Source organism: Mustela lutreola, chromosome 12, assembly GCF_030435805.1.
Source record: "Mustela lutreola isolate mMusLut2 chromosome 12, mMusLut2.pri, whole genome shotgun sequence".
NCBI classification, from domain to species: Eukaryota; Metazoa; Chordata; class Mammalia; order Carnivora; family Mustelidae; genus Mustela; species Mustela lutreola.
Window position 1 is genome coordinate 24,923,762 of NC_081301.1, and position 144,179 is coordinate 25,067,940.

At 41.4% G+C, this 144,179-nt stretch overlaps 1 protein-coding gene and 1 long non-coding RNA gene across 4 annotated transcripts; one reads left to right on the forward strand and one right to left on the reverse strand.

Annotated features, from left to right (window-relative positions):
• Positions 1-39,724: 39,724 nt before the first annotated feature.
• RAD23B (RAD23 homolog B, nucleotide excision repair protein) lies at positions 39,725-83,290 on the reverse strand. 2 transcript variants are annotated; one of them, XM_059141602.1, is made up of 10 exons: positions 82,801-83,290; positions 66,563-66,644; positions 66,165-66,244; positions 62,988-63,253; positions 57,776-57,831; positions 52,733-52,860; positions 50,180-50,312; positions 47,870-47,997; positions 46,942-47,112; positions 39,725-41,079 (listed from the first exon to the last, which is right to left on the reverse strand). In XM_059141602.1, the coding sequence occupies exons 1-10, from the start codon at positions 82,864-82,866 to the stop codon at positions 40,966-40,968; spliced, it is 1,224 nt and encodes a 407-aa protein (XP_058997585.1). In that variant the 5' UTR covers positions 82,867-83,290; the 3' UTR covers positions 39,725-40,965. The 2 variants fall into 2 exon arrangements, with proteins under 2 accessions (XP_058997585.1, XP_058997586.1); XM_059141603.1 differs by lacking the exon at positions 82,801-83,290 and adding an exon at positions 82,173-82,235.
• On the forward strand, positions 82,344-112,583 carry LOC131812285 (uncharacterized). Of its 2 annotated transcripts, none has more exons than XR_009346300.1 (4): positions 82,344-82,513; positions 99,526-99,640; positions 100,337-100,542; positions 111,977-112,583. It is a non-coding gene; the product is annotated as an uncharacterized LOC131812285 (long non-coding RNA). The 2 variants fall into 2 exon arrangements; XR_009346299.1 differs by lacking the exon at positions 82,344-82,513 and adding an exon at positions 83,391-83,597.
• The last annotated feature ends 31,596 nt before the right edge of the window (positions 112,584-144,179 follow it).

Below are 144,179 nucleotides of genomic sequence, written 5' to 3' on the forward strand. Positions count from 1 at the left end.
GGAGATCAAAGAATAACTTGAAACAATTCATGGAAACCAATGAGAATGAAGACACTTCAGTCCAAAACCTATGGGATACAGCAAAGGCGGTCCTAATGGGGAAATACCTAGCCATCCAAGCCTCCCTCAAAAATATTGAAAAATCCAGAATACACCAGCTGTCTCTACACCTTAAAGAACTGGAGAATCAACAACAAATTAAACCAACTCCACACACAAGTAGGGAAATAATCAAGATTAGAGCAGAGATCAATGAGATAGAGATACCGTAGATTTTAACATATCAATGAAACTAGAAGCTGGTTTTTTGAAAGAATCAATAGGATCGATAAACCATTGGCCACACTTTTTCCAAAAGAAAAGAGAGAAAGCTCAAATTAATAAAATTATGAATGAAAAGGGAGATATCACAACTAACACCAAGGAAATAGAAACAATCATCAGAAGTTATTATCAACAGTTATATGCCAATAAGTTAAGCAACCTAGATGAAATGGATGCATTCCTGGAAAACTATAAACTCCCAAAATTGAACCAGGAAGAAACTGACAACCTGAATAGACCAATACCTAGTAATGAGATTGAAGCAGTGATCAAAAACCCTCCCAAGAAACAAGAGCCCAGGACCTGATGGATTCCCTGGGGAATTCTACCAAACTTTCAAAGAAGAAATAACACCTATTCTCCTGAAGCTGTTTCAAAAAATTGAAGCAGAAAGAAAACTTCCAGACTCTTTATGAAGCCAGCATTACCCTGATCCCCAAACCAGGCAAAGACCAGACCAAAAAGGAGAATTTCAGACCAATATCACTGATGAATATGGATTCTAAGATTCTCAACAAGATCCTAGCAAATAGTATCCAACAGCACATTAAAAAGATCATCCACCATGACCAGGTGGGATTCATCTTTGAGTTACAAGGATGGTTTAACATTCGCAAATCAATTAATGTGATAGAACAAATCCATAAGAGAAGAGAGAAGAACTACATGGTCCTCTCAATTAATGCAGAAAAAGCATTTGACGAAATCCAGCATCCGTTCCTGATTAAAACGCTTCAAAGTATAGGGACAGAAGGAACATTCCTTAACTTCATAAAATCTATCTATGAAAGACCCACAACAAATATCATCTTCAATGGGAAAAAGCTCACAGCCTTCCCATTGAGATCAGGAACACAACAGGGATGCCCACTCTCACCACTCTTGTTCAACATAATATTAGAAGTCCTAGCAACAGCAATCAGACAACAAAGAGAAATAAAAGGTATCCAAATTGGCAATGAAGAAGTCAAACTCTCTCTCTTCGCAGATGACATGTTACTTTATATGGAAAACCCAAAAGACCCCACCCCCAAACTACTAGAACTCATACAGCAATTCAGTAATGTGGCAGGATACAAAGTCAATGTACAGAAGTCACTAAAAATGAAAATACAAAAATGGAAATTAGAGCATCAATTCCATTTACTATAGCACCAAGAACCATAAGATACCTGGGAATAAACCTAACCAAAGAGGTAAGGGATCTGTACTCGAGGAACTACAAAACACTCATGAAAGAAATTGAAGAAGACACAAAAAGATGGAAGACCATTCCATACTCTTGGATCGGAAGAATAAACATTGTTAAAATGTCTATACTTACCAGAGCAATCTATACTTTTAATGCCATTCCAATCAAAATTCCACCGGTATTTTTCAAAGAGATGGAGCAAATAATCCTGAAATTTGTATGGAATCAGAAGAGACCCTGAATTGCTAAGGAAATATTGAAAAAGAAAAACAAAACTGGGGGCATCACGTTACCTGATTTCAAGCTTTACTACAAAGCTGGGATCACCAAGACAGCATGGTACTAGCATAAAAACAGACAGATAGACCAGTGGAACAGAGTAGAGAGCCCAGATATGGACACTCAACTCTATCGTCAAATAATCTTCAACAAAGCAGTGGGAAAAAGACAGTCTCTTCAATAAATGGTGCTGGGAAAATTGGACAGCTCTGTATAGAAGAATGAAACTTGGCCACTCTCTTACACCATACACAAATATAAACTCGAAATGGATAAAAGACTTCAACATGAGACAGGAATCCATCAGAATCCTAGAGAGGAACATAGGCAGTAACCTCCTTGATATCAGGCACAGCAACTTCTTTCAAGATATGTCTCCAAAGGCAAAGGAAACAAAAGCAAAAATGAACTTTTGGGACTTCATCAAGATCAAAATCTTTTGCACAGCAAAGGAAACAGTCAACAAAACAAAGAGGCAACACACGGAATGGAAGAAGATATTTCCAAATGACAGTACAGACAAAGGTTGATATCCAGGATCTATAAAGAATTTCTCAAACTCAACACACACAAAAGAGATAATTATGTCAAAAAATGGGCAGAAGACATGAACAGATACTTCTCCAATGAAGACATACAAATGGCTATCAGACACATGAAAAAATGTTCATCATCACTAGCCATCAGGGAAATTCAAATTAAAACCACAATGAGATACCACCTTACACCAGTTAGAATGGCCAAACTCAGCAAGACAGGAAACAATGTGTGTTGGAGAGGATGTGGAGAAAGGGGAACCCTCTTACACTGTTGGTGGGAATGCAAGTTGGTGCAGCCACTTTGGAGAACAGTGTGGAGATTCCTTAAGAAATTAAAAACAGAGCTTCCCTATGACCCTGCAATTGCACTACTGGGTATTTACCCCAAAGATACAGATGTAGTGAAAAGAAGGGCCATCTGTACCCCAATGCTTATAGCAGCAATGGCCCACGGTCGCCAAACTGTGGAAAGAACCAAGATGCCCTTCAATGGATAAATGGATAAGGAAGATGTATTCCATATACACTATGGAGTATTATGCCTCCATCAGAAAGGATGAATACCCAACTTTTGTATCAACATGGACGGGACTGGAAGAGATTATGCTGAGCGAAATAAGTCAAGCAGAGAGAGTCAATTATCATATGGTTTCACTTATTTGTGGAGCATAACAAATAACATGAAGAACAAAGGAAGATGGAGAGGAGAAGGGAGTTGAGGGAAATTGGAAGGGGAGATGAACCATGAGAGACTATAGACTCTGAAAAACAATCTGAGGGTTTTGGGGAGAGGGTGGGAGGTTGGGGGAGCCAAATGGTGGGTATCATGGAGGGTATGTATTGCATGGAGCACTGGGTGTGGTGCATAAACAATGAATTCTGTTACGCTGAAAAGAAATAAATAAAAGTAAACAAAAATATGAATGGCAAAATTTTAAAAAATAGAAATGGAAGGAAAACTTCCAAACTCATTTTATGAGGCCAGCATTACCTTGATCTCAAAACCAAAGACCCCATCAAAAAGGAGAATTACAGACCAATATCCTTGATGAACACAGATGCAAAAATTCTCACCAAAATACTAACCAAAAGGATCCAACAGTACATTAAAAGGATTATTCACCACAACCAAGTGGGAGTTATTCAGGCTGCAAGGTTGGTTCAACATCTGCAAATCAATCAATGTGATACAATACATTAATAAAAGAAAGAACAAGAACGATATGATACTCTCAGTAGATGCTGAAAAGCATTTGACAAATTACAGCATCCTTTCTTGATCAAAACTCTTCACAGTGTAGGGATAGATGGTACATACCTCAATATCATCAAAGCCATCTATGAAAAACCCATAGTGAATATCATTCTCAATGGAGAAAAACTGATAGCTTTTCCCCTAAGGTAAGAAACATGGCAGTGATGTTCAGTATCACTACTGCTATTCAACATAGTACTGGAAGTCCTAGCCTCAGCAATCAGACAACAAAAAGAAAGAAAAGTCATCTGAATCAGCAAAAAAGAAGTCAAACTCTCATTCTTCGCAGATAATATAATATTTTATGTCAAAAACCCAAAAGACTCCACTCCAAAACTGCTAGAACTCAAACAGAAATTCAGTAAAGTGTCAGGATATAAAATCAATGCACAGAAATCAGTTGCATTTCTCTACACCAACAACAAGACAGAAGAAAGAGAAAGTAAGGAGTCGATCCCATTTACATCTGCACCCCAAACCATAAGATACCTAGGAATAAACCAAACCAAAGAGGCAAAGAATCTGTACTCAGAAAACTGTAAAGTACTCATGAAAGAAATGGAAGAAGACACAAAGAAATGGAAAAACATTCCATGCTCATGGATTGGAAGAACAACTATTTGAAAATGTCTATGCTACCTAAAGCAATCTACACATTTAATTCAATCTCTATCAAAATACCATCAATTTTTCCCAAAGAAATGGAACAAATAATCCTACAATGCATATGGAACCAGAAAAGACCCCAAATAGCCAGAGGAATGTTGAAAAAGAAAATTAAAGTTAGTGGCATCACGATTCCAGACTTCAAGCTCTATTACAAAGCTGTCATCATCAAGACAGTATGGTACTGGCACAAAAACGGACACATAGATCAATGGAACAAATAGAGAGCCCAGAAATGGACCCTCAACTTTATGGTCAACTAATCTCCAACAAAGCAGGAAAGAATAGCCAATGGAAAAAGGCAGTCTCTTCAACAAATGATGTTGGTAAAATTGGACAGCCACATGCAGAAGAATGAAACTGGACCATTTCCTTATACCACACACAAAAGTAGACTCAAAATGGATGAAAGACCTCAGTGTGAGACAGGAATTCATCAGAATCCTTGAGGAGAACACAGGCAGCAACTTCTTCAACCTCAGCCGCAGCAACTTCTTCCTAGAAACATTGCCAACGGCAAGGGAAGCAAGGGCAAAAATGAACTCTTGTGACTTCATCAAGATCAAAAGCTTTTGCACAGCAAAGGAAACAGTCAACAAAACCAAAAGGCAACCTATAGAATGGGAGAAGATATCACAAATGATGTATCAGATGATGGACTAGTATCCAAAATCTATAAAGAACTTATCAAACTCTACACCCAAAGAACAAATAATCCAATCAAGAAATGTGCAGATGCGTGAACAGATATTTCTGCAAAGAAGACATCCAAATGGCCAACAGATGCACGAAAACAACACTCCACATCACTCAGTGATGCTCCACATCACTCAGCATCAAGGAAATACCATCAAAACTGCATTGAGGTACCAACTCACACCAGTCAGAATGGCTAAAATTAACAAGTCAGGAAATGACAGATGTTGGCAAGGATGCAGAGAAAGGGGAACCCTCCTGCACTGTTGGTGGGAATGAAAGCTGGTGCAGCCGCTCTGGAAAACAACATGGAGGCTCCTCAAAAAGTTGAAAATAGTTACCCTATGACCCAGCAATCACACTACTGGGTATTTACCCTAAAGATACAAATGTAGTGATCCAAAGGGGCACATGAACCCAAATGCTTATAGCAGCAATGTCCATAATAGCCAAACTATGGAAAGAACCTAGATGTCCATCAACAGATGAACGGCTAAAGATGTGATATATATATACATATGTATATATATATATATATGCACACACACACACACACACACACACACACACACAATGGAATACTATGCAGCCATCAAAAGAAATGAAATCTTGCCATTTGCAATGACATGCATGGAACTAGAGGGTATTATACTGAGCCAAATAAGTCAATCAGAGAAAGACAATTATCATACATGATCTCTTTGATATGAGGAACTTGAGAGTCAGGGCAGGGGGTCATGAAGGATAGGGAGGGAAAAAATGAAACAAGATGGGATTGGGAGGGAGAGAAACCATAAGAGACTCTTAATCTCAGGAAACAAATTTTGGGTTGCTGGGGTGTGATGGGGGTAAGGATAGGGTGGCTGGGTGATGGACATTGGGGAGGTTAATGTGCTATGGTGAGTGCTGTGAAATGTGTAAGCCTGATGATTCACAGACCTATACCCCTAGGGCAAATAATACATTATATGTTTAAAAAAAACATAAAATGAGAAAATAAAAATAGAGTCACACACTCCACCAACTGAGCCAGCCAGGCACTCCTCCTGGACTTTTTCTCTTCTCTCATCTATGTTCTTCCCAGGTGATCCCACTGATCTTCTGGTTTATTTTATTTTTTAAAAAAATTTTATTTATTTATTTGACAGAGAGAGATCACAAGTAGGCAGAGAGGAAGGCAGAGAGAGAGAGGAGGAAGCAGGCTCCCCGCCGAGCAGAGAGCCCGATTCGGGACTCCATCCCAGGACCCCTGAGCCGAAGGCAGCGGCTCAACCCACTGAGCCACCCAGGTGCCCTGATCTTCTGGTTTAAATACCATCCATGTATAGAGGTTTCCAAACCTGTGATTCTTTTTTTTTTTTTTTTAAAGATTTTATTTATTTGTCAGAGAGAGAGAGGGAGAGAGCAAGCACAGGCAGACAGAATGGCAGCAGAGGCAGAGGGAGAAGCAGGCTCCCCGCTGAGCAAGGAGCCCGATGCGGGACTTGATCCCAGGACGCTGGGATCATGACCTGAGCCGAAGGCAGCTGCTCAACCAACTGAGCCACCCAGGCGTCCCCAAACCTGTGATTCTTGCCCAGACATCTCTCTGAAGATCCAGACTTGCATAAACAACTTTGATATTTCTAGTTACATAATTAATGAGATTATTAGTTTTTTTTCCTGAAAAATTTGATTCTCCTTCAATTTCCCCCTTCAAAGTAAATGGTACCTAATTACCCAAGCCAAAAATCCAGTTGTCTTCGATTCCTACAATTATAAAAGAATTGCATCAATCTATATAAACTAGAATGGAATTGATGTCATTAAGTAAAAAGAGTAAGATTCAGAATATTACATCATTGTGTTCCCATTACATTTTTTTAAATTTAAAAGTTATATGTGAATGGATAAGCAAAATGTGGTATAGAAATACAATGCATTATTAAGCAGTCTTAAAAAGGAAAGAAATTCTGGTATATGCTAGAAAAACCTCCAAGACATTATTCTATGTAAAATAAACCAGTCACAAAGACAAATATTATAGAATTCCACTTATATGATGCTATAGACCAGTGTTTGTGTCTCTCCTACATTCACATGTTGAAACCTAATCCCCAGTGTGATGGTGTTTGAAGGTTGGGCCTTTGGGAGGTGATTAGGTCATGAGGGTGGAGTCCTCATGAATGGGATTAGTGTCCTTATAAAAAAGGCCCCTGAGAGTTGCCTTGACCTTTCCACTCTGTGAGGGCACAGAGATAAGACAGCCATCTATAAACCAGGAATCAGGGCCTCTCTAGATATCTAGTCTGCTGGAGTCTTGGTCTTAGACTACTAGCCTCAAGAATGATGAGGAATATATCATCTTCCCAGTCCATGGTGTTCCATTATAGTTGTTGAAATGAACAGAGACATATGAGGTACTTGGAGCAGTTGAAATAATAGAGACAGAAAGCTGAGCAGTCCTTTCCAGAGGCTGGGAGAGGGAGGAATGAGGAGGTACCTTTTAATGGCTATAAAATTTCAAGTTGCAGGATGGGAAGAGTTCTGGAAATGGATGGTGGTGCTGATCCACTGAATTGTACACTTAAATATGGTTAAGACAGAAAATTTGATATTACAGACATTTTTGCCAAGAAGACATCCAAATGGCCAACAGACACATGAAAACGTGCTCCACATCACGTAGGTTCAGAGAAATACAAATCAAATCCACAGTGAGATACCACCTCACACCAGTTAGAACGGCTAAAATTAACAAGTCAGGAAATGACAGATATTGGCAAGGATGCAGAGAAAGGGGAACCCTCCTACACTGTTGGTGGGAATGCAAGCTGGTGTAGCCACTCTGGAAAACAGTGTGAAAGCTCCTCAAAAAGTTGAAAATAGAGCTACCCTACGACCCAGCAATCACACTACTAAATATTTACCCAAAAGATACAAATGTAGTGATCTGAAGGGGCACATGCACCCGAATGTTTATAACAGCAATATCCACAATAGCCAACTATGGAAAGAGCCTAGATGTCCATCAACAGATGAATGGATAAAGAACATGTGGTATAGATACACAATGGAATACTATGCAGCCATCAAAAGAAACGAAATCTTGCCATTTGTGATGACGTGGATGGAACTAGAGGGTATTATGCTGAGTGAAATAAGTCAGAGAAAGACAACTACCATATGATCTCACTGACATGAGGAATTTGAGAAATAAGACATAGGGTCATAGGGTAAGGGAGAGAAAAATGAATGGATGATTTCACAAGGTGAAATCAGAGACGGAGACAATCCATAAGAGACTCTAAATCTCAGGAAACAAACTGAGGGTTGCTGTGGGAGGGTGGTGGTGCGGTGGGAGGGATAGGGTGGCTGGGTTATAGACATTGGGGGAGTGTATGTGCTATGGTGGGTGCTGTGAAGTGTGTAAGTCAGATGAATCACAGACCTGTATCCCTGAAACAAATAACACATTTTATGTTAATAAATATAAATAAATAAAAGAAAGAAAAAAAGAGAATTTCATGTTATACATTATAAAAATCAGATGTACGATATGTGTGTGTGTGTGTGTGTGTGTGTGTGTACACATATACATGCATGCATACGACTTTCCATGTAAAGAGGGAGGGCTAGGAGAATGTACACGGAACTATTGCCATTGGTGGAGGAGAGAAGAAGTTGGGGAAGTGCCGTGTGAACGGGGAAATTCATTTCCATTCTATTTTTTACCTTGAGAATGTGGTATTCAAATGGAAATGGGTATTCAAACTTGGAGTTCTTCTGTCTTCCACGATGTCAAGTGATTCGTTTCATGGTTTTTGTACTGCCCTTCCACACTGGTGCCAAGGAGAGGGCATAGTTGTCTCCAGATTCCAATGTGGAAATTCATGGTAAGGTTTTACATTCGTACTGCAAGACAAATTGCTACTTTTCAAACTGTGAGCTCGCCACAGGAGACAAGGGGGTTTGACTTCGAATTTGCTTTGAAAAGGGGGTGGGGAGAGGAGTGTGAAACACTGTGGAGCGCCACTCCTTCCTTCCTGCTCATTCCAGGCCTTTCTCTGTTGGGTTCCTTTATTTTGAAGGATCGTTAGGGCATAATAAGTTCTCGGTGGGTGCGTTAGAGAGGCAACACTCCATCTGTCACATAATAACTAACAATAAATGGTTGTTGAGTGAACGACAGAGAGCAATAAGACAAACGGAAGAAATCACTTCAAAGGAACCATGAGCTACACCAGTCTCCCGTAATGGCAACCGTACAGTGCCATCCCGTGGGGATTAAGGATGAGGCCACTACCTTGGTTGCCAGGGTGGAGCTGGGCCATTCCTTTCTATGTCAGGACGGCGGTAGATGGTGTGGATAACTATCATCCCCCTTGTTCTGAGGAGGAATATCAAGCAAGTCAGGCTGAGGAGCTCTCGTCTTGGTGATGCTGGCTGCTTTGAAGTGTTTTCTGCCTGGTGGTCCACAAATGGCATTAATACCAACACATCAAACATCAACCCGAAGGAGTAGTGAGTGAGTAGTAGTGAAGGAGTAGTGATGAGCCCAATCAACTTGTTTGGGTTCTTAGAAACCTTCTCACGAGATTGGCCACGTCATCTGCAGGTCCCAGGGCAAAATGTTCATAAAATATGAGGCATTCTGGGGTTCCTGGCTCAGTGGGTGAAGCGGCTGACTCTTGATTTCGGCTCGGGTCATGACCTCAGGATCCTGGGATCGAGCCCTTCGCCGGGCTCTGTGCTCAGTGGGGAGTCTGTTTGAGGATTCTCTCTCCCTCGGCCCCTCCCCTCACTTGCACGTACTCTCTCTCTTTCTCCCTTTCTCTCTTTCTCTCTCTCAAAGAAATAAACCTTTAAAAAACCGAAAAAGCAAAACGAAACAAAATATGAAGCCTTTTAAGAAGGTGACAGTGGAGGAGTTAGCCAAGCCCAGGGCCCTGCTAGGCAGGAAGCTGTGTGTGACTGCTCGGCCCAGGAAGCCGCCCTGCCCTCCACATCAACACCCCCGCCCCCCACACCACCACCACCATCTTTCTCTGACTCCTCAGTCTCTCATTGATTCCTCCCACACACTCTCCTCAAGCCACTCCCTCAACCCAGTGCCCCCACCTCCCTAACTTGGGTCAATCACCCCCTCCACATCCTCCTGTGGGAGAGTTCTGACTCAGTTTTTGCATTTTGCAAATTCTGGAACCCTGTTCCACCAGTTGTTATGGGAAATGCTGCCCTACCTGTTTTCTGAATCAGCCCCTCGGATTGGGATGGGGAGGGGGTGTGGAGGCTCCGGGCACTCTAGCTGCAGTTTGATCTCTATGACGAAGGAAGATTTTGCCCATTTCATCGGAACTACCTGCAGACAACACCCTTTACCACTGAAACCATTCGCTTTCTCCCAAAGGGAACAGTCTCGTCTCAGAGAATGAATACACATTTTTTTCTCTGAGAAACAAATTCAATCTTTTCCTAGTAACACCATGGCCCTGGCCTTGTTGTGCTCAAAGAAACTTCTTTGTCCTCTTTTTACTACAGAGAGCCCCACATTCGCTGAATTCCTTTCTGACTGAGCTGTCTGGAACTATTCTAAAGAACTCCTCTCTGATTCTCCAGTTTTTTCGCTGACAAGAGAGGAAATGGAGTTTCTGTCATCCCACCACATGGCAACAGGCCAGGGACAGCAGGGACGGTTAAGCCTGATTCTTAGAGGTTATCACGGTGGGGGAAGAGGGCCTCCATGACACGTCACAGGATCCTTATGGTGTTGAGTCTTCCTGATCTGGGGATGTCACATTATTACGCTTTCTCCTTCGGTCACATTTAGTTGCCCCCTCTCTGGGTGAGCAGGGAACATCACCAGGCTCTAAACTCATGCTGGTTGCATCAGTGGGCCCGTGATGTGGCTCCAAAATCCTTTCGCCCAGCTCTTAACCTCTTTGCTGTTCCAGCCTTTCAAAAATGTCTTGCCTCATTTTGCATTTCCCAGAGTCCTTCATCCTGCAGAACTCTGTCTCCTTCTGTACCAGCTGGATACCAATGGAATATCCAACTTCTCCTTCTCAACTCCTGTCTGTATTTTCACTTATCTTCTTTCCTCTCCTTTACCTGCACTAGGAAGACCTTCCATCCCTTTCGAAACCCTTTTCCATGGACTTCCCTCCCTTTCTGTCTTTGACGTTTAATCCTTTCTCCCATGGGTCCCCCCCCCCCCACCCGCAAACCCTCCAAATATCTCCCCGCCTGAAATAACTTTCCCTTCACCCCAGCTTGCCCTTAGGTGATCATCACGTCTCTTGCCTTACACTTCACAGCACATAAATTGAGCAAATATCTCTCACACTTGGTCTCCATTTCCTCACCTCCACACATCCTCAACCCACAGCCATCTGGTTGCTTCCCACCCTCTCCATGGCAACTGGTCTGACAAAGGTCAACCGGCTCCTTTTGCCAAACCCAGTGGGTGCATTTCAGTCCTTATCTCACTCGACTCACCTCTCTGTGAGGCTCATGTTAATCACTCCATTCTTCATGAAGCTCACTTCTCTGGGGCTCCACACCTTTCCCTCAAGTTTCTCCTCCTACCTTCTTGGCATCTTATTCCTTTTCCTGGTTATATCTTCCTCAGTCTTGATGATAGCAGGGAGAACAGACCGGTAATTAGAAGTGGGACATGAAAGCTGGGGTCCTAGTGAGGTTGCTTCCTGGGAGCTAGATAGAATCCCAACTACCTGTTAACGGAGAGCTTGGAAACCCCAGGACAGAAGGTGCCTGAGGAGCTGAAGATGGTGTGTCAGGTGCTCAAGCAAGCACTACGGAAAATTTGCATTGTCTCTCATCTCTTCAAACTGACTTCCAAGCTCCCCGAATCCTTCCTCCTTCCTATCAGGGTGGAGATATCCACAAAACAGCCGTACAGCTCCACGACGCTGAATAAATCAGGACAATCCAACCGTACCACGCTGACGATCAAGGGTGAGGAATGATTGACGTTCAGTCTCCCCCTTCATGCGCTACAGGAATATTTTTCTAACAATTCTTCCCTTCTCTGCTCTCCAGAATCATTCCCATCAGCATACAAAGATGCTGTTACTCTTCCAGTCTTTGAAAAAGTAGTCTCCTATCGCATGTGCCTTTCTATGTCAGACTTATCTCTGACTTACCATAAAGCCCTCAAGATCCATTCATGTTATAAAAAAAAAAAAAAGGGCAGGATAGCCTTCTTTCTCATGGCTGAATAATATTCTGGGATGTGTGTGTGTGTGTGTGTATCACATCTCCTTTATCTGTTCATCCATTAATAGACACCTAGGTTATTTCCATATCTTGGTATATATAGATACAGAAATATATATATATTTCTATGTCTACCTATATATTTATATATATCCATATGCATATATAAATATATGTTTCTATATCTATACAATCTATACAATATCTATACATATACTATACAATATATACTATATATAAATATATATTTCTATATATATATTTATATATATATAAATATTTATATAGAAATATATATATAGAAATATATATTTCTATATCTATACAATGCAACTATATATTATAAATAATGTTACAATAAACATGTACCTTGTTTTCATTCTCTTTGATGATAGACCCAGCAGTGGAATTGCTGGATCATATGGTGGTTCTGTTTTTAATTTCTTGAGGACCCTCCATACTATTTTCTACAGCGGCTGCACCAAATTCATATCCCCATCAACAGTGTATGAGGGGGTTCCCTTTTCTCCACAGCCTTGTCAATGCTTCTTATCTCTTGTTTTTTTGATAATTGCCGTTCTAACATGTGGGAGGGATATCTTATGGTGGTTTTGACTTGCTACAATTTCTAGAGGAAACAATGGAACAAAGGAAAGATGCTCTAAGTATTAAAACATAAAAACTTAAGGGACACCTGGGTGGCTCAGTCAGTTAAGCATCTGCCTTCAACTCAGGTCATAATCCTGTGGTCCTGGGGTTGAGTCCCATGTCGGCCTCCCTTTCTGTGGGCAGCCTGTTTCTCCCTCTGCCTGCCCCTCCCTCTGCTTGGGCACTCTCTTTCTTACAAATAAATAAATAAAATTAAAAAAAAAAAAACCCAAATCTTAAAAACTTAGAAGAGGAACCCCATGGAGCTGAAGCTCAGACCTCAGAGTCTTTCCCTGACTGGGCCAGTGACCCCGTCCGTGTCTGAGGTGGTTCAGAGAGCCTTGGGCTAACTCTGCTTGTTACCAAAGCTGTATTACCCCTCAGACTCCGTTCCGTCACTTGTATCAGAGAACTAATGGTGCTGACTCCATAGGGCTGCTTAAAGGATAAATCAGGCAGCATAAGCCAGGCACCCCGTTCCTGAAAAGTGCAGGACAACCAGCAGACCAAGATCAATTTAATTGCTCAATCTATAAGAATAGGACTAAATAAACAAACAGCTTGGGGAATGTCGACTGTCACACTCTTATTTCCTTCACTGTCTGGGGGGCCGTAGTGGCAAAGCAGCAGTTTTCCCAGCTGCCACCTCTCCAGGGGCCAACGATGGGGTGGCCGTGGGGACCAGACAAGGCAGGCACTCCCTCCAGGGAAGCTGACGGTGAGGCGTGGGGCAGCCGTGAAGTTGGCCCTCGGGTGAAGTGTGGGTCCTGACTGGTGGCGCTGGGACGTTCTGGCTAATTAATCACACGGCTTTGTTCCCTGAGAGCCCCTCTGATGGTACGGGATGGTACTGGTTGGGAGCCCTGGCTCCGAGCCACCGCAGGGTGTCAGCGGGAAGTAGCCGTATGCATGTGTATGTGTGTATGTGTGTATGTGTGTATGTGTGTGTGTGTATGGACTGGAGGAGTCTGGTCACTAGAACACTGTCCCTGGCACTCATTTCTGCCATGGGCCTGGCTCACCCAGGGTGACATTGAAGGGAGAACAGTCCCCCATCCTGAGGAATAGCTTGGGGGATGAGTATCAGTAGTGGCCATCAGAGGACACCGCATCTCAACCAGAGAATTTTGAGGTGGGTCTGGGATCCGGAGAGGGAGAGCCATGAGAGTGGTAGCACTGGGAGTGGGCACAGTGGGCACCATCAGCAGCCAGCCAGCCCTGCAGCCGGCCACAGAGAGGCCGGCACCATGGCCTTGCTCCCCACATGTGCAGCCACGATGTCCCAGGACAGACCTCTGAGGTCTGAGCCACCCCTCCGGAACTTTTGGATTCACCAGAGTAGGGGCAAATACAGAAGCAGAAAAAGGCCTCATTGTAAACAGTCTGGAATCATTCCATTTGCATTTTTTGAAGAAATCTGACCTTATTTGTAATTCCAGCTGTTAACGTGGTACAGTATCAGTTACTTAGTTTGTCTTGGTTTTCTTTCACATAGAAATTCGACTTTTTTCTGATTGCATACATAAATAATACATAATAATTCTTTTTTTAAAAGATTTTATTTATTTATTTGATACAGAGAGAGATCACAAGTAAGCAGAGAGGCAGGCAGAGCGAGAAGGGGAAGCAGGCTCCCTGTTGAGCAGAGAGCCCGATGTGGGCCTTGATCCCAGGATCCTGGAATCATGACCTGAGGTGAAGGCAGAGGCTTAACCCACTGAGCCATTATTAAGAATTAAGAATTATTATTATTATTAAGAATTTAATTAAGAATTTAATTCATTATTAAGAATTAAGGATTATAATTCTTTTTTTTTTTTAAAGATTTTATTTATTTATTCGACAGAGAGAGACACAGTGAGAGAGGGAACACAGCAGGGGGAGTGGGTGAGGGCGAAGCAGGCTTCCCTTGGAGCAGAAAGCCTGATGCGGGGCTCGATCCCAGAACCCTGGGATCATGACCTGAGCCAAAGGCAGACACTTAACCACTGAGCCACCCCGGTGCCCCTAAGGATTATAATTCTTAATAATGAGAACTGCAGTTGACCCTCCAATCATGCAGGTTGGAACCTCAAGGGTCTGCTGACATGTGGATTTTTTTTTGTAAATACAGTAGAGTACTGTAAATGTATTTTCTCTTCCTTGTGATTTTCTTAAGATTTGCTTCCCTCTAGCTTACTTTATAGTAAAAATACCATGTACAATAATACATGTAATATACAGAACATGTATTAATCAACTATTTATATTATTGGTAAGGCTTCTGATCAATAGTAGGTTATTAGTACTTAGTTTGGGGGGAGTCAAAAGTCGTATGTATGTGGATTTTGACTGTGCTATTCTGTGTTGTTCAAGGGCTGTGTTCATATACAGATCCGAACAAAAAATGTCACCTAGGATGGTAGCACCCTGAGAAAATCACCATTAACAATGTTTTTCACCTTTCCTTGTACTTCCTTTTGCACTTACGTACATGCGCATCTATACATCTGCCTAAACGAGAAGGCATTATTAATTTTCTAAATCATCTACACCTTGTCCTCCCATCCCCCGACCCCACCCACAACCCCGCGGGCAGTCCGTGTTCACAGTCTGGTCCGTGTCCTTCCTTTACTCCGGACCCGGACCGTACAAATGTCTACTTTGTTGTTTGTAGCAGCCTGCTATTGGTCTTTGCTTTATAAAATGAGGTCACCTGTCTCCTTGCATCTGATTTGTCTCTGTCAGCAGCATGCCTGGAAATCCATCCAGGGTCACCTGAAAGGGCCTCGGCTCCTCTCCTAAGTGACTACTGTACATTCTGTGGCCAATGACATGAAGGGGAAATTTCTCCATCCACTTTCCCCAAGGAGTCTGATCCTTGCCGTTGCGGAAGAAATCACAGTCTGCTGGGAAGGCGGTGAGATGCAGTGGGAGACCAGGAATCGTGCAAACTGAGAACCCAGTTTTCTCAGTGCCTGGTACGCATAAACTAGGACGGGTATGGGAAATATCTGCATGTATTGGTTTTGACTTTCTTGCAGACTTTGTTTTTTTCCTAAGTTTTCCTTTCCAATAAATAATGCCTTCCCATGGTTCAAACTGCCCAAACGTACAAAGGGTGCACAGGGAAAAGATTCCTTCCCATTCCCGTCTCCCAGCCGCCCAGCTCCCCACCCCATGGAAGTACCACTAGTGGCTACTTTCTAAATTAGAAATAATTCTGATTTTCTTTCTTCCCTTTGCTCATCCTATCAGAGTAAAGTAGGTCGTGGAACAGTTGTCACTCCGTGTTACAAACGAGGAAGCTGAGACTCCGAGAGTCTCTGATGGCAACAGATTCAAGACCGACGTGGATGGGGCCCCCCAATCAGTCAGACCCCAGGCGCACTTGGCCGGGCTTTCTACTCACCTAATGAGCTCACTGTGTGGCTCAACGAAAGGAAGCCAGTCATAAATCCTCATCCAGAGTGAGTGCTTCTCCCCCCCACTCCCACCCCCGATGGAGCACTTTAGCAAGCCTGGATTTTTTGCCCCAGAGGGTTTTTATTTTTATTTTTTCCTACTTCAGAGCAGAGCTGATTCCCTGAGCAGTGGGAGGTGACCAAGCCAAGAACTGTCCCACCTACATGCTAGCAGCATCTGGAGCTTCTAGAGAAAGCCGGTGCTTGTGCAGCTGGGCCCCTTGTGCCTTCTCTTTATCTGCCCAGTGTCTGCCCTGAGGGCCCCAGGACAGAGGCTGTCTGTTGCTGCCTCTGTTTTGCTACCTCTGCCACAAAGCCTTTCCCAATACCCCTTGATAATCCCCTGACGCTCAGTTGAGAAACCTCCCTCAGGCTTTCATGGGCTCCATTCACCTGATCCTAGCGACAGTGAGAAAGGCACGAGGAATCCGAGACTCTGAGAGACCAAGCGACCCACCCAGGACTCCACAGCAGGCAAGAGTCCTCTCGAGGACGGACACCAAAGTTTTCTCAGGCCTGTTCCCAGGCTTGGTCTCCGGCTCCAGGCCACCTGCAGGGACTGCCTGTGCCCTTTGCTTCTGCCTCTGGTGTGCGAGGCGGTGCTCTACGGGGGCTAAGGTCGTAGTTTTGGGGATTAGCAGAGGGCTGGCTTCGGCGCTTGCCAGCTCTGTAATTTGGGACAGGTTCTCTATTTCTCTAAACTTTGGCCAGCCAAAAAGTGGAGACGGTGAGCTGTCTCCTAAGTCCCAGAAAGGAAATGAGATAACGTACAGAGCATACTTGTCGCAGGGTTTGGTTGGATGTCAGCAGTGGAGATTTTCTTTTTTTTTTTTTTTTCTTTTTTTTTTTTTTTTCTTTTATTTTTTTTTTTTTAAAGATTTTATTTATTTATTTGTCAGAGAGAGAGTGAGTGAGAGCGAGCACAGGTAGACAGAGTGGAAGGAAGAGTCAGAGGGAGAAGCAGACTCCCTGTGGAGCAAGGAGCCCGATGTGGGACTCGATCCCAGGACGCTGGGATCATGACCTGAGCCGAAGGCAGCTGCTCAACCAACTGAGCCACCCAGGCGTCCCAGCAGTGGAGATTTTCTATGAGGATTTTTTTTTTTTCTTTTTTTTTTTTTTTTATTTTATTTTTTTTTTTTTAAAGATTTTATTTATTTATTTGTCAGAGAGAGAGTGAGTGAGAGCGAGCACAGGTAGACAGAGTGGAAGGAAGAGTCAGAGGGAGAAGCAGACTCCCTGTGGAGCAAGGAGCCCGATGTGGGACTCGATCCCAGGACGCTGGGATCATGACCTGAGCCGAAGGCAGCTGCTCAACCAACTGAGCCACCCAGGCGTCCCAGCAGTGGAGATTTTCTATGAGGATTTTTTTTTTTTAAGATTTTATTTATTTGTTTGACAGACAGAGATCACAAGTAGGCAGAGACACAGACAGAGAGAGAGGAAGCAGGCTCCATGCCGAGCAGAAGGCCTGATGCGGGGCTCGATCCCAGGACCCTGAGACCATGACCCGAGCCGAAGGCTGAGGCTTTAACCCACTGAGCCACCAAGGCACCCCTCTATGAGGATTTTAAAAACTGGCTCATTAGCTCTGGTTCTCCTCCCTTGCTCCCAGCAGACAGAGGCCTAGGCCCGCCCGTCTTGGAGTGTGTGGCACTATTTTGCACGAGTGGCTGACATTTTGATCTGGGGTTCAAAAGGTGACAAGTTGAACAAACAAGGGAAAGGTTGCCAAGGCCAGCAGGTGTGGGGGTGCCGGCATTTTCTCCGAATGAAGGCTCTTGCATGTCCTTGGACCTCACAGGTGGCTGGAGGAGGTGTGGAGAGAGATAAGCCTGGAGAAGTGAAGAGGAACCAGATTCATACCAGGAGTGGGTAAAACAGAGAACAAAATTAGCCCGTGGCCTAGCAGGTCCATGACGGGGATCAAACCAGACTCCCATGTCTGAGACTATTTTAGGCAAGTTGGAAAAGAAATGGAACTTCCTGGGTGCCTCCAGCTACCCCACAACTGATTGGCAGCCAGAAAGAACTTTTGTTGTTGGAAGAATCCATCTTTTTCTCTGCCCGGTCGCGAGTTTTCCTTCTGGATCCCTCTGATATCCCTAGATTTACCAATCTACCCTTCCCACTGCTAGGATAATTCCAGATAAAGATGATCTCTTATGAATTTGGGAGCTGGAACCCTTGGGGACGTTCAGTTATAAAATCAGAACGGTTTTGATTATTGAAGGGAAAGGTCACACTAAAACAACCAGAAACAAAGTAACAAACAAAAAGCTGCATCAGCTTCATTTGTTTGCAACAGAGCAACACAAGCATTTAGGTTTCTTCCTAAGGCCACCAGAGGGAAATTCTCTAAAGTTTATAGTGAGGGAGAGGTTGTACTTAGAAAATGACAACAGGGTGCCCATAATTTCTAATCTCACATAGAAACCAGGTCACCAGCACTTACTTGCTTTGCTGATCATGCCATGTTCATCAGACTATTCTCAGGAAGGTAAAAATGTTCCTAAGCATGACCTAATTTGCCCAGACCGTGTCAACCTGCGGGTAGGCTGGGGGTTGCCCTGAACACCAATAACTTAGTTTCTTTAGTCTGTGCCTAACACAGATAGAATATCGGTCCCCAACAGAGGTCTGCACCCTGATCCCCAGTTCCTATGACTATGTCAGAGTACACGGCAAGGGGTAATCAAGGTTGAGGATGGAATTAAGATCACTGATTGGCTGACCTGAACATAAGGGGACAGTCCACATAGGCCCAGTGTAATCACAACGGTCTTGATAGGAGGGAGATGGGAGTCAGAGCGGAAGGGCATGTAACAATGGCATCAGAGGCCTGAAGAGTGTGGCCGCAAGCCAAGGGATGTGGGTGGCTTCTAGGAAATGGGAAAAGGCAAGGAAAAAAGGATTCTTCCCCACGCTCTTGAGAAAGGAGCACAGCTCTGCTGATACCTTGATTTTAATCCCATGAGACACTCTGATGTCCAGATCTGTGCGATAATGAATCTGTGTGTGTGTTTTTTTAAAGATTTTATTTATTTATTTGACAGACAGAGATCACACGTAGGCAGAGAGGTAGGCAGAGAGACAGAGGGAAGCAGGCTCCCTGCTGAGCAGAGAGCCCGATGTGGGACTCGATCCCAGGACCCTGAGATCATGACCCAAACCAAAGGTAGATGCTTAACCCACTGAGCCACCCACGCGCCCCACGTGTTATTTTAAGCTGCTCCTTTTCCAGTGATGGTTGCAGCAGAAATGGGAAACAAATACAATGCCCTTCCTTGCTGACAGAGGAGCGAGCCCTTTCTACCCACTGCAAGTCTGCTGCTTCTTCTGGACAGACATCCCTGGGCTGACTCACATAGCTCCCGAACACACCTCCCGCATTCTTCCGTTCCAGCTTCTGCGGTGAGGTGTGATGCCCACGTCGCCCTTGGCCATGCTTTGTCACCATGGCAGGGATCCCTTGGGAGCACCCAGGCCCATCCTCAGGGGATCACCTTACAGGCGACCCAGAGTAGCACTTGCTGGGGTTTCCAAAGTGACACTGTCCCTGCCGCCATCACTTCAAGCCCCACCATTGTCTATGAAGGAACTGGAAGAAGATTGCTTCTCCCACTCCATGCTTCGCTCGGGCCTCTGGTCTCAAGGGGCTGCTCCGTGTCTTCCCGGGCAACACAGGCAGCTGGGATCCCATGTCCTCCAGGACAGGAGAGGGATCTGCCCGTCTCAGCTCTCCCAGAGGCTCTTGCTGTGACCTCTCTGCTCCTTCAGCCTGATAGTGTCACGTCCACCAACTCCCTTTCCCCCTAAGCGCATTCTCACCAGACATGCCAGATGCGTTTTCATCCCTGCTAAGCCACAAGGAAGCCCTTCCACAGCCACAAAAGAGTTTTACAGTTTGACTTGCTCCACGCTGCTCCCCAACCCATGTTTCTAGACTCTTCGTTTTCTCCGCAGTGAACTCGGCCATTGTGGAGGTTGTAGAACCTTGACTAGCCAGTAGGAAAGAGCCACTGAAATGCTTTCCTCTGGAGAAGGGGGATCCCATCACCCCACTTCTCATCTGCGGCTGGGTGTGCTGAACAGTGAGCTCAGCACCTGCTCCTCCCCCCCAACCATGTGCCCTCAAAGACTTCTTTACAAAGAAGCCTCTTTTGGGGAGAGGTGAGGATGTGGCAGCAACTCAATGCCATCCCCCTCCCCCATCCCATTAAACCTCTCCCCACTAACCTTACTTGCAAAGCTGTTCAATCCTCCTTCCTGATGGGCCTCAGGAGCCGGCCAGGGTGACCCCAGACCCCAATCCAGTCCCAGACGCTGACGGGCCCCCGGTGGCTGTCTTGGCTGATAGAGCGGTCTGGGGGGGAAGAGGAGGGGTCTCCTGCAAGCTGGGCCCACCAATCAGCCCCCATCTCTGCAGCTGAGTCTCTTGTGGAGCTCTTTTGCATAATTTGGTTCAATATTTACTGAGCCAACCTCATTTTCTGGGCTGTCTCCATGGCCGACAGCTGCAAAGGCTGCAATTATGGCATTACTGGCGCGCAGGGAAGCCACCGAGAGAGCACGCCGCGCGGAGGCTTCCAAACACATGCAGCCCTCGGGGAGCCCCCGCCGTGAGCGACCCCATCCCCGCAGCTGGAACTCTGCCTGGGCCCCAGCTGCAAGCCAGCCTGCTCCCAGGCGCAGCTGACAATAACAGCAACGGCAGCAGTAACAGTAAGCCTCATAGCCGGCTTCTGCTGGGTGCTTCCGGGTGGGCACTGAAGGGGGCATGTTGCTTCTCCAGGGCCACTCCTCTGGGAGCAAGGGAACGCAGGGAAGGATCTGAGAGCAGACAGGCAAATGCGGTTCCCGCATCCTCTGACTCTGTCGCTGGAATGCAGGGTCATTTAAAGCAGGGGCCAATTACAGTTACTCCCCAGCACCTAAAAATGTCTGAACATGGGAGCCTTTCAGATAAATAGGCTGATTCCTGCTTCTTGAGGGATGGAACACATTTGAGGCTTAGTTTAGACAGCCATTAAATGTGTAAAAACAGCTATCCCCAGGGCACCTGGGTGGCTCGGTTAAGCCTCTTACTCTCGATTTCGGTTCAGGTCATGGTTTCAGGGTCATGGAATTGAGCACTCCCTGGGCATGGAGCCTGCTTCAATTTCTCTCTCCCTCTCCCTCTGCCCCTCCCCCCACCTCTCCCTCCGTCTTAAACCAAGGAGGGGGAGGGGGAGGGGGGAGGGGGAGGAAAGGGGGGGAAAGGGAAGGGAGGGGGAGGAGGAAGAGGAGAAGGAGGAAGAAATAGCCATCAGTTTGGTGATGATTACATGAGAACATTTAAGTACACATGCCTAAAATTCTAGGTAACACACCATTAAGGACTGTAGACTTCATGAACTCATCCCTTTTCTAGCTGTACTGACCATGGGAATCGACCCAGACAGGTAATAGTTTCCTAGGGATGGCTTGCGTCCCCTGATATAATAAAGTGGTTTTTAAAGGCAATAACACTAACCACCTTTCAGCCTGTTTTGGCAATTACAATGCACCTTTCGATTAACGATCTCATTTGATTCTCTCTAAACTTCCATGTCCATTACTGGAGAGCTAATATTCATTGACAGTGTATCCATGCCAGACACAACTCTAGATGCCTTGTCTTCAAAGATGATTCCCCTCATCTTCACAAGAGCCTTAAAAAGTAGGTATAGATGAGGGAACTGAGGGCTAGGAGGTTAAGCAATATGTGACAGTGGTTGTACAGCAAACAGCAGAGTCCCAGGTTGTCACCTCGGTGAGCCCTCTTTAACCATGAAGCGAGATGCTGTTCTCATTGGTTCCATGAGAAAACTGGACAGGGAATCATACAAAGGTCTCCCAAGTAAGTGGTAATTGGCAGAGGTGGGAGTGGAAGGCAATAATTCAGATCTTCTCCGATTCCGAGCCAGCAAAGCTCAGTCTCTCTCTGTCATTCCAGAGCAGAAAGGTCATGTGCTTTCAGTGGGCAGCTGCCCCTGGGGCTCAGGACCCAGAGCAGACACACGACACATGACAGGGGGCTATGTGGTCTGTGAGGTGGCTGGCTGCCTGGCGTGGGGGTAAGAACAGGGGTCCCCTGTTTCACTCTTTTTCACACCAAACCTGCAGGGCCAGGGAGCCCGGGTGGGGGGCAGGTCAGAGAGGAGGGTGGGCAGCGAGCTGGGAACTGCTGGGCGGCAGAGCCAAGCTAGAGGAAGCTCCGGGTGCCCCGAGACGGCACCCGCCTCCAGACACACAGGAGAGCACCAGGAAATGTCTGATGGGTGAAATCAAAACAAGCACATGACTGAGCGGAGGTGGGAGTTTTCTCCACACGCCAGCAGAGAGGAGACGCAGGGAGAACAGTGAGCCAGTCAGTAGGTCACATTCTGGCGCTGCCCACACACACCTGGGGCGGTGAGCGGCCCCTGAGGGATTTATCTCCACAGAGCCTTTGTGGGAACAGCAGGCAGTGAGGTGGACAGGTCAAAAGTTTACACCGGAGAGTCCAAATCTGTGGGACACTACATGCAACATAGTATCTTGGTTTGATTTCCAAACAGTAAAAGGATATTAGTGGAAAGCCACATAAAGCCTGTGGTTTAGTTAATGGTAATATACCAGTGTTAATTTCTCAATGGTGACAAGCGTAGAACGTCTGTGCAAGATGTTCCCATCAGGGGACCCTGGGTGAGGGTGTGCAGGAGATCTCTGTATTACCTATTCCTGAAAATTTTAAATTCCAAAAGAATTTTATGAAACTGGGACGCCTGGGTGGCTCAGTCCATTAAGCATCTGCCTTCGGCTCAGGTCATGATCTCAGAGTCCTGGGATCGAGTTCTGCATCCAGCAACTTGATCAGCAGGGAGCCGCTTATCCCTCTCCCTCTGCCACTTCCCCTGCTTGTGTGCTTGCTCTCTCTCTCTCTGACAAATAAATAAAATTTTTTTAAAGTTACATATATATATTTTTTAAAGATTTTATTTATTTATTTGACAGACAGAGTTCACAAGTAGGCAGAGAGGCAGGCAGAGAGAGAGAGGAGAAAGCAGGCTCCCCAAGGAGCCTGATGCAGGGCTCAATTCCAGGACCCTGAGATCATGACCTGAGCCGAAGGCAGAGGCTTTAACCCACTGAGCCACCCAGGCGCCCCTGACAAATAAATAAAATCTTTTTAAAAAAGTTTAAAAAATAATTATATTAAACTTTTTTTTTTTTTTTTTTTTTTTTTACATCTCCGGACGGAATCTCAATTCTGTCCCATGCCATGCAATCTTGACTGAGTCATTGAAGCACTCTGTGCCTCAGTTTCTTCATTGGTGCACACAAGCCTGGGGATGATAACAGTCCCTGCCTTCGAGGATCCATGACACTGAGCCTTATCCGGCCCTAGAAATGAGTGTTAACTATTATTATTATCAGTAAGGTCTGCTTTCAAGTGTAACTGCATTCCTGGGTTGTGGTTGACATGGGGATGGCTCCCTGTGCCCCCTGCATGGAAGGACTTGCTGCCTAGCTTCAGTGAGTAGTCGTTCCCAAGGTCATGTCCTCCCCGAGGCAGAGGGATGGGAGGAGAGGTGGTGTAAAGGCTCCATCACTTAGGCCAGACTGGGGGACAGCTCTGCCCAGCGAGCCTTGCTCCAGGCCTCCCAGGGGACAAGCCGAGGTTTTGTCAGGCCTGCATGGCAGGGGACATCCCTAGCCCGGTTCCTCACAGTCATTGATCCCTGATCTACCTCTTGCCCCCACCTCCATCCAAACCCCATTTCACTGTTTTCTTGCCAAGAGCCTTACCTGCTGCAGCTGGTGCCGGGAGTGGTCCAAGAAAGCAGGTGGTTAGAATGGGGGCTTGGGAGCTGTACTATCCCCCCTCAGCTGGCAGGGAGGACCCACCACTGGGTTGGGGGGAGAAGCGCAGGCACGCCCTAGGGAAAGGTGCTTTTTTTTTTTTTTTTTTTTTTTTTTTTTTTAAAGATTTTATTTATTTATTTGACAGAGAGATCACAGTAGGAGAGAGGAAGGGAAGAGATCACAGAGAGAGAGGAAGGGAAGCAGGCCCCCTGCTGAGCAGAGAGCCCGATGTGGGACTCGATCCCAGGACCCTGAGATCATGACCTGGGCCGAAGGCAGCGGCTTAACCCACTGAGCCACCCAGGCGCCCGGGAAAGGTGCTTTTCAATTGTTAGAACATGTAGTGGTGTTGAGGCACCTAGATGGCACAGTCAGTTAAGCATCTGACTTGGTTTCGGCTCAGGTCATGATCTCAGGGTCCTGGGATCGAGCCCCACATCGGGCTCTCTGCTCAGTGGGCAGCCTGCTTCCTCCCTCTCCCTGCCAGCTTCTCTGACTACTTGTGATCTCTCTCTCTCTTTCTCTGTCAAATAAATAAACAAAATCTTTAAAAATTTTTTCTTTAAAAAAACCCAGAAATAGAGATACCATCCCAAACTTTTCTGATATCCTTGTTTCTAACTGCTATGTCTTGCTGAATCAAAGCAGCTGATTCTGATATAAGTTCAATGTAATTTCCTTCCAGAACTAACTCATCTTTCTGGGCTTGAGATGCTGAACAAGCAACACCTGGCCTCATCTGAGCCCTGTGGACATATTTCAACAGGAGAACCATTTTCCTGAATAACAGCGTTGATGGAGAAGTGAGCATTCCCAGACCTCATCTGGTAAGGGAAGCCCAGTAGAACACGCCTTTGATCATGTCCGGTACGTGACTGCAGATAGCGTGAACAGTAGCCAGTTCTTTTCTTTTTCCCACCGTTTGTCAGCTAGGAGCCTCTTCCTTTTCTTTCCAAGGAGACTTTTTTCCGATGACTTCTACATTGATAGGACTGAAACCCTTTTTCAGGAGGCTTCCCAGGAACGTGCATCCCTTCAGAGTGATGTTGACATTTTCTGGAATGTAGACAGTCTGATTGCTGAGAATGGTCTTCATTCTTGCAGGAGATTTGGCAAAGAGAGCTGTTTATATTCCTCTTATCAGTTTATTTTTTTTCCCAGCATCCAAAATCTTTTTAATAACAAAGCAGGATCTGAGCTTAGTTTTTGTAGCCACAGTGGGCCATTTGGTCTCTGGTGCACTTGGACTTCTGGTCCTTGGAGCACTCACAGGGGCTGGTGGGGTTGTGTAGGGTTCACAGGGCCTTGCTGAAATGCCTGTACACCTCTGGGCCCTTTTGAGGATCAGAGAACAGGAGGGTGGCACAGCCCTTGTGGGAGTCCGGGGCGAACTGGTTGAAGGTGGCAATCTTGTTCCTGGCCTTGATGTGGCTCATGTGTGTGGCATATACACCTTTAGTGTGGGGACCTCTGGGACGCGCACATCCCCCACTGCAGATCCTACAAGCACAGTTGTTTTGTCTTCCTGGCAGCAAGCTTCATCTTCTTGGGCATCTAGGAAAGGAACAGAGGCCATCAGTTAGTGCAACTCATGAACAACCTTTTCAGCACAAACCAGTTGAAGGTAGAGCTGGTTTGTTCTGCTAGAGATGTGTGCAGATTTACCAACAGCCTCAGTAGATGTCCTGGCTCTTGGGCTCTTGGGCCAAACCTTTTGGTCCCCATTGTGGTAGATGTCCTCTCCCAGGATGGTGCCTCCTGCTCAACCAGGTCCGTAAAGCCCTTCTATTATCTCTATAGTTTTATGTTTCTCATTTAGGTCTTTAGTCAACCAAAGAGAACTGAAGACACACACATGATTAGGAACCTTTATTTCTGTCTGGAGAGAAGCCAGCTTCCCAACACCCATCCTTTGTCCGTCCGTTCTTGATGTCACTTTTTTCCTACAACAAGCTCTCGTGGATTGTTAAATCTGTTTCACAATGTCATGTTTTCTGCCATTTTCTGCTTTGTCGCCTGCCTGCTTCCTTGGCTCTGGCTTTGTAATATGTCTTAATAGCTGGCGAGGGAGGTGAGTGAGTGATAATTATTATCACTGCAGATGAGGACACTCAAGCTCAGACAATCTAAGTGACTTGACCAAGGATCACATGACTAGTAAGTGCCCAAACCAGGATTTGAACCCACATCTGCTTTATTTATTTATTTATTTTTAAAGATTTTATTTATTTATTTGACAGAGAGAGATCACAAGTAGACAGAGAGGCGGGGGGTGGGGGGTGGGAAGCAGGCTCCCTGCTGAGCAGAGAGCCCGATGCGGGGCTCCATCCCAGGACCCTGAGATCATGACCTGAGCCGAAGGCAGAGGCTTAACCCACTGAGCCACCCAGGTGCCCCATCACATCTGCATTATTTAAAAGACTGGGCTCTTTCCACTCCTCCAGGCTGTCCTCAGAGTGGTTTTTTTACCCTGGGTAGGAGAAGAGGTTGGGTGAGTATTTTGATTACATTGGCTTCATGCTTTTGGCCTCAAAGGAGGTCACGTTTCTTCCCAGAAGGAATGAACATTTCTTTTTGGCTCCTGAAACCAAAGGATAAGAAGGCTTATCCTTGGGAGCACCCAATAGGGTAGAGAGAAGCAGCCTAGAGCTCGGGGCCCAGAGAAACAGCCCTTCAGAGAGTGGGCTTCATGCTTCCTCTCCTGTGGCTGCAGGCAAGGGCTGAGAAACCACAGAATTATCTTTATCTTTTTGAAAATAGATCTGACCATATCTATCTCCCCTGCTGAAAACAAAATAAAGAAACTACACACCCGTCTACCACCACCCACCGAGAAAAAACAAAACCCGCCATGGCTCCTCAATGAAGCAATAGGCTGCAGACTTTTTTTTTTTTTTTTAAAGATTTTATTTATATATTTGACAGACAGAGATCACAAGTAGGCAGAGGCAGGCGGTGGTGTGGGGGAGGGGGGAAGCAGGCTACCTGCAGAGCAGAGAGCCCAATACAGGGCTCCATCCCAGGACCCTGGGATCATGACCTGAGCCAAAGGCAGAGGCTTTAACCCACTGAGTCACCCAGGAGTCCCAGCTATAGACTCTTTAGTGTTTGTGTTTCTTTTTAGTCAATAAATCTTTTTTTTCCCTAATAGAATTGCATGCAGGAGCCCCAAATGTAAAACAATAAAGTGTGGCTTTATTAAGTGTAGATTTTCTTTTTTTTTCTTCTCTTTTTTCTTTCCTTTATTTTCTTTTCTCTTCTTTCTTTCTTTCTGTGCAAAAAGTTGGTTTTATTAAAGCATGCGTGGGCAGAAAGAGCTGCCTAAAAGTGTAGCTTTTTTTTTTTTTTTTAAAGATTTCATTTATTTATTTGACAGACAGAGATAGGCAGGCAGATAAGTAGGCAAAGAGGCAGTCAGAGAGAGAGGAGGGAAGCAGGTTTCCTGCTGAGCAGAGAGCCCGATGCGGGGCTCGATCCCAGGACTCTGAGATCATGACCTGAGCCAAAGGCAGAGGCTTAACCCACTGAGCCACTCAGGCACCCAAAGTGTAGCTTTTTCAAGCCTAAAGTGTGGATCTGCTTAGCTCGCTCCTGGGCCTGGCACCCAGTAGGTGCTCAGTAAATATGTGTGGATTTGACAAGTAGGCTTGAGGACCTGTCCATGGAACCCATTTGGCATCCACCGTCCTTGAAGTCAAGCATGAACCTCCACGACGGCACGTAAATGCCTAACTTTGGCCTTGCCGTGAATTAACCTCCCATCTCCTAGACCGACACAGGAGCCATGCTAATCGGCTCACCATGCCCAAACGTGCCCGGTCCTTTCTTGTACCTGTGTCTTTGCAAAAGCAGTTTTCTCAGCCTGGAGTGTCTTTTCCTCCCATGTCTCCTGCTTTGTGAACCACCAAATCTTCGTAACCCAGCTCACACATCCCCTGCTCCACGAAGCCTTCCTTGGTTTCTTGCCAGCTACCTGGAAGCCCCATCTTTGTGCTGATTGTGCACCTGCTGTCATACTTGTCATGGCTGTCAGAACTCTGTCCCACAACTCCTCAGGGCAGGGTTCGGGCCCTTTGTCCCCATCTGCAGTCTAGCATTCAGTCTCTTGGTGCTCAACAAATGCATGTGAATCAATGAAGGAAGGAGTGAATCAATCCATGAATATGGAGACACCAGTCAACCCACTAGAGGTCTGCCATGGGAAGATCCAGCCCAGGACAGCCCTCGCAGAAGGACCAGCGGGGGTCAACACCCAGCAATGTGTGGCAAGCCCCAAGAAGGTGGCTGTAGCTATGTCACAGGCCGGGAAGGGTAGGAATCTATGAGGCTAGGTTCCTATCAACTACAGCTGTGAAGTGGCAGCCAATCAAGGGTCGGTTCTTGCAGGGGTAGGGGCCTCTTCCTGCCTGAAGGCTCCTCTCTTCCAGCACCCACACGCCCCTCTCTGTTCATCCCAGACCTGGGCCATAGAGCAATCACTTCTACCTTCATAGCCTCTGGATCACCCTGGGGAAGAGCCCCTTCCTCATTCTAAGTCCCGAGTTTCCTTGGGCATCTCGTAGTTGGCTGTTATTAATCATTCTCTCTGCTGGTCCATGGGAGGCCTTGTGCTGGGCTTTGTCTTAGAGGCTCAATGAATATCAACAATGCAACAGATCTGTGGGAACACAGAAAGGTCACCAAAACCATCAATAAGCTCTGGCCAGCCCTATAGCAGGGACAGAATCATGAGGAACTCCACTCCAAGGAAACACAACAGTAAACGGCGACACTGTGGTCTCTGTATACATGGGTATGCTTTCAGTAAGCTCTAGCCTGATGTCCGACACTAGCTGCTGTGGTACGTGGTAATGTCTGGCTCATCAAACTGTTGAAGAGCAAGTATAAAGATTCCCATTTTTTAGATGAGGAAACTAAGGCTTACAGAAGAAAGATGACTTGCCCAAAGTTTCACAGTTCAGTGAATATCAGAACTGCTATCAGAACCCACATCCCTCTGCTGCGGGAACCTTGAAAATAAGACCATTCCCTGGTTGGTTGGTTGTTTGGTTGTTTTTTTTCTTGGGGGAGAGAAGCATCAGAGAAGCCTTCATGGGTGTGATCCTTAACTGAGCCGTTATGAAACTCCTTAACATTGGTTCATTTATTCAACCACAATGTATTGAGCACCTATTGGATGTCAGGCACTAAGAGTACTTAGAATAAGATACAGACCTTCTCTGAAGGAGCACAGGGTCTATGATGGGAAAAAAAAAAAAATCAGACAAAGGCAAAGCTTGTATCAGTGGCAAGTGTGACAGGACAGTCCCCAGGAGGCTCTCCATTCCCATGGGGGATCATGGGAAGCTCCTACGGCAGTCTGAGGGCATCATGGGAAACTCTTTGTCCAGGGTGGAGGGTGTGGGAGACTCTCCAGCCAGTGTGGGCATCATGAGAAATTCCTGGGCTAGTGCAGGAGATCTGGTGAGGCTTGTGGGGGAGGGGATATCTGGGCTGAATCTAGAAGGCTGAATGGGAAAGCAAGGGAAGAAGTGCAAGGAAGACCCTAGAGCAGTATGAGCTAAGGTCTGGAGGCCAGGCCTCTTCTGTAGGCCCCGAGAACAGGTGGACAGACAGCTATCAGTGTATGTGTATATGGTCCAAGCCCACAGTGGATAATTTATGAGGCCTTAGTCAATTCCTGGGGTTTGTGCAAGCCCAACGTTGCTCAGAATTGCATTGTATAACTTGAGATGATTAGTTTTGTGAAGTTGTAAAGAAAGGGACACCAAGGGGCACCTGGGTGGCTCAGTGGGTTGAGCCTCTGCCTTCGGCTCAGGTCATGATCTCAGGGTCCTGGGATCGAGCCCCGCATCAGGCTCTCTGCTCAGCGAGGAGTCTGCTTCCCCCTTTCTCTCTGCCTGCCTCTCTGCCTACTTGTGATCTCTCTCTCTGTCAAATAAATAAATAAAATATTAAAAAAAAAAAAAAAAAGAAAGAAAGAAAAGAAAGGGACACTAAAAGGTTGTAAAAGCATTCCAGGCCATAGGAAAAGAATGGCCCTTTGGAAATGTTGTCTGTTCACTTCTTTCAGGCACTTCTCTACCTCGACCTGGGGGCCGTAGGGGCATCTTCTTGGAGAAGCCACATGGTCATGTGAGGGTCATTCCACTTCCAGTTGGAAGGTGGCTCTTGGACCAGGTCAGGGACAGACACAAGGAGCAGGGAGTTTCGGATGATTCATAGCCCCTTGGAGGGGCCAGCTGTTTGTTTGGTTGGGTTCTGAAGGTGAACAGCCTGATTTTTCTTCTTTTTTAAGAAAGATTTTATTTATTTGACAAAGAAAGAGAGGGAGAGCTCGAGCAGGGGGAGCGTCAGGCAGAGGGAGAAGCATGTTCCCCACTGAGCAAGGACCTCAGCTATGTTCTAATGGGAACTTGGCAGATGGCTCCTTTGGAGACTGACTTCCTCATCTGCCCGGCAGCTCTCCATGGGGACTCAATGAATCAGTGCGATAAGGCTTGTGCCCACGGTCCTGCCAGTAGGTCTGGTTCCCTTCCCTCTGTTCCCCTGCATGGCGTGGGCACCAGAAGTCCAGAAGGGCTGGCTTTTCTAGCCTGGCATCTTCCCTTCCTCTCTCTGGATGGGTTCCCCACAGCTCGTTTCGACTTTTCCATGACCCAGAGGTGCCGGTTCCTCCTCACCTGCCTGGCAAGCCCCACTTCGCCCTCCGACCTGAAACACAGGATGGTTCTCCCTCACCACAAGGGGGCATGTGAGGGCAGAGTGGAGGGTGGTCACCTTTCCAGCCTGTTCTCTGTCAGGTCCTGGCATTCTCCCATCCCTTACCTGGGCTTTTCATTCTACTTTTCCTTTACGATGTCGGACCCTCCCGCCTCCCACCCCAGCCCCATAGCCAAGCCTTCAATGCACGATTTCTAACAGTTCCCTTGTTGGTGTTGGAGGCTGAGCTCCTACAGCCACTGATTGGTATGGCAAGTTTTGGTTTTTTGGCTTTGACACAGTGTCCAAAAAGCAAAATGTTCAAATAAGTAATAATTATGCTCAGAGAGGCACCTTTTGTATGCTACATGCTCAGAAAGTAGAACAAGGAGGCAATCCTCTGCTGGTTCCTGGGCAGGAAAGCCTTCGTAGAGCATGTAAAGTGAAGTGGGTTTTGCAGGTTGGACAGGAGTTCCCACAAGGAGGGAGGAACCCTTCTAAGCAGAGAGAGAGCCCAGCATATGTAAACATGTAGAAGTGTGGGAAGGCATGGGGGCTGAGGTCCGGCTGTATTGTGGTAGAGAAGGAAGGAGACAAGGTGAAGGTATAAACTGGAGCAAGCTGGACTGAAAAAGGTGTGGGAAGTCAAGCAGAAGAGTCTCATGTTTGTTTTCCTGAAATTAGGAATGAAGAGCAGTAGGGTAGAGGGGTCTCAGAAAGTTCCAGAAGTCTGATAGCCCAACCATGTCTCCAGCAGACAAGAGACAACACTTCGCCGGTGCCCCAGGCACCTTCCCAGCGGTTTCTGGGTCACTTAACTGGTGAAAAGTGGAAAAACCACCACCTAGAGCAGTCCTCAAACTTCCTGCTCTTAGGACCTCTTTTCCTTCTTAAAAATTGTTGAGAAGCCTAGGACTTTTGTTCATGTGTGTTCTATCTATCAGTATGTACTTGATCAGAAATTGAAGTTGAGAAATCTAAAAAATATTAATTTACTTAAGAGAAACCCACATGTCAAAATTTTAAGAAAGTCTTCATGAAAAATAATTATTTTTAAACCATGAGTGAGAAGAATGGTGTTGTGTTTGATTTTTGCCAACCTTGTTGTCTGGCTCAGTGGAGGCCTGTTGGATGGCCGCTTCTGCTCCTTCGATCTGTGGTACTATCGCAGGTCACAGAGCCTCTGGCAAGCTCCACTATGTGCCTCTGAGAGTGGGAGTGCAAGCAGCAAGCAGAGTCGTAGGGTTATTCTAGAAGTACTGCCAACCTCACAGATGCCCCCTGTGATTGGCCCACAAGTTACCCGTGAAGAACTGCTAGTCCAGCGAAGCCAGGCAGGTCACCAGAGGAGCAAAGAGCTGTTTGAACAGCTAGGAGGAATCAAAACAAAACAAAATAAAGCAACATCACAGGAGGAACAGACCTAAGTCTTGGACACAAAGAAGAGATGAATGTGAGGCAGTGTTACCTTGGGTGATTTGGGAGCTAATTGACATCAGTATGCCTCTTGGCTCTGCCACATTGGCCTGGCTGACCTCAGTTGGCCCATCTGTAAAACGGCAAGTTGTACAAATAAAGCACTTAGCACAGGGCAACGCACCTGGTTTTGTTAACTCTTTCCTTTCGGGCCAGAATAGGACTTTGTAAAAACAGCATTTGTTCAGGAGCTAGGAAATACATGTGAGTTTGTGGTGGGCTGCTTTTACTTCTGTAACACAGATCAGATGTGGACTCTAAATGTAAAGAAAACCTTGAAAACTCTGGTATATCAGCATAGCTGCTATGGTGTGATGTGGCTGTTAAACCTATCAATCTCAAATTCAGGGTGCATTAATAGAGGTATCAGGCACAGAACAAGGGAGGTGAGAACTCCTCCTACAGTTCATACTGCCCCTCCCTGAAGTATTTCCCTCATCAGTGTGGAGAAGGGACTTGCCATAATACATTAGGTGAAGGATTTTTTTTTCAACATCTACAAGACTTGACTAGAGGGTGAGAGGTGGTCTGGGAGAGATGATCATGCTTGAAAGGTTGACAGAGCGACCCCACAGAAGTGACTAGAGCCTGAGTCTGACCTATGCTGGGAAGCAGAGGGGTTTGACAACCACTAGAGTGTCTAAAATTTAAAGAGTCTGAGCCTGCAGCAAGGTCACATCACTTGAAGTATTCAAGTGGAGGTTAGAGGTCAGGCATGAATGAGGCACTGCGCTTGATCACTGGAGGGCACCCACAGACCCCTTCCAAATCCGAGTTCCTGTGCTGCTGGCAGGCTGGAAAGACTGGTAGAGGAAATGGAAAGAAAATATGGAGGAGAGAGTCCCTAGGGATGGGTGAGAGGAACAGTTTTGTCAGGCAGGTTGGCTGCATTCTCTGCCAAATTTTATCTGGAGATGAGATGTACCTGCTAGTTGCTTGGCCTGAAACCTGATAGGAGAAAATTCAGTGTCACTCAGAAACAGTTCATGGAAATTCAGTCTTTCCATGCCTGAAATGCCCAATGTTTGAGCCATGCTGCCCAGCTGAGTGGGAAGCCCACCGGCCTTGTGCAAATACAGTGAGAACACTAAAGCAGGGAGGACAAAGGCGCCGTATCAGACACTCAGCGCTATTGGAAACAACTCAGCCAACGCTCAGTCCTCTCGTGGCAACCTTCAAATCATTGGAGAAAGGTGGAGAGCTTCTTCCAGACTGCAGGTGGGCAGTCGGCACCCGCCTCAGAGCACAGGCCTGGCCTTGGTAGGGTGCCCTCCCATCCAGCATCTCACTCGAGGAAGGTTCCATGTGCTGGTTGAGGAAATCAGACACAGACGGAGAGAGTCATGGTTGAAGTCACACAGCCGGTGTGGGGTGTGAAAGCAGAAATCCAGGCCGGATTAGTCCAGGTCTTGACCCCCACGTCTCTCTGACCTGGCCTTGGCCTGGGATTCTCAGGATAGCAGCTGTTGGTCCGCTCTCCACCTGAGTCTCAGATGGAGCCCCATCTGGAACATGTCACCAACGCTGCTGTGTCTACAACCAGCTCATGGATTGCATCAGGTCTTCTAGAATCTGCTGCAAGAGTCCCTAGGGTGAGGACACCAAAACAGAGCAGCCTTCAGGATATTGTTCACTGTCCCTCAACTTTTTAGCTTTTAGAACAGAAGGGGTAGCTGAAGGCACAGGAGAGCCCAGAGCCCCAGGAGAGAGGACAGACATCCCAATGAGGTGTTCATGGCCCATGTGTATCCAATATTGACTGGGCATCTCCTCTGCACTAGCCCTTCACCAGGTTCTGGGGATACAGAGGTGAGAGGCATGGGTTTCCAGAAGAGGTGCCTTGTCTAGTTTTGGATGTGTATTTGCTGAATATATGGATCAGCGAAGCATCTCTGACAAGACAGAGATGTGACTAATTCTTGGGGGTGGGGAGACTGGAGAGCACTGAGAGCCCAGCATGGGGGCTGTACACCTCTACCCCAGCCCACCCCTCCTACCACCTCCCTGACCATTGCCAGCACCTAAAACGCACACTGGTCCCAAGGAGAAGACACTGGAAAAACTCACGCATTTGAACTCCATGTGCTAACATGTGCTAAGACATCCCAGGGCATTTAGCGATTGATCTGGTGGCCCAATAATGGGAATGAATAAGGCCTTCTTCAGTGCAGACAGGCGCTATTACTGGAGTGCGGAATTCAGAACTTCTCTAAATACGCTATCACCTCCATTTAAGTCCAGTGAAAAATAACATTTAAAATATTCATGTTCCATCTGTGGAAAGAAGTGGCTACACAGCCAACGGCTTGGCACTCAACCAAGAAAGGAGCCCGAACGCCTAAGGGAATGGGTTACGGGCTGAGCACGACGAGAGCCAAGCTGCTCACTGACCAAGGAAAGAGTTAGAACTTGGGCAGTGAGAAGCTAGACTGGGCCTTGTGGTGCTGGACTAGCATGAAAAGTACCAGCCTGAACTTATCAATATTTATATGCAGATACGGAAACAGACGCAACTGTGTGTGCACGCATGTGTGCTTAATTCCTACATTGAGACTCAAGTAGCAAAGAGCACACCTAGCACCCAGTGGCGGTTTCTAAATACAATTTCCTCTGAAGGAACTTGGTCTCCTTGAAGAAACAGCGAAATTCCAGGGCTGTGGCACAGGGAGGACAAGAGCCTGTGGACAGGAGGACACAGTGTTGTGCCACAAAGTAAGGAGGGACTCGAAAGAGTGATAAGAGCAGGCCAAGCACAGAAGGCAGCCCTTAGAAGGCACACAATGACAGAAGCTAGGACAGTGTGCCCATCAACCCTGCTACAGTAACGGATCGAATACCCCTGGGTAAGACAGCGATCCAAGCCCATACTCACGCAGATTCTGAATGGGGGAAAAGAGAACGCCAGGATCCAGGAGACTGCTAACTAATAAACGTAGAAATTATGCAATCTGAAAATCACTTGGCAAGAAACATCAATGGATACTAAAATGAATGGGCCAAATATTCAGAAGAAATAGGATATTCTGCCTCAGAATACCTTATCATAAAACACTTACTAAATACAAAGGAACGAGTAACTGTTCAGTAGAGAAGCTGGGCAGACATCACCTTCCTTGAACAACCAGAGTGAACCAAAGTGGAACAAGCTGACACTCTGTGCCCCCTTCATGGGATGCAGTGAAAAAAAGCACAGCATTTGTTGTTGTTGTTTTGTTTTTCCAAAACCACAGAACTGGAATCTAGTCATGGGGAAACAACTAAACATAAATTGAGGGCCATTCTAGAAGGCAACAGTCCCGTGATGTTAAAACAAAATGTTAAGATCATGAAGACCAATTAAGGACTGAGGAAGGTATAAAAGTGGCTTGTTACCCTGGATTAGGTCCCTTTACTACAAAGACGTTTACTAGGACTCCCGCACACTGAAAAAGGTTCAGGGGTGGGGTGGGGGTGAATGGGAGCACTTTGTACTGTCCCTGGGACTTTTCTGTAATACATGTGAAATTATTTGCAGGTGAAAAGTTAATGCTCTTTGCAAAAATGCAAACATGGTCTAAAAATTTTAACACCAAAGTTAAAGACATGAAAATATTGAACTTTCCTTTAGTTTTCTTAGAACTGGAGACAAAATAAAAATTAGCAAAACAGCTATCAAACCAGCACAGGCAGGCCTAATTGACCAAAAATAAGTTTGAACCCTCCCTACCTGAAGACCTCCTAAAAGTTGCAAAAACCACTCCAGGGTTCCTAACATTGTTCAAGACCTCCAGTTGAGCTGTTCTAAGGCATAGCACCTCCAGCCCCAATCATTCCATCCAGTTTTTGTCCATCACTTTTGAGTAATTTACCAAGTATCCTTCTAATCCACTATTGCAGGGAAATTAAAACCCAGATTGGCTTCTACAATTTACAGCCAAACTTTTAGGAGCATTTTTTTTTTTTTTTTTAAGGATTTTATTTATTTGACAGAGAGAGAGATCACAAGTAGGCAGAGGCAGGCAGAGAGGCGGAAGCAGGTTCCCTGCTGAACAGAGAGCCTGATGCAGGGCTCAGTCCCTGAGATTATGACCTGAGTCAAAGGCAGAGGCTTAACCCACTGAGCCACCCAGGCGCCCCTAGGAGCAGTTTTGAGACAACTGGGGACTTTGTTAAAGAGATCGAAGTTGTCAGTTCCACAGGCTTCCATGTAGAAGGCCCATCTGGAGAGCTAGCTCACAGGATAAAGCCTCCCAACGTTCCCGTCATCACAGCAAATGTAGTGGTCCAAAACCTGGGGTGGGGGAACACGACGTTGCTTGAGAGGCAGCCAGAGTTGAGAACAGCTTTCCCAGGAGCTCTGAAGACCACCTCACTGCCTGGAGAGGATTACGTGCCTTCAACATCAATAACTCATGGCAAACGAGCTGGGAAAGGATGAGGGCCCAGGTTACGAAGAATGGAAAACAAAGTTTAAGTGCAACATGAGCCAGAAGTCTGCGATGGCTATCTTTCTCATCTATGCTCCGAGCAAATTCTGCCGTACCTAGTTAAATGTTCTGTCAAAGAATTTAAAACTCAATGGCAGAGTCCTGGTCTCCATTCATTCTGCTATCAGCAGCACCAGGCACATGAAGCGAACTTGTCACCACTGTTTCTTCAGTCATCCCAGACTCCTCTCCACTAAATACCCTCCCTGGGGAACGACTGCCATCCCTACTGAACATCCGGAGAGAAAGCCTTTTACAGCCAATTTGTCTCCACCACCGTCCCTGTGCTTCCCCAGGCACTGCTACGGTGCTTGAGCTCGTCCCTAGCAAGCCCAGGACTTCTCTCCCTGTCTCCCATTCCCAAACTCTGTACACTGCGCTGGAAACTCTGGAAACTCGTCTGCCACCCAGACAGGTCCAGCAGCTATACTCCCCCTCTAGGGTTCTACCCACTCTTTTTCCAGCCATGGTTAAGTTGCTTCCTTCAACTGTCTCAACTCTTACCCTAGGGCCCCAAGATTCCCAGATGTATTCATCTGATTGCTTTGTTCTGACCAATTCAGCACCATATCAGGTGCTTCTGAGTGTTTAGTGCTGAATGGCATTATCTGACTGTAAGAGCAAGGAACAGCTCAACAGAATGAGTCATTCCAAGGTGGGTACCCTAGGGCATCACATATGTTAGGAGAGCATATAAGGCACACACTGCTTAATACCACTCCTCTGGAAAGAACCTGTGATGGTCACAAGTAAACCACACTGAAGCTAAGACCCAAAGTCAAGAGGCCAAGATGCCAAAAAGCAACAGAAAGCATCATATACTTTGATATGGGATGGGCGAGTCACAGTTTAGAACAGTGGTGGCCAACTTTCTCTGGAAAGGGCCAGATAATAATTACTTGGGCTCTGTAGGCCTCAGTCTCAGCTATTTGACAGCAAGCCTCTGTAGCACAAAAGTAACTATAGGCAATATGTAAATAAATGAGCATGGTTGTGTTTCAATAAAGTTATAGACACTAAAATTTCAATCATCTTCACATCGTGGAATCCTTTCTTGAAAACAAACCCTTAAAAATGTAAAGACCAGGGACGCCTGGGTGGCTCAGTTGGTTAAGCAGCTGCCTTCGGCTCAGGTCATGATCCCAGCGTCCTGGGATCGAGTCCCACATCGGGCTCCTTGCTCCGCAGGGAGCCTGCTTCTCCCTCTGACTCTGCCTTCCACTCTGTCTGCCTATGCTCACTCTCGCTCGCTGTCTCTCTGACAAATAAATAAATAAAATCTTAAAAAAAAAAAAAAAATGTAAAGACCATTCCTAGTTCATGGGACTGAAGTTTGCCAGCCCCTGGCTTAGAAGACCAAATTAGAACAAAATGGACATGGAAGGTCAACTAATGGGACATGTTGTACTCAAGCCTCATGGCCAGGGAAATCACCAGAACAGACTTTGTCAGGAAGTACTGATAACCTGAAATTGCTTAATATTGGTTGAATATTTTGTAGCAGTCTTATTAGGCTGGCTACTAGAACACAAGAGCATGGGAAAAATGGGAATTGAACCAAAATTTCTAAAAGCCCTTATGAATCTTGATTTAGGGTCCATCCAGTATTCCATCTCTGTGTTGATGTTTTGATTGCAAAAAACAAAAACAAAAACAAAAACAGGAGAACCAATAAAATTGATCTAGCACCTGGCCCCCCACATGCCAATCACTGAAGAAAACAGAACTATGGGTGACAGAGGCATTGTCAACTCTCAATCTAAGACTCTATATGGCAAAAGGGTCATTTTAAAAAATGAGAAATGCAATGGTGGATATATTGAAAATATTTTATAATTAATTCTCTAGAATCCTAGCCACGTAGTACAGGAAAAAATTATATGGTGGAACACTTCAGTATTTTGTAAACAATGTAAAGACATATTTGACTAGAGGATGGCAAGAATTAACAAATATAAACTTAAGCTTCCTCACATTTTCCATAGAGCAACTAAACAATAGTATTTCAAGAAATAGATGACAGAATACCTCAAACACAAAATTCCAAAATCAAAGAGCCACTTACATTAAGAGATTTACCAAAATGGTTTGTAAATTAAAAGATAACAGCAAAAGGGTCATAAAAAGCCTGTTCCCCCCACCCCCACAGCATCTTGGCTAATTCTTTAAGCGGATAAAACATGGTAAAGAATGGTCAAAACTTGGCCTCAACTGTCTTCTCGTAATGATTAATCCCACTATTTGTGGTTTGGTTGTCCGAGGACAAAAATTCCAGGCCATCAACTTCTGATGTCACTTTCCAGAGAAAAGAGGCTGCTGCTGGGGTTTTGTTTTTGTGTTGTTTTTTCCTCTTTTCCAGTTTTCGCTATGCTGAGCAATTAGGCAGCAGACAGAATGACGTAAAATAAATGAAAATATTCCATTATTCGACCAAAAATGCCACCCTCCTCCCAACTCATTGCTCTGCCCTGAAGGATGAACATATTTACAAATCCTCATTTTATTCTCCTGAGACATTTTGCATGATCCATTATAAAATATACAGGTAATACAAAATCCAAAGGTGTGCTGTGTTTTAAGGGGTACACACATGAAGATTAAACTACATGATAACACTGTGGGGAAAAATCATGGTTTCATTTATTTTCATGAGTGACAGGTACGAGTGCATGATGTAAAAGATTAAAAGTCATCCCCAAACTTTGCTAAGAATTACTGTAAGAGATTACGCAGGGAGAAATCTGTGCAAATTCATTTTCTTTACTCAGTTATCAGATGGTAGGGGGAAAAAATCTTCCTTAAACAGTCTTGTTTATATGTAGGAAAAAAGATCTGAAAAACTGAACAAGTAGACATATTCCCCCTCTTTTATGATCAAATAATAATGCCAATGAAGGAGTTTAATAAAAAAAAAAAAAGTTGAAAAAAAAAATCCAAATAAAAGCCAACACTGCTATTAAGATTTTTCTTTTAATATGCCATGAGATATTCTTGATTGTATATTTTCCAAAGTACTTTTCCAGCTGCATCTCCCAACCCTTCCAGAAGATTCCACCAGTCTTTCCAATTCAGTAAAAGACGCTGGATTATACTTTTGTCCACCTTCTCTTTTTGAAAGTAATATAGTCCTAATGACTTTAATGGTCATACATTCTTATCTAATAAGGAAAACACTTACAAATATCAGAAACCCAGTTTTGAAACATTTGCATTAATTTTGAACTGAATCAGCATTTTGTGGGTTTAAAAAAAGGCAGCAATTTGAACTCACAACTTACTGACAAACACATTTCTGCAGAGGGATGGGGAAGAGAGGGATAGTGAATGCTGCATTTCTCCACTGGCCCCAAAGTGCTAATTTCACAAAGGGATACATCAAAAGCAAACATGCAATGGTGGTTTTAAAACTTTTACTGCAATATAACAATGAAGTAAACAGTAATTAGACACCTACCAATTTTTTCCCAAAACAAACTGGAAAAAAAAAATGTAAACAGGAAAATAACTGCCTATACTTGTACAGCTTCTCAAATCATGTTAGAAGGGTCTCACATTCGATCATCAAGAAATTTTAAAATAGCAGTAATTATTTTCATTTTAAGAAAAGGTTCCCCTTCTCCCTCCCCCACCCTAAGTACTTAACATGAAAGAAAGGGCTTCCTTACACATTAATTCAATCTGATTTGAAGCAGCAACAATAACCATCAATAATTTGGCATTTCTGTTTATGGTTGCTGCAAAATTTTTTCAATTTCACAAAGCCATTATCCAGTGTTGCCATGAAATAGACTGTAAATTCTAGGTAGCAAAGATTCTTTCTGAAACCAATGTTAAGTCAAAGAAATATAAAGCAGGGCATTACACTAAATTTCTGGATCTAGTACACTAAAAAGAGTGAAACCTAGGAAAAGTTACCTACTGTTTTATAGAAGAAATAAAGACCTGCAAAAGCTGATTTTTGGTTGTATAATATTTTACACACTGTGTGGATTTGCGGCATCTGCTAATTGAAGCAGACATGCACTGTATTTATCCCTGCCCTATATCCTAGATCCCTCCCTCCCCACCCCCAACAATCTACTACCTTATACCAAGTATTGTGGATATGAGCCCAAGTCATCCCAGACAATCCAGTGAACAAAGTTAGTGTAATGCACTGGTGTGAAGTGTGAGATTAAAAAAAAAGTCCCTTTCAATCTTCATCAAAGTTTTGCTGTAGAAGAAAATTGGCAGCCAAGTTCTCATTCTTCTCACAAGCAAAATATGCTTGTATCACAAGTCCTTCAGGAAATCCTAGTGCCTTTAACTGGAAGAAAAGAGAAAACACAAATGGGTTCCAGCATAGCAACAGGGGCAGATCAGCACTAGAAAACATGAAAGGCACAAAAAACCTCTTGAAGACATTATGTGAACACGTGCCTACCTAAGTATGGATTCACTGTCCAACCTGAGCAGCGAGATGGAGCCTAGAACCTTTCCTGTATCAACCACTGAGTGTTCCTAGTTGAAGCTTTTAGATGAACAGTTCCTTTGCTAATACTCACTGGCATTAATACTAAAAATTAGTGGCTGAGTGTGATGGTTTAAAAATAAGTGACCCTACAGCCTACAGAAATGTGTAAGTCAAACAGCTTTTAGTATGGAAGTGGGGGAAGACACAGATGAGAGCAACAGGAGAAGAGTTTAACTACTTCATCCAATTATTTGTAATGAAGGTCAGTCAGATCAAGTATCACTCTCCATCTCTTTGGCTTATGAAAAACTTCATAATAGAAAAATAGGTGATCAATTATTAATATTACATGATATATTTTGAGATCAGACATATGGTGTTTTACTTATATCTGCTTAACTTTTACAGAATTTTAAATGGTGGTATCAGCCACTCAATTTTGTTTTCCTAGTCTGCTAAAAATCCCTGTGAATGGGGTGCCTTGGTGGCTCAGTGGGTTGACCTCTGCCTTCCGCTCGGGTCATGATCCCAGGTCCTGGGATAGAGCCCTGCATCAGGCTCTCTGCTCAGTGGGGAGCCTGCTTCCCTGCCCCTCCCCCACCTACTTGTGATCGCCCTCTGTCAAATAAATAAATGAAATCTTTAAAAACAAACAAATAAATAAATAAATAACCCTGTGACTCAAAAATCTGCTTTTAAAAGTGTTTTTAAGCAACCAGGTCAATTATCTAGTTCACTAGGTACTGTATATTTGTTAACCAAGTATTTTTTATGAACCCTCTGTTCAACTGTCTAAATCACCTTACACTGACTATTATCAAGAAATGACCTTAAAAAACATGAGCAGAAGTCTCAATTCAGCATGATTAACTATTCATCCATGAAATAAGAAAAGAATGATTTTGTTACCAAGTCTTGTCTAGATTAAAGCTTGCCTAGCTGAAAAGGGAGGGCACTATCCAACTGTATGCTTCTATAAGATACACACTTAAGATTCAAAGACACAAATACACTGAAAGTAAAAGAATGGAAAAAAGATACATACTATGCAAACAGTTACAAAAAGAAAGCTGGAGTAGATACATTAGTATCAGACAAAATACACATTAAGATTAAAAACTGTTACTAAAAACAAAAGACATTTTATGATGACAAACCATCAGGAAGACCTTGTTATAAAGACACATAACAAGAAAACCTGAAACACACGAAACAAAAACTGACAGAACTGAAGAAAGAAAGGGTGATTCAACAATAGTTGGAGACTTTGCTATCCCCACGTTCAATGCTGGATACAACCACCAGGCAGAAGACTGACAAGGAAGCCAATCTTAACCACATTATGAACCAACCTGACCTAACAGACATTTACAGAACATTTAACAACAGAAGATCACATGTCCTTTTCAAGTATGTATCAAACATTCTCCATAAAGATAATGTTAAGCTACAGAACTAGCCTCAATATATTTAAGAGGATTATAAGTGTGCAAAGTACATTCTCTGACCACCACACAATGAATTCTGAAATCAGCAACAGAGGGAAATTTAAAATATGTGGAAGTTAACATAATCCTTAACCAATGATGAAAGAAGGAATCACAAAGGAAATTAGAAAACACTTGAGAGATGCATGAAAACACCATCAAACACACTAAAACTGATAGGGTGCTGCTGTAGCAGTGCCTCAGGGACAGTTACAGCTTTATCTGCAGTAAGAAAGATCTTAAATACATAATCTAAGGTTCTAGCTTAAGAAACTAGAAAAAAGAGAAAATGAAATCCAAAGCAAATAGAAGGAGAAAAAGAGTAAGGGTTAAAAAGAAAACAAGTAAAACTACAGACTAGAAAAATATAATCAATAAAACCAGAAGTTGGTTCTTTTTTAATTCAGAGTAACAACACTGATAAACGTTTTAGTTAAACTAACGGGGGAAAAAATCGCATTCAAATTACTAACATCAGAAATGTGGGAACACTACTTTTTAGAGAAATAATACTATAGAATACTATACTACAGAATTTCTGAAAGTATAAAAAAATCTAATTTTAGGGAAATACTGTGAACAACTCTAGCCATCAAGTTAGATAATGCTGATAAAATACACAAATTCCTAGAAAGACAAAATCACCAAAACTGACTCAGGAAACAGAAAATCTGAATAATCCTACAACAAATGAAGAGACTGAATTAGTAACCACAAAATTTTCCAAAAAGAGAAGCCAGGCCCAGATAATTTTACTGGTGAATTCTACCAACTGTTGAATGAATTAAAACTTTTCTTCATAAACTCTTCTAACGAACAGGAAAGGAGGGAGTACATCCTCACTCATTCTCTAATGAGGACAATCTTACCGATACCCAACCAGACTAAATCATCACACACACCCAAATCCACAGACCACTACTCCTTATGAATACAGACGCAGAAATCTTCAACAAAACACTGGCAGACAAAATCCAGCAACATATAAAAAGGACTATTCACCACAATCAAGTGGCATTTATCCTAGGAATGCAAGGCTAGTCCAATATACAAAAATCAATGTTATTAATAAAGCATATAAAAAAGGGAACAAAACCACATTATCATCTCAGCACACAAAAACCATCTGACAAAAATCCAAGACCCTTTTGTGATAAAACCACTCAATGAACTAGAACAGAAAGAAACTCTCAACCTGAGAATCTAAATCTAGTAAAATAGCTAACATCATACTTAATGGTGAAAGACTGTCTTCTTCTAAGATCAGGGACAAGACAAAGATCTTGGCTCTCACCACTTCTATTCAAAAATACACATACACAGAAGGCCACAGAAAGGATTAGGTGAGAGAGAGAAAGAGAGACATCTGGGTGGCGTAGGTCATGATCCCAGAGTCCTGGGATTGAGTCTTGCACTGGGCTCTTGGGGCCTGCTTCTCCCTCTGCTTGTGCACATTCTCTCTCTGACAAATAAATAAATAAAATCTTAAAAAAAATAAAATAAATTTAAAAAAAAAAAAAAAAAAAAAAAAAAGAGGGCGCCTGGGTGACTCAGTTGGTTAAGCAACTGCCTCTGGCTCAGATCATGATCCTGGAGTCCCAGGATCAAGTCCCAAAAACCATCTGACAAATTAGTAAAATTGTAAAAGGCTGCCATTATGGACATTAGGTATCCCAACATACCCATCTGGAGTGTGTCCAGTTTGTTCTTCATAGGACCAATTTTTATTTGCAGCTTGAGTTTTTATATGAAGTTGCATTATTGTGGACTTGGCTGTCTTGTGATGAATTTTTTTCATATGTGTTCTGTGCCATACTATTGTTAAAATGAACTGTTGCTATTGTGAGATGGATTTTAACTGACCTATTAAAGGTTTCTTTCGAATGGCACTACTTTAGGGACATTCTAGTATTTGCTTCTATTGTTTGGGCCTTGTGGATAATGTACAGATTTAAAAACAAAAAACAAAAAACAAAAAACAAAAAAAAAAAAAGGGAGTCTGCTTCTCCCGCTGACCTCTCTACTCTCATGCTCGCGTGCTCTCTCTCAAATAAATAAATAAATAAATAAATCTTAAAAAAAAAAAAAAAAAAAAAAAAAAAAGATACAAGGGGAGAAAGATAAGAGAAGGGAAGTAAGGAAAGAAAGGGGAAGGGGGAAGAGAAGAGAAAGCATCTATACTGGAAAAGAATTAAAACTACTTGCAAATAATATCCTACAATTAGGAAATCCTAAGAAACACACATGAATTATCAGAATTAATAAATGAGTTCAGGAAGATTTCACGATGTAAGAGGAACACACAAAATTAAGTTGTATTTGTATATAGCTAGCAATGAACAATCCAAAAATTAAATTAAGAAAATATTTCCACTGATAACAGCATCAAAAATAAAAATACACTTAAGAATAAATTTAACAAAAGCATAAACCAAAGACTATAGAATTTCTGAAAGTATAAAAAAATCTAATAAATGGAAAAGCATCTCATGTTCATGGCTTGGTGAGACTTAATATTGCTAACATGCCAATAGTCTCCAAACTGATCTGCAGGAAAAAAACACAGTATTAAAACCCCACTTTTTTCTCTTTTCTTACAGAAATCAGAGAAGTGGATCCTAAAATTGATACAGAAATGCAAGGGATCCAGAACAGCCAAAACAATCTTAAGAAAAGAAAATTGGGAGATTTCAAAATTTACTACAAAAAAGCCACAGTAATCAAGACCATGAGATAGTGGCATAAGACAAACATACAGATCAATGGAACAGAACTGAAAGCCCAATAAACCTTCAAAATCATGGCCAGTTGATTTTCAAAAGGATGCCAAGACAATTCAATGGATAAAGAGAAGAATTTTCAGTAAATGGTGCTGGATATCCACAAGCAAAATATTAGGAAGCTAGACTCCTACACCTCACACTATAAACAAAAAGTAACTCAAAATAGATCATAGACCTAAATGTAACAAGAGCTATGAAACTCCCCAGAGGAAAAACAGGAGTAAATCTTTTGGTCGTGGATTAGGCAGCTTCTCTTCTTCTTCTTCTTTTTTTTTAAGTATGACATTAAAAGTACAAATAACAAAAGAAGAAATTTCTTCTCCAAAACAGAAATCAAAAACAAATACCCCTAATCATTTAAAACAAAACAAAACAAAAATGACAACAACAACAACAACAAAACACTATAGAACTGAGGCAAGTGTCATTCACCCACTTGCCTTATTTAAGGGGGAGAAATATTAGCATGATACATAAAAGATCTTTTAAGAAATACATAATTATAAATGCTGAACACTTGAAAAAATGTTTATCGTAAATATGGGCAAATTATCTTACAGATGATTTTCTAAGTACTAAGTTAAAATGAACTTTTATCAGATTTCCACCTCAAAATACTTTGTAAGATAAGACAGGTTAAGTATAGTGATTTCTAATTTACAAATATTAACAATGGAGCCAAGAGAAAAATGAATGACCTGTCATAATATCATACAAACTAAGTCACTGCAGTGCCTCACATGAACTGGCTGACCTAGTAAGGATGTAAACAGAATCATGGTATTAGCTTCTGATGTTTAATGTACATATTTTTTATATATAATTCATATACATATCTATTTTACATTTTAGTGACAGTACAAAAGTGAAATTTTTAAAAGTGGATAATCTTGAGTTAGGCATTCACTTTATTATCATTTTCTTTCTTTTAAAGATTTTATTAATTTATCTGAGAGAGAGAAAAAGAGAGCACAAGCAGGGGGAGCAGCAGAGGAAGAGGAAGAAACAGACTCCCCTCCCCACTGAGCAAGGAGCCTGACGCAGGACTCAATCATGCCAGCATGATTGAGCAGATGCTTAACTGACTGAGCCACCCAGGTGGTTTCCCTAAGATCATTGTCCTCATAAATTTTCAGACATAAAAAGAAATTTTTAATTTTTAAAATATGTTTATAACTATTTTATAAAGCTGCCATTCACTTAGCAGTTCCTTGGCTAGCACAAAGGCCAAGATGTGAGAGGAGGGATGAAAATACACGGTCTCTTTATTGCAATCCTTAGGACAATGCTGTATTTGGCTGTGTCCAACAGAACTATCTCCAGTGGCAGAAATATTCTATCTGTGCTACCCCGCACAGCAGCCTCCAGCCCCATGTGACTACTGAGCCTCTGAAATGGGGCTAGTGACATTAAGGAACTAAATTTTCAGTTTTACTTCAACTCACCCTTTCTATAGCTTCTTTCTCCTGAGGCGTTACTTGAATGTAGTTCATATGACCACTTCCGGCTTCTGCAATTCCTCCACTGCCACCTCCACCCCCTCCTCCTTGACCACCAGCTTCTTGAACTGGTTCATTTAACATCTGAATAAAATGCTCCTGGTGCTGGCTAATTTGCTGTGGTAATTTGAAGGACAGAAAAAACAACAACAACAAAAAACAACAAAAAAACAATACAATGATATAAAGTATCTTCAGGAAACTAAGAATTCTAAATTCAAACAGCAGAGAAAGCTAGAATTTCGTAACTGCTTTATTTTTAGAATGATTCTGAATTATTTCATCTTTGGAAGGATGTGATTTCTTATATACTATTAAAAAAACTTGGCACTTTTCAGTGAGGTAAATAGTGAAGAATTAAGGGAATTCAAATTCTCTTTCATAAATGGGTCCCATTTTCCCAAATCAATGTTAAAAAAAAACTATTTGGGGATTATAAAAAGAAACAGAACTTCTGTATCTTCCATACTAGTACGCAGTACAATGCTGAGTTTCATAACTTGAGGTTTAAATAAGCCCATGGATATTAAGAGGCAGTGCTCCACTAACATTAAGTTTGGGGAAAAAAGATTTTATAAATGATTTCTTTCACAAAGAGTTTCTCAGATTTTTTAATCAATAATTTTAATAATTTTAATCAATAATTTGATTATTTTATAATAATCAAATTATTATTTGACCAACTTAAATTAACCTACCTCCACCCTCCGACTCTTTTTTTAGTACATCTAATCTATAGCACATACTATTGATTGCAACTCAAGAGAAAAGTTTACAGAGCTTATGGAGGGGAAGGGGAGTCACATGGACTTTAAAAAAAATAGGATATATTCTATAAACCCACTTTTGAAATTAACTTCGATTAAATAGTTACCTGCAGTAATTGAGGATTTTCTCGACCTATCTGTTGTAGCAATGCTGGAAGCAGGGAAGGATTCTGTTGAATAATCTGTCTCATCTGTTGAAACTGAGGCTGATTCCGTAAAAATTCAAGTGGATGTCCTAAAAATCACATAACATTATAAACAAAAGCAGTAATTATGTACACAATATATATACATATACGTGGTTCAATCATAATTTTAGACAGCAAACACTGACAAGCAAAAAATTTGATGAGTTCTCAGATGTATATAAAAATGGGAGTAAATAATGACAGAAATCTTTCAACTATACCAACGTGCAAGTCTTATACTATAGAAATTACTCCTGGGGCGCCTGGGTGGCTCAGTGGGTTAAGCCGCTGCCTTCGGCTCAGATCATGATCTCAGGGTCCTGGGATCGAGTCCCACATCGGGCTCTCTGCTCAGCAGGGGGCCTGCTTCCTCCTCTCTCTCTGCCTGCCTCTCTGCCTACTTGTGATCTCTCTCTGTCAAATAAATAAATAAAATCTATAAAAAAAAAAAAAAAAAAAAAAAAGAAATTACTCCTACCAGTATAGGTAGAGTGCAGAACACTGAAAGAAGGAAGTTTTCCTACAACTGTTAGAGGTAGTTAGTATCATCAAACAACGAGAAATTATGATCTGCATGCACTCTATCAAAATAAAAAGTACTAACACTGTTCCTAAGAAAAATATTTATCTAGGATTAACAAAACCAAAAATTCCACTTTCTAATACAACCCAAACCTTTAAGAAAACAAAACAAAACAAAACAATCTGAGCTCAAATTCCTAGGAAATTCTAAACCAAAGAAGTGAAAGATAATACTTAAAAGTTAAGAGATGAGATATGCAGATCAGAAGTTTTATTAATACAAACTTAAATTATAATTAGGAAGACAATTTTGGTTATTACAATTAAGCTTCAAACATTTTTAATTTATAAAAGCTTGAGATAAATAAGCTACAAATAGGGGCACCGGGGTGGCTCAGTCATTAAGCATCTGCCTTTGGCTCAGGTCATGATTCCAGGGTCCTGGGATCGAGTCCCACATCAGGCTTCCTGCTGAGAGAAGCCTGCTTCTCCCTCTGCCTCTGTCCTTCCCTCTGCTTGTGTGTGCTTGCTGTCAAATAAATAATCTTTAGAGAATAAAATAAGCTACAGGTCAATCTAGTCCTAATACATTTAGAACTCTTTAGTCCAAAATTCCATGGCAATCATAAATATTAAGGATGCCAAATAAGACAGAACTTGCCAATTTTGGGGGGTAGTGGTTGTGCTCTGATCATACTACAGGAAACCAAGAATTGCATGTAACTATGTTTTTGAGGTTACTAATGAATTATGGGCATTTTTTGGATGTTATTTCCTTAATTATTCAAGAAAATCATTCAAATTAAAATGGCCAAATGAGTATGAGAAGTAACCTTCCTTCTGTGACACCGGTTTTATAGATGAAGAAAATGAGACTCAGGAACTAAATTAACTAAGGACTGCTAAATGGGACAGCAGTCCCTACCTGAACAAAAGCTGTGGCCTCTTCTTTCCATTCTTGTGCCAACTCTGCATAAATGAAAGCCTGTCCTCTGGGAGACTGTACACAAAAATGAAAGCCTGTTCTCTGGGAGACTGTACACAAAATACTCATGGCTTTTTGTCAACCAGAGCGGTCATTACATAGAGCTAGGAAAAGCATCAAGAAGGGCCTCTTCAAAATGAAGTTTAAATTACCTTATCACTACTGTGTACAGAACGGAGCCTGAAGGAGAACAAAGTAACTTGAGCCCACCAAGGCTCTAGGGCCTCCTCTGTAGTCACACCTTCATCAACGGAAGGGTGGATGCTGACCAGTAAACAGAGGTGAATTCAAGATTGGCTTTCAGCTCTAGATACATGTCTTCAAAGTTCTCAGTGCTTTATTTCTTTGGTGGTAATAACAGCGACTAAGATTGTTCCAGCTTTGAAATTACACATAGTTTATGATATGCATAGGGGAAGAGAAGAGACAAGGTGAGCAAACATTCTGAATGACTTCAGAATGTTAACACAAAATGCAAACTGGGAAGCCTCTCTTCCTCGGAACAGGCTAAACAGAATGTGCCCTTTGCCAAAACTACAGCACTGAGGTCTCAGCGAGAAGTTAATGCAATTGCCACTTGGGAGAATTTGTTTTGGGCCCTTTTTTAACATTAATGGATAGAGAACTTGTATAAAGAGTCCTCCAGATGCTCCAGGAACAAGCCTCACCTCACACTAGAAACTCAGGACTGTGCCCCCACACCCTCACCAGCCCATGCTAACCTCCAGGGCTCGCTGTGGTTGTCGATGCCGTCGTAGTCGCCGCAGCGGCCGCCACCGAAGATGGAGGAGCCCCAGTGCTGACCGCAGGAGGGGTGTCCACCACAGCCTGACTCTCTCTATCTCCAGGGATCCCCTACAATACAATTTCCCAGCTTTAAAATATCTTGTCATTCAAAGATAGTTCAATACTATACAAAGAAAAAGATTTATTGATCTATTTAACGTGCTTGTCTAATTTCCAAAAGCATCAAACAGATATCTGCTTCTATTAAAAGTAAAAGATTAAGACTTATCTAAAAGCTGTGTATATTTGGATTAGATTAGAAATGACCTAAGCATGATATAGAAGAACCCATAGTGCAATAACGTAAGGCAGCACAATGTCCAGTAGAATTTTCCATTATGACAAAAATGTTCTGTATCTATGCTAATAAAATATTCATTGATCACACAAAGCTACTGAGAACTTGAAATGTGGCGAATGTTACTAAAGAAACTAATTTTTAATATACTTTTAATTTTATTCAATTCAAATAACTATTTGTACTTAACACTACTTAATAGCTATTTTACTAGACAGTGCAGATCTAAGATATAAAGAGATTTGTAATTTAAAACATAAGTCATAAAATGTTTACATACAGCAACATATTACATCTAACATCAAAGATCCTAAATCTGTATATAATAATATAATTTTTAAAAATATCAATACAAACCTTATCAAAACTGGACATTTGTTTTTTATGCTATGCATTACTCTATTTTTTGAATTTCAGGGAAACTTTCACCAGCTGTGTGATAGCAAGGTTTGCATTTGTAAAGCTGAAAATTATCCAAAGAAACAGGTTTTGACACATGTGCAGTTCTGAAATGAATCCTGAGGCGGGTAAAAATCTAATGGAGACAGAGCAGGTGGCAACAGTGGCCAAGCAAGGAGGAGCTCCTCTACTGAAACACGGTTCTGAGAAAGCATTCTCCAGGAAGTATCACATACAAAAAATTAAATTATTCAAAATTTACAAAAGTAGATGTAAGAACCTTAAATATTTCAATATTTTCTAAGTTTATAGTATTTGTCTTTTGAACTTATTATAATCTAAACTGCATTGAGACTTCCGGAGCACTATTTTGATGCATGATTTACAAGACTTTTCATATACAACATATCAAAAAAGTCTTTATGAAATCCACATAGATTGTGAAGGAGAAGAATTAAGAAGGAAGTATTACATTTGGGTAATAGAGGATAATGGTTAATGCTTCCATTTCCCAATAAATCAGAAGCTGAAACCATAAACATATGAAGAATTATGCATAATGAACCACATGAAGGGTAATGGCTGCTAGCATGAGATGTCACTCCGGGCATTAGAAACAAATGTTTTTGAGACTCCCTTGACTATTACTGACAATAAATAAGCTAACAATTCAAATGTGAATGGAACCAGGTAAATAACATCATACATTGAATTAAATGCATGCTATTATATCAGGAACCAGGGAATGGATGGGAAGATAATGAATTAAAAAGAGTCTATGATCTAAAACTTTTCCTAAACCCTTACAAAAATCCAGAATCCAAGTTGTCCAGACAAACCAGCTCTCTGAATTAATTAATCAATCTACCCATCTATCTTCTAAGTCTTTTATTTTATTTTATTTTTTTACCTAGGCTTCATGCCCAGCTCGGAGCCAAACTCAGAGCCTGAATTCACGACCAAGACTGAGATCTGAGCTGAGCTCAAGAGTCAGATGCTTAACTAACTAAGCCACTTGGTCACCCCTTTCAAGTTTTTATTTAGGATGTTTTTTTTTCTTTTTCTTAGCTATCTAAATTTGTAAGTGAAATCTCTTCATTTTTAAAAGTTGGCAACTAATTATAAAAATGTACACAGTATAAGACAAATAAAATTGGTTGCGGGCTTCCAACTTGTTACTTTTGCCCTCTATTGTAGAGGAGGAGCACCTAGGAGGGGTGCCTGGGTGGCTCAATTGGTTAAGCATCTGCCTTCGGCTCAGGTCATGATCCCCAGGTCCTGGGATCAAGTCCTGCTTCGGGCTTCCCGCTTCGGGCTCCCCGCTCAGTGGGAAGCCTGCTTCTCACTCTCCCTGATGCTCCCCTGTTTGTGTTCTTTCTCTCTGTCGAATAAAATAAAAATAAAATCTTAAAAAAAAAAAAAAAAAAAACCCAGGAGTATGCTGGCCATCAAAAAAGCTACTAAAATGGTAGATTAGATTTTAAAAAATTATCCCACACTCCAAACTGTCATCCTTTGAGGATAACATGAATGGGGTAGAAGTTACTACTCTAAGTGGAGAGCCAATTTTACAACTCATTTAGCCATGGTGTTTCCTAAATAAAAATCACATCAAAATCTTTTAGAAGAGGTTACATTTTACCAACACAAGATGTTAGCAAATTAAGAAAAATACAAACATTACATAAATTACTAGCATATATTCTCATTCTCCTGTGAATTATTACTGTTCCTTAAAAGTCTTTGAGACTTCGGCATTAAACTACAATAAATAAAGTGAAATATTTCTCACCATTAAAAGGTACTCCACTGCTCTGTCAGGGTTGTTGAAACTGGCTCTCAGGGCTGCAATCACTTGCTCTCGTTCATATCCCATTGACATGATTTCAGTTACCATATTCTCATAAGACTGACCTGTCACTAAGAAAAGATGTGTGGCATGGGAGGAAGGAAAAGAAAGAAAACATTTAATAAATATGCATTTCCCGTGTATTTCTTGAATGTATAAACAATATTTCAGGCACTACAGGACTAGGGGTACAAAAATGAGTAACGGAACAAACTACAACATATATGTGTATGGGTAGAATAATGCCCCCCTGCCCATCCCTGGAACCTATAAATGTGTTAGGTTATGAGGCAAAGTGGAATTATGGTTGTTAATCAGCTGACTTTAAGAAAGAGAAATTATCCCAGATTATCTGTGTAGGCCCGATGTAATCACAAGGGTTCTTAAAAGCAGAAGGAAAACAGAGGGGAGGGTCAGAAAAACAGATCTAAAGTCAAGAGCAAAGAAGCAAGGTTGCAGATGCTATGCTGCTGCCTGATGACAGGAAAAAGGGGCTATAAGCCAAGGAATGCGGGCAGCTTCCAGAAGCACTGAAAGGACATAGAAGAGATTCCCCCCCTGGAATGTACAGAAAGGACTGCTGCCTTGATGGTAGCCCAGTGATTCAGCCCCTTGATTTTAGTCCAGTGAGGACTATGTTAGATTTCTAACCTACTGTGCACCTTAAGATAGGTGCTCATCTGTTGTTTCCTACCAAGAAGTCTGTGGAAACTTATCACATTAGCAACAGAAAACTAACACAGTATGCGTAGTAAGTACAATAAAAACATCAGATACAAATATACGAGAGAATTAGCAGGTCAGAGAAGGCAACCTGGAAGAGACTGATGAACTAATTTTTTGAAAACACAAAGGAGGGATATTTCAAGCAATCAATTCTACTGTAACAACTTCAGTTTTCCTTCGACATCTTTTATTACCAAAGCTGAAGAAAAAAGGAGGTTAGAAGCAGGAAAGTTAGGCTTTCATATACAGATCTTGTGTAATGCCCCAAGCGCTGCTATCCCAGGAAGTCACATCCCACGGGCTACCGCCAACCCAAACTTGCTTTTCATGGAAATGTCAGACCACAGACAACAGTCTGAAAAGAAAGCCAGCTCTCTACACCAAACTTACTTCACTTAAGCCATCTTGTCTTTCACTTCTCTTATGGGTACCATTCCCTTTCTTGTCTCCTTAAAGAACTGGACCCTTTGGTTATCCTCTCTTGTCTACCTCCCATCTTTCACTCTCCATTTAATCATCCTGATCAGCAGTTGACTATATCCTAGAATGTCATCCTAAAAGCAGAAGCCAACCCCCTTGGTCGGATCCTAATTCCTCTTTCAGAAACTGGTCCATCTGTCTGCTGCCTTCCCTTTCCAGCCATAGCTAACTGCACAGGCTGTGTCCACTTTTCACATTCCACTCACTCCTTAGCCAATATTGATCTGTGACTTTGAATCTATAAGATTTCCCTCTCAGATGTGTCCCACCATTATCTGTTTTCTCCATTTCAATAACCAGCACCTCTATCCACCCAAGCCCAAGAACCAGGAACCCTGGTGACTGCAAGTTCCCTCTCCCTTCCCTTCCATCACTTATCTACCAGTGTTATCTGCTAGGTCCTACATCTGAAATACAGCGCAAAACTGCCTACTTCCCACTTTCTTCACTGCCTTTACTCAAGACCAGGCCACAACAATCTCTCATCTGGATAACACCCTGCTTCCTCTCCTGCCCCCAAGCCTATAATCTATTCTTCTGCCGGCTGGAAAAGCAAGCTTTTTAAAAAAGAAACCTCATCTCATTTTGGGTTCCCAACACTCAACAATCTCCACACACCACACTCCAACCACGCTGTTGTTTTCCAGCTTACTTCACAAGTCATACCTTTTAGAATCAGTCCTAGAACCTTTACACACACACACACACCCCTCTTCTCTGAGGGGTCAGTTCCTTCACAGCTCCAGTTCTCAATTTAAACTGAGAATACATCCCAGAGATGTACTGCCTAACTATCCCAAGTAAAGTACCTTCTATTTTCTTAATGGGAGCCCTTAGTTTCCTTAAAATCATTAATCGTGATTTTCAATTTACTTTGTTTCACCACTTCTTTCCCCCATCTGAACAAAAAGTTCAGCTGTACAAGGGACCCTGTCGTTTTACACTGCCATTTCCCTGGCACAGGTGACACTCATCAGTTGAGTGCTTTGTTTTTTTTTGTTTTGTTTTTTTGCAGAATTTTCAATAAAGGCATTTAATAGCTATGAAAGTATAGTTTAAAAAAATTAAATATCCTTGAGCAAATGTAGCATTCATGATCTTGCTTAGAATAATGACTTTTCCTTTCCCCTTCCATAAAGGACTTGTTAATATATTTGTTCTTAATTATCCATTCAAATGACTCTAGCACAAAGCCACTTAAGTGTCAATATCCCTTCAGTAATCAAGTTCCCAGGTACAGAAATTAGCATCAATATAAACAAAATTAAGAACTGTGGAGTATCTGAACTACACTATTATGACATGGCGTTTCTCATTTAATCCTCACAATAACTCCATGAGAAAGGTTTACTATGATCGTGGTTTAACAATGGCTGGTAAGTCATGGTACAGATACTAACACAGGCTGTTAAGAGTCCAGAGTCCCACACCTAGTCATCAAGCTACACCTCCTAAAATTATGCCTCCTAATTAATCAAGTTATAGAACTCAGAAAGAGATGCCTATAAGCAGTGTGATACTTTCCAGATAGTAATAGTACAAGGGCAAATGACTCACAGAAAAACTAGAGACAATGGACAACACAATAGAGAGCTAATGAGGTTACAGTGGAGTAGTGATGAAGAACCTTGTTGTGTCACTAAGAGTGAGCTGCGGTCTTATCTTCCAGGTCACACAGAGCTGTGAAAGGAACTAACAGCGACCTCATTAGATCTGCCTTTTATGAAGTCCACTATGACACGGCACTGACCAGTTACGAATAATGCAGGAGTTATCCGTAAGATAAGGCTGTGAACTACAGTAGTCAAGTGGCAGCGAAAACAAACTATTCCAGGAACCTCAGGAAGGAGGGTTGTCAGGACCCTGAGCTAAATGGCCCATGAGAGGCGGGGAGGTCAAGGACAATGCCAACATATGGTAGAGATGATGATGCAAGCAATGAGGAACAAAGAAGAATCAGATGGGAGGATAAAATAGGATTCCATTTGGAACCTGAGGAGTTTATGGAGGTTGTAGACTTCCCACATGGTGGTTTAAAGAATGAGTCTGGGGGGCGCCTGGGTGGCTCAGTGGGTTAAGCCGCTGCCTTCGGCTTGGGTCATGATCTCAGGGTCCTGGGATCGAGTCCCGCATCGGGCTCTGCTCAGCAGGGAGCCTGCTTCCTCCTCTCTCTCTCTCTGCCCGCCTCCCTGCCTACTTGTGATCTGTCTCTGTCAAATAAATAAATAAAATCTTAAAAAAAAAAAAAAAAAAAAAGAATGAGTCTGGGGACTCAGAGGGAGATGTGTACTGGAATTATAATTTTGGGGATCTTTACAGTATATGGGTGATATTTGCCAGTCCCATAGTTTGAACTTTGAACTATGATCTCTAGCAGAACCACAGAAGATCCATTCACTTAAGGGTCAGATAAAATGAAGAGTTAACTAGAAAGCCTGCAAAGGAATACTCAAGAGGCATGGATCAAGAAAAGAGCAGTGTCATAGCCACAGAAGGCAAGTTTAAAGCAGCAGGGTATCAATGTAAAGACTGAGAGGATTAAAGAGTAAAGGGGTCTTATGACCTAAGTTGTGTAGCGAGCCAGAGACATAAAAGTACAACATTGCCTTCAGAGGACTAGGCATCTAACAGCGGCAGCTAGAATTCGGCAACACCGTGCTTTCCAACGGAGGTGGCAGTGGTGTCAGCCAGACAGTTCAGGAGCACAAGGGGCAAGTGCCAGGTGGTTCCAGCTCTGTAGGCAGACGGCACCTGACTGATTTCTGGGTCACCTCTTATAGTCTTTCCAGTATCTCACTAATAATTTCTTAGGATTAAGCCTTTCCCTGTCTGAAAGGGATTTCTGTTTTGTTGACTGGACACTAACTCAGACTCATTTGACAGCAGACTAGTCCCAGAACACAGTAAATGTAAAAGAGTAAATGTGGGTATGGTACATCCAGGTGACCTTACGTTGATTACTTACAACCATTTTGACCCTACATGCTATGGACAACCAAGATGCCATTTCCATGGCAATGAAAGGATCATGGAGTTCAAGTCATCAGGTCAGAGGCCAACTCCCCAGATCATATGAGGTACTATTGCTGTTGGAACCCTGCTGCTGCAGCAACTAAGAAGCTAGAAGCCCATACCACTGAAGCTGCTGTTCCTAGTCTTTCTCCTCCCTACCATTTCCAGTAATAGAGAACAGAAGAAAGGAGAGGGATGGAGTTGCCAGCCAATAGACCAACAATTAGCAGGAAAGTAGGAAACGTACTAGAAGTATCACAATGGGAAAATGGGGGAGGGGGGACTGATTTTGACAGACTAAGTGTGAAGGGGAGATGAAAAAGCATTATTCAATAGTTAAAGCTGGGACAAAAAGGTACATTCACTGCAGTACCATGACAGGGCTCCAAACTGGAATAAAGATGTGCAAAGAAGATTTAGTAACATTTTATACCCGTTTTATAAATATTTTTAAATAAACCTGTCAACAGTTCAAACTCTGTTAAGACTTCATTTAAAATTCACATTTGAAAAATAGAAAATAACCTGCTTTAACCAAAAGAATATGCTTGACTCTAATAATACTTTAAATAGTACAATTTAAAGAATTCAATATGTAACACACAAACTTACAAAGTCTTTAGTAATATATTAATCAAATAATTATCTAAATCATTTAATAGCTTGATAATAAGCAACCATGAAAATGAACATTTTCATGATCTAGAAAAATGAAATTAGAACCTCCTCCCTACCTTTTGTAAGGTTATTTATAAGGTAGATACTTACCCAGTGCACTGGTTGCATCTTCAAAAAGGTTTGACCGAGAAGAATCTCCTGATGTACTGCAAAAGGTTTTCAGAAAATTGTACATCAGAAAGTACATAAAACTTACACTGAAGTTTAGTAATGGTCCAAATTGTAAAGATACTGTTTGATTTTAATCAAATGTATAAGTCTGGCTACAGTTTTTAAACCATCTTCTACATTAAACCCCAAAGCTTTATCCATAACATTTATGGTTTGGGAAGAATTTTCAATCTTAATATTCATACTGTTCTACAAATGCCTCATTTTAAATGTCCAAAGATAGAAAATAACAACTGAACAGAATGTTTACCATTTAAGGAATACAAAAAAAGATAATGCACAACTATTTCCCTAAAAGAATTTATAAGTTAAATAACCTGTAAGTCAAGTCACAATAGAAGAAATACCAAACAACGCAAGTATCCCCCAGTTTTCCAAAGTTCATATTCCACCACATTTTGCTTTTACCAAAGACCTACATTAGTATCCATTTTCACTAACAAGAAGAAATCTGAAGAGAATTTTCTCTAAAGAGGATTTCTGCTTATACAAGAAAAGTGAAAATAGTGTTTTGTTTGTTTTGCAGCAAGCCTTTACAGAGGAACACACCCTGAGAAGCCAGCGCGGGCCCCAAAGCTCCTTCCCCAGAACCATACTCAGCATCTCAGCATCAAGCTGCCATAACTGTGTCTGTGAGCATCTGCACTTCATCTAAATTTATTCTGTGCCTCCATTACCAAGGTGTGTGTGTGTGTTCAGAAAAGCCTGAGAGGTTATTTTATAGGTCTGGAAATGCTCAAAACTTTTCCACATAAATTTATGGTAACTGCTTCTTTGCAATTATTTCTTTGCTTATGCCACTTTGGCTTACAAAAGGTTTCATAGGAATACTCTATTTTCAAACAGTGGGGGAAACCTGTACAGAATAAAGAGGTAACATAGAAACCACATTATGCTGGAAGGCCTGGGAAATCTTTACATAACAGAATTTCGGTTAGGTCTTATAGGTCAGTTTTTCACGCAGGAGCTGATAAGGCATTCAAGTCAAGGAACATAGCAAAAAACAAAAAATGGAGAGGTGTGTTAAAATCCAAGTTGTAACCAAAAGCAAACCAGTTTAAAAGGACTAAGTTTCTGCTGGGCAATTGCAGAAGATGAGTCTAGAAAACAAAGCAGACGAAAACAAGATTATGAAAGACCATGAAGAGTAGGCCAAAGAAAAATAAGTTGAAGTTTACAAACTAGTAAAGGTAGCAGCTGGCAGTTTAGATTAAAACATACATACAACAAAACACACACTTACACCTCTCCCAATTAAAAAAACAAAACAAAACACAGTATGGGCAGCTGGGTGGCTCAATCAGTTAAGCGTCGAAATCTTGATTTCGACTCAGGTTATGATTTCAGGGTCATGAGATCGAGCCCCATGTCAGGCTCTGCACTGAGCATGGAGCTGCTTAAGATTCTCTCTCCCCCTCTTCTTCTGCCCCCCTCCCCCTACCTATGCACAGCAAGAACAAGGGAAATACGTTAAGTCTGAATTCATAAATTATTTTTTAATCCTCAGTTTATTCATCAATACAATGAAGTCCATAATAATATCCATGTATCCCAAAGTGGTGTATGTAGGGTTCTACTGGTAAAGTATTTCGCAAAGTGCCTGGCATCATAACATCTTATATGATTAAACTAATTTTCTGGTGTAACTTTTTAAATGATCTTCATTTAACTAGATAGCAAAGCTAACTTACATAGAAGGCAAAACTTTGAAAAGAATTATATATAGTTATATATAGAACAAATAATTCTCCTGCCCAAGTCCCCTACCCAGGGAATAATCACTACTACCAGTTTCTATATAATAATGACTTGTGTCTTGCCTTTGGGTGTGTTTTATTTAACTTAATTATCTCATGTCAGCAAAACCACAATGACCTCCTATTTTCCCCAGACATACAGTACTCCATTTAATTGACCAAACCAAGCCCTTCAAAGGGAATTTTCAGTTTGGTTCTCAACTTTTAAATTCCTTCTGTAGTCAAATTTACCAACTGTTCCTTCTATGACTTCTTTGATTAAGATTATTTTTATTTTTATTATGTTCTCTAGTTTAGTTTCCTTTTATGTTGATTCTTTATCTAGCTAGAATTTATTTTTAGAAGTATAAGGTATATGACCCATCCTCCCCCTTCCATTTGGCTAGACATTAATCCCAACAGCATCTTCGCACAGTGGCTTCAAATTACATCTTTATCTTATGTTAAGTCCCTGGTATGTGTTCTGGTCTGTTTCTAGACTACCATCTATTTACTTAAGCACTCTTTTTAGTAAGAGCCATTGTAAATTACTGAAATCATTACCACCATGTATAATTTATTTTACTACCTGACAGGATTAATCTCCTTCATTCCAGTTCACTTACAGAACAATCTGTGCTGTTCTGCACAATGCTTTAAAATTTCCTTTTATATATCTCAGATAAGAGTGAGGTACGGCTGAACCACCATTATTCAACCTTGATTCTACCTCACCACTTCTCCTTGCCCACCTGCAGAGGAAACCACTTATGAGTTAGTGTGCCGTCTCGTTGCTACTGTTCTTCTGCACATTGCTATACACAGCCACAGAAGAGAAAATATATGATGTTGTTTTGTAGCTTTTGTTTGGTTTATGATTATTGCCCATTGTTTTGTAATGTTTTTCTCACTTGATAACAAAGCCTTAAAAACACATTCACTCAATATGATATATACTACATACTTTAATTCGCCAGTAGCACTTCAGGAAGCCCAAGAATACAGATTTCTGGGACCCACCCCCAGATAATTCTGATTTAGGTGAGGGTTTAACTTCAAACAAACTCCCAGTGATGCTGATGCTGCCCACTATCACTCTGACTAGCACTGCTCTCTAATATGAATAAATTACAGGTCAAGTCATTCCCTTACTAATGTATTTAAGTTGGTTCCTATTTGCCTTGGACTATGAATAACGTAGTCTTGTGCACACGCGCAACTTCTCTAAGGTAGAGATAAACAAGGAGAATATGCATTTTAATTGGTGGTTTCTCAAGAACAAAATTGGCCTAAAGACACAAACACCTATAATGAAATGTCATGCCAGTGGTGTCCCTCAAATTCATACCAACATTTCTCCTGATAATTTTAAGTTTTGTACTTTACAGGACACTCCATGTTTTACAATACAGATGAAAGGACTAAGGCACATTTAAGTAGTTTTCTGAGCTTCTCTCATCCTACCTTTCCTGTGTTATCCTTCTCTAAGGTGATCATTTGGAGAAATAAGAATAAACAGTTGCAGGGGGGCACCTGTGTGGCTCAGCCGTTAAGCAGCTGCCTTTGGCTCAGGCCATGATCCCAGGATCCTGGGATGGAGCCTCATATTGAGCTCCTCGCTCAGCAGGAAGTCTGCTTCACACTCTCCTCCTGCTTGTGGTTCCCTTGCTGACAAACAAACAAACAAACAAATAGCTGGTGTATAAGGCCCAATCAAGTAACTCTAGCATCTGCTCTCTGTATCACTGATCATCTACTGACTTATGCAACTTCTGTACCTCTGAAAACATAGTAATACTGACTCTTGAAAATGGGGAAATCAAATTGTAGCCCCAGGAAGAAATTTTAAAAAGTTAACAATAAAGAAATTTGGATAAATGCTCTTAGCACATTAAAATGTATCAATCGATTCTGAAATTCTCACAATGAGCTTTTCAAAGAGCTGAAAACATATCAGAAAATAAGGTATACTACACTGAATGAAGACATATTTACAGTTACAATGTTTAAAATGATCTGGGAAATCAATGTGTTAAATTTGTTCAGTTCTCTCCCAAAGACAGAACTGATATACAACTTTTGACAGAACAGCTAAACCTGAGTCTGGGTTGTCTCCCACCAGGTAAGAGTTTGAATGCATTTCTAAATATACACAGGAGAAGCATCATGTTAGGCAACAGTGTCTCAGAATGCCTAAAGCAAAGTTCAGCAAGCAGGCATAGGGGAAATATTTTATTACCTTAGCCTATGCTCTCCTGGTAGGGAATGAATTCCCTGGAAAGAAGCCCTAAGTGAGCAATTAATCAGATGACTCAAACCCCTTTAAACACCGTGGACTGGGTCAGACACAGTAAACAGACATAAAAGCAAAACACTAAAATAAAGGATCATAATTAAATTTTTTCTAACCATTACTATATTTATCACAAATATGCTTTCCTATCAGTAAGTGTCTCCATATCCTGTATAGATCTCTGTTCCATCTGGTTCTGATTCCAAGAACTACTGCCACTGAGGTCGCAAGTTGTACTAAAGTCACAAAATACAAACAGCTTCAGTGCCATTGCACACTGGACTAAATATAACCCATGTTCTCAGGTAAAAGAGAAATTCCCTATACAAGTCCACCCAAGAGAACCAAAGCACATGTTTTGTTTATTTATCCTTGGGAGGAAAAAAACTTTTGTCATAAACTATTCAATAATCCTGCCAACTTTCGCACAAGAAATTATTTCTTGTTCCTCAAATATCCTGCACCTTTTCTTTTGCTTTAAAGATCTATACTTGTAAGACTTAAATTTCTACAAAAGTTCACAAGAAATATGGATTAAACTATACAATTCAAACAATCCATATGTTCAACAAAAGGTGGTAGGTTAACTATGCGCAATAGCTGGTATTTAACTCTGCTGTGAATATGTGCTATTTCACAGCTTTTACACCCATTATTCCATTTAATACTTATAACAACTCTAGGATATAGGTCCTACTGTATCCACATTTTACAGATAAGGAAAGTACCCAAAGATGTTACTTTTCTAAGGTTAAGTGCCAACAAATGTCAGATCCAAACACAATGCTATGCAGCAACTGGAAATATTTAGTGGCATGGAAGGATATTTATAATATAAATGACAATGATCAGAGAAGAATATAGAGCAAATATAAACAATGATTAGGGAACAAAGTCAAGTTATTTATAATATGTCAAACTATAATAAAATAGCAAGTTATAGTTTTATAATTTCTACAGGTCATTTACAGTTCAGTGTTTAGCAAAAGTTTAATGTAGCAGAAACAAAGTTTGATCCAAACAATCATCAAGATAAATACATGGATGAAGTTCTTGTCATGAACTTGTGTTGAAATACGATTTCCTAGACTGCAGGTCTCACCTGTCAGTTGCTGTTGGACTCGTAGCTACTGGTGTCTCTGCTGGCTTTTCTGCAGGCTTCTCTGGTTGCGTCGCACTAGCAGGTGCAGGTTCAGAAGATGCTGTCGTTGGTGCTGGAGTGATGGATGCAGGGGAAGGAGTAGGAGCCAGAGCGGGAGCCGGGGTTGGGGCCTGAACCACAGCTGGAGCTGTGGAGGAGCTAACTGTGGTAGTGGTGGCAGGACTTGACTGTTGGGTTGTAGCTGGTGCTGGTGTCACTGCTTTGGGCTAAGCACATTAAAAGAGTAAAACAATGAATTATGATAAAATACCCAATTTCTAAGTAGACAGTACTGTTACAGGAGGCTACAAACATAACACCAACAAAAACTTGCAACCTGGAAATAATTTCATAAAGCAACATAACAAGTGATCAATATTAGCCATCTGAATCACTACTTATGTACTCTCTCAAATAATTAGCTTTAGCTAATAGTTTCAGTCTTTGTTATCAAGTTAATATGAAGAAGAACCAGAAGCAGCCGCTACTCAGAAATATACACAATGTATACTGACAAACAAACACCATGTAATTATTGTCCCACCACCCCCAAACATTACACTTTAAGTTCCTTGGTTATAACTTTCAAGTATCTATTGTCATTTAAAACATCACCAAAATAACTTTTTTGTTTGATCTGGCTAATATAAAGCACATTGGAGAAAGAGTGGCTATGCAAGGTAGGGCAGGGGACTTAAAAAAAAAAAATACTAGCAGTGTTCATTCTCTTCTTTCTTTAATTCTAAGAGTCCTGTGTTTAGCCCTGTAACTTTTTAAACTGCCAATACCCTGCAAATTATTAATGTCATAAAACTCCAATCTAAATGAAGTGAAATTTAAATGCATCACTATGCTCACTTATTATTTCCCTTAAGATTACTTGTGGTCAGTATCATATAGTCACATTCCATGCCCTCAAGGTCTCTGTTGCCACAGAGCTATTTAAGCCTCATTCTAAATGGAATCAAACTCATCTGCTTTTTGAAGTTTTTCAGCTCACTTCTGTTCTAAACATCTTTTTCCTGTCTCTTTATAATAAAGTCATTTCTCATTGCTTCCATAATGCCTACGTTTTTTCCCTTCTAATAGGGGGCTTCTCTTATTAACTTGAAAATAAAGTAACTGCAAATACCAGTAGAGTCCTATGTAAAATAAGAAAAGGCCTGGCTTAAGTAGCTATTCTATAAATGCATGGATCTATTCTGAGACCTATCCTGCTTAATTCTTAGTAATGTTCTAAATAATCAAGGTTATTCTAATACAAATGAAATAAGATCAATAACATAGACATCCAAATATATGGCTACCACATTTTCCACTATATACTATTTGTGATAAAACTAGATGAGACAATGCAATATTACTCAGCCCTAAAAGGACACAAATTCTGGCATATAGCTACATGGATGAACCTGGAAGACATATTATGCTAAGAGAAATAAGCCAGTCACACAAGGAAAACACACTGATTCCACTTAATATGAAGTATGTAGAGTAGCTAAACTCTTAGCAGAATGGTGGTTACCAGTGACTGGGGGATGGGGGAAATAGGAGTCACTATTTAGGGGGTACCGACTTATAGAAACGGATGGTGGTGATGGTTGCATAATGTGAATGTACTTAATGCCACTGAACTGTACAATTAAAAATGGTTAAACTAATAAATTCTGTGTTATGTATATTTTATTACAATTAACAATACTGGACTGAGTACATGATTCTGTTCCTCTATTTAACACTTAGTGAATATAAGTGCTTTAATATAACAAAATCACTATGGTTCTTAATGGATTAAAAACTTTTAAATCTAACACCTATAAACTGTTTAGCTGCTTTTTCTCAGAACAAAATATTCAGTTAATTACAATTTACTTGCTTAACTGTTTTCTACTGCATATATTACCTTAAACTTAGGAAAAAAAATCCCTCTCATTTATTCTTTCAGTCTTTGATAAACTGGCTTCCAATTACTTATTTAAACTTATTTTCAATGTCACAAGTATCACTGATCTTCTCAGATTACAACTCAATCCAAAAGATTCCTGTCACAAGTACCACCACATCTCTATTTGTTTTAACTCTCCACTGCATGCTCATGTATCTTTAAACAAAAATATAACAGTATCTCTGAAAGAACCCAAATTCATTCTTCACTTAAGAGGAAAACTTTGACTTTTATAAATACCCCAAATATGTTTCACTCAAAAAATTCCCTTTAAAAAACTTCCTCAAGGGGAGCCCAGGCAGCTCAACTTGGTTAAGTGTCTGAATCCTCATTTGTCAGGATTCCAAGGTCCTGAGATTGAGCCCCATGCCCAGCTCTGCACTGGGTATGGAGCCTGCTTAAAATTTTCTCTCTCCTTCTGCCCTACCATCTAAAAAACACCCCTCCAAACCAAAAGCTTTCTCACAACAATCATTCTACCATTTCTTAAGCTGCCTATTCCCTTTCCAGTGTCTAAAAATCTACCCCCTCAACTAAGGAGCATCACTGAAATTAGGAGTTTACATGCCTTTTCTGCCGGAGGAGTTGGTCAGATCTAGTACATAATTTACCAAGTCCCTTTAAGGCACCCCTATTAAAACCACAAAATAACTATTTACTCAATTACTAAGAATCACACTTTTAATTACATAATTACTGATTTTACTGCTCCAGCAAAACTTAACAATTTTCACATGACATGTTTTAACTGTTTCATTTAAAATCATGTTTAAGCTATATAGGGGCGCCTGGGTCGCTCAGTGGGTTAAAGCCTCTGCCTTCGGTCATGGTCTCAGGGTCCTGGGATCGAGCCCCGCATTGGGCTCTCTGCTCAGTGGGGAGCCAGCTTCCCCCCCACCCCGCCACCGCCTCTCTGCCTACTTGTGATCTCTGTCAAATAAATAAATAAATAATCTAAAGAAAAAAAAAAAGAAAATCATGTTTAAGCTATATATATGTATGAAATAATTAATTTTATGGCTGACTCAAAGTACAGTGTTTTAACAACAGTTAAGTACTTGCCATATGGATGTGCATAAACTGTATTCACTTATTAAAGTATAACGGCTTAGGACCATTATTTTAAAAACAAAACAAAAAACAAAAAAAACTCTCACATGCATAAAGATATACAGAACAAGGCTCAAACTTACTTTTGTCACCATAACCACCACGAAGTTTTTTTCGTCAATTTTATATTCTTTTAGAGCAGTATCATCATTGAGGATTTTGCCTAGTACATTAAGAAAAAAAGAACACATTATTTGAAGCCCCATAACCTTTGTCTTACACACAACTGAAGATCAAACAATCACCAACGTCAATTCTATCAATAAGAAAAACATTAACTAATCAGCCAAGATAAATATAAATAGAAATGTACTTGGGTAAAAAGGCACTAACATCTGACTAAAAGATATCAAACACCAAAAACCATCTATGTTTCTGACAGACTCAATTTGTATACACAATTTATAAGATGACAATTTCTAAAACCAAAGAATGTCACTGTAAACAAGATAGCATATTACTTTTAATATTTAATTCATACCTGCATAAATTAATTTTTGACCTGCTACAGGAAAAGCATCTTTCCCCTTTTCAGATTCAATTTTCTCTTTCAGTGCTTTTACCTATAGGAAAAATAAAGATTTTTTTCTAAAAAGTCTAAACAACAAATGACAATTCAGAATTTGAATAAACAATGCAAGGTAAGGTTTTATGCATATTAATTATCAATAATTCCAAAAACTTAGAGATGTCTTTACAATATTGTTTCAAAAAAGACTCATTCTTAATGCATATCATTAGGCATAATAGGTATGAAGTTTGTTTTACCACAGTTGCTATAAAGATAAAAAAAAAAAACTTTACCAGTTGACTTAATAAATCCATTCAAAATATTCAACATCAGAAAGTTTTGATTCTCATTATAGTTTATGAGCTTATTTCCCAGAGTAAAAAAGTAAACAAAAACTTTCTCACCTAAAAGTTCTAAGAAATAAAATAGTCATATCTATAACAATAACAGAAGTCAAATATGAATGTTAAATGCAAATGATTCACTTTAACAGTGGGATACGTTTCATTACAATCATACCCAAGGGGGCTTCATAAAGACCAATTAGTAAAACATAATTTCTGGGGATGGGTGTGAACATCTGTGTTTTCTTTAAAGCTTTACAGGTGGTTCCAAAGTTCAGCCTTGGCTGAGGACCACTGTACCACTTAAATGATCTTAAAAAGTAGCTTAGTTTCTCTCATCATTCTCATCTACAAAGAGGGACTGAAATAGATAATCTTTACGGTCTCTTTAATTCCTAAAATTACTGACAACAGGCTCATTATCAAGTATTTTGAAAATGAGTCCAATCAATTTCTGAAACTGACCAGAAAGCAGGGTGGCAGAGGAATAAAAGAGGCAAGAAGACATAATGGAACTAGTTTCATTACTTTAAAGGTACAAGAATCAAGATGGAAAATTCTATTCCTTTTATTTCCCAGAATACTTCTAAAAATTGTCTAAGTTGATAGCTCTGAGCTTTAGGTGAAAGACTGCCAGATAGGGATACAAAGAGAGAGAACTAGTTTCATTAAAGACACAAGAATCAAAGGGGAAAATTCCATTTCCTTCAATTTCCCACAATACTTCTGAAAATTGTCTAAGTTGAATAGTTCTGAGCTTTAGATGAAAAACCGTCTGTCTGAGATATAAAGAGGGACCTTCTCTGTACAATTAAAAAGCAACAGTGTATCTTCCAAAAGGAAAAAAAGACAATAATGCTTATACAGCTTTAAGTACATTGACGTACACAATTTCACGTAATGCTCAAAACTCTGGGACAAATGGGAATTTCATCCACTCAATGTTACAGATGAGAAGAAGAGAGTTTAAATCTCCTCCCCATGTCACACAGCTACTACTTAGTAGCTGAAACCCAAAACACCTTTCTGACTTCAAGCTTTAAAGTAGAGTATTTTGCACACACCATAAAAATTACCCTTGCTGTACTGATCTTCCTGAAATGAGTCATCAGCATCACCAGAGCAGAAATCCATCACAATATAAGCCTAGTACTTTTATTGTTCTGAATTTCAAAGGTTAAATGAACACAAGTAACAACTTTAAAAAAAAAAAAAAAAAAAAAAAACACCTCAGAGAATCTGATTTTAACATCAGTAAACTCAGGCTATAAAATTCCATGGCCTTATTCAATTTCATATACTGTTCTTTATCAGATGATAAACACTGCTATGTGTGCTTCAGAATAAAAAAGTACAAAGACTTTACAACTTCAATAACTCTACAGTTGGTCCTTGCTTTAAATTAATGACGATAGTTCTGGTTTTACCTATACATTCAGCTAGCACTTCATGATAAGAGCAGGAAATAAAATATACTATCCAAATTTCTAAAACAAAGTATGTTTTTAAAAAAGATTTTATTTATTTATTTGACAGAGAGACACAGAGAGAGAGAGAGAACACAAACAGGGAGAGTGGGAAAGGGAGAAGCAGGCTTCCCAGTGAACAGGGAGCCTAACGTATGGCTAGATCCCAGGACACTGTGATCATGACCTGAGCCAAAGGCAGACGGTGAAGATTGAGTTACCCAGGGAAAGATCATTTCGTTAAAACCCCTGCACTGATATAGATGCTAAGGCCTAGAGAATTCTAGGTGTGTGGTCAGGGAGCCAAAAAGGTTTGTAAGACCTTATCAGGTGGTCTGTAGGGTCAAAAGACATCATTTGCCTTTTTCCATTCTAGTTTTCTCACAAGTATATACTTGAGTTTTCCAGAAGTTACAAAGCATGTAATACCAAAAAGACTGAATGCAGAAGCAGATGAAAAGCCATCTACCTTCTATTAAGCCAAACATTAAAGAGTTTTGGGAGTGCCTGGCTGGTTCATTTGGTAGAGTATATGACTCTTGATCTTAGGGCTGTGAGTTCAAGCCCCACACTGAGTGTGGAGCCTACTTTAAAAAGAAATAGAAATGACAGGAAATGAACTTTACTAATACACAGCACTAAGCAAATTAGTGTTTTCCCATATTGTGGTGAGTTTGAGACCCACACTGGGAGTGAAGCCTACTTTAAAAAAAAAAAAAAAAAAAAGTTTTGTAAAACAATGTCTTCTCATTACTTTTTTTTTGTTATTGTTTTGGAAATGAACTTTTCACATAAAAATATAACATTTATTGCATTATCTTTAAATGAAAATTTAAAATATTTCTCAGTTTAATTTCTAATATGGTAAACACAAGCACAACGACAAAAGTTATTTTGGAGTCCTCAAGAAATTCTGAGTGTAAAGGGTCTTGGAAAAAAAAAAACTTTGAGAACTGCTATCTTACATGCAAAATGACTTGCTAGAAAAGACAGCCTTGAACAATTCCTGGTGTTAAGTGTGAGGAGATACACTCTCAGAAAGAGTATCAAACAATGAAGTATTTAAGGGCAACACACCAAAGGTCAACATTTTTCAGGGGTTGGCCACTCACTCCAGCATTACCACTTCTGGTTAAGTATCACAGAAAACAACTGAACTAGACTTTAGAACCAGGTGCACTGACCTGTCCAAAATTTTGGCATTGTTCCTAACCTTAACACAATGATCTTTACATACTTAAAAAATGAAACCAAACAGAACATGATCTTTACCTTCAATCTACTTAAGTCATTACCTACAGGACACAAGCTGAATTTTGTCATTCCAAAACTGTCCCCATCTTTGAAATTATAAGCACCAAATCACCTTTTCCTATCAGCTCTCAATAACCGTTCAACTACACCTGGTCTTGCATCTCATTAAGACTCTGGTCTCCAGAGCCCCTATTTTCATCGTGATCTTTACTGCCAGCACTATTCAGCACATACAAGCAATGCCACTGTTTCTATTGCTTTTCTTCCTATTGTCAGACCTTCTTGTCTTTCTGCTGCTTCTGCCAGGCAAAGCTCCTTATCTGGACCAACACAACTGATTTCATTTCTATCAGTACTTAATGTAAAATTTAGTTCAACCACTCTGTGCTATCTCCTACCTTACTTAGCTAATAAATTTTACTTTTAACTATCCAACCCCTACCTTTCCATTTATATCCAGTCTTCTAAATGCTATAGAAAATGAAAGATAACTAAATCCTCTGTTCTTCTGGTTCTCCTCCATTCTCCCAAGAGGTATTTCAAACCTGCAGTCTTCTCTAAATTTGATTCCCAACACTACCCTCCTCCCCACAGATGACCATCTTCTACTTCATTCAAAACATAGCAGATGTCAGAGGAAATCACCTTCCACTTTCTGCCACCAAAGGGATATACTTTTTTCTTTTTATTTTTTTTTGCATCCAGATCCACCTAATTTCCTTCTCACTTATCAAGTGAAAGAGGCATCCCTCTCTTTCAAACCTAATTCTTTCCGCCTCTCCCCTGTTCTCCTTCCAGTGTTCTGCAGTACCTTGCTAGATTTATTGTTTCCTATCCTCCCCCAGCTGTATTTTCAACCTCTCCCTCAAAGCCAGTTCATTTCCATTCAAACAGACCCAATTTTCTATCCTCTTAAAAACAAAACAAAAACTTCCCAACTCCTCATATCTCTTGGTAGCTACACTCTCCTCCCCTTAGTCTCAGGCATTTTTCAAAAAATTAACTACACACACTGTAGTACTTACTCTTAACACCACACCTATTATTCAACCATATAGTGCTGACAGAAAAATGGACTTTATTCTCCTTCTGCTGCATATCTTCTCCCTATCCCCACAATTCCATAAAACTCTTCTTTCCAGTATCACTAAATTCAGCAAAAATCATAACCAGTCATTTCTTAGTCCTTCCCTACCTTACTTGTCACATTAAACAATACTGACCTGTCCCTCCTGTTCACACTGCCCTCCTGCTGCACCCATAAAGCTATACCTTCTGGATTTCCTCCTTTCTGTTCACTGCTTTGTGAAATCATCTCCCTTGGCTAGCCCTTTAAGTGCAGCTTAGTGTTATACCCAAGGCTGCCTTTTTGTTCTATATAAAGTTCCCACATAATCCATCTCCTTTAGTTTTAATAGCCATCCAGGTGTCACTTAGCCCTCTCCTTAACTTTAGCCATGCATACCTAAGTCTCTACTCAACACCTGTACTGGAATCCCGCAGGCATTTCAACCATAATACATTTGCTGAAAGATAGTCTATATACTAATTAGGCTAAATCCTAACCTGATCAAATTGAACACACTTTAAAACAGCTTATAAAGAAAGGTCTTCTTTCTGGATGTGGCAAAAAAAGAAGAGGTAGCACCTCTGCACATGGCTTTTCTTGGGAAAGTTATGACCAGCAACGGATGCAGCTATGACTCCTTTAACTGTGCTGAGCCCCATGCCAGTGCTACTTCATTAAGTAGTAAACAGGATGGATCAAGAATTGATCACCACAGTCCCAGTAAATAACCAAGGCTATCCTTTCACTTTGCTGTTTATTCCCCCCTAAGAATGAGTTTATCATCAACCCAACCATCAATAGAGCACTGTTAACAATCAAGAATCAAACATTTTTCCTACATTTTTCCTAGTCGCATACTCCTCTTATGAAAGAAGTGCATTTTAAAGAAAAACATACTCTTGGGAACCTGGGTGGCTCAGTTGGTTAAGCAACTGCCTTCGGCTCAGGTCATGGTCTTGGAATCCCAGGGCCACATCAGGCTCCCTGCTTGGTGCGGAATCTGCTCCTGCTCCTCCCTCTGATCCTCCCCCGCTCATGCTCTCTTTCTCTGTCTGTCTCATTCTCTCTCAAATAAAAATAAAATCTTTAAAAAAAAAAAAGAAAGAAAGAAAAACATACTCTTTATCTAACATTAAACACGGTTGACCTGGCTCCCCCCGACAGAAGGGAGACAACCGCAGTAATAGTAACAGTGTATTAGAAGCCGCCAACACAACAGCTCAGCAGTTAACCTTTTTCATCCCATTCCCATGAGATGCTTGTCTCTTCACATTCCTCACACCACATCATTCATCCAGTGGTTCCAAATTACATCTAATTATTTCCCAGTGTGAATATTACATTGCATTCCCTGGCACTACCCTAGTTCAGGCCCATAACCATTAATAGTCTTTTCCATTCGACAAACTTAAGATATCAAAATAATGTCTTACAAATTCTATCCCCACCATAGTAACATGATGTTTTGCACCTCAGCCTTCTTACACAGCACTTCCACACGAGACTTCTAGGACTACAGCTTGTTGATTTGGTTCACAACTGAATATTCATATGATAAGCCAGCTTCCTAACTGTTACAGTGTATTTTCCTTATTTCTGCTATAATTGTGTTGTTACTTACTACTGTTGTAAGTAGTAAAAAAAAAAAAAAATTATGCAAGCTTTAATGGGTAGCCCTGAAATACAGAGGCTGAATGAGTAACAGCTCATGGGTGCTATGTACTTACCACATGTCTGGCAGTATATGAAGAGCTTCACAAAATTTAACTCATTTAATCTGTGCTACATCTCTTATTTGAATCCTGGCTAGTTACTCATGTGGAAGTTGATATTTGTGAGCACTGATGCAGGCAATTCTGAAGCAAACTGACGCCTTTGATACAGTAATTCTACATCTAGAAATCAATGCTAAAGACATGTTCACACAAATACTTCAAAGATACATGAACAAAATATGTGTACCACACTACTGTTTGTAATACTGAAAGCCCTAAACATTCAATGGTAAAATAGATTATTGTACACACATTCATTTCAATACAATGCAATACAAGAACCATCACCACACATGCAAGATATTCACTGAATGCGTGTACATAAGAATGAATGACACATTTATAATTATCTTTCAGGGGCAAAAGCTGGTTGATTTTTAAAAAAACATAGTGTAGTTATGTTTATGTGTTACATGTACATAAAAAAATGTCTAGCAGCATATGGAGTCCATAGTGGTTATTTGGACCAGGAACATAAAAGCCTTCCACTCTTCTAAACACTTACTAACTATAATAAGCCTGGATTATTTTAGTAATTTAAGAGAAAATTTAAAAAGTTTAAAAGCAAAGAAAAAAAAAATCACTGCATCCTCCCTCCAACCATTGCTTACTAACACTTATACTTACTTATACAAGAGTGCATTACAATTCTGAGAGGAATCTTCATTAGAAAAGAAAAGTCTGAGGTGCCTGGCTGGCTCAGTTGGTAGAGCATGCAACCTCTGATCTCAGGGTCCTGAGTTTGAGCCCCATGCTGGGCACAGAGGTTATTTAAAAAAGAAAAGAGAAAGTCTAATACCTAGCTAAATTTTGAAAAACAAAAGAGCAACCAAAGTTTGGCAATTAACCATTAGCAAAAGGGGAGTCCTAAGCAAAAGGATTTCACAGATTTACACTGTGGGCAATGCCTTTTTTTTTTTTTTTTTTAAAGATTTTATGTATGTATTTGTCAGAGAGAGCGCTCGAGCACAGGAAGAGTGGCAGGCAGAGGCAGAGGGAGAAGCAGGCTCCCTGCCAAGCGAGGAGTCCCATGTGGGACTTGATCCCAAAACGCTGGGATCATGACCCAGCCGAGCCACCCAGGCGTCCCCCCCACTTCTTTTTTTTTTTTTTTAAATTCTTTGGGTGGTATCCTTCCATATGAGAAAGTTGCAGGCACCAAGGAGTATTTCCTGGATTCCTCCTACTCCTCATGATGAGCCTACTCCTCAACTAGGCTCCTGCTAATTCTAAAAATAGAACTGACTATAAAGAATCAGCTGATTTTAGTGAAACAGGAAAAACCTTCCCACTAGAAACAAGGAATAAAAGAATGTAGCAGAAGAGATTTTTTTTATTACTGAGAGTACAGTATTAATAATGTGAATAGACAAGTAAATAAAAGCCATCAATTCTCAAATTATGATTATGATCTAAAAGGCTATGATTTTAAAATATAATTTGGGGGATGTGTGGGTGGCTCCGCTGAGGTCATGATTCCTGCCTCAGTGTCTCTGAAGCAGGGAGCTTGCTTCTCCAGCACCCTCTGTGCCAACCCCCACCATTGATGTTTCTCTCTGTTCTAATAAATAAATAATCTTTGAAAAAATGTAATTTGAAATCCAGAATCTATCTATCCTACAGAAACTATGATATTTAGACTCCTAAGCTGAACTATTCATGCCAATTTAATATATATTAAAATATATTCTTAACAGTATGATTTCAACAAGATTAAAACAGACACAGATTTTGAAAACTAAGTAGAAAAGTAGGTATCTCAAGATACCTATAACTTTTAAAGTTTCTATATAGGCAGAGAAAGGATCTTACACACTACAAAAAAGCCACCCACCTAGTTCAACCAACTAGGTTCAACCAACTCCCAAGAGGGAGTGACACATTAATTTTTATCTACTTGTTGAAGTATTTAGGATCTGCTCATATATATTAGTCATTTGTAGCCAGTCTACTTCCTCTGCTAGACAAGGTTTATATAATGTTTAAAGGGTTTATAAAGTTCACTGTTACAAAATTAGCTCTTGGAGACACTACATAAGGATTTACACAAACTTACAGGAACAGATGGTGTGATGTCCTTCAGCAGCATTCTGTGCTGTGACAGGTTCAAATTTAGCACATTTCTTTCCAAAAGTAACAAATTTTATACATTACCTATCAAATATCTCATAATTTCTAAAAAAAAAAAAAAAAGGTAGAACACCACTCTTAAAAACTGAAATTGCTGATTATATCAAGTTGACACAATGAGAGAATACCACATCCATATAATCCTTTTTAAGAAAAGATAGTGAAAGCATTGATCAAAATAACAGAATCGACGAAAGAGCGGGATTTGTTTTTAAAAAATTGGCATACATTTATTTTTATTCACTAAAAAGTTTCAGATCCATGATCTCATTTGATTTTCGTATCAATTCTAAAAGGCAGGCAAGTTATTATTACTTCTATTTTACTACCGAGAAAAGAGATTTAAGAACTCAAGGACATAGGACAAATCCAAAATGGGCAAAAAAACTCAGCCCTCAGCAGTAGTACAATGTATCTGAAAGAGAGCAAGATGTAAAAACAAGTAAAGAGTCAACAGCTACCCTTAAGTTGCTATGAAGAGCAGCAGGGAATGGGATATGGAGCAGCCAAAAGGGATATGGAGACAAGTGAGAGTTTTTTAAGATGGAGAAAATGTCTGAATATTCTAGAATGGAAAAATGAACGAGGCAAAAGAGAAAAGAAGAGATGGATTGAGGTCCTTCACAGATGACCACATACAAGGTACAGTGGCAAAGGAGAGGGACCAGCCTTAGTACCACCCAAATAGATACCAAACCCCAACTAAAGGAGAATAGAGGAAGTAGGTAGTTGTGGTAGGACTCTGCAAAAGTTCTGTCCCAACTGCTTCTATATTCTCAATAAAATCTAAAATCTCAATAAAATCTAAAAGCTAGGGTTATCGGCTGAAAATAAGGACAGTGGAAGAGTGAATGGACTGACTAGTGTACTAGTGAAGTACACCTAACAGGCAATACAAAGTGCCCAATTAATGTTCAGTTTTTTGTGGTTTTTTTTTTGTTTTTTTTAATTAAAGATTTTATTTATTTATTTGACAGACAGAGATCACAAGTAGGCAGAGAGGCAGGCAGGGAGAGAGAGGAGGAAGCAGGCTCTCCAAGGAGCAGAGAGCCTGATGTGGGGCTCCATCCCAGGACCCTGGGATCATGACCTGAGCCGAAGGCAGAGGCTTTAACCCACTGAGCCACCCAGGTGCCCCTAATGTTCAGGAGTTTTAAGTGAGACAAATCAATGTGGGTGTGTGTTTGTCTTCTAGCTACATAGTGCGTGCACAAACAAAACTGAATTTAGTCACATTTGGGGTTTTCCAAGCTAAAACAATGAAGTGAGAGTGGGACCACGTTGTCAAGCGTGGTCACGGTTTTATGTGTATGCTCTGAAACTCATAAAACCTTCCAAACAACCATATGAGGTTGGTAGTTCCAGTGGCAATATCCTCATTTTAGGATGAGCAGACAGGCACATTATTGGGTAACTTGCGCAAGGTGACAGAACAAGTGCTATAGCCAGAACTGAAAACTCAGAAAGCCTACTATGCTGACCCTTGCAAGAGAGTAATTATATAATTATCATCACTGACCCTGTTTTAGCTGTGTAAGAGTGGAAGCAATAACATAAAGGGAGGGCCAGCAAAAAAAAAAAAAAAAAGAAAAAAAGGGGTGGATCAAATGAACTCTAGGTCTCAATACAATTGGAACCAGAAGGTAAAGCAGGATACTAATAACAGATTACTGGGAACGGGGGAATAGCTACAGTTACTGGTAATAAGATCTAGTTACCAGTCACGGAGTGAGTAACTGAGGTAGCACAGAAGGAAGAACACTGGATGAGAGATTAAGGAACGCAAGGCCTGGTGTCTGAGCAAGACCATCTTTCATAGATAATGAAACTACCAAAGCCACTAAATGGATGATGGCAGCAAGTTACTAGTCACATTGGCATTCATTTCTTCTTTTGAAAATATACACTACTACATTATTTTCCACAATTCTGGTGTGGATGTCTTTTTTAAACAATGTCTATCACATTCTGTGAAGCTCAGAATTGTGATCATTTTCACATGTTTTTAACATAGAGATAAAAACAGCTACATCAGGGGAAATGACAATGTCAAGATAACTAATACAAGTTCATAATTCTATCTGCATTTCCTCATCTCCCATTCATTCCTCAGTCCATTCAAACACAAATTTTGGCTCCAACATTCCATGGAGATTACTTGTCAGGGTAACCAATAATCTCCAAGTTGTCAAAACCAAAGGGTATGTCTCTTGAATTCTCAAGCAGCAGACACATTTGATCCTTTCCTTCTCCTTGAAACGTTTTCTTTTCTTGGATTCTTTCGACTTCAAAGATTGTTCCTTGACTGACCTCTTTTACTCAATCTCCACATGAAATCTCCAAATCCAGGCTTCAACCCGAGGCCCCATCCTATTACCTAGGTACATCCTCAGCATGGTTCTTCAATTCTAGTAGAATACAATTACATATAGTGGGTAATTTAGGGTTAAAATTACACAAGCAATGGACACTGAAAAAGACTGCTAAATGATCTCATCCCAACCCATGGACTGAAGTCAACCACAAATGCTGCCTATTGTCAGGGCTCTATCTCCAACCCAAACTTCTCTTTGGAATAGAGATTTGTAAGAAATCTACTTGCTATCTTTACTTCAAAGTTCAGTAGGCATTTTAGACTTAAATCTCGGGTTCCAACTGCAACCCCAAACCTGCTCCCTTCCCAGCTGCCTACATCTCAGGAAAGACCACAAGTATTCACGTAATTTATACAATCAAAATCCAGGCTTAATCTTCAATTTCTCAATTTTCCCCACTCCAACCCAACAAAAATTCTCTCAACCCTACCTTCCCAAACACATCTCAAATCCATCCATTTTTCTTCCCTGTCTGTGGCTGTCTGTGGCTGTGGCTCCTACTTCCCTCGTTAGGCCCTGAATGTTTACGACTACTACGCAAGCCTAACTTGTCTCCCTACTATCCCTCTTGCTCATCCTACTACCCCATTTCCCAACCAGCAAAGTAACCTTTAAAATCATAAAAAAAAAATTTCTCTTCTGCTTAAAATTCCCAAAGGCTTCCTATTTTACCTTGAAAATCCCCCAGCTTACTATAAAGTCCTTATAGGCTCTGGCCCCTTGCCTAACTCTGATCTATTACTTCTCTATTACTTCCACACTCTTAAAGGTCTTTCCCTACAGAAAACACTCATCCCCATCTGAGTACTTATTATTATTCAGATATCAGTTTAAATGTCACTGTATTCAAAGAGCCCTTCAATGACTAGTCAATTTAAAAGTAGCCACCCAGTCATACACTATCACATTACCTCACCCTATTTCAATTCTCTACATAGCTCTTAGCATTATCTGGTTATTAAAATTTGTTTTTTTAACGGGTTTATTCCACTGTAATATATGCACTATGACAGTAGGACTGACTGTTTAGTAAGTACTCAACAAACATTAAATAAATGAATCAACATGCAAATACTGAGGATCACTAAAAGAATGTATTAAATTAATTCAGAAGGTATTTATTAAATGCCACTATGTGCTAGGTATAGGAAGAAAAAAAGTCTGGAAGAAACCATACCTGATCTCCCAGGTACTTCCTGTGTTATGTTTTACCAATATGCCAAGAAACCTTAATTTCATGTATGTGATACAGTTTTTCAGATTTACTTTTTTATTTTAAAGAGAGAACATCTCGGGGCACCTGGGTGGCTCAGAGAGTTAAGCCTCTGCCTTCGGCTCAGGTCATGATCTTAGGGTCCTGGGATTGAGCTCCGCACTCTGCTCAGCGGGGAGCCTGTTCCCTCCACCCCCCCCCGCCTCTCTGACTACTTGTGATCTCTCTCTCTCTCTATGTCAAATAAATAAATAAAATCTTAAAAAAAAAAAAAAATAGAGAGAGCATCTCAAGCAGACACCCTGCTGAGCACAGTGCCCAACATGGGGCTCCATCCCGGATCCTGAGATCATGACCTGAGCCAAAACCAAGAGTCAGACCCTCAACTGACTGGGCCACCCAGGGGCTCCCTCCCCTGTGATATAGTATTTTTATACATTTGTTACTGTTAATATATTAACAATCTAGGAAACTTCTATAATAAAGTATTATCTCCAGCACAACTATATTAATATACAATAAACCACAATAGGAACAAACTGCTAATAAATGATGGCTAATAAATACCATATACAGAAAAGTACTAAACAATATTTTGCAGCATAAACACCAATACTATACAAATAAATCAAAAAGCAAGGGAATTCTTTACACAATACTGTGTGGTACATTAAACATGCTATCAATAATAATTAAAACTATATCTCTACAGTTCTTTTATCCAAAACTTCCAACATATACATACAACAGCTTTGATGTCATTTATGTACTATTATAACTGCATTTCAGCTTGTTCATTTAAAATCTAATCTCAAACTTACTTTTTTTTCCACTTAATGAAAGCACACAACAGTGACAAGGGTTAGCATATTGAAGAATTAAATCTTAATATCACACTTTTTCTTGTCACTATTACTAGTGATACAATAAAATCTGCAATGTATTACAATCATGTCAGTTTTTGTTAATATACCTGTTCTTTTTTTTTTTTTTTTAAAGATTTTATTTATTTATTTGACAGACATAGATCACAAGTAGGCAGAGAGGCAGGCAGAGAAAGAGGAGGAAGCAGGCTCCCCGCTGAGCAGAGAGCCCGATGCGGGGCTCGATCCCAGGACCCTGGGATCATGACCTGAGCCGAAGGCAGAGGCTTTAACCCACTGAGCCACCCAGGCGCCCCAATATACCTGTTCTTAACTAATGGTTGAAGTAACCACAAAACAAAACAAAACGACTTTTGATTTGAGCTTTAAGAAAAACTATGAACTCCATTTTCCTCTGTATGTCCATCCATCACATCATCAACTTTCAAATTTTTAAAAATTTTATACATGTAGCAGTCTATTAGATATCAGAATGCTTTATATAGATTAAATCTGTTTCTTTTACAGTAAATATCTTTAAAATAAAACTTCACACAATTAAGAATATTCTCTTTTAGCAATGGTCTTCCCATCCAAACTTCTCATTTTGTTTCTGTACTGTTTGACTATAAGAGGAGGCAGATTACTTACCATAGTAAAAACTTGCAATGATTACACTAAAGGCAGTGCACGGGAATGGTCAAGTAAATAACCCAGAATGGTTAGCAAGTGCTAAGAAAATTTTGGCAGCTGTAAAAGGGGGAGAGGACTTTTCAGCATTCAAAAACTAAAGCTAATACAAACAATATAAAAACAAATTCCATTGCTTTCCCCACTTTGTACATCTACTCTATAGCTTTTGAGCTACTAGGTCATGAAGGCTCCAGGCTCCCAAAAGACCCACCACAGTCCACATGTGCCTGTACTCCAGTGCTGACACTCAAACCACCAAACATATACATGTTCAACAAATGAATCACTCCCATGATTCCTCTTATCTCAGTCTTGTCTTGCATTCATTTTTGTTCTGCTCATCTCAAGTTCAGAGTTTCCATACTGGCAACTTCAAGCTTACTTAATTTTCTTACTTCTAGGTAAAAATCAAACAAGGACAAATCTTTGAGTAGCCAAAATCAAGGTATCTGAGAGCAAAAACTGTTCATTTTATGTGGATCTCCCTACCGGTCTCACTAAAATCCTATTTTCTCCTCCTTTATTTTAGACCTATTTCTAATAACCTTGGTTACCTAGTTTTCAAAACAAATTAGAAACAGGACACTTAGAGCTTCCTTATATTATTACAACTTTCACTGTTTCTTTTCTTACAGGAATTTTACCTAAATAATGTATCAAAAATAGGTATTAAAAAAAACCCACTATAAACATTTCTGAAATTTAAGTTCATTAAAATGAAATCCTACAATGGGGGGCCTGGCTAGCTCAGCGAGTGGAGCACCGATTCTTGGTCTCAGAGTTTTATGTTTGAGCTTCACATTGTGTGTAGACATTACTTAAAAAAAGAAATCCTACACGTCATTTAATGTAAATGTTCTACACACCACTGATTAAATGTATTCATTTCTTGCTCCAGATTAACAATGTTAGTTTTTATGTTTATATAAACAAAACAAAAATATATTTAAACAAATAGGAACAAAAAGCTGAAGCCACTCTCTGTAACAATGGTCCTTCTGAAAATACACTTTTAGAAGAATACTTATAAATCATATAACTCAAGCCATTCCTTGGAAGTAAACTGGTAAATAGTTAATATAGTGAGGAGCATATACAAAAACAATATTGGCTCTAAGATGCACAAAGTGCAGAAAGAGCTATTCAAATATCAAAGAACATTCAGTGGAGCTGTAGAAAAGTTACTGTATAACTTCAATACACCCACAGGTATTTACAAAAACCTCCTTTAGGTTTCAATAATTCTGGAGTTAATTCTGAATATTGTAAGCTGGTAAAGTTCCTGCTGCACCAATATTACTGCAAAGAACCAAAATCAAATAGACATTTTATAAAAAGTTTTGTCTGAAAACATTATACAGCTGCACTTTAAACTTTCATCCTTTAACTTATTAGTACACACTCAGCAATAAAGAAAAATTCAAGAAAAATTTGACTTCTATTACATCAATCCAGAGGGCGTCAGTTTCTAATCTGTAATTGCTATCTCCTGTACCTTTAAGAATTTAATCACAAAGTATACTTTTACATATTCTTGCAATAAAATTATTTTGTGCCACAGTTCTAAAAAGATTGAACTATGTTTCTTAAATAACTGAAGAGGTGCAAAACTTCAGATTAAATGAGACAGGTAAAACATATAACTATATCCTCACCCAAAGGTATCCGTTACAGATTTCATTTACTGACCACCAATTAAACGCCATTTAATAACCTCACATCTCCGAAAGGCAGGTACATAGCAAATAAGACAGAAGCACAAATGGAACTGATCTAACAGCCAGACCCTGACCTTCACCAAAACCAGAGTCAACTATTTTTAAAAATACAGATGGGTAGAAAGCAGCTGGTTTAAACTAAACATGACAGTCTAAATGATGTACAGAAGCACAATTCCAAAACAACAGCAAATTCACACCGGTGGCATATTTAGATTCTTGGCATAAAGCTGTACTGACTTCAACACTGTGGCTCTTTTTGCAGTCACAAATACAGAAGATGGCACGAGAATCTACCACGTGGACTTCTGCAGTGTTCGAGGGTTTAACTGCAGAAAGATCCAAAGTTTTAATTTTCTTCTTCTTCTTCTTTTTTTTTTTTTCCTACCTTGATATGCTATTATTTGAGAGCTGGGAGAAGAGTGCAAGGTTTCCCGTACCTACATTACAAGACTTCTAACGCAAGAGGAGTCAATCTGGAAGTGAGTTTGAGCCTGGATGTGAAACAAAAAAATCTTCACCACCAAAGAGGCCTGGAAGTGCAATCTACGTATGGGTGTGGGCTCGGTGGCGGGAGAACTGAGGCTACAGGATTCAAGATAGTATATGCCAATAAAAGGGTCGCCAGTTCTGGGGAGGAGGGGGCAAAGGATTCATTTTCAACACTCCTCTCCACTCACCTTTCCCGCTGCGGCTGACGGAACCTGATACCTTTTTTTAAAGCTCATTCTCTCCAGTTACCACCTCCCAGACTTCAGCGCCTAACCCGGTCCACGCAGGAGTAGTGACGACGCCTACATCTCCCTCCCGCACCTAAGGACCCAGAGAGGCCGACTCCATCACCGAGGAAGCCTTGACCTCCCCCTCCCCCTCCGGTCCCACTACTGAGAGCTTCCCAGGCCCAAGCCTGCGGTGCCCCGCGGCCGTGTGCTCCACGCCATATGCCACCAGGGCTTCGGCGTCCAGCCACTGCTTCCCCTTACTCCTGCCACAAAGCCTGCGGCCAACTCCGAAAGCTCAGGTGGGCCGTACACCGCCGGGGCCGGGACCCCGGGCCCTGCCCAGGGCTAGCAGGCCTTATCCAGCGCCCGGGGCCCGAGCCCCAGGCTCGCCGCACACTCCCGGGTCTGCTGAGAGGGCTTTCCCCGCTCGGCTGCGCTGCGAGGCCCCGCTCCGGGTTGAGGCCCCCGCCGGGCGCACAGAACCGCCGCGCCGCCCCCCGCCCAGGCCCGACGGGGTCCTCGCGCTCCCCGCGGCCCGCGCGCGGCCGCCCCCGCCCTGCCCGGGCACGCTCCCCGCGGCTCGCACCGTCTCGTCGGGGTCGATGTCGATCTTGAAGGTCTGCTGCTGGAGGGTCTTCAGGGTGACCAGCATGGTGCCGGCGCGCAGCTCCGCTGCCGGGCCTGCTCCGGGTGCTGGCCGCTGGGCGGGGTCTGTGGCCTGGCGGGGCCCCGGGGTCGCCCGCGCTCCTCGCGCACTCGGGAGGAAGGCGGTGGGGGTGGGGGCTTGTCACATTCGCCCTGCGGAGCGGCCTGTCCCCCAGCCCTGGGCCCGGGCCGCGCCGCTACCTCCGCGACTGCGGCCTTCCTCACGAGTTCTGGCCGCCGTGCTTCCCCACGCTCCCGGCGCCGGCTACTGAGTCTGCAGGAGGCACGAGGGGCTCTGCGAGACAAGCAGAGAATCCGCTAGCTCACCACAGGCTGGTGGCCGCCATCAACGTGACTCGCCGAGACGCGCCCCCTCCCCCACCTGAAAAAATCTGGGGGATGGGGCCGGGCCGACGAAGCGCGCAGGCGTAGGGTGCGGCGAGGCTGTGCGCAGGCGCGGTCAAGAACTCCGCCCCGGAATTGGGGCGGGGCGGATTGCGGCTCTGGAATGCCGGCGGCCTGGATCGGGCGTGCGCAGGCGCAGTCAGTGGGCGTCTGGAGGGCTCTCGGGGCTTCCTTGTGGCGTCTGCAACCGGGGCGTTAGGCTGCCCGCGGCTGCTCCGCCTACGTCCAGACTCCTCCCGGCTGCCTGAGTTGCGCAACCCGTAGCCGGGGAAGCGCTACGTGGAGACCGCGCTAAGTGGAAGCCGAAGTCTGGAGCTGGGGAGCTGGAGGGCGGTAGGTTGGGGCGGGGTTTGAGAGAAAGGCTCGTGGTAACCAAGGTACGGGGCCGGCGCTTACCGGACGCTTTCGGTATGGATGAGCCTTTGTGGTGGCGACTCGAATTCCTCACTCTTGAGAGTGCAGACCCCAGTGCCGGATGCCTAGGTGGACCTTGGGCCTGAGTAAGACAGAGGAGGTCAAGCTCTCCAACGCCTCCGTGGATAGAACGGTCCAGTGGCTCCTGTCACCGAGAAGTAAAAGTCCGAGTTCTTGGAATTGGATTCATAGCCCCTGCCTCTCACTTCATCCCCCTCCCCTCCCTGGTTCTTGGGGTTGTTGGTGGGTACTAGGCTCCCGCCTAAAGGCCTGCCTTCGCCTTGGCTGCGCCCCTGTACGAGCCCTCTTTACCCAGATAGCTGGGTGGCTCACTTGTCTCCCCTCCTTCAGATCTTTGCTCAGATGTCACCTTCTCCGTGAAGTCGACCCTAATCCTCGGCTTAGAGCAGCAACTTCCCAACTGCAGTAGCCTACTCTGTTACCTCCATAGCATTTATCATCTTCCAGTTGCTGCATAACAGAGATATTATCTTTGTCGTCTTTTCCTCCAAGCCCCAGACTGAAGCGGCACAAAGGCGAGGGTTTTGTTGTGTTAACCGACGTGTCTCTAGCGTGGAGAAACGTGCCTGGCCGCAGGCACACAATAAATATTAGTGGAATGGGTGAATGTGCTCCCAGTCCCTCAGCAGTAGGGAAGGAAAAATTGCACTCAACTCTATTGATTATTGGAGGCGGGTAAAGACAAGGAATGTAGGTGAGAATCCCATAAGGAGTTAGCTATTTGTAGCATGCCCATTGACAGATAAGAAAAGTGAATACAGAGATGCTGAGTAATGTGCCTGGTGTCACTCACCTAGGAAGGGACAGATCCAGCATTTTAACCGGAACAGAATGACTCTAGAGCATGTGCTCCTAGGTGCCAGGCTATTCTGCCTCTTACTAAGGTACCATGTGGCAAATTTGACATAAGCTCGTTTGAGTATAAAGGAAAGTTACAGTTAGACCACTAACCATGTGGCCAATTGCAAATTACATCTCTGCACCATCATCCTGACAGATACAGTGTCACTGCTTGGTTTTTCCTGTATTTAAGAGCTCAGATACAATTCTTCCATGGAACTTTCCCTCACCAACTTCCCTCTCCACTAACCTGGCATTTCCCCTTGCACAGCCCGTTTGTCCCTGTATTGTAATTCAATATCTAATCCTCTGCCCTCTGTATTTCTGTATATCTACTGTTAGTCACCAGGTGATCTCATCTTGTTCGTGGTTTTGAAATACCTCCAGCCAGGACCTGTCCCCTTAGCTGTACATAGAGTTAGCCAGTTGCCTACACAATACCTTCAGTTAGAATATAACAAGGGTCTGAAGCCTATTATGGCTAAGCAGAACCATTGATTTTCCTCTGGACCTCTCTTCCGGGTGAAACCTGCCTCTTTACCAGTTTTCCCCCACCTATAATTTATGGCAGCACCACCATCTACCCAGGTGCTCAGACCAAAAATCTAGTCATCATCCCTGGTAAAGCTCTCCTCTGTTCCTATTTCCTCACCCACCACATGTAATCCATCATTGAGTCCTGTCAATTTTATTCTCCAAATTATATCCCAAATTCAGCCATTTTCACCATTTCTGATTTCTCCAACCCTAAGCTAATCATGATGCTTCACCTGCTTCCCAACTGGTCTCTCCGCTTCCCTTTTCCCCCCACCAGCCTCCCTAGCAGTCAGAGTAATCTTTTTCAGCCATAATTCACATCATGTCACATCTATTCTTAATACCTAATTACACTTTAGAATACAGTTCAAAGTCTACCTGGCTTTGAAGCATTCACATGATCTGACTCCTGCCAAATGGTCTGGCTTCATCTCTTTTCTTCTGTCTGCCTCTCATTCACTGGCATCGATTCTTTCATACCTCAAACAGGCTGAACTGGTTCTAACCTGTGGAACTTTGCAGATGAGGTCACTTCAGCTTGAAACCCTCTCTTCCTACATCTTCAAATGTCTAACTCCTCATCTTTCAAATTCCAGGTCGTGGTATACTTCCTTAGAGAGGACTTCTTCAACAACTGCAATGATAAATGATAAATGTTAACTCTTTAGGCGAGACACTATCTACTTTATGTGGATAATCTCATTTGAGCCCCAACAAAACTCCATGAGATAGGTACGACATTACCCTGGCTTCAATTTTTTTCATGGATCTACCTGAAATTACTATTTTTCAACTTGTTTATAGTCGTCCACATTACTACTCAGTTCCCACTTCTGCTTTTTGGGGAGAGGAACTCACGTGCCTTACTCACGGCTCTTTCCCAAGCATCTAGGTCAGTGCCTGGAACACAGGTGCTCAGTAGCTTATATTGACTGAATCCCAACCCACTTGCAAGCTGCATGAGGCCAGGTGCTATGTCGGTCTTGTTCAGAATGGTATTTTTAGAGTCTAGCACAATGTGAATGCTTAATATACACTGAAAAAATGGTGAAGTCACTTTAATTAAAATGAGTTGATTTAGTTGAAATTTTAACAGTTGTAAGAAATTATTTGAAGCCATTTTATAATTTATTATAAATTTAATTCATTCATTATAATTAGAATTTATTTTTATAACATTAAGTGTATTCATTATATTTATTTGTTATAATACTAAAACCTTTTTCTGTTACAGCTGCTCTTATCCATCTGCAGAAAAAAGGAGGTGAGAGATGCCTCTCCATATATTAGTGTATGTTTTAAAGAAAATCTTTTGCTCATGGCAAAATAAATAAACAATATAGGAAGGGATTGATTGAAAATACATCCCCCTCCCCAGCCCCTAGAAATAATAATTGTTTTGAGAGTCTTTAGACATATTTTAAATATATGCAAGAATATATCCCCCCCCCAAATAGTTGTGGCAACAGTAGATTTTAAATGCCAATTGAAAGATTCACCTGATACATTTTCTAAAGTACAGTGTTCAGATAAAAAGTTGTTTTTGTTTTCTTTTAATTTCTAGAAAAACTGTAGGCCAGACATAATCACTCTGGGCCCAATATCTCAGGTTGGACAGGTTGTATGCCTCCTTGTTAGATATAGTTGCCTTTACCTAGAGTCCCATGGTTCATATAACAGATGATAGGACCCCATCCCTGGCCCTCCCAACACAGAGGCCGAGGACGTGAGGATGCTTGTGAGCAAGGCCTTGTAGGATAGGCCTTGGGCTTCTCCATGAGCTATTGGCCAAGATAAAAAGATGGATGGGAGTAATTGATTCCAAATACTTAGGAACAAACCAGGTAATTTTGCTTGCATTTTTGGAAATCAGTCAAATGATTTCAGGGAAGAAGATGAGCAAGCTGAGATACAGCAACTGCTGACTTAGAAAATGTTAGGGCAAAAATGCCAGACTTCAAGCCATTCATTCAGCAAATAGTTACTGAGACTCTCCATGCTGGGAACTCCTCTGGGTGTTGGGAATACAATAGGGAAAAAAACAAAGTCCCTGTCCTCATGGAGTTTATATTCTTGTGGGATAGTAGATACATAGATAATGAACTAAAAATAAAAAAATATTTATAATCTGTCAGGTGATAAGTGCTATGTTTTAAAAAGCACATGAAGAGGGGGCACCTGGGTGGCTCAGTGGGTTAAGCCGCTGCCTTCGGCTCAGGTCATCATCTCAGGGTCCTGGGATCGAGTCCCGCATCGGGCTCTCTGCTCAGCAGGGAGCCTGCTTCCCTCTCTCTCTCTGCCTGCCTCTCCACCTACTTGTGATTTCTCTCTGTCAAATAAATAAATAAAATCTTTAAAAAAAAAAAAAAAAGCACATGAAGAGGATCAGTAGTGCTCAGAAGAAATAGGGTTGCTACAGAGAATGGTGCCAGACATCTTTCATTCTTTTCTCCATCATTCTTTTTCCCCTCTTCTTTGCCCAGCAGTGGGTTCCAAGAAGGCTGACCTATGGGGGCGCCTGGGTGGCTCAGTGGGTTAAGCCTCTGCCTTCGGCTCAGGTCATGATCTCAGGGTCTTGGGATCGAGCCTTGCGCGTCAGGCTCTCTGCTCAGCCCGGAGCCTGATTCCCCCTCTTTCTCTGCCTGCCTCTCTGCCTAATTGTGATCTCTGTCTGTCAAATTAAAAAAAAAAAAAAAAAGAAGGCTGACCTGTATGGACTACCACAACTGGCTTCCTGGGGAGTCCTGGCAGGAGATAGGAGTGAACAAAAAGAATGAAGTTAGGGAATTTATTCTTTTTTGTGCCCTTGATACAAGGTCATTGCTTCTGTAGGGTATCCTTCCAAGGGGGCAGAAAGGTACCCAGTGAGTCAGTGGGAGTGGTAAATGGAATCACTCCTGCTTCCTTGGCTTGCTTCGTAGATCCAACTGGTCTTCCTACTGGCAACAGAGTGCCCTATAGGGTTTTCTGATTCAGCGTGTAGATTGTATCCTAGAGAATGAAACCCTCCTGTATAGTATTGCCTCTGAGGTGGTACTTCAGCTGTACTATCTGCAAGCCATTCCATTGCTCTCTCAGATTGGCTCTTCTGGAGAGAGCAGTATCTGAAAAGACTAACAGGTCCTATGATCATGGGATCACTCCCAAACCTCCATTGTGAAGTAGATCCTCTGATTGGATGCTACGATGGGTGGGGTTCCATGTCTGTGGATCAGGTACTCTGTAAACTCCTGTACAGTGATATAGACTAAAACTCCCCTGGCAGGAAATGTAAGCCTATACCAAGAATAAATGTCTTTTCTTGTGAGAACAAATTAGCCCTACAGTATGCAGATTGCCCAATGTAGTCAACTTCCCGCTAAGTGGCTGGTTGATCATTCAAGGAATAATACTATACTGATAACTCAATACTGGTCTCTCTGGCAGTTTGGAAATTCAGAGATGATGGTAGCTAAATCAGTCTTACTGAGAGTTCCTGCCAAGAGACTATGCCGAGTCTCCATCTCTGCCACTGTGGTCTCCACTCATGTGGCCATCATATTTCTACTCTTGCATCCTTAAAGTCTGTTCTGAATACAGTAGTCAGATCAATTCATTTACATGCAAAACCCTGTAATGGTTCCCCACTTCAATGAGTAAAATCCCAAGTCTTTACAATGCCCTTCCTCCTTCCTCCTGTTCATTATTTTCCTGACTTGTTTAGCTACACATTTCCACAAGTTCACTGTGTTCCAGTTGCACTGGCCTCCTTACTGTCCCTTGAACTGGCCAGGTCCACTCCCACCCTGGTCTTTTGTTGTCTCCCTGAACCACTCTTCTGTAGACAGATAAACCCTTTCCTTCACCTCCTCCAATCTTTGTTTGAACTTCACCTTCTCAGTGAAACCTGCCCTGAGCCCTTTCTCATCCCACTTAATATGACAAAATGCCTGACACTTCTCTGCCCAGCATTCTTACGCTCCTTACCCTGCTTTCCTTTTCCCCCTATTAAACTTACTGTCTTCTAACATTCTACTTTATTTATCTGTTGTGTTGCTTGTGTAGTGTCTGTCTTCCCTGCCAGAAGAGAGGGCTCTGTGTCTGTTTTTCCCCCTCACATACTTTAAGCACCAGGAAAAGTGCCTGGAAACAGAAACAGAACTCAATTAATAATGAAAGGAAAATTGAGCCACCCATGAATAAAAGCGAATTAAAACAAGGTGATACTTTTGTGTTAAAATTAATGATTAAGACTCTGTAACCTCCCCATATACCCACAGTGTGTGGGAAAGATGTTTCCATAGTTTGCTAGTGAGTTTACAACCTTTTGGAAAGCAATTTAGCAATATAGCTGGTTCTTAACTTCTCGAATTTCAGTTCTCATACACTCTACATGAATACCTCCGAAACTACTTTCCTCAGCATAGTTATCTAACTATGACTTGAAAAGTTGATTTAATGGTGTAGTCATCCAGCCAGTGGGGCAAAGGCCTGGCATTCACATGTTTTATGTTTAAACAGTATCATTTACACAACCCCAACATTCCTTTTTCTCATTTGAACTGATTTTCTCATTAGTTTTGCAAGACTAGGAAAACTGTTAGCAATAAATTGTGAAATAGATCTTTTGCTAAAGTTCAATATGTTTAACAGTTTTGGTTCTTTTGTTTTCTCATTTTTCCCAGCTCAACATTCTGTTTCTAATTTGACAGCCTTTTTCATTTCCAGCTAAAGTTGATTTTAATTCATGATTTATTTCAAGTATACCTGACTTATCTTTGGAGCTAAAAATCATAGCTGTTTTTTTTTTTGTTGGAATCATGTTTATTAATTACTTTATTATCATTTATCCTCCAGTATTCATTGGGAAGCAGTGATATGCCAGGCCCTACATAGGTTGGGCTTCCTCTGCCCTCAAGAGATTAGTAGGAGAAACAAACAAATAGCTGTGTGGTGTGCTGGGATTGGGGCAGGCTCCAGGAAAACAGTGAGGCTTGATTAACTCTGGGTGGGGTGGGAGCTGGACACAGGGACTCAGCATCTTTTCAGCTCTATCTCTCTTCCACAGCTGGTCATCTAATCTATGTATTGGCCAAATGTTCTGCAAATTGTAATAGAATTAAAATGCTATCTTGTCATAAAGGAAACTAAGAATAAATTAATACAATTCTATGAGCTTCTCTGAAGAAACTCTATTTAGAGCATTTAAAAAACATCTTTTTTAAACTTTAAATGGAAAGTGTGTGTTCCTTTTCCATGGACCCATGTTGATTATTTCTGGTTTTGCAATATCTGCCTGCCTGTGTTTTTCAGAGTGGTTATACTATGTATAAATTAAGAAGAACCCCAGGACCCAAAGTGTTTGAAGTTTAGATAGCAATTGCCCCCTGATACATATTTTCTTGTGTATTTATTGCTATATGAAATTGTTTTTATACTCTAGTTTATATATAAACTAGTTATATATATAATTATATGTAGACATATATATAATTACATATAATTAATAGAATTGACTACATGAGGATTTCATGACCTCATCATGTAATAACAATGTAAACAGAATAACAAGCATGCAACCAACTGGAAAATATTTCCAACATGTGACAAATTTAATATCCTTAATATATAAATTACTCAGAAATTGGAAAGAAAAGCATTGTGATCCAATTAAGCAAAAGCATAAGAGGTTTGTACAGAAAATTCATGGAAAAAATACAATTAGTAGTGCTTACTATGTACCCAGGTGTTTTTCTAAATGCCTAATAGATTGACTTTTAGCCCTCATGTCAATTATGAGATGACTCTGATCAAGTTACTTAACTTCCTGTGCTTCAGTTTCCCTCCGCTGTGCACATGTCTAAGAATTTTTCTATGAAAAATGCAAAGAAGTTAAGTTGCTGGGTTGTAGAGATTGTTTATTTTTAATAGGTCTTACCAAAATTCTATCCACATTGCCATGTCAATGTACATTCCCATCAACACGGTTTGAGATGATCACTTTCCCCCAACCCAAGCCAACACTTAATAAGCTGTAATTCCCCTTTTTTGCCAACGTGGCAAATCTCTTCTGCCTCTCAAGAATTCAAATCATGCTGAGCATCGTTTCATGAACTTCATGACAATTTGTGTGTCTTTTTTGGAGAAAGGTCTATTCAATTCTTTTGCCCATTTTTGAGTTGGGTATTTTTTTATGTTGAATTCTAGGTGTTTTCTACATATTCTGGTGGTTCATCCTTAGTCAGATATGTGATCTGGAAATATTTTCTCCTGTGAGTTGCCTTTAATTCTATTAATATTATCTGTCTTAGTCTACTCAGGCCATGATAACAAAATACTGTAAACTGTGTAGTTTATAAACAAAAGAAATCTATTTCCCATAGCTCTGGAAGCTAGGGAGTCCAAGATCAAGGTACTGGAAGATTTAGTTCATGGTTAGAGTCTACTTCCTGGTTTATAGATGGCAGTCTTTTCACTATGCCCTCACGTGGTGGAAGGGCTGCGAGCTCTCTCCAGAGTCCCTTTTATAAGGGCAATAATCTCATTCTTGAGGACTCTGCCCTGATGCCCCAATCACCACTCAGAGGCCCCATCTCCTCATGCCATCATCTTTGGGGTTTGGATTTCAACATACGGATTTTGATGGGACACAAATATTCAGACCATAGTAGTGTACTTTGATGCACGAAGCTCTTTAATTTTCATGAAATACAATCTTTTTGTTTTTGTAACCTGCGCTTTTGGTGTCATGTCCAAGAAATTGTTGTCACTTCCAATGTCATGAAGTTTTCCCCTATGTTCTCTTCCAAAAGTTTTATAGTTTTAGATCTTATGTTTAGGTCTTTGATCCATTTTGAGTCAAATTTGTTTATGGTGTTATGGAGGGGCCAATTTCCTTCTTTTGCCTGTGGATACTAGACGTTAATTTTTATTACATTTGATAATTTTCCGTATTGCAAAGCCCCTTGAAGAGCACTGTGTCTTATAATCCTTTATATCCCTTGCAATACCATGCATTTAATAAGAGCTCAGTGCACTTTAAAAAAATACTTATTTTTTTAAATACAAATAACTACTTATTTGTAGTTACTGACTACTGCATTGAAAATATTACTCTGTACCTTAATTGTAGGACCAGCTCATAATAGGCAATTAAAAATGTTTATTGAATTATGGGATTGAATATACTTATTCTGAGGAATTTCATTGTCAAAGAAAAAATATTTTTTCAATTAAGTGATATTGACAGGATTGGAGAATGAGGATTATTGTAAACATTGTAATACATGATACATATATATTAAAAGAGAATGATATAAATACCCCCAAAATACTGTACATAGCCATTTTCAAAGCACATACTTCTCCTTTGAAGATGGTGAATTAAAATGAAGAATTCACTATTTTTTTTCCTCTCTTCCAAATCTTTTTGAAATAATCCAATTAAAAGAAAAGCCATAAGAACTCTGGAAAACCAAAAAGGGTGATGTGATAGTTGCATAAAAATGTTCCCAATTAGGGGCACCTGGGTGGCTCAGTGGGTTAAGCTGCTGCCTTTGGCTCAGGTCATGATCTCAGGGTCCTGGGATCGAGTCCCGCATCGGGCTCTCTGCTCAGCAGGGAGCCTGCTTCCTCCTCTCTCTCTCTCTGCCTGCCTCTCTGCTTACTTGTGATCTCTCTCTATCAAATAAATAAATAAAATCTTTAAAAAAAAAATGTTCCCAATGAACAAAGCTTGCTGGCACTACATCCTTGTATAGTCCCCTCCCACAAGGAAGCTGGAATTTAGCCAGTAGATAAGTGACAGTGATGCTGCACCATTTGAATCTAAGCCTTTAAAAGTCCTGGTGGTTTCCTCTTTTACACTTATTATGGAGGAAAATAGCTTTTTTCCTCTACCCATCTTAGGTTCATTGGTTAGGGCCCTGCAGATTAGACCAACTAAAGACAGATTAACAAGAGAAAAACAGAAGAATTTAATAATAACTGGGCATTGCTATATACATAGGAGAACTCAGTGATGTGTAACTCAAAAAGGTGGTTAGAACTTGGGCATAGATAGTATCTTAGCAAAGCACAATGAATTCCTAGAAAAGTGACAAGACAAAGGAAAAGGGTTATAGACTTCTTAGGGTGGCAAACTATGGGAAGGTAAACATTTGGGGGAAACTAATGGAGTAGGTTGGTTTGTGCAGGTCCATTTCCGTGTTGGCTTTTTGTCTTTTTTCATGGCTATAAAAATTCTCTGTGAGAGAGGAGTTATGGCAGTCCTCATTTCTCAGAAGTTCCTGCTTTTGGTCAGATATGGAAGTTCTAGGTAGATTTCTTTCTGCATCTGTCAATTCTCTTTTGCCTCCAGCTCAAAATAATTCTTATGACAAAGTGGCATATTTTGGGGTGACATATTCTGGTCCCCTACACACTCTTAGAAGCTAGCAATATGTGAAAAGGTCTTTAAGATTTTTTATAATTTTTTATATAATAACTCTATTTCTAGGTATTATTCCTAAGGGAACATTCAGAAATATGAACTCCCTTTTACAAATAATAGTTACATATCATTGTGAATTATAATAATAAGAATTGGAAGGTGGACATAGCCCTACTGTTGAATGCTAGAAGAATGGTTCAACAAATTATGTTGTATACATTTGTTAAAATTGTTTAGTCATTGAAAGTAATGATTTTGGAGCATATTTACTGACAATGAAATGCCACTCATTCATTTATTCATTCATTCTGCAAATATGTGTAAATAGTGTGTGTCAGGCCTTATTTTAGGTACTGGGTTTTCATAGTGAACAGAACTCTCTTATGGAACAATTACTCCCCTGGAACAGTCATTCAGGAGACAACAGAAAAAAAAATAATAAACAGGCAAACAAATTTATTATGTATAGTGGTGATAAATGCTAAGAAGAAAAATAAAATCACAGGAGAGTTACTACTGTTAAAATATGATATCATGATACAATGTTAGGAGATGTTTATATAGTGTAATCCTAATTTTATAAAGAAATAAACAAAACCCTTACCACCACAATAAATACATGTACATAAGGACAGAATAATGACTTGGAAAAAAATTAGAATATTCACAGTGCTTAGCCCAGAGTAGGAGAATACTTGGTAATTTTTTTTATATGTTCCCACTTTCCAAATTGTCATAATGAACATTTATTAGAATCAGAAAGCCACAACACACACAAATCATTGAAAAATCCATAGAATTAAGTTTAAAATGAAAACACTAATTTATACATGTTTATTATTAAGTTCATTATTATGAACTTAATACAAGTTTATTATTAATTGCTTAAAGGAACATGACATTTGTCAGAACCCATAAAATGTACAACATGTAGTGGACCCTAATTTATACTATGAATTCTGAGTGATAATAATGTGTCAGTGTAGTATCATGGCACATAATAAAGGTATAACCGTGGTATAGAATGTCCATAGTGGGAAAGATGGTGTTAGGGTGGAGGATAGGGGATATTTGAATTCTCAGTACTTCCTACTTAATTTTGCTGTGAACCAAAAATTACTCTAAAAAATAAAGTTTTTCTTTTTAAAGATTTATTTATTTACTTGAGGAGAGAGAGTGCATGTGTGCACACGTATGAGTTGGAGGAGGGACAGAGGGAGAGGTAGACTCCCCACTGGGCACAGAGCCTGATGTGGGGCTCTGTCTCATGACCCACAAGATCATGAGCCAAAATCACGAGTCAGACGCTTAATAGACTGAGGCACCAGGTGCCCCCAAAATAAAGTTTATTAATTAAAAAAGCAGAAAGTTAATACAACAGCCATAATGACGTCAAGCATAGAATTTCTTTAAAGAGGAAATTTTGGAAATATGCTTTATCTCAGTAAATTTGGCACAAATCACAGTCCTCTTTCTCACAATTCCGGAAGCACAGTTTTTTTAGTATCCCATGGTAAACACATCCATTTATAAGGGACAAACCAATATTTACCAAACTCCTCAAACTGCAATACAAAACCAATGTCTGTTTTATTACTTAAAGAGTGCTGTCATGTCAGCTGGAATACATGTGTTGGTGTAAGCAACATTTTTTTCTGTGAAGTCATGGAAAAATGCTTTATTATCAGAAGATTGCCTGGAGAGCCTGAAATTAAAGGAAGTGGTAGCTTGTTTTATGATTTGATTATCAAATGAAGTATTTCTCAAAGTGTAGGTCCATGGACTTCCTACGTCAAACTCACCAAGGGTGTTTATGAAGTACAGATTCCCAAACACTAACCTAGATTTACCTTATCAGAATCTCCAGGTATGGACCCCAGAACTGCATTTTTAACAAGTACCCAAGGTGTTATTTATGTGCATGGAAGTTTGTAAACCACTGGTACTTGGTTAAAAGGTAATGATGCACTTTCTCCACAATGGGAAATTAACAACTCAAGGGTGTTGGTAAGACATACTTTTCTCTAAATCTGCTTTGAGAACACTGCTAATTTCAAGCTCTGAGCCTCTGCTTTTCTCTTGATTCCTTGACTATGTTAGCTTTCTTTAATTACTGTCAAGTCATCATAGAAAATCATTCCTTTTTCTCTTCATATCACTGCCCAGAGTTATTAAATTCTTTTTTATGTATTCTATAGAGGGATAATTGTATACAGTGACAGTCTGATGAGTTTTGACAAATGCATATATCCATGTAACCAACATTCCTGTTGAAAAATAGAATATGCCATCATCCTATCCTAGGAAGTACACTAGCAACCACTATTATGATTTACATCCCCACAGATCAGTTTTGCCTAATCTTGAACTTCATAAAATGGTATATTGATTAAGAGCTAACCCCATAGTTGTTATAAAAGATGACACTCATTTTTCCAAGTTATTTTAAGAGAAACTACTCCAGACAACTCTTAAGAAACTCCAACATATTTCAGTTTTCATTGGTAAAGGTGAAATTCCTTAATTAAGAGTTCTTTGCCTAGAGGTATAAACAGGATTCTGCTGAGGACTTTACAAACTATCCTTCTGTAGCCAGTTAAGCCTTCAATTAAAACCAGCTTTAATGTATCCAAGTTGTAAAACTCTGATAGGAAAAGAGAGAATGCAATTGGAAGAAATTTTTCTGACTCTAAAGAATGATATCGTGTAGCTTTTGCAAGAAATTTCAGATCAACTTTTTGAAATACAATTAATAATACTTTGTAGGAAGAAAGTTTGGAGATAGGCAAATATATGCCATTTGATTCACAGACTGTGGAATACCAAGTCTGGTCCTAGATTAGATTCCAAAAAGGATTGGGCAACGTCTTCCCCAAACTTGGATTTCACCATAGTCTTACACACTTTTACGTTTTCAGCCCCAAAGTAGCAGTCCTTTTTGAAGCCTAAAGGAATGTGACATCATTTGAGAAATAGTACATCCTTTCTACTATCCATTATCGTAATTCCCTGGGTCCATAACACTTCCTCTGGTCCTTACCATTTGTGCATGTTTTCATTCTTCCAGGAATTAAACATTTCTGCTACTATTTGTGTGTTTCCATGTCACTCTTGTAGCATTGTCATTTACCTCCATCTTTCTCATTGTTCATTCTGTATCCTAACTTAAAGAGCTCTATGTCAACACTTAAATTTCTTTTTAAGAATCTCCCCACCTTTTTCTCCTCACTGGAGTTGTCCAAGGTCATATTTCCAAGGACTTCTTGGTTCTGTCTTCTTTTGGAAACTTGTGAAATTATGCCTGTATTTTAAAAAATATGTTGAGGTCTAGCTTCCTAAAGTCTTCTGTACATAAGCTTGCCCTACTTTGAAGATGATGTGGCCATGTTCTTCCAGGTTCCCACCCCTTCCACTCTGAAGAATGGCTTCTTCCCATTGGTTGGAAGCAGAGCACAATTATTTCTATTACTTCCTTTACCCTCTAGGACATGGAATTGTTAGGAAGACAAGTGAAAAACTGCTTTTATCTGAATGAAGTATCCAAATGTTATCTGCATTGTGTATGCTCTGCCAATTTTGTGGCTTTCCTCCATGTGGCTCAGCTCTGCTTCCATGAAAACATTGCTTCTGTTCTTCTCCTCTTTCATCTTCATCCAAGCGTTCAGAGACTCCGCTGAATCTATTGTTATCACAGCCTACAGTGCTGCTCCGTCTCCTTCCAACAGGTCTTTGTGCACACACACCCTTCTATTACTGTGTTCCCATGGATCTCTTCCATTTCACCAGCTCTCAGTGGTATCTGTGAGGTCTTGTTTGTCACCCTATGCTAAATATCAAAGTTGCTATGTTGCTTATGTTCTGTGCATGATATCTGGACATCTGCTGCCTACGTTTTCTTTCTGATGTCCTTCCTGGTTGTTTTCTTATTGAATCATTCAGCACCTCCCTTACTGTTGAAATTCTTCCCAGCCCCTCCTTAATGTCATTCATGGAAACCCATTTCAGTTTAATCTAGGTGTTTTTTTCTCCCTTCCCATCTGTTTTCCATTTACAACCCCTTTGGCCAGATGAGTTGGTATCGGACTAAACACATTCTTTTCAGTCTTTGAAAAATTCTCTTCATTCCTGGTCAAATATCCATCATTCCTACATTTGAAGCTATGGCTCTGAAATAAAAATTTGTACCAAGTGTGTACCTAGTGGTTCACTTTTCATATCATATTTTTATTCTAAACAGTTGCCTTTAAGTCTTTTATGTCCCAAATTTCACATCATCTTGAGATATTTTCATAGTCTATTTTGATGGGCTTTCATTTCTCTGAACTTGGCAAGTGATACCTTTGACCAACCTCAGCAGGCTCTGACATGTGCTAGATTTATACTCAGGAAGATAACACCCGTTCTTGCATGACTTGATTGTGTCAATTCACAGACATTACCATATTCCTCACAAAGGGGTCAGTCCCAGTGCTTGGCTTTTCCTTCATAACTTTATCATTTCATGTGTCTTCTTCCTCTGTAAGAGAGCATTATTACAAGTGGTATAGTACAGTAGAAAGGAATTTTGTTCCTTTTGTTCCAAGCTACTTGTTATTTGGTAGCTAAGGAGGACAAATAAGTGAATTCTACAAGACTCAGCTTCTTTATCCTCCAAGTGGGGGATAGAATACTTACCTTATAGAGTTATTGTGATGATCTAATAAAATATTACAAGTGAAACCACTTTATAAACTAAAAGTAGCACAAACATAGGTTTTAAGAGTAATCATTGGATTATTTAGTATTCCTCCACTCTGAAGAGCACATAAAGCATTCATGAGAAGTCTCTCAACATTGGCTCCAACCCCATATTAACTCATTTATTGAGTGCCTCTTGGAAGCTAGGTCCTCTGTAAGGAGAAACAAGGCATGTGCACAAAACTTGGTGGTGAATACTCGGCCAGGAAGAAACTGAATTCGGGAAGGTTTCCTTTCCCCAGAAGATTCAAGTGGGCATTGACATATCTGTGCCATGTTCTTTGTTCTTTGGGTTTTAACACTTCAACAAGTACTTCTGGGCACCTGGAAGTCAGCCCAGTGGTGTGCAGGAATCTATTCATTTTTAGAACGCTGGACCTCTGGCTTGTGCTGGATCCAACTTAAGCTAACTTCATCTGGGAATATGCCACAGTACCCTCTTCTCCACCCTAACCATGATGGGATGGCATGGTTCTCTAGCGAGTTTGTAGGACCAACATAATAGCAACCAACTGTGATAGTACCAACTAAAGTCACATGCATTGAATCCCTGCCATGTGTCCATACTTTGTTAGGCTCTTTCTATACATCAGTGCTTTTCAACCATTAAAAATTACTGCTCTCCTTTGGGGCGCCTGGGTGGCTCAGTGGGTTAAACCGCTGCCTTCAGCTCAGGTCATGATCTCAGCGTCCTGGGATCGAGTCCCGCATCGGGCTCTCTACTCGGCAGGGAGCCTGCTTCCCTCTCTCTCTCTCTGCTTGCCTCTCCGTCTGCTTGTGATTTCTCTCTGTCAAATAAATAAAAAAATAAAATCTTAAAAAAAAAAAAATTACTGCTCTCCTAAGAATTGCTCCCCATTCTTAGACATGTTTTTCTTAATATGACATTTTAATACCACAGATAACACTGTGTGCTTGTTTAGGAACTGTATATATGTAGGTAATTTGTGTGATTTATATGGGAAGAGAGTGAGATCTTTTTACCTTCTCCCCCAAGAACCAATTTTCACCCCCCTGAGGGTGATATTACCCCCACTGAGAATGTGTGTGTGTGTGTGTGTGTGTATTCCTCCCCTTCCCTCAGTCATTCCCCAAGCAATCTGCAAACTGTGTCAAATCCTGAACCTACTACACAACTATTGGCCCCAGGGAAAGAAACCTTAATTCAGAACACTCCATTTAAGGAAAGGCTGCATTTTCTCCATAGAGCCCAACCCTCAGGTCAAGCCTGGACAGACCCCAGCTTGATGAAATCTTGTGGTCTTTCTCACATACTGTTTTCTTTGTGACTTCCTCCCCCAGGACCTTGAAAGGATGCTGAACATTCCTCATCAGAAACCTGAGGAGGACACTGAAAAGACAGCCACAATTTTCCTTCTGCTTTGCTGCCAAGTTTCTTGAGGGCTCAGCTGTTGGGGTAAGATTTGTAGGAGTTCATATATACATACGAAATCTATCTATATATGTAGATATAAAATAAAAGCACACACATACTGCAACCCTGAGGCTTCAAATGCTGTCTTAGTTTTCTGTCAAGGGGCTAGAAAATATGGAAATGAGGGAACATCATGGAAGGATAGGGAAAGAGGAGAGAGAGAGAGAGGAGAGGCCAGAAGACTAGAGGGGTGAGGACGGGAGGAAGAAAGAAAAGAAGAGAAAGTGTGAAGAAAGGAGCAAGGGCCTTGCAATCGGACAACGAGTCTGGTCACTTTGTGACCTTGGGAAAGTTATTCAAACACTCTAAGTCATTAAAAGACTTGTTCGACAGGGCCTATCTTTATATTTACGATATCTGGCATACAAAAGGTGCCCAGTTGTGTCAGTATTATTATCATCATCACATATCGGTAATAAAAGGAATTAGAATCAAGTAAGTTTGACATCCAAGTTTATAATCTTATGCTTATGCATACCAGTAGATATGGGCAGAACCACAAGGGCATTCCAGCACTCTGCTGATGGCAGAGGAAGACGTGTCTGGAGTTTCTAAGGGACCCAAAAAGTAGCCCTCCTGTTTCCCATTCAATATATGAACCATTTGAGATCTACGGCAAAGGAGTCATCAGTGGAGGCCAATATATGGCCCTCATTACTGGTCAATGCTACTTCACAGAACTTGACTGCTATCTTGGAGCAAGTGGAGTTCTCAGCATCAAACTTGGGCATTTGACCAACTTACTCATCAACCTCAGGCAACATTAGAACACGGCAACCTCCCCCACATGCAGAAAGATGCCTTTCTGTGGGTATTCTTGAAGAAAAGGAAAGGAAGCAAGAGCTAGACCATGCATGACTTCTTCTCCTAAACTCACCAACCAGGTAAGTCAGTTCACTTCCCCGGGAAGGGGTGCTGGGGTGGAGGAATGTGTAAGGGAACAGAAGAGGCCAGGTGTGTTCCGCCAGTGGATGTCCTTTGACCTGGACAAGATAAAACGAGAGGGGGTTGGATGTGAGAGTCTCAGCCTCCAACTGTCTCGTAGGTAGTGACAGAACTCAGAGAATTTCACCAGTCTATAGAACTGGCCCTAAGTGGGAGGAAGGGATACTACAGTGTGCTTCAAACTTGTTAGCAATGAGTTCTCTAGGGTTAAAAATAAAGATACCCATTTATCAACTTTACTGGTATAAAGGGTGTGTAGCACACAATTTATAAATGATAATAAAACACACACTACTCTCTTCTAAATTCCATGTAGCCAACTGATTCTCACTGAATGTTTTCACTGGTGTTTGCTCTAATGTTTTATCCATAGCCAGCCTGTGGATGCAATTCAATCATGAGTTGATAAATGGAGTCATTTCCACCATCCAGATAACAATAGATGTGAATAACTTACAGGCATAGACAATAGCAAAATGTAGTAAGATTATTTAGAAGTGACGAGCTTGCATATTTATGACCTTTGTTTTTAATGTAAATTAATTGTATGTTTGTATAATATACATTTTAATAATAGCTGTGTTTAACAGTCCAACTTATAAAAAGCCCAAAAATGTATCAGTCAGCACATCATCGAGGAGTGTCCCACAGTCCGAATTGTGTTCAGCCCTCACCTTAGGAGATACTGGGGTGCCAGAGGTGGAGCAAGGGGCAGGCTGGCTGTAGGGATTGCCAGGCAGGAAGAACAGCATCCACGAGGGGGCAGTGTGGGTCCAGGTGGTCCCTTATGTAGGGAGCCAGACCTCAGCCTGTGGTTACTGGTTGAATAATGACAAGCACCACCGCTGGAGGGACTTGGGGCTTCTCTCTTGGTGCTGACCAGGCGAGCAATCTGGAAACCAAAACACATGACCTGAGCTGCTATTGGAGAAGGGATCAGGGGAGAATCCTCCTGTTCCCAGCACCCATCTGGCTTCAGGACAGGACGGGACGAGAGCCGATTGCAGTGAGGTGAAGACTCACTCTGGACACAAGATGTACTTGGGGCTCAGGAGCTTGAGTGAGACAGAAGTTAATTAAATGAAATGGAGTTTGGGGCCTGTGGTTGAGAAGACCAGGGAGGGGAGACCAACACTAGAAGTCAAGCGGGATTTTCTAGTCTGCTAAAACACTTGGAGCCATGAGGGACACAAGCAGAATCACAGAAATCCATTTCCAAACTGCATTCTTTCCTGTACTTAGGAGCTGTGGCTGAGTTTTTAAGCAGGGGCAAGTTCTGTAGCACAACACATCCATCAGCAGATACTGTGATATGATAAAATACTGGATATTTAATCCTAATTCCATTTCATATGCTTACAGTCATTTTCTAAAAGCCTCACTTAAGGCTTAAATGCCTCTTTTAGGAGTTTGAAGATGTAGTTTCTTAGTGACTTACTTTTTCCCCTCTCCAAAATAAATCTAGCCAACTGAACAGAGCAAAAGCAAAACTAGTACCTGGAAAAATCACATTTTCTTGCTAATTTAGGCAAAATGGTCTTTAAAATTGTATAAACTGTACAAATCATTTATAAAAAGTTTTTCTCTACATTCCCCTGTTAGATTATTTCCTTGTTTAGTTTATGAAGGTCTAGCTTTGTCCTAAAACCTGAAAGCCCAGGATTTCAAAAGAGTTGTATTTATCTCTTCGCTTGCTTCGGGCATGAATTGCTCCTAGGCCATGGAAGACAAGTCAGTTCATATTGACGTGTAGGCCTTAGGTTAACAGAAGATCAGCAATTTTAGTTTGAGATAATACATCTTACCTTGTTATTTTTTTTTATAAGATTTTATTTATTTATTTGAGAGAGAGACAGTGAGAGAGAGCATGAGAGAGGAGAAGGTCAGAGGGAGAAGCCGACTCCCTGATGCAGGCCTTGATCCCGGGACTCCAGGATCATCACCTGAGCCGAAGGCAGTCACTTAACCAACTGAGCCAGCCAGGAGCCCTTACCTTGTTATTTTCAACAGTTTATGAACTGTTAAGTTCAGTGATATATTAGAAATAATGGGAAAACAGCAAATTGTGGGTGATTAATGTCTAACATAAATTAGTTCAAGTTCCTAAATAATTTATTTTTTACAAACAGTATATTATGTCTATGTTAAAAAACTAAGTCATCTTTTATAGGGAAGAATAAGAGAAAAGATATCAAAACTAAATGAATAAATAGGATCACAGTATACATACTGTTTTATAGCTCAAAAATATTTTTGACAGTACATAATTTTAAACATGTAGAGAATGGAGTATAATGAACCCTCAGACTCTGAATCTTGTTTCATCCATCGCTTTACAACACCGTCAATATGACATTTCATTTCTAAATATAGAACTTAATAAATAATAATACACCATGATCACATTTAAAAAATCATTATAAAAATGCCATAGTATCATTCAATATACAGTCATCATTCAAATGTTCTCAACTTTCATGTATGTGTGCACCAACATGTGTGCACACTTGGACTTATAAAGGTGATACAATGTATTGCAGTTGGTTAATATGTCAATTAAGTGTCTTAATCTGTAGGTTCTCCTGTCATTACTTTTGTTTTTATAATTTATTTATTAAAGATAACTTTTTTTTGGTAACTTACTAAATCACAAGTATTTCCCCATCATTCTTTAAGGTTTCATAATATTCTGTCATGTGGGCATTCCATGATTTATTTTCACAACCTTCTATTGTTGGATAATTAATTGTGCCCAATATTTGGACACCAATAGTTACTCAGTAACTGTCACCAGTATCATTCAATTTATTGTGAACAATACCCTAACACATACATCTATGCGGACTTGCTTAATTGTTTAAGAAAGATTGATAGATGCAGAATTCCTGGTTGAAAGAATCAGTGTATGTATCTCTCTCTCTCTCCCCCAGTGCTTTTTCCAATGGTTTGCTTTACTTCTCATGTAACGTATGGACTTGCTTTTGAATTTGATTTAAATTCAAACTCTCGAAAAATTGAGGATTCCTGCAGTAAATATTGAAACCATTTCTTTCTATACTGCTAAGGTTCAGGATTTGGTAAACAATCTTTCAATATGGAAGGGTCAGGAAGAGATTTATGGCAAGGTAACTCTACAGGTGTTGACAGTCAAAGAGCAGGTTACACTGGAAGGTGTCATGTGTCCTCAATGACCCACCCCTTTGGCTTGATGAGTCACTTTAATTTGAAATGAAAATGTCACTCTCTTTCATATGATTGATGAAAAACCCTGAACATGTAGACGGAATGCCTTGGAAAATATGTTCGCTCTTTCTTTGATTGGCAATGCTCATACTGTGAGGTTACAAGAAAGTCTAGTCTCCTGGAGGGAAGGTGAGTAGTTGTTACTGCCGCAGGGTAAAATTCCATAACTTCCTTTGAAAGCTCTCAGGAATTCATTGTGGGGTTGGATGAATAGGAAGGGGGTAGGGGTAACGATAAAATAAGATCAGCCATGAATGGGTAATTATTGAAGCTAGTACACAGTAATTCATTTCCCTTATTTGGAGAATGTGTGAAAATTCATGTCCATAATAAAAATTTAGAAGATCTCCCAGAGCAGAATGGCCAGTCCATGGCCTGTGCCCCTGGGTGGCTCTTTGGTGCTCCCAAGTACAGCCCTTGAGGCAAACATGAATAAGATTTCACAATATATTACTGTAATGGGTTTTTTTAAAAGTAATAACAAGTCCTTGGAGAGATTTCAAATGATATTCCACACAAGCTTGTGCTACCATTCACTTTTATTTCATGCAATAAATGAATCATACAGGAATATTTTACAAGGGAAATTATTGTAGCCCCTTGTCAGTGACACCAGAGGATTCTGCCTTATATCTTCTGTCAAGGAGAGCACTCTTACAGTGTAGTCTTTAAGAAAAAAACCTTCACAATCAGGAAATTCTACTTTCTGTGTAATCTGGTTTATAAAAGGTACACCGAAAACACCTATGGTATACCAAGCTGGGATTCATGAGTTAATACTGAATTTTTTTCTTTTAAACTTATTTTGAAAGTCAGGGATGCCCAAGGACCTGATATATTGTAGACCATCACCTAGAATGGCTCCAAAAGTTGGTGTCTAAAATTTTAATTGTAGATTAATATCATGTTCTGGGATGTTCATGGAATATATTATAGATATAAAGGATGATTATATTATTTATACAGATACTTGATCTATTAGATGCTTCCTCTTAGTTGGCTAAGAACTAGGTGTTGAAAATGCTGAGTCAATCACTCGACTCTTGTTAAATCACTTAACCAACCTCAGTGGTAATTCTCTGACATACAAAGAAGAGGGGATATTTCAGTTTGAGTCAGCAACCACCAGCAAGCAGATGGCTGATTTTTTTTCTTCTCCCACACCCTGACAATGAAACTAGAAAGCTATAACCCTTAATGAACATAAATTAGATCTCAATTATAAAAGACCTCATTTCATGAAATAATAAAGATTCCATTGCTTCAAGGGATTCTTCATTTTATACATAAGGAAACAAAGGGTGAATGAGGCTTATAAACTCAAGGTTAGATTGAAATCATGGTTTGTTCTGATTTAATGACATCAAGTGGCAAAATCTAAAATTCATCTGGCTACTTCCTTCATAAAATAAGAGCACATTTTATAATCTTTGTGAAAAAATGGATTATGTTCTGTCTGCCACCACCAACTGCTTGTTTCTCACTAATACCAATGTACACAATATCATTGCTATTTCTAGTTTGTCTATTGAGATATAATACAATGGTGAACAGAAGCCAGTGCCTCTGTCAACACATCAGACACACAGAGCCTGTCTACACATCTCTTCCCAACTCTGTGTTCTGTAACATCATGTGGATGGCTTGAAATCAGGCATGGTGGGAGTATTTACACTGCAGAAATTGGCACACGCTCAACAAGGACTTTTTTTTTCTTTTAATTGGGAGAACCAGTTTGCCTGTACACCACTTGATATACAATAGATGCTTAATAGCTGAGGCTTTAATATTTGTAGTTTCAGTCCATTTACAAATGACCATGAAGGTGCATTACATTCCGCAAGGTACTGATCAAGCCCAGAATCCTCAGTCTGATCTGACCCTTGTCCAGGTCTGGAACTTCATCTTTTTCTCTTTTTTTTTCTTTTCTTTTCTTTTTTTTTTTTTTTTTTTTTTTTTTTTTTGGTGCAAAATGGTGGTTTTATTAAAACACTGGGTCAGGACCTGTGGGCAGAAAGAGCAGCTGCATGGGGGTCTTGAGGAGTGGCTGATGATATACTCTGGAGTTGGGAGGAAGTAAGGAAAAGGGAGGTTTCAAAGGGTTTTCATATGCTAAAGAGGACCTACAAGATAATGCTAGAGAGGAACCACAAAATACCATGAGCCTTGCCATGGTCAATGTTGTTTTCCCCTCTAGCAAGGTATTAACGTTAAGATAGTTGGGAGAAGGGCACCTGGGTGGCTCAGTGGGTTAAAACCTCTGCCTCTGGCTCCAATCATGATCCTGGGGTCCTGGGATCAAGCCCCATATCAGGCTCTCTGCTCCATGGGGAGCCTGCTTCCTCCTCTCTCTCCCTGCCTGCCTCTCTGCCTACTTGTGATCTCTGTCAAATAAATAAATAAAATCTTAAAAAAAAAAATAGTTGGGAGATTCCTAGAAGAATGTCGTATTTGTCCCACCCAGCAGTGTCACCTTGTGCTTTGTTTTCAGCTAGCCTTCTGCTCCCTCATTTCCCACCTGAACAATTTTGACCCTTTAATCTTTAAGGTTGTTGGAAGTGGAAGGTCTCATCTTCTGTAAAATCTTACTGCTGAATAGGGGAGTAGAGCTATCACTACCTCTGGGTCACCTTTGGTCAGTTGGGGAACATATGGAGAAGTTACAAAATGGGGAGGCAGCTGAATCCAACACAGTCAACCAAGATGAACCTCCTTTAGTAGAAGGGATCGTCTGTCAACTGGAAGTTATGGCAGTGAAGGAGTCTTGGCACTAGTCAGGGAGACACTGGAAATGACAACAAAATAAGGTTAATAGTGTAATGAGAAAGAGAAGTCTGAGTAAAAGACCTTTGATAGTTGACCTTTGATAATTTTCCTCCAGTCCAAGAGTTTAAAGCAATCACTAAAGGAAAGAGAGATAATTTAAAGCGCCAATTTGAGAATTCATGTTGGTTAGAAACTCTGGATCTCCAACTTAGGTCTTCCTCTTCCCTGCTCACTGTTCTTCAGACCCACAGGCACGCCTTCATCCCTTTGAAAACTTCTTGCTCCTTCCCCACACTTGGGCTCTTTACAGTTTTCTCTAGGTTACAACCCACCTGCTCCTCACGTGCACGTCCTTCAGTTTGTAGCTGAATTTCAACTTCGTCAGGGTAACCTTCCTAGACTCCAAGACTAGGTCACGTACAAAAGTTAAAAGCCTTCCTTACACGCTCACCCTTGGCCTTGTAAGGCAGATCATAGTCTGTAAGTCTGTGCCGATTATGATTGTTTGACTCGGGGTCACCTCCTTATCCCAGAAAGGGACTCCCATGGGAGGCGGAGCTCTGTCTGGTTTTCCTCCATGTGCTTTCCTAACTAGAAAACATAGGGCCTTTTAAATTATGTATTGAGAGAATAGTCCAAAGATTCAGGAAAATGCGGAGAAGAAGGTAATAAGGATCTGTATACTTTATCAACCAGCTTTAACCTCAATATATCGCCAGAATTGTTTCACATTTTTAAAGAAGAAAAACAGTGATATTCTGAGTAAACCCCTTGTGAATTCTTCTCAATCCCGTAGCCATGTTCTCCTCTCTGGAGAAAACCCTAAACACAAAGGTGGTGTGTATTCCTCCATGTAAGAAGCCGTAATTTGCCTGGGAAGGTCCGTCTATGTGTATATTTAGAAGAGATACTACTCATCTTTGCCAGCATAGATGGTGGCTGGAAGTGAGCAAAAGACCCTCCCTAATGAGGATTTATGAATGGCCTACTTCTTAGAAATGGAACTGATGCTCTGCTTGGGTTGGGATCTCCCAATATATAGTGTGAATCAACTGTGTTATATTGTTTTTTAAAACTCTTTTATAATTTGTTTGAAGTTGTCTAAGTTTTGACAGTAGCTTGATTTGTAGACACTTTAAGCTCCATTAACATAAGAAGACTAAAAGGGAGGGCTGAGTTGTGGTAAAGAGCATGAACCACTGGGGTGACGTCTTTATTAATTGTATGATCTCGAGCAGGGTGATCCCTGAGCAGCATCGCGGGGATCACTGGGGAGCTTGTTAGAAACCCACATTCCTGGCTCCCACCTCAGATCCCCTAAAGCTGAAGCTTGGTGGTGGTACCCAGCAATCCGCTTCAGTCAGTCCTGTGGCTAACTCTGATGCCCACTAGCATTTGAGAACAACCGATCTAAAGCAAGAAATCGGAGCCCTCCAAGCTTCAGTTTATTTATCTGTAAAACAGAAATGATAATCATCAAGACACAGAATCTTTGTGAGGATGAAATATTAATTAACATTTATGGAACACATCTCCCAGTGCCAGGTACTGTTCTTGGCACTTTACATTTTATCTCATGTAATCCTGAAATTAACTTCCTCACAAATAAAGATTAGGAAAGTTGGGGCACTTGGGTGGCTCAGTTGGTTAAGCGGCTGCCTTTGGCTTGGGTCATGATCCCAGGGTCCTGGGATGGAGCCCTTCATTGGGTTCCCTGCTCAGTGGGAAGCCTGCATCTCCCTCTCCCTCTGCCTGCTGCTCCGCCTACTTGTGCTATCTCTCTGTCAAATAAATAAATAAAATATTTTAAAAAAAGTACCTAGCACATAGGGAGCACTCAATAATTGTTACAATTATATTACTACCTTTTAGAGCTGTAAAGTTAAAATGAGATGATATAAATACTGAGCACAGCATCTAATACGTGGCATGTGTGAAACAGGTATTAATTGTTTGCACGTAAAGGTATTTGCCTGAAGAATAAACATTATTCACATGGGTCTTTATGGGAAGTGGGATCGAGTCTAACATTTTAGACTAGACTAGACTAACTGACAGGGAATCTCCCACTGGAAAAAAAGGCCATTACAGAAAACATTTTATAGATCACATTTCAATCTTTCTTTTTGTGATTGGTCAAAAGTCAAGGAAGCCAAAGAGAGTTCTTTGAACTAATTGGGAGGGCCAAGAAGGTATTAACTACTCTCTAATTAAGCTGGTAATAGCTGCCCTCTATTGGTGAGATCAAAGGCCAGAGAAACACTGCCTGGGAGAACTTTTGAAGACAGGCTTCTCTCTATGACAGCCTTGAAGTTTCGGACCCTTCGAAGTAGTTCAGACAGTGTTGCTCTGTCTGTGGGGGTCCAAGAGAAAGAGGGAGAAGGTCCAGGTGGATGGAGAACAGTTAAAGGGTTAGTTAGGCAAGCGTTCATTTGTATTTGGACATTTGTATTTGTTTCAGAATCTAACTCTGAATTGTGTCTTCTAAAATAAAGAAGTCAAAAAATGCAAATGAAATGAAAAAGTCACTAGCTATTGCTTTGCAGCATTATATAGAGAATTCCTGAATATTGGAAAAGGACTGCTGGAGAAGCATGCTCTCCCTCTGTCTGCTGTGAATGGGAAGCCTTTCCTGTTCACCCTCTCTTGCCCAGCAAAGTTGACCTCTCCCTCTTTGTGCTCCAACTTCACTGGCTTCTCCTCTCGTGACACCCAGTATGAATGGAAGCGCTTGGCTTTTTCTTGGTTTAGACCAGAACTGCCCAATCGTGCAAGTTACATTTGTTACTTAAAAAAAAATTTTTTTTTTAAAGTAGACACTTTAAAAAGTGAAAAGGGAACAGGTGAAAGTAATTTTAACAATGTAGTTTATTGAGACCACAATATCCTGAATATTGTGACTTTGATAGGTAACTAAAGTATAAGTATTAAGGAGATATTTTACAGTTTGGGGAGGGTACCCATTCTTTGAAATCCAGTATGCACATCACAATTTGGCTTAGCCCTATTTTGAATGCTCAATAGACACATGTGGCTGAGGGCTCCTGTGTGGGACACAGTGCTTTGTTCAATGCCTGAAACCAGTGTTGTTCCATAGGAAAATGTGGCATGTAGAATTCTAAGATCATGTCCAGCAATCCCTGCCTTTGTATAATCTTTTCCTCTTTGAGTGTGGGTGGAGCATATAACCGTGATGAGATATTAGTTGATTGATTAGGATATGTTATATGACAAAAGGGAGACTATTTGGGTGGGCCTGCTCTAATCAGGTGAATCTTTTAAAAGAGAAACATCCTGGCCAGCCTAGAAGAAAGCATATATACACCTGTGTAGTGAACTGCCAATGGAGAGGTGCAGCCTCTAGAAACTGAGACAGGTCCCCAGCAAACAAACTAGAGAGAAAACAGGGACCTCAGTCCTGAAACCACAAAGAACTGAATTCTACCAACAGCTAGTGAGCTTTTAAGAACCCTGAGCCCCAGATGAGAACTGTAGCTGACCCTTTGATTTCAGCCTTGTGAGCCTCCCCCCAGCCCAGAATCTAGCCATTCTGTGGCCAGATTTCAGACCCATGGAACTGTGAGCTAATACAGGCATATTGTTTGAAGCCACTAAATTTGTTATAATTTGTTACACAGCAGTAGAAGACTAATACAGTAAATAAATGACATAATTAAGCAACATCGTCCAGCTGGTGGCAATGTCTCTCTACTGTAGGCATAGTCCGTCAGAAGAATTAGTAGCCTTTGAACCTTAGGCTTAAAAATCAAACCAGTGTCATGGGCGCCTGGGCATGATGACAACATATTTATTTAACTGTGCCAGAGTATTAGCAGTCTCAGCACGTTTGAGTTAGTCTCTTCTTCCCAGTGCCCTTCGCATTGGAGGGAAGAGCTAAGTGAGAGGCAAAAAAACAAACAAAAGACAAAGCCTCTGGAAATAAGTTTGGTGTACTTACCTTGTAAAGGAGTGACTTTGATTAGAGGCAAGTACACAAAATAACAACAATAACAAGGATAGCTCACACTTGTTGGGTGTGCCCTCTGTACCCCGCATGTCACCCACAGCCCTAAAAGGCAGATACCTTCTGAGGTAGGTATTACCTTCCTTTTATGGATGTGGAAACCAAGTTTAAGAGGTAGGAGGAGATTTAGCTGCATAACCAGGCAATAAAGGCAATTAGGAATTAGGAAGGAAGAGGAAGAAGAGGTATTTTTGGATAAAGTACTCTTCAGAACAGATTAGCTTAGCTCTCAAATGCAGCTCTTTCTCTTAGCTGGAAGAGAGCTCTGCTTCCTTTCTGTTAACAGGTTCTTTTTTATACCCCTTCTTTCTAACAAAGTGCATTTCCCAAGTGGTCCTCAGCCTCTGCATTCTGCCTTTTACTTTCTCCTTTAGAGAAGTCAATGAGTCTTGTCACTGCCAATAATACCTCTGGTTCTGGGCTCTCAAAGGCCTCTCTTGAACCCTATTGTTCTGAGTTCCAGCCCTCCAGGGCCATTTCCAGTTGGATGTCCCCCTGTTCTCTCAAGTTCAGCTCGGTCAAGGTGGAGTTCAGCACTATGCCCTGAAAAGCAGCTCTCGTCTGTGATGCTCTGCACCTGCCAACGATTCTGTCACCAGCAGCTAGTGCGCCAGGCTGCAAACTCCAAAGACTTTTCAACCCTTTCTCATCTCTATTCCCTTTAGCCAGTCAGCTGCTAACAGTATCTTTCCAGAATGTTTGCTCAACATTCTTCTACAGTCCCCAACCTCCTGGGTCTTTTAGCCTACTGCTCTTCTTTACTATCTTCCTTACCCAGCTTTGGTTCCATGGTGCATCAATTCCATCCCTCTCACCAGGGCCCAAATCCCCTTGCCACTCTGTTTTCATCATTCCTCCTTGACATGACTTGAAGCCAACCATCTTCTTGCCCTTCACCTGGGAGGCTGAGTGGTACTGAAAAAAATTGCACAGAGGAAGGATAAAGTAGAAGCCTCTCGTCCAGTTTTCACGGAAGTCCCAAGACTAGGGATGCCAAATACTCTCACATTCCAGAGCAAATTTTTGGCCCCTCCCTATGCATGACTCCTAAAGAAGGTGGATGAAACAGCCGTTATGATCTTTATCTTTCACTTACCTTGAGCTGTGAATTTTTCCTATCTAGTACTCCCTCCTCCTTACCCCCCTAGCCATCTTTGATAGGTAGCTTTTGAAGCTTGGAGGATACAGACAGACGTTAGACTCATGCCTAGGGAAAAAAGTCTTTAATGAGAGGTTGGCTGAAGTGAACTGTGTGTCAGCATAGCAGAGGGCTGCATTTAGGAAATAACCACATTCTGCTCTCTGCCAGGTCAAAGCTGCATTTTTTTTTTTTTTTTCAGGGACCAAATGTCAAACCAACGGTGGGAATATGAGTCTGCCTTGTTTAGAAAGGAATCTTGACCCAGAGGCCTTCCTGCAATCGATAAGGTGTACTTGGCAAAAAGAGTTCCGGAGTTCCCCTGGGTAGAGAGGCCAAAGGGAATCATAGGTGGCTCATTTGAGAAGAGGACCGCCTGAGACAAAGGAGTTCCAGATGGAAGAATCCAGCAGGGGAGCATCTGAGGAGGCTGTGGATGCTCCCATGAGAGAAACCTCCATTAAGGGAAACTACACCAGCTTATACCTGCCAGTCAAATAAGGCCCTCCCTCTTCTTACCATTCGGTTCCTCTACTCCCATCCTGGAGGGTCCATTAGAAGTCAAGTGATGGAGGAACAGAGCAGGGGGTCAGGGAGAAGTAGCATTAACAGGGAAATAGAGATGAACAGCACATTCCCCACTGCAGGCTCTTTGGGGATGAAGTGACCAGAGGACATTTTGTTATCTGAGATGATCACAGGCAGAAGACCTTCCTAATGTTTCATCTGAAGGACGGAGAAGAGTAGGTGTAAAAGAGAGGCTTCAAATGGGCATTTGAGGGTGAAGAATAAAATTGTTTCTCTTTGCAGCCTGTGAGTCCAGTTTGCTCAGTGAGACCTTTCAATTTATATCACTGAAGTAATCTCAGAGGCCATGGCAGTATAACACTTCTGGTGGACGTACTGTCTTATTCTTTGCAAAGTTATGCTTTGCACTTATGCTTCTCTGTCTTCCTTGATCCCTGAACTTCACACCTGCCCCTTATTCTCAGATGCTCTTGCCTTACTCTGTGCAGAGAAGAGAGAATCCGTCAGGTGGGAGGAAATTCTCTCCATTTCTTCTGCATCACTAAATGGAGCTAAACTGCAGTTAGAGTGTTAATTGTTAACTGACACATATATTGTAAATATATAAAGGATGGTTCCACTATTTAACAATAGTGTATTCTCTTAAGCAGATGGACTGTTTCCTCCATAATCTTACTCTCAATATCAACTTGCCTCTCTTCTCATTTTCGTATAATGTAAAAATAAACTTTTAGCTCAATTTGAAATTTGAAAACTTTTTCCATTTATATTAAAATACGCGAGATCTAAAAGTCAAGTTTTAATTTATTTGTATTGCATTCTGCAAAATATGTCCACAAGATTACCATTTGTATGGTAAGTATTTTGCAATATTTGAAATAGGGCATTTCATGCCTTTGCCTTCACCCTCAGAGAGCTTTTCCAGTCTCAATTCTCTTATTCCATCTAATTACAATTTCATTTTAAAAGCAGTTGGGAGCACATATACCCCAAGCATTTAAAAATGTTACATTTAATGTATGTAATGACTTTTTAATTCCAATATAACTAACAAAAATAATTGAAAAACAGAATTGCTAATGGAAGCACGTTTCTCTATAAAAGTAATTTACATTATTTGAAAGAATTCTAAGTTCATTACAGAAATTTTTGAAAATCACAGGAAAGTATAAAGAATAAAATAAAAATCAGCCACAAAAACACCACCACTCTCACATTCATTTTTTTTTTTTAAAGATTTTATTTATTTATTTGACAGAGAGAAATCACAAGTAGATGGAGAGGCAGGCAGAAAGAGAGAGAGAGGGAAGCAGGCTCCCTGCCAAGCAGAGAGCCCGATGCGGGACTCGATCCCAGGACCCCGAGATCATGACCTGAGCCGAAGGCAGCGGCTTTACCCACTGAGCCATCCAGGCGCCCCCTCTCACATTCATTTTTGAGATCTTCAGTCTTTTCTAGTTTTTAAAGTTGGTATAATAATGCATACACATTTTGTTATTTATTTTGTTTTATTTTAATTACAGCATCGTTTATATACAGTGTTGTATTAGTTTCAGGAGTACAATATAGTGATTCAACAGTTCTCTACATGACTAAGTGCTCATGATGATAAGTGTACTCTTCATCCCCATCACCTGTTTCCCCCATCCCCCCACGCATCTCCGCTCAGGTAACCAACTGTTTGTTCTCTATAATTAGTCTGTTTTTTGGTTTGTTCCCCCTTTTTTTAACCCTTTGTTTTGTTTCTTAAATTCTACATATGCGTGAAATCCTGTGGTATTTGTCTTTCTCTGACTGACTTACTTCACTTAGCATTGTACTCTCTAGATCCATCCATACTGTTGCAAAGGGCAAGATTGCATTCTTTTTGATGGTTGAGTAATATTCCATTGTATATGTAAACCAGATCTTCTTTATCCATTCATCTATTGATGGACACTTATATTGCTTCCATAATTTGGCCATTGTGAACAATGTTGAAATAAACATAGGAGAATGCCAACATATTTTAAAACCCTACTGTTTTTCATTGGAACATTATATTGAGGCCATCTTTTTCTGTGCTCTTGAGTACTCTAACAACCTGGTTTGGGTGACTGAATCATATTCTATCACATTATAATGTTATAATTTATTATATTATTGTCATCTAATATGTAATCTGGTCCTATTATAATTTCTTTTAACAATCCCCAACATGCTTATTTTTATTTATTTAATTTATTTATTTTAAAGGTTTTATTAATTTATTTGAGAAAGAGTGAGAAAGAGAGAAAGAGAGTGCATGAGCCAGGAGAGGTGCGGAGAAGCAGACTCCCCACTGAACAGGGAGCTCCATACAGGACTCAATTCCAGGACTCTGGGATCATGACCTGAGCCAAAGGCAGCTGCTCAACCAACTGAACCACCCAGGTGCCCTACTTATTTTTAGAAATAGAAAAATCTACATCCTTGGCTTCTAGCATATATTCAGTTTTGGTATTTTCATTCCACCATCAATAACCTTAATTTAGATTTTTGCCAGATTGCACACTTCCTAGTCTAGTAAACAATGGTAGTCTTGTTTTAAATTCAGCCAAAGTAGGAAAGCCATCAAGATCTTTAGGTTTCTGAAATTGTGGCCTCTCTTCATGGTATCTCTTTCCTCCTTTCTGTTACTTCCTAATACTTTATTATCCAGCTTCCCCCCACCCACTGAATTATTTTTACTCCTTCCTCTGTCTCTCTTTAAGATGGAACTTATTTCTGTTGGGTTTTTCCTTCTGAAGGTTCAAGGTAGAAAAAAATTAGATACTGCACATAAGGCTGGTAGGCCTTATGTTTGTATATTTACATTTGCAAGTATATATTTACCTGCATATCAAAGGTGGAGCCGTCTGGTGAGAGATTCATATATACCAAATTCATCCCACTGATGTATAAAACCAGAATGCTTTTTTTTTTTTTTTTAAATAATGTTTATTTATTTATTTTAGAAAGAGAGAGAGAGAACATGAACGGGGAGGAGCAGATAGAGCGGGAGAAAGAGAATCTTAAGCAGGCTTCATGCCCAGCATGGAGACTGACACAAGCCTTGATCTCACGACCCTGAGATCATGACCTGAGCTGAAATCAAGAGTCAGATGCTGGGGCGCCAGGGTGGCGCAGTGGCTTAAAGTCTCTGCCTTCAGCTCAGGTCATGATCCCAGGGATCCAGCCCTGCATTGGGCTCTCTGCTCAGCAGGGAGCCTGCTTCCCCCTCTCTCTCTGCCTGCCTCTCTGCCTGCTTGTGATCTCTGTCTGTCAAATAAATGAATAAAATCTTAAAAAAAAAAAAAAAAAAAGAGAGTCAGATAGCCACCCAGGTGCCCCAGAATACTGGTTTTTGAATTTACCTATTAAGAAATGGAGTTGACATGTGGTCTGAAATGCTCTAATATGACTAACACATTCCCTTACTGAAGGAAGACCTTCAAGCAAAGCCCAATCATAAGAAGTTTGCTTAATAGGAATGAAATCAGAGGAAGGGTTTTGGGATTAGACATTTAGAATGTTCAGTGGCAACAGGCTAAGGGAGCCTTATGTATGCATTATTATAATTAAGGCTAGATGTGGGATTAGGGTTAGGATGAGGGACAGAAATTATGACAGAGAAATTCATCAAGGGAATGAATGCTTTCTTGAAGTGCCTCTTGCATTAAACCGCTCTGCCTCCCCATGCACGGTGCACCCTGCTATCAGAAACTTCTGCCCTGATCACTTTCTTCCTTCTTCTCTCTCTCTCCTTCCTCCTGGTCATCCTTGACTGCTGCTTTCTTGGTCCTCCTCCTGTATCTGATTGTTTCTTCTCTGTCTTCTTTCCATGCTGACTCTTAGTTCTTAGATCTCTGGAGCACCACGTATACAGATTCTGTCCTGGGCCTTCGGAGAATCATTCACGTGGCTTAGGAGTGTTAATTTAACACTCAGCTGTTTCCAGACACACAGTTGAACGACACATCCTGCCTTCCTTGTTGTTGGGTGGAACCGTGTGATGAGTTCTGGCTTTGAATTATGAGCAGGAGCAATATCTGTCACTTCTGGGCCAGAGCATTTAATCATGACTTTAACTTTATCCTCTAATTAAGCGAATTCCAAATCTACCAAACTAAACTTAATTGATCACCTGAGCTCAGGTCCCAGTTTCCTAGTTACCTTGTAATCGGTTGTTCATTTTCAAACCCACTCAGCATTTCTGCCCTTGGATGCACCTGGCATCCTCAATTCCCGTGGCTCTGGGGATTCTGAGACATGAATTGGTTTGCTTCTCGTTGGCTCCTCCTCCTGCACCCCCTTTCTTTCCCCTCCTTGGATTTCCATTCCCAAAGTACTGTGACTGTTTAATAATCTGCTGCCATCTCCTTTTTTCTTTTCTTGTGGGTTCATGTTCTATTTTTTTTTTTTTTTCTTTTAAGTGTTACTGTCATTTTAGAGGAGTTTGGGAAAGGAAGAGCAAATTTGTATGTATAATCTTTCATGTTTACTAGAAATCCGTTCACTTACTCTTTTTTCCAATTTTTATTACCTCTCTCAGAGCACTCCTAAATGTGTCTTGAACCCCACAGGGACTTGAAACACGTCAAAGTAGTCATAGCACGGTAAGGGTGGCTTCCCTGACCCAAAGGGAAAAAAGAGCAGAGATTAAAATTACCCTGCATGAAAATTTCTGAAAACAGCAGGCAATGCAATACTTAGCCCAGTTTTCTTTTCCTGCATTCATTCAAAACTTGGTGAGCACCACACTCAGATCTAGGTGCTGGGACATGGATAAAATGATTAGAAATCTTAGAGTCCCTCCTGGTGAATTTCTTTTGTGTTTCTTCATATGCTGTGTGATAGTTCAGTCACTAACATACGTTGACCTTTGTTCGAGGCTGGAGGTTCAGAGAGGAGTGACTGTCTTTTTATAGAGAGAAAACAGCTGCCATTATCCCATTTCCCAGGAAAGAGGAAAAATTGTCACGGGTTCCTGCGTGTCATTGGCCAGAACAGCGAGATGCTGGGACAACACAAATTATTCCAGAGGTACAGACTCCTCTGTCAATTTCCAAGACTTAGCTTTATCCACAAAGACCCTGATGAAGGGCCTGAAATTCCTCTTTGGACCAGCCAAAGCATGGCCTTTTACACAGAACACTCTGCGTTGCCAACAGATAGTTTCCAGAGAGGAATTGGGAATTAAGTTGAGCGCTGGTTGCGGATGATTCTTTTTCATGCCTAGCTACCCAAACAAAGAGAGTGAGCCAGAAGCCAGATTTGCAAGTGAACACACAGAATGGAATTGGTGCATGGGAATGCACGGGGCTCTGCCTGATTAAACTGCTGCCAGAGCGCCAGGGGGCGATTTCTCTCCGCCTCCCCGGCTCGCTAGGGTTTGAGTTTTGGCAGCTCTCTCTTCCCTCCCCCCACAGTCCTCTTCTCCGTGTCCTCAGATCCATTTGCACTGTTGTTTGGAAGGGGCCCAACTCACACAGATTGGCAGCGCTGTAATTGGTGTTTTACTTACCTCTGCCTCTTTTCTCTCCGCGTTTGATCATTCTCATAATGACAGCTTATTTTCTCTCTCCGTTTACCATCGGAAAACAAAAAGGAAACTCTTGAAAGAGTTGTGGAGTTATAGTTGAATTTTCTGATGTACTGCTATGGGAAATAAAATTCATATTCTGGAATGTTTTTTCCACTTCTGTTTCCCCCCCCACCCCCGTTCCTCCACTCACCTCCCCCCCAACTGCAAACAGTCAGCCCTGATGGGAAACATTCATGTTGAGAATTGATTTTCCCCTCAGAAGGTGTTGTGACTACAGTGGCGACATCCTCGAGAGTTGGCATGTCAAAATGTTGATGTTCTCATCGAAGACCTTCATCATCGTCATCATCGTTGATGCCTTCATTCGCTAGACTCTGTTTATGCGCATCTTATCTCAAGTGATATTTCTTGGGATAATATTCACAAGGGTTTAGGGCTCCTGGAATGAAAAGTGTTATATAAACAGAAATGCTTACCCCTGGCAAAAGGTAATCTCCATTGCATACACCACCTGGTTATTAAAAACTCCCATTTGCACAGTGTTTCTAATTCAGAAAGAATTTTCACATCTGTTGTTTCATGAAATCCCATTTAACATTTCCGTTAAGGATACATAGAATCATGGAGGGCCCATCAGGGGTGGTCCAGCTCCGGGAATCACCCCACCTTGTCATTGCCACCAGGCACATGAGCTTCTGTACCCGGAGCCCTAACTTTTCACAGGTGTGACGAAAGCTATGTCCAGGTGGTTTTGTCTTGGAGAAGAGTCAGGTTTACAGAGGCACAAATAAGCACAACATAATTCAGAGGGATTCTTTCATTTTCTCAGGTCTCCTAAGGAGGAAAACTGGGCAGGCAATTAATTACAGGATCTCTGTGGCAGAATGGGGGGAGAGGGGAAATCTGTGAACACTATAAAATTAATAAAACTGACTCCATCACAGCTACCTAAACATTTCTGTTAAGGATACAGATAATGAGGGCAATAGGTATAACACAAAATGAGTATATCACGTGATTGACCAGAGATCAGGATGCTACTTTTCATGACGGTAAGGCACTGGTAAGCCAGTGGCAAAAAAAATAAAGCTGTATGTTTACTGGGACATACACAGCCTTTGAACTGAGATTTAGTAAGGCAGCATTTCAAGGGAGTAAATGAACAGTTCCTCTAGAAGAGCGTTTTAGAAGAGAAAACCAAGCAGTACTGCGATAATTGTAGATGTGGTTTGATTCCTTCGGAACTCTTGCGTGGATTTCTCATTTTTGAAAGAATGACTTAATGAGATGCCTGGGTGGCTCAGTGGGTTAAGCTGCTGCTTTCAGCTCAGGTTATGATCCCAGGGTCTTGGGATCGAGTCCGGCATTAGGCTCCTGGATCGGCAGGGAGCCTGCTTCTCTCTCCTCCTCTGCCTGCCTCTCTGCCTGCTTATGTGCTCTTTCTCTCTGACAAATAAATAAAATCTTAAAAAAAAAAAAGAATGACTTAAATACAAAACTGTTGGGATGCCTGGGTGGCTCAGTCAGTTGGGCATCTGACTTGATTTCAGTTCAGGTTATGACCTCAGGGTTGTGAGATGGAGCCATGGATTTTCTCTCTCCTTCTCCCTCTGTCCCCCACCTGCCCCTCTTTCTCTTCCCTCTTCTCTAAAATAAATAAATACAAAGCTGTTAATGAACACAACCGTGGCTGGCCATATAACGGTGTGGGAAAAACAGTCTTTCGAGCCACGCACAAGCTAGAACTGAGCTTGACTTGTGGATCCTCTGTGTGCTTTCATGCAACCGTGGGCAAACCTTGATTTCTGTGAGCCTCAGTGTCTCCGCATGAGTGTCTTTGGATTACAAATACCTCCTTCACAGCATCCTTGTAGGGATCAAGTGAGATAAAACGGGCAGCGCGGCTGGCCTGCAGAAGCGGCTCCACAAATGGCGGCCATTCTTCCCGTGGCTTGATGTTACTCCCCTTCTCCGCGGAACCAAAACACCTGAGAGTCAGAGACTCAGTTCTGCTTCTTTTTCCGTTCCCTTGAAGCCCCAAGTTACAAAGGCTCTCAGAAAGTTGGCTGCGGTTGGCCTTTATTCATCACAGCCTTGCCTCCAACTCACATCCTGACTGATAAATGGCTCTACTGGTTGAGGCTTAGAAAGGACTGTTGAAAAAGCCCTGTGTTTTGACTGATCACACCACGGCCGACACTTGGTCCAGAACCTGGTTTGCATGAATGATTGTTAAGTAAGAATCAACTTTTCATGTCTCATGCTACAAAGGAAAAAGGATTCTAGCTTTATCTGTTACACACTGTAAATCACCTAAATGTCTCTCCCCTGTGTGCCCTGGAATCATACGTAAGGAACATGGGAGCGATAAAAGTACTTCCCAGAATCTGAAGTGAGAATCACACTCACCCTGCATTCCTTTGTCTGTCCATTACATTCACCGTAGGATCTCTGATGAGAGGGGACCCATTTCTCGAGGAGTCAACTGGCCATCTTCTTTTTGCACACAAGGCATCTCGTATAAACAGACTCAGAAGAAGGATCTCCAATAAGCTTGAGAGTGAGCTCACATATTGGTTAAAAACTTCTTGTTGGAAAAGTGGAAATCTGAACAATTCAGCTTAGGCAAAGTAGGAAATGTATTGGCTCACATGACTTAGAAATTCAGGGATGCTGCTGGCTTCAGTTGCCCGGTTATCCACCCTAATAGAAAAGATGTATTCTGATTATTCTAGAAGCCGAGTCCTAGAGAGCACTGCACTTAGACTAGCATTGTTGGACCAGGGAAAGAGTGTGCACTATTGCATGTCATACTCTCTTATTCACTGCGAAAGTCACGTGGTGATGGATACGGCTTCTATTTTATTTTCTGCTTTTCTCTTTCTTGCCTTCCTTTTTTGTGATCTGGGTATGGATCTGTATATACACTTAAATATATGTTTTCTATTTCTATTTGACTCATCATGCCTCTGCTTATATCCCTTGTCCATCTTGGAGCCATTCACCATGACCAGAGAAATGAGTGCATTGTTTAGTCATTGGTCAACCTGACTACTGTTGAGTGGGGAGGAAGGTGGCATCATTATTCATAGTTCCACTGGGACCACATGAACTGGGAAGGATGAGGGTAAACAAACAACATACCCATCTACCACACTTGACAGGTGTAATTGTAACTAAGTAGATTACCTTTGGCTCTAGTTCAATCCCTTTCCTCTTCTGTCAACTGGTCAACTGAATCTTTTTATGATTTTCCCTCAATAAAAGGCAGTAGGTAAACCCATAAAACTTCTTGAGAAGTTGCAGTATTTCATTGCCTTTGTAGACTTAACAATAAGAAGGTTTGTTTCCTGTACAGGCCAGCAAAAACAAACAAACAAAAACAAAAAAATACCACACACAAAAAATTTTTAAAAACCTTAGCTTTAAGAAAAAGAATTCCCATTTCCTGTAAGTTTTCCCAGGTAGAGTTTCTAACCTTTTGTCATCTTCATGGATCTGATAGATGTGTTCTTTGTCTTTCTTGCTTTTTTCTAGTTCAGGATTCCAAATGAAGCCAATAAGAAGTATATAGGGTATTAATAAAATAATATGAATATAAATTTCTGGGTTGGCTGACTTGTGTTCAAATCTCATTTCAACCACTAGACCAGCAGCAGTTAGGGAAATGCAAATAAAAAATATATTTTTTTCATTTCTCATATTGGCAAACATTTAAAAATATTGATGAAATACACACCTGTTTCCCCCCACTGCCCTGCATCAGTTCCTTCTGTTCCATGGCAACAGTACCACAAGCATTTTGCCTCAAGCCCCATCTGAATCCATGTCTACTCTCAGACTACTCAGTTATATGAGCCAATAAGTGCCTTTTTCAGTTTAAACCATTTGGGGTCAGTTGTCTAGTACTTGAAATTGAATTGCAACTCCCATAATTAATAACTTCCCTTCCTAATGAAGGTATGGGGAAGGTATCAGCCAGACACCTGGTAGCAGATGGACTCTATCAGATACCTTTCTGCGATGCCAGTTACAGCGGTAGGGTCTATAGCTTTGTCTGGGAAAACTCCCAGACAAACGACAGTTTGCAGTCCATGACACAGAAGGCTGGCTGCTGAATGGGACTTCACACAGGGCAGCATGGACGTGAGCAGTGCGAGAGATGGACTTTATCAGACACTTGGGTCTGTACCACTTTATAGCCTTGCATCTTCTCAGCCCACATTTTACACCAGTCACCGCTGTAGCAGTGAGCTTTGCGAAAAACCTATTCTGACAGTGCCTCGCTTCATCTGCGTCATGTCCTCCTGCCCTGGGACTTGTCTAATGCTGTGCTGTGAAATGGCCGTGGGAATCCACTCAGGCACACACAACCTAAAAGGTCAAGGGAGTTAAAGCCCAGTGGGGCATCCCTGTTCTAAAGGGGGATGAGAGCTAGTGAGTAAATGAGGCATGTTATATATGGCTCCTCGGAAGGTCCTAGTGGGGCAAGCCTTGGTAACACAGTGGTGACCAGCTGGATAATATACTCCTGTGTTGGGGCGCCTGGGTGGCTCAGTGGGTTAAGCCGCTGCCTTCGGCTCAGGTCATGATCTCAGGGTCCTGGGATCGAGTCCTGCATCGGGCTCTCTGCTTGGCAGGGAGCCTGCTTCCTCCTCTCTCTCTCTGCCTGCCTCTGTGCCTCTATGCCTACTTGTGATCTCTGTCAAATAAATAAATAAAATCTTTAAAAAATATATATATATACTCCTGTGTTGCCATTTCTTCTTGGCCTCACTTTCCTGGATCATTTCCCAAGTAAACTGCTTGTACACAGTTCCTCGTCTCAGGCTCTGTTTTTGAAGGAGAATCTATAATCACTACAATCCTAATGAGATCCCCAAATTTATTTCAAGTTTCCTCAAGTCTTGGATAAGTAAGTATCACGGAGCTCAGCATGGGTGGTAACCGAATGTTTTTGGCTCTTGTCCCAAACTGCATGAGTCTATGAACACTGATTCATTCTTTCTGGCTTACACAGTCGCTGTCCACCAACTGGAAAGCTCCTCAGTGGTTATGCCTTGGGACTGTCGCTGATGCCAGCGCCTTGGAAGACAACACTGTTGTCTGTGTTCTCCAAGTGATACCCAAGATGCAGACCTGACTCTCTAACTTGCAATTGGCTCTGCACTCCCTTGCATCTTCTCTGTGTTGGATCCTTACAGCAATGAAGAGAAGATCCCTCTTCCTGGCTGGGTTACATTTAATTCCCCTGGTCCAGGGCACTGGGAACAATATCTTCATGACTCCTTTTAATTCTTCCTGCAGCCCAGAGAGCTCGGACCTAGTTCATGGGCTGGGCCAAGGAGCAATGTACAGGCAGATCCCAAATCCTTCATTTCATCTTTATCTCTCTCAAAGACTTTCCAAACTTTTTCCACTATCTTCCTTCCAGATTCTCCCATAATTTAGAAAGCCCTTTCCTCCGCGGTTACTCAGTTATGGCCTAGCCTTTGTTTGACTTGTCAGGAAGGTCTGAAACTTGGCATGGTCTAAGTCCTGCTGCTGCTGCTCCCACAATATTATCCCGAGAAAGGGAGCTTGGTAACTAAAACACCAATGTTTAAGGGGAGTTGAATGTCAAAAAATCCTTCTTATATACTGCAATTTCAAATGTGGCTTATGGATTTCCAGGCCTCCCCAGCCTGATAACCAAATAAGGCCACATTTCTTTTTCTGATCTAAATGATATAATCATAAGTCCCCATCCTGTGAAGACCCTTCCTCTGCTGAGTCTTCCTCACCAACTGAATTCTGGAAGTCAAGAGAACAGTCACATGGTCTGCAGATCTGTTCTGCTGGTCGTGTTTATCAGACATTCTCACCCAAAGTAACCTGTTTCTCCAGGATTCCTCATGCTCCACAGAGATTTGAAAGTAGGGAAGGGGCCTAGGAACTGGATGGATTTCATCAATTTGGTTATCACAGCTCTTAGGGCTTTAAAAAAAAAAAAAAAAAAAAAAAAGGTAATTGTAGCCAGTGAAAGAAGTTTGAGGTGGGTAATAGTTTGCCATTCCCACATAACCTTGCTACTATGTTATAATGAGAGCAAGTCTCAGACCGAATTCAGCCATCCAAGCAGACCCTTGCTAAACACACATTCACTAGCAAGCAGGCGCAGAACAGGTCATGGCTGTCTATTCTGGAAGCTTGATGAAGTCACAGCCTCTGTCTGGCCTTTTGGATGGTCTGATGAACACCTTGCATGAACTTCTGTTCACTGGAGGCAAAAGCCAAGATGGCAGACGTAGTGTTCTGTCACCCTTTCAGTCAGTATCAGACAACAATGATATTCCACATCAAGGGGCATACACCGGGATGCATGGAGGCCTTTTAGCAATCAGATGTCCCTGGGGTTGTCAGTTCCTGGGCTGTCTGGAGTCTGATACCCTGGTTGTGCTAGGGTCGAGATAGTTTGTCCAGTCTATATATTAAGAATACTTCCCCCGCTGCATTCTTAGAAATATCTTTATTACAAGTGTTCTTTTTAAAAACTTTTAAAAACCTTTCTTTAATTGAAATAGATTAGACAAAAATGCTTTTCATTAATAAGAGCCCATTTCTGACATTTGTAATGCTGATCAACAAGACACCATTTTGCACAATAAAGAACCATATTTGACATTCCGCGTGTGAATGAGCAAGTTTTGACCATTGATTGAGATACAGACAGCAAAAGCATTGGTGGATTGACTCCACATCAGAGTGCCAGATGGCCACCCCAGCTACCCCTAGCATTAAAAACAAAACTAGATGGTGTGTGTAATACCTCACTGGCTGTGTTGACATGTTTTAAAGTAAATTACTGCCATCTCTGTAGGTCCCTGAACTTGAAAGTCTAAGGCCCTAAATCTCTGGGATTTTGCAGATTGATCACTGGATCTAAATGAAGCAATCACGGTAGCTGAACGTTTTGCAAACTGCAGATTATGACCCATTTAAAAATCATAATATGAATTCAGTGGGACATAGGCAACGTTAAAAACAATGACATGGAATATATAGAAATATCAGTGTTAAGTATAATAAAGGTAAGGATTGTTTCTGAAACTTTATGTTAAGTATTTGTGGCATGTGTTTACTGGTACACTCTGTAAAATATAAAATGTCATTTAAAATGTCTTGTTTGAGGGTCCCTGAGTGGCTCAGTCAATTAAGTGGCCAAGTCTTGATTTTGGCTCAGGTCATGATCTCAGGGTGGGGAGATTGAGCCCCACATAGGCTCTGGGCTGGGCATGGAGCCTGCTTAAGATTCTCTCTCTCTCTGTCTGCCCCTCCCCCTCCCTGCTCTCCCCTGTGCACCACCCCCCTACTCTCTCTCTTTTAAAAAAAATACTTCAAAAAATATAAATAATTTAAAATGTCTTTTTTTTTTAACTATATAAAGAATGTTGATAACAACCAAATAGTTGAAAATACATTTCACAAAATTGGTGTTATTTACCCTTTAGGGGTAAATTCATTTTCTACTTATCTATAAATAGATTTATAAATTTCTATAAAGATTTATAAATCTATAAATAGATTCATTCCTACTCTAGATTCATATTTAGGCAAAACATTTCTCACCTTCTTCAAGGGCATGGTTCTGGCTGAAGGTACCCCACTTACATCACTGGACAGGCAGCTTCCTCTGCTGTGGCAGCAGTCAGATGTATGGTGACGTCACTGCTTTTGCCAAGGTCAATGGGTGGGTACTTTCTTTATATTTATATAACTTCAGGGCCAAGCCTGGAAATTTTCCAAAGACAAAAGGAATCTGTTCCAAAGACTCTGAAAGCTTTCTCAACCTCCCCAAACTAAAAGTTGCCAGAAACCTCCCATTGGCAGTTCCAGGAAAAAAAAAGAAAACGAAATTCTGCCTTTCCCAGGTATCAACATCATACCTGCTTTGCAAATTATTTGTATCTAGACACATACCCTAAGCTGGATGTTTTCTTTAATATCAAATAAATTGAAAAGAATGGTTGAAGTTTTTCTGAGGATCGCATTGCCTCTTTGGCTCTTATACGGTGACTTGTATAGAGGGAAAAATCTGTCATATGCAACCAAGTTCTGTCAAATGTTTTTAAGAACTCTCTTACTGGAAGGTAGCACCACCCCAGAAGCAATTTTTAACTTCCAACAGTATTTTTATTAGCTAGGTCATCAATGCTCCAGGATCCTGCTTAAAAATTGAAAATGGAGTTTGCAGAGATGAATAATGTCTACATGATTCTTTGAACTTAAACCCAAACCCAGTTTTTGTTTAATAATATGATAGAAATGTACAGTTTGGGCTTCGAGGATTAAAATAGAAACGTATGTTATACGTATGTGTATGTGTCCGTTAAAAAACAGTTGAAGGGGCATCTGGGTGGCTCAGTGGATTAAAGCCTCTGCCTTCGGCTCAGCTCATGATCCCAGAGTCCTGGCATCGAGCCCTGAATCGGGCTTTCTGCTCGGCAGGGAGCCTGCCTCTTTCTGTCTGACTACTTGTGATTTCTGTCTGTCTAATAAATAAATAAAATCTTAAAACAAAATAAAACAAAAAACAAACAAAAAAACCAGTTGAAGAATATCTTGTGTTAAAAGCGATGAGTGGGGGCACCTGGGTGGCTCATTGGGTTAAAGCCTCTGCCTTCAGCTCAGATTATGATCCCAGGGTCCTGGGATCAAGCCCCGCATCGGGCTTTCTGCTCAGCAAGGAGCCTGATTCCCTTCCTCTGTCTCTGCCTGCCTCTCTGCCTACTTGAGATCTCTGTCAAATAAAAATAAATAAAATCTTAAATAAATAAAAATATTTATTTATTTATTCTACCAGTGGGATAGTCCAACGGAAGGGCACATGGATGGTTTGCCTGAGAGAAAAACATACGGGATAATGAGTAGAAACCACTGAAAGCAGCTCATCAAGGAAGGTGAGATGTTATACAGTCAGTTCGCCCCTGGATACTGAAGGAAAGAACTTTGTGTTGCCTGGGCCACAAGTCTGAGGGTAAAATGATCTGGAGACCTGGGTTCAGGCGTACGCAAAGGCACTTATCGGAGAGATGCAGAATTGACACCGTTTGTGAGGGAACCTGTGACGGAGTGACCCAGGAAGTGACTCAGAGGGTAGTGGGGATGAGTCATGGCTGTGGTTCCAGAACCAAGGAGAGAGCTTGAAGGCACAAGTGAACAAGGGAAGCACGTCATGCTTAGGGCATGTCACTTAGGGCAGCGGGAGGATAACGGGAGGCCGCCTTCAGCTCGTCGGTGCAACTGACAAATCACCTGTTGAAAATGCTCTGTCTCCTATTTCAGCGAACAAAATAGTCAGATTCTTTTAAATGACCTCACAACCAACGGCTTCTTTTTTCGGAATCGGGAAAATGTGACAAATATCTCTTTTATAATTTGAATTCTTTTTTTCATGTGTACCCTCTTAAAAAATAAAAGGGAAGTTCCCATTTTAGTTTCTTTTACATGTAATGCATAAGGAATAATGTAACATATTGTCAGCTTGTCAAGTTTATCCTTAGGCAGATGTGGTCCACCAGGCGTGTGTGGATGCCCAGTGAGGGTGAGTAGGGCAGGGGGCAGAGAGTTAGAGAACTGAAGATATGCAAGACGTGGAAATACAGAGGCCAAGGGCAGCCTTGAGCATTGGACCATCTGTCTTCCTGTCCTTGTTTTACACTTTCAACCTGGGCCTTACCTTCATCTGCTAGAAATCTAGAGCTGGGTCACCTGGAGTTTAATTATTTAAGTGGGTTGGCCTGTGCAAGCCCCAAATCTCTGTACGATTTTTCAGATCTCTGTTGGTTCTAAGATGTATTGAGATTAAGCATACAGGCTCTGAGCCTGTGCTCAAATCCTGGCTCTGCCATTTCCAAGCCTGGAGACCTTGGGGCAATTCAGCGACCTCACTGCGTCTCATTCTCCTCAGTCGCAAAACTGAGATAATGGCAGTGCCTTTCTCATTAGGGTTTTTGTAAGTATAAAAATTACTCATGAGGATACACTAAGTCCTCATTAGCTATTGGTATTATAGTAAGGAGAGGCAGTATAGCACAGGGGTTCAAGCAAGGAGTTAGAGCCAGACTGTTTGGGTTTGAATCCTGGCTGTGTGACCGTAGGAAAGTTCCTTACCTTCTCTCTTGCCTCAGTTTTCTCACTTGTAAAACAGGGATAATAAGAGCACCTACTTCATAAGATCTGAATAAGGGTCAAATGAGTTAATATGTTCAAGTTCCTAGAACAGTGCCTAGCATTTAATATGTAAGTGCTTGCCACTATCAAAGCTGTGCATATTTTACATGTTTTTGTTTTTGTTTTAAATCTCACACTGGCCCTGGCCCATACTAGGTTCTCACTAAGAGGCTGTCAAACACCCGAATGAATGAATACACGCAGTCAAATTCAATGGCTTGTAGTATCCATGTTGGCTGTCCATAGCATTCCAAATTTGCCAAATACACTTGGACTTGTCTGCATCACAGTTGACTTTAGATGAAATGTAGACATTGTTCCCAGCTCCCTTTCCATCGTGGTACTCGGTGCTAAAAGCAGGAGCCTAGAGGACATGGGGCTGTGACAGCCTGGGGAAACATCTCTCCATTTCTCCATCAGTACACCAGAGAGTCATCAAAACATTCTCAAAGTCTGGAAATCCAAGGACACAAATTAATTAAAGACACAAGTCAATTTGCCCTCCATCCCTTTCTCTGTGAATGTTTCTGGGGAGACTAATCACCACTGTCGTTTGAATACTCAGGCAGCACTGCTGGGGAAGAGAGCAGGCCCCCCAAAACAGGCAGGCTTCCTGTTAACCCAGAGCCTGCCTCTCTGCTGCCTGGGTGGCAGCAGGACTTCTGCCCCTTCATAAACATCAAGACACAAAATAATGCAATGTTTAGTCTGAGTAATACATTAAGGAAATCAATTAAGCCCACATGCAACTTTCTAAGATTTTAATTACAGTACTTAGGGTACCACACTAGAGCAGTTTGTCAGGAACATAATTTGTTAATGAATAACAACTGACAGTGAATTAGTCGGGATTGTAATTAGCTCTTGCTAGCCATCCATTGGAACCCTGATCAAAAGCCAGTGAGCGAGAGAAGGCTAAATCAGCTGTGAATGATAACCTCGACGGCTCTATCTGGGCCATCCCCTTGATGCCCGTGTATGCGGAGGAGCCTGGCTGAGACCCTGTGCAGTCTTTGACTCGAGAATCAGAAGGGCAGACTCTCAAACCCCACCCCAGACCTGGTAAACCTGCATTTTAAGATGCCTTGTGATTTAGGAGCCTAGGAAAGTTTGCCAGACACCATGGGAGTAGGAAGAGCACAGGTTCAAAATCAAACAGATCTTTCTGCAACTCCTGATACACTCACCTGCTCACTAGAGATGTGTCCTGAGGCAACTGCTAAGTCATTTTGAGTCTTGATGTCCTTGTCCGTAAGTTGCATCCACTCCTGTACTGTAGGATCCTTGCAGTGACTGGCAAAAGCATGTGAATGTGCCTAACACAAATGTGAGTGATGACAGCATAGGAGGAGCTCAGCCTGGCTTCCTGAGAACTGGGCCTGACTATAAACAATGCTGCATGAAATGTCTGAGTACCTTCATCCGTCCAGTCTTCCCCTTCCATGACCGCTTAAGACTAGGAGGAAGAAGAAAATACAACTAAGTTAAAGGAGTGGAGAGAATTTTTTAAAAAAATAAAATAAGGAAAATAATGGAATTAGCCAAAGAATATACTAAAATTAGATTACATTTTTAAATAAGATTTTATTTATTTATTTGACAGAGATCACAAGTAGGCAGAGAGCAGGCAGAGAGAGAGGGAGAAGCAGACTCCCTGTTGAGCAGAGAGCCCGATGCGGGGCTCGATCCCAGGACCCTGAGATCATGACCTGAGCTGAAGGCAGAGGCTTTAACCCACTGAGCCACCCAGGTGCCCCAGATTACATTTTTTTTTTTTTAAGTGGCCAAATGACCAAAGAAGAAGATGTGGCTTGCTAATATCAAACAACTGGGAGAGTGCAGGGCCCAGATTATTCTGTATCTTCCCAGAGGAGGGAGGATCCTGAGGAATGAGGTAGCCACAAGCAATCCTCCCAAGATGGGATTCATGTAAGAATCTCGAGAACTGAGATCCATAGTTGAAGATCAAAATTTTTAAAAAACATTCTTGACCTACTACACAATAAATATGCTTTTGATGGAACATGAAAACTTAAAAATCTGTACATCAAAGCAATTTTCTCATAAGAAAGTTTCCCTCAAAGCTTCCTCACTTAACTCAAGACAGTGTTGGAAAGAGACCTTACCTAAGCTGACTATGAGATCAGGTGCTCAGGCACAAGGAGTTACTGTTGCATCGTGGCACATACAAAAAATGGTCATATTTTTATAGCACATTGTGGGTAGAATGAGAGTTCGGGGGTATCCCTGGAAGACAAGGTGAACAAAATCATTTTTTACGTCATGAAATTATAAGGAAAACTAAATGTTGAGGAAGATGACAGTAAGTTTGCATAAAATATTCAAATTGAGTGTTGTCAACTTTTTACATGAGAAGAAGATTTGCTTCTCGAAATTTTTTATATCAGGTTTGATGCCTAAAATGGCTATATTCAATTCCCGATGAAAAATCTTTAATAATGATTTCTTCAAATTTTGGATATTCGCTATCAATAAAGATGATCGGTATTTGCATGAGAAGATCATAAAAAATTATTTAAACTGTTTTACAACTGTTCCCAAATTCATTGTTGTTAAAACTATAGTTAACGACTGCAACATTTCATCCTTTTATCAACAAAATTAATGTTGCAATTCTTAGTGAAAATGCAAATATTCTTCAAATCTAATTGAACTTTTTCATATCTGTTACTTCAAAATGATAATAATGTGGCTCTAGTTTGCAGAACTCTCATGTATCAGCCCTCACTGAAAGGACACATCAATTACAAATAGGCAGACATTCCACACCTAGGGAAGGCCACCACCAGAAGTTCAACCTTCTTGCTCCTCCTTCTCTCAACATAGACAGGTGGCACCTAGGGCTATGCACTGTGCTCCTTGGGCACTGGGAAGACAAGCTCCTCTGGAAGCTCTGTGGCCATGTGTCTACAGCGGGCAGTCTGGGTCCATTGTTAGCTGCTGGTATGGTGGTAAGGCTCCTCCTTAGCTCTGCTCAGCCTGTTGAGGCTCAACCGGTAGTGCCCAGTGGTATTAATTACACTTCTGTCTGCAGGGACTGTGGGGTATACAGAATGTCACTCATCTGGGGCCATCCTCTGCAGAGCCCCAAATAAGGCTGCTCTTGGGCACAGGTGACCTGTATAAGATCTTTGGCAGCCCAAAGACTTGGGGATTTAAGCTCTCGTGGCACACCTGTAACTCATTCATGGCACATGACTTGACCAGGTGGGAAGCTTTGGACTACTCAGGCAGGAACCAAGCCATGCTCTTTCTCTGTTACTTATTGAATCTATGCATGGTGGGCTCTCCTACCTCCTTCCTCTTTTACTTCCTGCTGAAAGGATTGGTTAAAAGCATCGGTTATCTCCATGTGGCTTTCATTTCTCCCAGATGGTAATCTGACCTTGTCCACTATTCTCCTCTCACACTAAGATGCCTGGGATACTCAGGGCGCCCGGGTGCCTCAGTCAGTTAAGCGTCTGACTCTTGATTTCAGCTCAGGTCATGATGTCAGGGTCCTGAGATTGAGCCCCCCATTAGTTTCAGTGCTGGGAGTGGAGCCTGCTTAAGATTCTTTCTCTCCCTCTGCCCCTCCCCGCCTGTGTTCTTTCTCTTAAAAAAAAAAAAAAAAAATATGCCTGGAATACTCAGCCCTAGGCTTGGGATCAAGTGTGGTCTTTTTAGTGGTTTGATTTGCTCTGCTTCCTTTGGTAGTTGGTGCTGCTTCACACTGGTTTTCCTTTCACATCAGTGGTAACATCTCACCCTTGGGTTTGGGGATGGAAGACACCGAGATTCAATGAGTGGGAAGCAAGAGGATTTAGACTTCATCTTCATTCTTTCTTTTCTTACAAGGGCTTTGCATTGGAGCATGCACCCACTTGACTCACCTTATCAAGCTCTTAACTAGCTTTTAATAAATTCTATAGATTTCCCCCACTTGGTCACTGAAAATTAAATGGCTATTGTATTGGAGGTTCCTACTGGTACAACATCAGACAGTCTAAAGACCATATTAAGCCATATGCAGGGATTACAGAGAAGGTAAATTGAAAAACCACAGCTCATCAAATCCACAGCCATATCAAGAATATAAAAAGGTTGAAAAAGTGGAGATTTAGACAAAATTGATGAGGATTTCTTTAGAGAGAATTGTGGCTGTGCTGTGAGTCCTCATTCCCCATTCAAAAGAGCTTCCCCTTTCACTTTGTTGAGGGAAAGGAGTTCTAATGGGACCAGAGAACAGTTAGGGGAACACGCAGGCCTGTTGCCTGACCCCACACCACTTCCCCACCCAGGGTATTACAGTATGACTCCTGGACTATCTCGCTGCTGTGGCAGCAAAGCAAAGGAGAATTATTCTTTCTTGGGCCACTGATCTTCACTCCCATATGCTGTCAGGTCAAAGACCGTGTGTTTACCTGGCAACTTGGGCCGGGCCATCTTGTAGTATCCGTCCTGTCCAATAGAGTTATCAAAGTGGAAGAAATGGCCTCCATAGAGGCTATGCCTCAAATTTTTCTGGATTCTTAGGGGCAGAGGAGTGAGCAATGCTAGACCAGTGGCCCTTTTGCCTGGGTCAAGGGCATGACCTGTGACTGCTTCCTGGCAAATTATCCCTGAACGTGACTTTAACATCTGCCCATCCCCAGGGCCCAACCCGTTTATGATAGGTTAAGCATTTTCTGCCACTCTTACCTTTCTTTCCCACCACCTATATACCCACCTGATCCTGCCTTACTCCAACCCCAAGGGGATCAGAAACTGCAGGTGACAAGCTGGGAGAAGGGAGAATTGGCAGGTGGAAGAAGCTACTACACTTGTTCCCCTTCCTCCAGCCCCGCCCTCCCAGTGAGGCGGGCAAAATCATACCTTCAAATGAATTAGCAGCTTTTTATTATTATCACAAGAGCCTGACCTTTTTAATCACCAGGTTTATACTCTATCTACAACCTAAAGTGACTGTCGGACTTGATCCGAAAAGGATCCCAAAATCATGAGAGTGCCCGAGTTTTCACCCCACTGAATACAATTTGAAGGGGAGGTGGGAGACAAAAATAAAAAGCCACTATCTGGTTTCATTCCATGAAATCTGTTTGTTCACGGTGTTGCTTACCACTTCTTAACATACAGTCCGTCGGCATGGAGCTCTGCAGGGATGGGAGCCTTGGAGCAAACCTTACGTGGAGCTCCAGCGTAGAGTCATAGAATGTCAGGTTTGGAAAGAAGCCCAATGTCGTCTATTCCAAGTGACCCCCTCCTGCTATTTTGAGCCCCTCTGCCACATGCCTCCCGATGCTTAGCATACCTGTGTTTGATATCTGCAGAAATAAGACGACTCACATCTTCCCAAGATAGTTCACTCCCTTTTGAACAAGGCCTTTCATTTAGCTGATCGTTTCTTTTGTTATGCAAAAGCTTTTTAGTCTGATGTCACCGTATGTTTATTTTTGCTTTTTGTTACCTTTGCTTTTGGAGTCAGGTCCAACAAATCATCGCCAAGACCAACGTCAGGGAGGTTTTCCCCATTATTTTTTTCTGGGAGTTTTACAGTTTCAGCTCTTCTGTGAAAGTCTTGAATCCATGTCAAATTAATTTTGTGACCGATCTAAGATGGGGGGCCAGTGTCCTCCATCTTCGTGTGATTATTCGGTTTCCCCAGCGCCCTTTATTGAAGACGCTGTCCTATTCCCATTTAGTATTCTTGGCTCCCTTGTCAAATATTAGTGATCGTACAAGTGAAGGTTTATTTCTGGGCTCTTGAATCTCTTCTGTGGGTTTGTGTGTCTATAAGCAAGTACCATACTGTTCGGATTCCTATACCTTTGTAGTGTAGTTTGAAACCAGGAAGTATAATGTGGACGTTGAGGAGACATTGGTTTAGGGCTGATGGACTCTTCCTTGGATGGTGCCTGTTTATTCAGGTCTCTGGAAACTTCACCCGCTCCCTGAACCTCTACTTCCCATATTGTTGTTTCCACCACAACGTATGGGAATTGCTCTCTATATCTGTGAGCACCATGAGGTCAGTGGTTGTCTTGTTAATTGTTAGTTCCACAACACGAAACTCAGTATTGGAAGAGTAACAGGTGCCAGTGAGTCCGCTTTCCTCCCCATCACTGCATAAGCCAGAATCTTCACTGGGCGTGCTTCTAGCTGTTCCTGTTTAGTCTTCTGAGGAGAACTCTGATTCCTGGAACAGACGTATTATCCTTTCTTTGCTGGTAAGCCTCATTCCTAGGTTTGTCTCTCCAATTCTAAAGACACTTCAGTTTTTAAAATTGTACTGCCAAGAGGATGAAAATATCTTTCCAAGGTCAGTGAGTCAGGCTGTTGGGTCAACCGGGAAAGAAATAGGAGAGTTATGATATATCCTATGAAACTCTGTCTGTAAAATCAAGCCATCCTATTCTTGATATTTCCCCCTCATTCAATGGCATTGTTTTCTTTGGAGGAATAGAAAATTGATCATTCAGACTCTGGGCAGAAGAGTGAAATGGCCTGGCTTTGGAGATAAGAGGCAGTTTGCTGCCAGCCAGCTGCCGGGCCTTGCTATCTAACAAACCTGGGTTTAAGTGAAAACATCGTAGGCCTGTGGCTGTCTCTGTTTCCAAAGAGAGCTATTTATTCTGAGCCGTAACTTTTCCTGTTGTCAGTGTTGTTTTTGAAAAATGGTGTGTATGTCCTTCTTACTTTGTACTTCTTCCCTTTCTCCAGCTCCAGCCTCTGCCCCAGGAGAGCCTCATAACCACTCATGAGGTTCTCTCGACCCTGAGCTCTCCTGCCATCTTTTTCTTTCTTTCTTTCTTTCTTTCTTTCTTTTTTTTTTTTTTTTAGATTTTATTTATTTATTTGACAGACAGAGATCACAAGTAGGCAGAGAGAGAGGAAGGGAAGCAGGCTCCCACGCGCCACCCCCCGCCCCGAGCAGAGAGAGAGCCCGATGCGGGGCTCGATCCCAGGACCCCAGGATCATGACCTGAGCCAAAGGCAGAGGCCTTAACCCACTGAGCCACCCAGGCGCCCCTCCTGCCATCCTTTTCAATCCACCTCTCACACCACATACTTACCAAAGGCCGGTTCTGGCCTACTTGTCAAGAGCCCCCATGGCTCACTGAATAAGGGCCAGGTGCTTGAGCATGCCCTTGTAGGCCCTCTACCTTTTGTTCTTTTCTTTTGTGTTCTTCCTGCTCAGCCAGTTTCACCACCAGCTGCTCTGTGATCACGTCCTCCCTTTTTGTAGAGTATCCAGTTTCCTCCCTTGGAATGTGTCTTCTTTCTGGTTCCCCATGCTCTGCTGTCATCCTTCAATGTACAGAGCTGCCATTACCTTTCCCTTGAAGACTTTTTCACTCTCTTTCTGAGAGTGGGATGTCTCTCATCACAGAGTTGTTGAAAGGACTGAATAAGATTAATGCATAAAAGCAGAGAGTGATTGCCAAAGGCTGAGGGGAGGGGGAAATGGGGAGTTAATGTTCAATGGGTAAAAAGTTCAGTTATGAAAGATGGACAAGTTCTAGAGATCTGATGTACAACGCTGTGCCTCTAGTCAACAATACTGTACTGTGTATTTAAAGATTTATTTAGAGGGTAGATCTTGTGTTAAATATTGTTGCCATAATACAATGAAAAGATTATGTATGTGGATATGCAAAGGCAAGTGTCTAGCACGTACCAGGCACAATATTCCTTTTCCTTTCTATTTTTAATTCTTTGATCTCCAAGAGCATTTACCCATTTACTTTGTACGATAGTTATTTGTGTGCATGTCTTAATTGTTGTATATGTTCAATAGTTGTGTTGTCTTGAGTAAGTTGCTACGTTTCTTTAAGAATCAGTTTTATCATCGAACCTGGGTGGCTCAGTGGGTTAGAGAATCAGTTTTATCATCTGTTAGGGGAAAAAAAAGAAAACGAAAAAGAATTACTATCTGTCTGGTCCTAGGGATGGATTAAATGTGACAAAACATGGGAAAAGGTCCAGCATGCTGCCAGATACATGGTAGGGGCTCCGAGTCCTACCGTGGTTTTATTTCTCCATTGAGGGTGGTGACTGCAGTGTCTACATGTTTGTGACTCTATGGCACAGAGCATGTAGCCTGGTGCACAGTCAGGCTAAGTAAATATTTCCTGAATGAACGAATGAGTGGAAGGAAGGAAGGTAGGAAGGTTAAAGACAAAACAGAAGGACTAGCCCTCTTAGTTTCCTCTGTAATACAAAAGGTTGAGGGGTTTCAACTCAAAGACAAGCATCTCCAAAGAGAATAGGAATATCTCTTTTTTTCCTAAGCCTGTGCAACATTTTCAACAGCAGCTGCAACCTTGCAATTTGAAAGGGGAGGCAGTTTAAAGCTCCTAACTTCTACAAGTCAGTAGTTGATACACCAGCAATGCCATCTCTGTTAGAGAAAAAATTGTTTTGATACTTGCAAAAGTGGTAAGGAAGACTTTTTTCCAGATTATTATGGTATGGGTCAGCTCTATTGCAACAGAGGAGGGAGATCAAGCTGAACTCTGGCTACAACAAGGACAAAGGGATTTCTAGCCAAGGAACAGACTGAAGGGGTCAGGAGATAAAAAAAAATTACTAAGGACAGACATCAAGGGTAGGGGAATTCTTGCCAAACTAACCCAACAGGATTTTTGCTAAAGGAAGGTCAAGGATTGAGGCATCAAAGGTGGGGAATGAGGAATTTGATCAGATATCAAGGGTAGATCTTGTGTTAAATATTGTTGCCATAATACAATGAAAAGATTATGTATGTGGATATGTAAAGGCAAGTGTCTAGCATGTACCAGGCACAATATTCCTCTTCCTTTCTATTTTTAATTCTTTGATCTCCAAGAGCATTTACCCATTTACTTTGTACCATAGTTACAAAGGCGGCGGCGGGTGGGGGGGTGGATTCTCACTAGATCTAACAGCAGGACTCATGATAAAACTGGGCTAGGCAGACTGAGGACAGGATGGTGGCCAAGGTGAAGGTCCAGTTGAGAAAAGGGGCCCTGAGGAGCCCAGCTATGATTTGGTCAAGGAGAGAGTTTTTGCCACCTCTCTCTTCTCACATAGGACAGAGCCTCTGAAAGACAGCTGCTGGAAGCCATCGGTCTACTCCAGCTGGAAAAGCAGGCGTGGAGCATGTGTCTGCCCTAGAAGTTCGGAAGCGGTTCGCAAAATGTAAACATTCCTGTCTTGGGGTTTTCATTTTTAAGAGGGAGAGAACACCTCTTTTCCTTCCAACCACCTTGGTGGGCATATGAGTTTCCTGTGACCTTTGCAACAAAGTACCAGAACATTGTTTTGAAACAGCAGAAATACTCTCTCTCAGTTCTGGCGGCCAGAAGTCTGAGATCTCTACAGCTCCATCAAAATCAAAGCCTCAGTGGGGCTGGACTCCTTTTGAAGGTCCTTGGGAAGAGTACCCTCCCTGCCTCTCCTGATGCCTGGTGACTGCTGGCATTCCTTGTTTTTGCCTGCATTGCTCCGCTCTCTGACTTTAGATGAATGTCTTCTGTTTCTAATTTCCTTCTGCATCCCTCTTATATGAGTACAATATGTGTTAGCTGGCCGGGGCTGCCCTCACAAAATACCACAGAGTGGGTGGCTTAAACAACAGAAGGGGTATTCCTCACAATTATGGAGGCTGGGAAAGTGAAGAGAAGGTATTGGCTGATTTGATTTCAGGTTCGAGTTCCCTTCCTGGCTGACAGACAGCTGCCTTGTCCCTGGGTCCTCACATAGGGTGTGTGTGTGGGAGGTACAGGGAGAGACAGAGAGAGAGAGAAGGAAAGAAGTCCACTAGTCCTCTCACATTGGGACCGCACCCTCATGACCTCATTTAAACTTAATTACTTCTTACAAGCCTTATCTCTCAGTACAGTCCCATTGGGGATTACAGCTTCAGTGTCTGAATTTGAGGGGTACACAATTCAGTTTGTAACACGTGTGATTGCATTTTTGATCAGTTGGATAATGCAAGATAATACACCCATCACAAGAATCTTAACCTAATCACACCTTCAGATCTTCAGATGTGATTACCTTTTTTATTACCTTTTTCAGAAAAAGGTAATATTTACAGGTACCAGGACTGGGACCTTGTATCTTTGGGTGGCCATTATTCAGCCTACTTCTAGCCAGCCAAATGCATCATAAGAGCCTGGATTTATAAAGCAATTGGATGCCTTCATGGAATCAATCAAATCCCAAACATTACAGATTTATTTATAGATTTATTCACATTAATTCACAATTATGGTCCTCAGGGTTATTTCCAAGTTCCATCATTCTAGAGTTTTGTTGCTTTGAACTTTGCTGGCATGGGTAATGACCGGGTACCTTTACTTAGTTTATTGGTCCTGACCACCTAGATGTTTAATAAGTATCGAATTTAACATAATTATTTTCCTCCCATCAGACTTATTCCTTCCGTGTTCCTTCATGTCTGTAAATGACAAGGCATCCATCCAACAGCTCAAGCCAAAAGCCTAGAAGCACTCAATTCCTCTATTTCCCCTGCCCTTTAGATCCCATGGTGATCTTTACTCGGCATCAAGGAAATACCAATCAAAGCCACAATGAGATACCACCTCACACCGATCAGAATGACCAAAATTAACAAGTCAGGAAACAACATTTGTTGGTGAGGATGCAGAGAAAGGGAAACCTCTTACACTGTTGGTGGGAATGCAAACTGGTGCGGTCACTCTGGAAAACAGCATGGAGGTTCCTCAAAAAGTTAAAAATAGAGCTACCCTATGACCCAGCAATTGAACTACTAGGTGTTTATCTAAAGGATACAAACATAGTGTTTGTTTCAAAGGGACACATACACCTCAATGTTTATAGCCACAATGTCCACAATAGTCAAACTATGGAAAGAGCCCAGATGTCCATTGGCAGATGAATGGATAAAAAAGAGGCTATACACACACACACACACACACACACACACACACACACACAATGGAATATTACTCAGCCATCAAAAAGAATGAAATCTTGCCATTTACAATGATGTGGATGCACCAGAGGGTATTATGCTAAGTGAAATAAGTTAGTCAGAGAAAGACAAATACCATATGATTTCACTCATATGTAGAATTTAAGAAACAAAACAGACGAACATGGGGAAGGGAAAATAAAATAAGATGAAAATAGAGAGGGAGGCAAACTAGAAGAGACTCTTAACTATAGGAAATGAACTGAGGGTCGCTGGAGGGGAGGTGGGTTAGGGGATGGGGTAGCTGGGTGATGGGCATTAAGGAGGGCACTTGATGGAATAAGTACTGGGTGTTGCATGCAACTGATGAATCACTAACTTCTACCCCTGAAACTAATAATACAGTCTGAGTTAATTAAATTGAATTCAAACTTAAAAAATTTTAAATACCATTGTGATCTTTAGCAAACAGTGCAGCATGGGAACCACCAATCAGAACAAATTCAGACTGTAGAGTTGTCTAGTGGGGTCCCTACCATGCCAAGCATTGATATTTTACTTCTTGGTTCTAGAGGAAGTCTGGGTGTATTGGGGTGTTGGGTTGGGGGCACCACTTGGGAGCTCTCTGCTGTGACTGTTTACCAACTGGTATAGAAATATTTCAATATTTTGGCCACTGGGAAGACTCTCCAAGGACTTGTGTGAGCTAAATAGCTGTCCTGCCCACATCCACTTACCAATTTCTGTTGCCTTTACATCCCAAAGTATCTCACATCTGGCTACCTTCCATCTACCTCAGTGGCTGCTGCCCCAGAACCGGCCACCATTGTCTCTTGCCTGACCTACTGCACTAGGCTCTAGGGTTTCCCTGCTCCCAAGCACACACCTCTGCACTCTGTTCTCCAAGCAATAGCCAGAGCAGTGTTTGGATAATTCAAGTTGTAGGATGTAATCCTGCTGCAATGAATCCTGTAATACATAGTATAGAATGCAAATTTCTTATCCTTACCTGCAAATGGCCTCTTCGTTCGGTGTTTCTTTATCTCTCTGCTCTAACCTCATGTTCTCTGTTGTCTTTCATTCTACCCAGTAGCCTTCTTTCTATGTATTCTTCCCTCCCCACCCCTTGGCACCAGCAGTTCTCTCTGGAATGCTGTTCCTGACTAGATCTTTGCATGGCCATCTCCTTATACGGAGCCCAAGTCAAGAGTCAAGTGTCATCCTATTGCATTGGTTATAATAAGATGAGATTTGTACAATACATTTTGTTTATTTACTCAAACTTGTATTGAGGTTTATTACTATGAACCTGGCCCTCTGCTAGGGACCAAAGTGCACGGATGAATAAAACTATGTTGTTCTTCTCAGGGGCCTCAGTTGAGTAAGAGAGCCAGAAAAGTAATTTCAAAGACTTCAAGATATTTATGGTACAGTGCAAAAATTAGTTATAATAGAAGTCTTGTGGGAAAATAAGGAAGGACGTAGCTATTAATAACTGTGCCTGGGGGAATCCAGGAAGGGTTTAGAGTAACTGACTTTTTACCTGGATAATTACAGTGGAAAATCCTTATTTTAGAATGAATGAAACTGAACTAAATTATACCATTCTATTTAAGACCCAAGACTTATCTGTGTTTGGTAAATATTTAAACATGAGATATTCCTGGTTTTCATACACAGTTTTAATGGGCATTAAATATATTCAGAATAGGTGTCTTTATATTTTTAATCCATTAGTGGGATAAGCACTTCTCACTTAGCTGACTTGACAACAAAGATTGATGGAGCAAGTAGTATCAACCTTTCAGTTGAAGAGTGGGTGTTCTAGTTTTTCCAATTGAAATGAGGTGAGTAGAAGGTCATGGTCACACAGTTGACCTGTTCCATTCCTGAAATAAACTTGATGAAGTTGATCCCTTATTCCTTGGACAGGTAGGGACATTCCTAATTGTCTTTCACATTTCCCAGAGTGGATGTCTTTTGCTTTTCCCCCTAGCTTTCTTGGGATATAATAGACATATTGGATTGTGTTATGTGGAAGGTATACAATGTAATGATTTGATACATGTGAATATTGCAAAATGATTACCACAGTAAGTTTACTTAACACATCCTTCACTTCACATAATTATACTGTGTGTGTGTGTGTGTGTGTGGTGAGAGGATTTAAAATCTCTTCTTTTAGCTATTTTTAATTAGCAATAATCGCCCCTTGGATAAACATCATTGGCTATGATACTGCCACTGCACAAAGCTTTTAGCTATTTTCAAATATATAATACAATGTTGTTAACTGTAGTCACCACGCTGTGCATTATATTCCCAGAACTTACTCAGCTTGTAACCGGAACCTTGTACTCTCTGACCAACACCCCGCAACCCCTGGCAACCACCACCAGTCTCTTTTGTTTCCATGAGTTCAGCCCTTTAAAATTCTACATATAAGCGAGGTCGTATAGTATTTGTCTGTCTCTAACTTATTTCACTTAGAACGATGCCCTCGTTTTCATTCCATGTTCATATTGTCACAAATGGCAGGATGTTCTTTTTTCCCCCTTTTTTTCTCATGATGTTCTTTTTTATGGCTGAGCAATATTCCAGTGTGCGTGTCTGTGCACCACATTTTTTTTATTCATATATCTATTGAAGGGCACTTAGGTTATTTCCATGTCTTGGCAAGTGTGAATGATGCTGCAATGAACGTTCTTTGAGATAGTGATTTCCTTTTCTTGGGCGTCTCTCTCTAATCAGTCTTTGTAGAGAAAAGAGAAATGAGAACATGTCCAAACTTGATTTTACTGCATATTTACTATAGCACAACCACATGGTCTTATTTTTCTCTTACACTTCTCTTTCCCAGTAGTCATCAGAATTTGTAATTGTGTGTGTTAATTTTTGGATTTTTGTTATTGTTGCTGCTGAATATTTGTTGAATATCTGTGTCTCTGCTACACTGCAAACTCCGTGAAGGAGGACATTTCTTTTTTTTTAATTTTTTATTTTTTATAAACATATAATATATTTTTATCCCCAGGGGTACAGGTCTGTGAATCACCAGGTTTACACACTTCACAGCACTCACCAAAGCACATACCCTCCCCAATGTTCATAACCCCACCCCCCTTCTCCCAACACCCCTCCCCCCAGCAACCCTCAGTTTTTTGTGAGATTAAGAGTCACTTGTAGTTTGTCGAAGAGGATATTTCTGGTCTGCTGCTGTATCTCCATATTGAGCACCTAACATATAGTTGGTGCTCAGGATAGATTTATTCAACAAATGAATATATGACTACTCCTGATAGTTGAGTAAAAGAGGGTAATTGGAGGATTCACTAAACTAAATATAAACTAAATAAATATAAATATAAATATATATAAATATAAATATAAACTAAAATATAATGGGGGTTGTGAGGACGCCTCTTTAGAGGGTTAATCAGCCTGTTGTAATTCATAGAGATATTTCAACTGGATGTGAATTCCAGGTGCCCACCCATTCTGGTATTTTCTTCCATAGGGATCATTTAAATTGGACTTCTAGGGTAGGAGGTACTAAAAATTATAGATCATGGATATACCATTTGTTTACTCACTAAGCAAGTATTATTTGCTCCTAACAGAAGGGAAGCATTGCTAGTCATTCCTGTATCTAACGGTATATAAGATGGTTCCCCCTTTACCATAGTTTTGCTTTCAGTGGTGTCAGGTACTTGAGGTCAATTGTGATTTGGAAGCAGAGGATATTCCTTCTGACATATTGTCAGAAGGTGAGTAGTGGCCTGATACTAGGCACAATGCCTATACCGTTCACCTCACTTTATCTCAAGTAAGCATTTTATCATTTCACATCAGGACAAGAAGAAGGGCAAGTAGGGTAAATAAGGTATTTTGAGAGACTACATTTACGTACCTCTTATTGTGATATATTGTTAGAGGTGCTCTCTTTTGTTACGTCATTGTTGTTAGTCTCTTATTCTGCCTCATTTATCATAGATATGTACGTATAGGAAAAAACAGCATACAAAGGGTTTGGTACTACCTGTGGTTTCAGGTATCCACTAGGGGTCTTGGAACAAATCCCCCACATAAAAGGGGGTGCGTGTATTATTATTTATTGACTATACTCGGGAATATTCATCAGGATACATTTTAGTAAATGTATCCTGAAATAGATTGTGATCGTGATAGATTGTGATAGATTGTGAAATAGATCATTTCACAAGCATTTCAAATTTGGCAAATAGATCATTGAACAAATAGGCTTCTTTTTACTCCTCTGGGTATCAGCTCTACGTGCCTTTTGGTGGAGAAGCTTACAGTGTCTTTGCCAATGAAAAAGGGTTGTGATTCACCCAGATGGTTTGGATGGGGCTCAGTAAAGTCTCCTGGGAAGTCTGCGCCTTGGTATCCCATCCTGTCATTAGGAATTGATTGGATGTAGTCTGATTATGGACATGTTTTAGGCTCATTTTAGTAGAAAATGATAGCTGGAAAGTGTTGGTACCTTTCAGCCAAAGATCATCAGGAACACATTTACATTTGTAGTTGAAGTTGGGTTTCTTGGTGTAGCAGGCAGATGCTCCCCCAAGATTCCTGCCCCCTGGTGGACAAGCCTTATACAGTCCGCTGCACCTCAGTCTAAGTGAGACCTGTGAAAATGTTGGAATGTCACTCCTACAATTAAGTTACTAATCAGTCAAAAGGCAGATTATCCTGGGTGAGCCTGACCTAATCAAGTGAGCCCATGAAGGAAAGTGAAACATTGGGGAGATGATCCAATTGGGCTGCGAAAGAAACCCAACCATGTTGTGAACTGCTTATGGAAGGGAACCATGTGGCTAAGATGTGAAAATGGCCTCTCAGAGCTGAAAATGACCCCCGGTCAACAGCTAACAGATAAAAGCCAATAAGAAAATGGAACTTCAGTCCTACCACTACAAGGAAACAAATTCTGTTGACAACCTGAGTGAGCTTAGAAGGACCCCAACCTGCAGAGGAGAACACAGGCCCAGCTGACCCCTGATTTTAGTCTTGTGAGAAACTTAGAAGACCCAGCTAGCCTATGCCCAGACTCTTGCCTCAGAGGAACTCTGAAATAATACATTTCTACTGTCTTTAAGCCTCTAAATTTATGGCAACATGTTATACGGTAACACGTAATAGAAAACTAATGCA

Coding starts and splice junctions, on each gene's coding strand:
- RAD23B (XM_059141602.1), bottom strand. CDS start 82,866: ATGCTGGTCACCCTGAAGACCCTCCAGCAGCAGACCTTCAAGATCGAC. Junction 63,254..66,164: donor TGGTGGTTATGGTGACAAAA/GTAAGTTTGAGC, acceptor TAATGTGCTTAG/CCCAAAGCAGTGACACCAGC. Junction 52,861..57,775: donor AGATGCAACCAGTGCACTGG/GTAAGTATCTAC, acceptor ATCTTTTCTTAG/TGACAGGTCAGTCTTATGAG.